Consider the following 121,275-nt stretch of genomic DNA (forward strand, 5'->3'; position numbering starts at 1 on the left):
CTCAATAAATATTTGTGCATGTCTTTTTCAATTGTGATAATTTAATGTTAAATGTTTTGTAACGAGTCTACATTGTGTAGGGTGTACATGTTGTTTGATGATTTTCATGCATCGTTCCTTAAGTACTTTAGCTAGTAATTTACGTTCACCAATGATACATACAGCTTTCTTCTCTTCTGTTTAACTTATAACATCAACTTAATAGTTAAAGGAGGCGAGATAGATCAAAAATCTATTGTTCACGCAATTCATTTTTTTTCACAGTGAAATTTCTCTAAGTACTTCCACAATGTGATATTTATTAGTATTGTAACTTTCACTGTCATTAATAAATGTTATATCAGTCTTACATATCTTATTTTGAATTCTATCCTTATTCTATCTTATTTTTATGAAATCTTTTTAGAAATTTAAATGTGACGTCAATTTGTGCGTGGGTGGCTTTGACTAACTCGACTGTGTATTCTTATGCCCGAGAACACAGTTATTTCGTAGTGAATTTTTTTAGACAATAAATTCAAATTTAAAAAATCGCACCTGCTCTTTCTCAAAAAGTTTTTAACAGTGTAGTAAGTTAGACAAATAATATTAAAACTATAGAAACTTCTACCAGCTCTAACTCAAAATATTAAAAATTCTGTGTTAAGGGGGCGTAAAACTCAGTTTGACAGCTTCAGACGTGATAAAATTTGACCTTTTGGAACTGTACCAAATCACTACTTGGTAAAGGATAAGGATGTTCTTATCCTATGCAGAAACCCTATTCTGTCCAACTGTTTTGCCTTCTGATTTTTTTTTATTTGCGCGTCACTGGTCAGTCTTGTATAAACACAATGCACGTCTAGGGTATTAAATTTTAAACCTGGTACCTTTTGATAGCTATTATTCGTGTGTTTCTCTGTCCTATATGTTCTCCCATGTATTTGTATGCTAGTGCTGGCATGCTATGTTGTCATTTTAATGTTATATTTAACATAGCCATAAAAATCGGGACGGGTCGCATACAATTCAAACACGTTCAATCCATCTTTTTTTCTACTACGTCCTAAATCAAGTTAAAAAAATGGCCATTGTTATATTGTAGTTCGTTTCTGTGTATGTTACGCGCGTCTAGCGGATTTAATAATAATCCTGGTACCTTTGGTGGCTAGTTTACACCACTGGGTCGGTGCCACTGCGTGTGGATGTTTTATCCCCGTGGGTAGCACTAGCATTTCGGTGTTGACACGAATATCAATTATATGGTCATTTTTTTTTAATTTCCTGTTTAAAAAACTTCGAATTTTCTTATCCTAGGAGAAGACGTCAGGCGTATTTTGGGAATTTTTTGGTCCTCAATGCTCTTTAATCTGCACTTGTTTGGCTGTTAAACTGTTTGATATGAGTGTCACCGATGAGTTTTATATAAACAAAACGCGCGTGTGTATCAAATTATAATCCTGGTACCTTCGATAACTAATTTTAATTTTTTTTTATGTTGTGTAAACTGTTTGCAAAAGTATGAATTATTCTAAATAATAAAAATGTTCTTATTAAAGGCAGAAAACCTCAGCTGTATTAGGCACAACTGTTTGGAACTTTTGGTCCTCAATGGTCTTCAACTCTTAACTTGTTTTGGCATTCGAACATTTTCATCTGAGCGTCACATTTTAATGTTGTGTCGTAGTTCTCCTCTTATATATGTGGCGTTTCCTTCAGTTTGTAACCCGGATTTGTTTGAGCGGTTGCCTTTATTTATATTAGTATTGATTATTTTTTCCGATTTAACTTTCTCTTCGTGCATCTCAGGTTCAAATCGTATTATATCTTCATAGTGGCCTGCCTTCTGTACATTATTAATGGACGCAGTAAATTTAGGATTAGGGTTCGATCGCCTATTTTAATATTTTCAGGTTATAGTTAACCTAATGAAGGCATTAGCTCTAACGGTCCTCTGGATTTTTTTAGGATTACTTTTGGAACGTGTGTACTATCTGCTTATTGTTATGAGCGTGTAAAGCTTATATATTGCATTTAACTTTTTTTATGTTGTAGTGTGACACCATCATTAAGCGTTTACCATTCTTGCGTGTGTTTTTTTTTTTTTTGCTCTCATTCGTGAAGTTCTTGATCAACTGTTTGAGATTTATCATTATTTGGGCTACTTGTAATGAAGTCTTTTACATTACTATTTTTTGTGTATTGTTTGATCTGCATGTTGATGTTCTTCAACTTGAGTTTTAAAGTATTAAATCTGTCAATCTAACACAAAAGTGTTCCGTGAAATCTTTCTTTTCCATTTACATATGTTCCGGACCATATGAGTATTTGGACCATACGCGTATGCTTCAGGAAATTTGTAAAAAACAATACACACTTATGTTGACACGTCTTCATTTAAGAGAGTTAGAGTCATGTCATTGATCAAGGGGGATGATTTCGGAATGGGCGTGTCTTTTATATTCCAGAAAATGGCGAAGCATTATAATCACAAGTTTTTGTTTAATCTGCAAAGTGTGGAGAGAAAAGGACGGATTGTTACCATTGGCTAGCAAAGATGAGAAAAAATACCGTTTGAAAATATGCACATACTGTTATCTGCCTCCGTGCAGATTTGAACTATCATTGTTTTGATAGTTTTCTTGTAGTTCAGTGTTAATAAAGTTTTGAAATATTCAAAAGACGATGGCTTTACAAAACCAAGATATAGAATACCTGAGAATAACTTTTTGAATTCAAATGTCCGGTTGCTAGTGCCCTTCAACTTTGTTTTGATTTTTCTATTCAGCTTTTTTAATTCTAGTTCCACTGGGGGTGCGTGTTAGTTACACAACAAATAAGTTATAACAAATATAAGCCTGGAATCTTTAATGAGTTAGCTTTTTATACACAAAATAAACAGTACAGACTGTTAATAAAAACATGATAATATGGTGAATACTTGCCAATGAGAAAATTATCAATAAAAGCCTAAATGTCATCGATGGCCTCCAACAATGAACAAACCCATACAGTGAGCTGTAAAAGAACCTGACATGAAATAATGTAAAAAATAAATTCCAACAAGAAAATCAACAGCCTTTTTTATGAAGAAAATGATTGACTTCAAAAATATGATAGACTTTAAACAATCCAAATACGAAATAAAATCATGTCTGAGCTCACAATTTAAATCAAGAAATATATATAATTGACTCTCGTTATTTCGAAGTCGACCGGACTAAAAATAAGTTCGAGATATCCTTAGGTCGACTTAAACGAAAAGCTGAAGTTTGACAGTTCGTTGTCTTTTTGACAAGGTATGAGCTTATTCAGAGTCATCTGCTCACAATTTGCAGTATACTTATGCAATCAAAAATGTTTAATCTTCATTGTGATATATTTCATTACTTCATATGAATTTGACCATGGATACCAGTAAATCATATAGGTTTGGTCTGCCCTGTTTCTAAATTTGTACAATCCATTTGGATTGACATAGGTGCACTGACTTCTATACAATACATTTTTAGCAAACCACCATCCACCAAACGTATAGCTAGTGCATCGCCCTTCTTGCCAGTTGTCATTGTCACGATCTGTAGTTGAAAATGGTTGTCCGGATAATTGAGAGGAATTGTTCAGCATTGCATCCCCTTAGTTTAAATGAATAGAAAAAATATATATTAGTCTCAGAACTTGTATTTGTTTGACTTTAAAAATATTTTGATATGAACGTTCTTGATGAGTCTTATGAAGACGACACTCGAGTCTTGCGTTCTGAATTATAATCCTGGTACCTTTGATAACTAATTATAGTCTTTGGATGATATATTGGCTCTCAATAATGAAGATTTCAGTTTGTATACTAAAGACATTTATCCTTGTGAACTTACTCTTAATAAAGCAAATACCAACAATGATCACTGCCTTTTCCCTGATCTTGATATCTATATTATTAACGGGAAGCTTAATACAAAAATGTATGATAAAAGAGATGACTTTTCATTTCCTATCGTAAATTATCCATTTTTTGATAGTGACATTCCCTTGTCACCATCTAATGGTGTTTACATATCTCAACTTGTACGATTCGCTCGTGTATGTAACAACGAATTAAATTTTAGTGAGAAATGTATGCATTACTGACAAAATATAACACCAGGGTTTTCGAGATCCTAAACTAGTCAAAAACATTACTACATTTTATCATCGGGATAAGGAAATAATTCGTAAATATAACTCAACACGCAGACATCTTAAGCGATCAGGTATTTCACATCCAATCTTTTATGGTAATATTCTTTACAAATCACAAAAAAAATCAGTATTCACCTCAAAAGCTTACAAAACCTTTAAACAGACTTATTAAAAAGGAATATTGTTACAATACTGTTGTTAGGTCATTAAAGATTGCATATTTTGGCTTTAATATTGATTCACTTATAGGGTCTTTGCATCGGAACTAAACACATTTTTTTTTTAAAGTTGTTGGCATGACACGGGTTATGTTCTTCTCATATATTTAAAGATAGTATGACACTAAACCCTTGACGGGAGGGATTTTTCCTGATATTCATATGATGAAGACATAATCTGTCAAACAGTTAAATTAAAGGTCTGAAGCCATTTTATTTATTTTCCTTTGTCACATCTTCTGACATCGGACTCGGACTTATCTAAAACTGATTTTTAAACTGCGTACTGTTATGCATTTACTTTGCGACATTGGCTAGAGGTATAGGGGGAGAGTTAAGATCTCATAAACCGGTTTAAACCCGCGGAAATTTTGCGTCTGTCCCAAGTCAGGAGACTCTGGCCTCTGATAGTCTTGTCTAAAATTTTATTTTGGTTTCTTGTGTATGATTCGGAGTTTAGTATGACGTCCGTTATCACTGTACTAGTAATCATATTGTTTAAGGGGCCAGCTGAAGGATGTCTACGGATGCGGAAGTTTCCCTCTACATTGAAGACCTATTGACTGTTGTCTGCTCTATGGTCGGGTTGTTGTCGCGTTGTTACATTCCCCATTTCCTTTCTCAATTTTATATTTTTGCACAGTAATTGTTAGAATGATAAATACGCTTATAGAAAGGAACAAACTAGAGGCTCTAAAGAGCCTGTGTCGCTCACCTTGGTCTATGTGAATATTAAACAAAGGACGCAGATGGATTCATGACAAAATTGTGTTTTGGTGATGGTGATGTGTTTGTACATCTTAATTTACTGAACCTTCTAGCTGCTTACAATTATCTCTATCTATAATTAACTTGGCCAAGTAGTTTCTATGGGAGAAGATTTTTGTAAAAGATTACTAAGATTTACCAAAACATAGTTAAAACTTGACTATAAAGGGCAATAACTCCTAAAGGGGTCAACTGACAATTTCGGTCATGTTGACTTATATGTAGATCTTACTTTGCCAACATTTATTGTTTTTTTACAGTTTATCTCTATCTATAATAATATTCAAGATAATAACCAAAAACAGCAAAATTTCCTTAAAATTACCAATTCAGGGACAGCAACCCAACAACGAGTTGTCCGACTCATCAGAAAATTTCAGGGCAGATAGATCTTGACCTGATGAACAATTTTGCCTCTGTCAGATTTGCTCTTAATGCTTTTGTTTTTTAGTTATAAGCCAAAAACTGCATTTTATCCCTATGTTCTATTTTTAGCCGTGGCGGCCATCTTGGTTGGTTGATCGGGTCACGCCACACGTTTTTTTTTAAAGTAGACACCCATGTGACGATTGCAGCTAAGTTTGGTTTAATTTGGCCACGTAGTATCAGAGTAGAAGATTTTTGTAAAAGATTACTTAGATTTACGAAAAATTGTTTAAAATTGACTTTAAAGGGCAATAACTCCTAAATTTCGGTCATTTGACTTATTTGTAAATCTTACTTTGCTGAACATTATTGCTGTTTATAGTTGATCTCTATCTAAAACAATATTCAAGATAATAACCAAAAACAGCAAAATTTCCTTGAAATTACCAATTCAGGGGTAATAACCCAACAATGGGTTGTCCGATTCATCTGAAAATTTCAGGGCAGATAGATCTTGACCCGATGAACAATTTAACCACAGTCAGATTTGCTCTTAATGCTTTGGTTTTTGATTAAAGCCAAAAACTGCATTTCACACCTATGTTCTATTTTTAGCTGTGGCGGCCATCTTGGTTGGTTGGTCGGGTCACGCCATACATTTTTAAAACAAGATACCCAAATGATATTTGTGGCCAAGTTTGGTTTAATTTGGCCCAGTTGTTCCAGAGGAAAAGATTTTTGTAAAAGATTATACTGAGATTTACGAAAAATGGTTAAAAATTTACAATAAAGGGCAATAACTCCTAAAGTGGTCAACTGACCATTTCTGTCTTGTTAACATATTTGTGAATCTTACTTTATCTCTATTTATAATAATATTAAAGATAACAACCCAAAACAGCAAAATTTCCTTAAAATTACCAATCCAGGGATAGCAACCCAACAATAGGTTGTCCGATTCATCTGAAAATTTGAGGGCAGATAGATCTTGACCCGATGAACAATATTACCCCGCCAGATTTGCTCTAAATGCTTTGGTTTTTTAGTAATAAGCCAAAATCTGCATTTCACACCTATGTTCTATTTTTAGCTGTGGCGGCCATCTTGGTTGGTTGGTAGGGTCACGCCATATATTTTTTAAACTAGATACCCAAATGATATGTGTGGCCAAGTTTGGTTCAATTTGGCCCAGTTGTTTCAGAGGAGAAGATTTTTGTAAAAGATTACTGAGATTTACGAAAAATGGTTACAAATTGACTATAAAGGGCAATAACTCCTAAAAGGGGTCAACTGACCATTTCGGTCTTGTTGACTTATTTGTAAATCTTACTTTGCTGAACATTATTGCTGTTTATAGTTCATCTCTATCTATAATAAAATTCAAGATAATAACCAAAAACAGCAAAATTTCCATAAAATTACCATTTCAGGGGCAGCAACCCAACAACCAGTTGTCTGTTTCATCTGAAAATTAAAGGGCAGATAGATGTTGAACTGATGAACATTTTTTCCAATGTCAGATTTGCTCTCAATGCTTTGGTTTTTGAGTTATAAGCCAAAAACTGCATTTTACCCCATGTTCTATTTTTAGCCATGGCGGCCATCTTGGTTGGTTGGCCGGGTCACCGGACACAAGTGTAAAGGTAGATAACCTAATGATAAATGTCGTCAAGTTTGATTTTATTTGGCCCAATAGTTTCAGAGAAAAAGATTTTTGTAAAAGTTAACGACGACAGACGACGGACGACGAACGCCAAGTGATGAGAAAAGCTCACTTGGCCCTTCGGGCCAGGTGAGCTAAAAGGGACAAACAAATGTGTGTGTAAAGTTAAAAGAATAAAAGCTAGAGCAAAGCTAATTAGACTTAAGATTCAGCAATAGAAATCCAATCTAAAAGTAACAATATGAGTTACGTTAATTCCAAGTAATATGGAGTTCTTGTTCAATAGATAAAGCCGCTGTATTAATTTTGATAATGCCATACCTAAGAGTTTAAAAGGAAACATAAAGTTTTGTATGCCGTATCTCAATCTGTCTCTTTTATTTATATATACTTATCACAACAGTCACATATATTCGTAATTTTGGCTTATCAATGCTCCGCTAACTATTTACTTTGTACTTTATTTTGCCTTCTTAACATATCTAGGCACCACTGATGATATTTTTAAGACAACAAAGATAGGCAAATTCCTGCCTTTATAATTAGATTGTATAGATATAATAAAATAATATAAAAAAAGAGTAATGTCCCTTTATGGCTAAGGCTTAGTGAGATACCGCTCCAGAAAAAAATATAATTTCATAAAGTTGAACTTCATGATGGAACCAGAAATTGAAGCATTAGTAAACAATGTCAAAAGATCATTTTAAGCGTCTTTTTGAAGACATGCAAGGTATGCAAGAAGAGTTGTTAGACCCCGAGGTGGACATTTCAAATCAAAACAAAACAAATATGGCGTCATATTCCGAGGTACTGTCAAAAAAACACCAACACAAACCAAAACAAAACAGTTGGGGCTGATAATATAATAGATGAATCATATGATCAAAGTGACTATATAAAACCCATATTTCTGACAGATACCGATATATTTGGTTCTGTTAAACCACCGAAACCCCTGTAGCTTACGAACATAGAAATTTTGTGGCGCATTTACATGGATAACGAGGAAGACAAACTGTCTCTGCTAAAGATAGGAATGATCTTATGTGGAACGCTAGTTCCACTGCACTCTCAAAATCCCCGAAATCTAGGCCATTTACAACTAGAAACCACAAAGTGATGGATTGTCGTAATGCATTCCAAGTAGTAGGCAACAAAGAAGAACAAATAGTGACCACTGATGAATATGTTTCAGTAGATGATTCTCAGTCAACTGAACATGCTGAGAAACTAAACCCAAAGACAAATGTGGCAAACAAACCAAAAGGTAGAAATACAAAAACAACAGACACTAATTCAAACAATGCAAATAAGACTTATTCTTCAAAACCAGGAAAGGGAAAGGCTAGTGTGAATGAGACAAGTTAAAGCAATTCTGACAAAGCACAATCATACATGATAAAGACAAATTTATGAAAACACCACAAAGTCAACGCAGGAATCTGTCTCACCAACTTATATGACAGAACTACGTGTAATAATGGTCCCAAGAAAGCCAAAGCTTTATAACTGTGGTCATATTATAGACAATGTAAAATATGTTAATGTATATATTACAGTACAATGATCTTTTATCTATATATAATATAAACCAAAAGTAAACCTTTATTCTAAAGCTATAACAAAATATATATAAAGTGTAAGATGTGTATGTCAAAAAGAAATATATTACCAACAATGTTTTATTCCTTTTTCTTCTTCGTTGTAAAGTAAAGTACATATTGTAGACATCTATTACTCTGTTAATTGTAACTAACACGCAATTCTACATGTATGTAAAATTATAAAAAAAAGTTTGCCAATGAAATGCCCTAGTTTTATTGGTAATTAACCATACAGGGCAGAACCTTAATGCTATTGTTGTAAAATTAAGGGGATTTGTTAACAACTATTAACTATTAAGGTAAAATAAAGTATCTGAAGTTGTAAAAAAAAAAAAAAAAAAAAAAAAAGTATCTCAATGAAGTATCTCATGAAATGTATCTACTATGTGCATTATTGCTTTAATACTATTTACAACTATTGTGTTTACTATTGGTCAATCGCTGTAAAAAATCGAGCAGCGAATATGTATTGACATATTTAGCATACTACTAGTATGTTGGTTTTTATCTGCGGTATTTTTATCGCAAGTATACAAATAATGTGTGCTATTAATAGTAACTGAACGAGTGTTGACATTAGGTCAAACACTGATTACAATAATATGCAACTTTTCACTGTTTAAAATGTATAAATACTTACCTCAATGTCAGCGTATTTATTCATATAGGTTATACTGTATTTGTAGTTCAACAAAATATATATTTTTGAAGCATATTTAAATATAGCGGTACATGTAATAAATCAACGAAATGCACTATTGAATATTCATTTACACTTCCTAATAGATACAAGTAAACATTGTAAAGTATCTTGCAAACAATTTACATTTTTGGTAAACATAGCCAACACAGTTTTAAAAGCAAACGATGAAGTTGACATACGTTATTATCCTAAATTTGTTTACATTCTCCATTCCATTGTACTTTTTATGTTTATGAAAATAGAGTGATATACAATGTTGATTTCTATATGACTGTTATAAACATGTGTTTTAATTGTTTTGTTTGCAGGCATGGACAGTTTTGTGAGGAAATAAAACAATTATTTGAAACTATACTTTGGAATGGCATCAACATTTCCAATAAACTTAAGTAGTTTGAAGGGGCACTACCTGTCAAATAATTCATGGTCTAATTGGATTTATAACAATGTAAAGCATGTATCCAAACTACCAAAAGTCTAAAATAAACAGTTTACAGATAAGTATTGGGTAGATAATATCTAGGTTGGTTTTGTGTGCATTTTCGTCCAGACGCCATCTAATAAACTATCGATTCGACCTCAGATGACCATATAAGCGATGTAAATAAGTATATGAATAGATTCAACCAACTCGTGCAATTGGATATTTTTTAGGTCTGTTTGAGTTTATTTTGTAGATTTGACCTCAGATGACCATATAAGCGATGTAAATAAGTATATGAATAGATTCAACCAACTCGTGCAATTGGATATTTTTTAGGTCTGTTTGAGTTTAATTTGTAGATTAAAAACATACGTTTCTCATTGTTTTTAAGCGATAAGAATGATTTTATATAGATCGAATCAGTAAACAAATGATTAACCGTAGTTTCACTATCATTGTTGACATTCTTTTTCTTTGAATAACCAGTACACGTACAATGCATGCGTTGTCAATCTCTAGCAAGGGCTTAAATTGAAGTTCACATGAATACGGATTTAATTATGTCGACTCATTCACTGGCAAGTGAATAGGTAATTATCAATGTTTCTTTGCTTTATTTGACAAAATTGAACCATTTTTCTGCTAAAAGCGAATTATTATTTCACTATAATTTCACTTTTATTATTGATTGAACAAAAACAATTCTTAATTTAGTTTTTATATATCTCGTAGCTAGCGCCCCTTTAAATTTAAATGGTACTAAAAATAAAGCCAAAAAAGAACAGAGTAATTGAATGATTAAATGTCAAAATAGTTATATTTGTTTTTACAAGAAACTCGTTTTGATTAAAACATAGAAACAGAAAAAATAAAATAATAAAAACAATTCAGAATTTGACATATTTTGCAGTCACGGAACGACCGCTAGTAGGGATGTGACTATTCCCATTAAAAAGTCACTAAATTATAAGTTGATAAATAAACATAAATATGTAGATTGACAATTTATTCTTTTAAATGTAGAAATTGCTGAAAGCGTTTTTTCACTAATTTGTAAATATGCACCTATTTGTAAAAGTAATAGAAATATAATATATCAAAAGAACAAGGGATAGGAATAACGATAATGGGGCGATAGACCGGGAAAATACTCGCTCAGAGGTAAAAAATGCCCAATCAGTAAATAGTTTAATTAACTTATCAGACGTTTGGAGATACTAAAATAAAACACAATATACTTGGCGAAGAAATGATAAATCTCAGGCAAGTAGGATTGATATGATTTTGATAGGTTCAGATTTCATACTACTAGCAGAATGTTAATTAAATTAAACCTGCAGTTATTGATTCTACGGATCATCAAAGTGTTTTTATGAAGTTTAGAACTGGTGCATCAGAAAAGGGAAGGGGGTACTGGAAAATAAATAATTCTATATCAGAAGATAATGACTACATACAATTTGTTAATAAATAAATGGAAAGCTGCTTTATTGGTAATTGTAAATTTAAAAAACCTTGGTTCAGCATGGGATATGTTTAAAATAAAGATACGGGAGGCAACTATAGCTTATTGTAAATCTAAAGCAAAATTTTACAAGAGAAAACTTACGAACTCTTCAGAAAAAAAATAGAAATAAAATTGAAAATTAGAGATGGACAAGAATCTACGAATAACGTTATAGATAAAGAGATTAAAGAACTTGAAAATAATATTGCCAAAATTTATGAACAAAAGGCTAAAGGTGCTCAAATAAGATCACGAGAGAAACGGGTTCAATTTGGGTAAAAAATAACTCGTACATTTTAGGTTTAAAACACAGAGACAGGTAAAAAAAAAAGGTCAATCAATAAATTAAAAGGGGAAAATGGTGAGATTTTAACAGATTAAAATGATAAACTTTGTATTATTACAGATTACTATAAAAAGTTATACTCGACGCAAAGCCCTGATAAAACATCAAGCGACAAATATATATTTGAGACAAAACTCGATAAAGAAATGGATAAAAATGATAAATCAGTCTGCGATGGGAATATTACAGTAGAAGAATGCTCAGATGCTATTTATAAAATGAAATCTGAATATCTGAGGTCTTTAAAAACACAAGGGTTTACGTCAAGGATATCCTTTATCTGCGTTATCATTTGTTTTATCTGTGGAAATTATAGCTTCAAGATTAAAAACAATACTGATTTTAAAGGTATCAGAGTAAAACTAGACTGCAAAAACCATGCCATAAAAATTTCTGGCAGATGATACTTCTTTATTTTGTTGTTCTGAATATTATGTTCAAATAGCTTTGAATGAAATTGAGATTTTTGGTTTTTATTCAGGACTGAAATTAAACAGAAACAAAACAGAGGGGTTATGGGTAGGAAAGCTTAAATCTTGTAAAGACAAAATTGAAGGAATCACTGGAGTAATTGACCAGTTAAAACTTTTGACATTTACTTTTGGGCATTGTAGAGAGGAATGTGAACAACTAAATTGGGAAAATAAGATTGAAAAGATGAATAAATTATTGTGTTCTTGGCAAAAAGAAATCTTACTATGTTTGGAAAAATTTTGATAATCAAAACATTAATTGTGCCAATTTTTACTTTTGTGGGATCTGCTTGCAGAGTTCCAGAGAAATTTTAAAATGAAATAGAAAAACGTTGTTTTAAATTTGTTTGGGATAATAAACCAAATAAAAAAAAATAAAATTCAATTATTGGTCAATATGAAATGGAGAGAGTGGATATGATAGATATCAGAAGTTATTTCATTGCTTTAAAAGCTATGCGGGTAAAAAGACTAGTAAATGATTGTGAAGGAGGGTGGACAATGATACCTCAATACCATCTTTATAATGTTTGGTCAAACTGGTTAGTGTTTCAAACACACAGTGGGGATAAGACAGACGAAAGCATTGAAAATATCCCAGATTTTTATTAAGATATTATTAAATGTTGGAAATTAACTGGTTGAGGTCTAACAAAAAAACTAGAAACATTTACTGATATAAGAAAACAAATAGTATGGAACAATAAATTTATTAAATTTGAAAATAAAGTTTTTTTGTAGTTTTTTTTAAATTAGATTAAAAGCGATCTTATTTATGTAAATGATATCATAGACGAAAAAGGCTGTATTTCTCAAGACATCATTTTAAATAAACTAAAAAATACATCAATCTGGATAGCTGAAATTAATTTAGAAAAGAAATCCATACAAAAGACTCAGCAGCAATTTTAAAATCGAAAAATTCTATAAACAGAGTGTTAATATAAAAAAGAAACCAATTTATATTGGATGGTCTACCTATGAAATTAGAAGCATTAACAAATTAATCTTTATATAAGGCTCTGATAAATAAAAAAATTTAACCACTTATTGGACCCAAAAAATGGCTGCGTATATTTGATATAGGTGATGTGTTATATCAAAATTATCTATATATTTTTTTTTCAGATATTTAAAAAAAAAACTTTTTAGATGGAAATTACTACAACATATTCTACCTACTAAGAAACTTTTATGCAGGTGGAAAATTGTAAACAATAGTTCTTGTAATTTTTGTACACAAGAAGAAGATAATGATCACTTCTTCATACTTGTACTACATATCTGATCAAAAGACAAAAAATGTCAACGTTTTCTCAATTTTTCTCAATGAGTTCAATAAAAGAGTATTTTGGAAAATTAAAAGTAATCTTTTAGCAACTATTAGAAAACATATGAATATTCATATTGAGTGATATTATTTAATATACATATGGTGTAAAAATGTAATATATATTTTACAACTAATCACTACCCTGAGTGATTAGTGGGTTGTAACAGGCAACACCAGGAGGAGCTTGGACTCCTGAATGATATTGTAACGAGCCAATAATTGAAATAAATATTTATTTATGTTTTTAAAACAAAATAATAATAAAATTGGGTATAGAAATGAGGAATATGACAACAGTTCAGTGAACGGCATATCAAATGTCAAAACTTATTTCGGAACAAATATTAATAAACTTTCAAGAAAAAGGGAGAAGGTTTGGTACCATTAAAATGTTTCATCTCGCTGCAAATGTTTGCACTTGTCCTAAGTTAGGAATCTGATGTACAGTAATTCTCGTTTGTTTATGTTATTTATACGTGTTTCTCGTTTCTCGTTTTTATATAGATTAAACCAATGGTTTTCCCATTTAAATGACTTACACTAGTAATTTTGGGGCCCTTTATAGCTTGTTGTTCGGTGTTAGTCAAGGCTCCGTGTTGCAGATCTTACATTGACCTATATTGGTTTACTTTTATAAATTGTTATTTGGATAGAGAGTCGTCTCATTGACACTCACACCACATCTTCCTATATCTAAGACTAACAAAGCTCAATGACTCCTGATTTTTGGACATGCGCAAAACTGCGGCGGGTTTGACATGTTTTATGAGATCTTAAACCTCTCCCTATACCAAAAACAAATGTAGTAAATAAAAAGACACAGCATTTACTAACAGTAAACCTCAGTTTAAATGAAGTCCCAGTGCGATGTCAGCAAAGGAACTAAGCAAAACACCATTGATACATAAATTAACATAGGACTAGTATAGCAGTCCCATATGATATGCTAGGTCTAGACCATAATTAACAATAATTTAATTTTGGATGTAACGCGTCTTCTAATTGGCTGACGTTATGTTGTTATGAGCCCATAGACATAATTTAGTCATGTGACCGTGACGTAATCAAGGTTTTTTTTATGGTTTTCTACGGTTTAAAAATGAATTTAGAATCAAATTATAAGAAATGACCTGAATATTTTATCTGTCTATTCGAAATAATATAAAAAAAAATGTAATGTGGTGCACACTGTTAAATAACCCGTTATGCTCGTTATTCAGTGTGCTCCAAATTTTTTATGTTATTTCTTCAGACAGAAAAAATATTACAGTCATTCCTTAAATAATACTAATAATAAACATTATGTCTCTACCATAAGGAAATCAAGCACATATCCTACCGTAAGGGGTTTAGTATCATACCGTCATAAACTATATGAGAAGAACATACCCTGTATCATGCCATCAACTGGATTAAGAATAAATGTGTGTATTTCAGACGTACAAACCCTATAACATGTTTAAGTAAATCAAAATTAATACCAATTACAAGTCTGTTTAAGGTTTTGGTTATATTTTAAGGTGAATACTGACATTTTTAGGCTTTATAAAGACTATTAACATAAAAGATTGGATGTTAAATACCTGAACTTTAAAGATGCCTGCATGTTGATTATATTCACTTTGATGTATATGTATTGTCTAATTCAAAATATGTAATTTTTATTGAACTACTGGGGAAAAAATGAAAAACAAATACAATTGCATGCAGACTTAATAAATGTTGGTTTCCACAGGCAGTCGTTCAAATCAGCTGTTTAAGTGTGTCCAAACATGGAATATTTTTGAATGAAATTAACAGATGCATTCTCGCTATACCTTGTTATTTTTTGGTACATAATAGGAAAAAAGATGTTTTACTCCGATATTTAGTCAATAGCTTCAAAACGAGCTCATTGACCAATATGTTTTCTGATGACATTTGGCTATATTATCATGATTATAAAGAATGATTACTTGTACTATTTTCCGTGTAAGGCACAGATAAACACTTTTTATAATTCTGAAAAAAATTACAGCAAACAAATGCAAGATTTCTTGAAATCAAGACAATCTAATAGATATGAATCACTCTTAAATATTTGTTATACACGTTAGATGTATAAACTTCGGCGTTCACAATTGTAACTCCGAGGAAAATTCAAAACTGAAAGTCCCTAATCAAATGACAACATAAAATGTACATTGCATTTCTGGAAATAATTTCTGCCTTTTAAATATAATTTGTTTTTAATTGACGTTAGTGTCTTTTTCAATCTTTAAATTTTTACATATATTACTTTATTGTTCACTTGCTTCATGTTTGATAGTAATTTTTCGCTAGCTTCAGCCTGGTATATTCATCTCCAAAGGAAGCACATAAGGGTATGTGTATGTACATATTGGAATTATTCAAGTAGAAATTAAAATGTATGCAAAATTTTGTCAAAACATCACCGTGATGTCGTGATGTCCAAACGATATCGTAAACTCATAACTGTAACCTTACCAGCAGTTCCGGTGTATCCAGCTAATGTTAATGTATAATTGTTATACTCGTCTGCTATTTTGAATGTCTTGTATTGAGCATAGCGCCACTCTCCAGACCAGTTTCCTATGTCAAATCTCAAACTATACGACTTTCTATTCGTGATATAAAAGATGTTGTCGTTACCTTTAGAAATAAAAAGAGATTAGCCTGTATTTCAGTGGTTGCCGTTTGTTTATGTGTTACATATTTGTGTTTCGTTCTTTTTTTTACTTAAATAAGGCCGTTAGTTTTTTCGATTGAATTGTTTTACATTGTCTTATCGGGGCCTTTTATAGCTGACTATGCGGTATGGGCTTTGTTCATTGTTGAAGGCCGTACGGTGACCTATAGTTGTTAATGTTTGTGTTATTTTGGTCTTTTGTGGATAGTTGTCTCATTGGCAATCATACCACATCTTATTTTTTATATTTTCATGTTTTTTCTTTCCTTTTTTATTGACAAGAGGATGAAGGTTACCTGGTTGTCGTGATTGTTTTTGTTTTTCGATATTTATTGTCGCTATGGTTGTATTCTGACTTCAGATCCTTGAAATTATAATTTGTTTTTTCGTAAATGTTCTCATAAATCTTAAATCGTATGGTGTTTGTTTTTTTATTGTTGTTTGTTATTTTAAACAATTTTTAAAAATAAATGTTAAAGCATATACATGTAGTATAAAATTTTCAGAAAAAAATTAAATATTATTTTGTCATTCCAATATTATGTATTACCTTTAATAGTTGTTATTTTATCATATGGTACAAAAATCAATTGTGGTTGCCCCAGGTGACTTTTAAAATGAAGACATCTCTGAAATAGCTCCAAATTATCTCCCTTTAGTGCAAAAATGCATTTGTTGCATTAAAATTGAAATCTTTTTTTTTTTTAACTCATCGGTGACCTATATGTTTTATTGTTGTTTTCGAATAAGCTGTACATAATCTAATTAATTGTAAAATGCATGCGATTTCTGTAATTTCTTTATTTCGATATTATCGTTATTTCTCCTATTAGTTCAACAGGAAAAAGGAAATTAATAAAAATGTATGCTTCTTTCGAAGGCAGATTGTGGGCGTAAATGAACGGTGACCCCATTTTTGTATTTCATTTTTTTATTTCATTTTTTTATTAAGTATAAGATAAAGTTCATTTTTTTAAAAATATAGAGAAATCCTATATAAAATTTTAAAAACTGATATAGACCCACGAGCCCCCTCAAAACCTATTTTTAAATAATCAGTATCACAGTAGATATACTAGTAGTGTCTGGATGTGATCTTGGTTTTTTGAGTGATTTCATAAGAGTTTTGTTTTCGAGTAATCAACTATTTATTTGCGATGCATTTCACCGATTTTATTAGAATTTAATCACCTTAAATTGAAATATATTTACATCAATACGTTGTTATTTACTTCCAACTTTCTAAACAAATTACTTTCCTCTTTTTGTCATTTGAATTTTTTTTAAAAGATATTCGAGCGTCACTGACGAGTCTTTTTAGATGAATCAAGCGTCTGGCGCAAATACAAAATTTTATTACATGAAGTTGCATTGATCTTAATGTTTCCAACAATACAATTAAGCTCAATCTCATAGTTTCTCCGAAAACGGATTTATTAGAGAAACCTTTACGTTGTTTTTAGATTCACAAATATAAATAATTTAGTTATGCTCTAACTTACCAAGCCAGTATTCTCTAGTAACCTCTCCAAATCCTTTCTTATACGCTGCCCAGTCTTTCATGAAACTTATTGGATAACGATATCTACCTGGATCAAGTCGTCTTTGGATAACCTGTAACATAGATTGTAAATCTCATCATCAAAATTCCGTTACAACAAAGGAACAGTGTATTCAAAACTCGAAAGTCAATTTTAATTAACTTAGAAATTGTGGTTTCATTGAAGAATAATTGATTAAGTCACTTCTAAAAAAATGAAGGCGACAGTTTTTACCGATGTAGCAAACTAAATTTAAGGTAATCGATTGAACTCTCTAAAAAGTGGACCAAGGGGCGATGACGGAGTAAGTGCAAAATGTACCTCCTGTCTGGCAAGCAGTACCCACAATTGGTCTTTCTGTATTGTCTACTAAACTATTTATACATTATGTTTAACTTGCTTAAAACACAAAACAAAGATGTTTTCCAATCAGACAACTTTGAACTGATGTAATTTCTTTCATCCAGCTTTAGATTTTATAAAGTGGTATCAAAATAAAGAAGAAAGAGTAATCTTTCAAATAATTATAATTTCATTATAACATCCAAGTTGAGATATTGTGTTGTGCACGCTTGAATGAAATTAGCTACTTTTGATTCATTATTATTCGTTGGATACCAATTTTCGTGGATTTGGTGGGCACAGTCAAACCACGAAATTAAATATTCAACGAATGATAATTTTTTCATAGGTTTGTATGCAGACTTCAGCAAAACCATGAAATTAAATATCCACGAATATGCAAGTTTTTCTTAATCCACGAAAATTGGTACCCACGAAAATAAATGAATCCACAGTACTTTGTTATGCATAGCATCATAAAATGTTATAAAGATTCTTGTATAACACAGCTTGACCTCCACAACAGAGTCTCAGATTTTTGCTATTGTATTTCATTCTCTTCACTTCAATGAAGTTTTCAAACTCAATTCATATAATCATACCAAGGAATTTTAGTCTTATTGAAGAACTATTTAAGCTATTCCCTATAATTTGATTCTGAAATACATTCTAAACCAAGGTAAATCATGAAAACGTTGATAACGTGACGGTCACATGACAAAATTATGTAAAAAACTGATAGATCAATCACTGTTAGCCAACCAGAAGACGCGTAACATCGAAAACTCAATTATTACCGAATAACTTAGCTGGAACTGCTGTAACAGTTTAAAAAATTGATGACATGTACAGTTATATTTGTAATGGTTATAACTTATACACAATGATAACATGTACACGAAATATACGTAATGGTCGTAACAACATAAGACATTTATTATATAATCCCGTTTTAGATTGATGTGTGTTTGGGTTTTTTTCATCGGCTAGAGGTAAAAGGGGAGTATTCAGATATAAAAAAAAAACATATTTAACCCCGTCACACTTTTTCGACTGTCCAAAGTCAGGAGCATCTTCCCTTTGTTAGTCTTGTATTATTTTGTACTTTAGTTTCTATTATATACATGTATTTCGGAGTTTAGTATTACGCAAATTATCACTGAACTTGTTCACATTTTTGTTTCGGGGCCAATTTAACAAGCCTCCGGGTGCGGGATTTTGTCGCTATTTTGAAGACCGATTGGTGGCCTTTGACTGTTTTTCTCTCTTTGGTCGGATTGTTGTCTTTTTGGAACATTCCTAATTTCCATTCTCAATTTTATTAACATAATTAACATATTTATTAGAAAGGAGTTCAAAATTACAATTTGCACCTGAACCAGCAATGATTCTAAGATTTTCAGATTCTTTTAAATTCTGATACTTCAATCTTAAATTGAAAGTGGCGCGGTAGTAATTTCAAGTCCATTAGGGAAAATGATAGCCTTTTTAGAATTGTCATCACTTTCTAACAGTGCCGCAAATTCTACATACACTGTTCTTTAATTATAGTATTCAGAATTTAAATAAGTATCATGACCGGTTTCTTTTCTATTTCTATCTTTAAAAAAAACAAGGTCCCTAGTGCTTTCTAGTCTTTATCATGCAGTAATTACAAAATTTGAAAAAAATCTCCAAAAAATTATGTTCACCTGTAAGTAAAATTATTTCCTTTTTTTCTGCACCTGATTCTTCCCTCAGTTTGACACTGTATATTTTTCCAATCAAACTTTTTAGATACATTGACTTAAGTAAAAGACCAACCTAAATTTCGTAATACAAATACTACCGTGCTACCTTAACATACCGTCCATCCACCGTCTGTCATATCACAGTATACATCTATACATCTGTTGTTAACAAAGATTTTGTAGACGCCATTTCTACTTCCCTGGGGGATATTGGAGCAGTCAGTTGGTACATGACCTATAATTTAAAAAATATTCCTGCATATAGAGTATCTAGCAGCAGTGTGATAGATACTATTGTTTCACATGTTACATGAACTCAATTTTGAAGTAGTCAGTTGGTTCATGACCAATGATTTAAAAATATCCCTGCATATAGAGTAAAATGAAGTGTATCTAGCAGCTAGTGGTACATTATATAGTTGCACAAGACATTGTTTCGCATGATATTCAATAAACTCAATTCATTCACATTACACCACTGGTGTAAATCATATTTACATCACATCAGATTGTTGTTAGATAAACATGTTACATTTACCTCACACAATACAGTTGTTAGATACACACATTACATATACATCACAACAGACTGTTGTTTGATAAACACATTACATTTACATCACACCAGACTGTTGTTAGATAAACACACTGCATTTACATCACACCAGACTGTTTATAGATAGACACATTACATTTACATCACACCAGACTGTTATTAGATAAATACACTGCATTAACATCACACCAGACTGTTTATAGATAGACACATTACATTTACATCTCACCAGACTGTTATTAGATAAATATATTACATTTACAATACACTAGAAAGTTGTCAGGTTAATTTATTATGTTTACCTCACACCGGACAGTTGTTACATGAACACATTATATTTACATCATACCAGACTGTTTTTTTATAAACACAGTATATCATTCTTTTCAATAGACCTACCAATAAAAAGACCAAATATAACCAACAACGTGTGGTCCAGATATATTTCATGTTGACTCATTTAGATTTTTACAGCTTTGAAACTATACAGGCTGCGCATTTCGAAACCGAGGACTAAAATAAAAGAAAAATAAAAAAAGGAATTTCCAACCCATTTCATATTTAGAATACGTGAATTTAGGAAATAGTGTTTTCAATTATCGGAGAAAAACATTTCTCAGTGAAATATTTTAATGTATCTTACAAATGTTAATCTGACTTACTTTTAAGAACGAGAGTTCCAGTTTTATTTTTTCCTGTCTCTGGATTACAGTTGGAATCTAATTTGCATTGTTCTGTGGTACGATCATAGCTTGCAGTCTCGCACCCCTGTTCGCTCGTACACAGCATGATACACTCTATTACAGAATCTGCTTTAGTTGTGATTGTTGAACCACTTGAAACAATTATCTCTTCCTTTTCTAATATGAATTTCATTCTAATCCTAATATCTGATGTTCCATTGCATATTGGGTATATCATAAAGACACAATAAATAATTATGATGAAAACCATGTTGTTCTTATCCATCAGTAGTTAAAGTAGATGAAATATATGTCCAATAATAAAACTAGCTCTTTTATAGCAGAATGACACAGTCGAAATAATTGACGCAAAGATATAGTGAATATACAATCCCTAGTATCCAATATATTTTCAGAAGGAAGGTAGAAAGTATCGATTTCTTTTTAAATATTTCTAGTAATGTAATATGCATTTCTGGCGGATGTTCATAAGGTGCTAAATATTCTCATTTGTTTATATTTCACAATGATTCGTAAAATATGTACGAGCTAATTTCTCAATGCATGCAAAGCAAGACTTTGGTTAATTTACTAGCTTTGTTTGTATATTGTACAATTGTATTTGGGATAACGTCCAATCAAATTTAAATATAATATATAAAGATTTAACTATGCCTGTATATATTGTTGATGGATGTCAAACTTAATAACCAAGCTTGCGTTAACGTTTATACAATCAAAGCAGGAGAGACAAACAACGTTTTATTCTACAAGTATTAAAAAAAGCGCTGTAATATAACTGTAAGGAGATATGATGGTCAATAAGATTACTATCCAACAAACACCAAATGACGTATAAAGTAACAACTACAGATCACCGTATGACCTTCATTTTCGAATAAAAAAAGACTGCAAAGAAAGCTATAAAAGATCCAAAAATGGTAAATTCATATGACGGAACTAACGACCTAATATATTTCTAAACAATAAATGAAAAGAATTACGCAAATGTATGACACACAACAACAATCTCCAAACAGTGAATCACAGCCTTCTGAATGTGCGTGTTCAAACATTTATGATGACGCCAACCATCTCCAAACTGAAAAAATTACTATTGAAAAGTAAAATCACAAAAAAACGAACTTAGAGGAAAATCTAATCGGAAAGTCCATAATCACATGGCAAAATCTAATAACAGACACATTAAAAACGAATGGACAAGAATCTCATATTCCTGACTTGGTACAGGCTTTTTCAAATGTAGAAATAGGTGGATTAAACATGGTTTTATAGCACTAAACCTCTCACGTTGATGACAGTCTTATAAAGTTGCAAGAATACACTGTAACATAGAATGCAGGACAGTCCATGGTTAAAAAATTTACAAAAGAAAAAAAAAGCAAAGTGGCAGAAAAAAAATAACCATGTTTAGCAACAGACCCCCACTCCCATGATGAGTTTTAGAGTGTAGTCAAATTATATATCCGCCATGCAGCCACTTCATATTTGTCGACATTATCGAATTTTACAACACTTGTTGTATATTAAAAAGTTTTCATCGAAGAGATTTGTTGGCTTCGTTCGATCATTGGATATAATGAATGCGCAGTTCTGCTCAAGTTAATCTGTTACCACAATCAATTGCATGCAGCAACGCAGACCCAGAGATAGTATTGGTCTTGTTTTTGCCAGAGTTGAACAATTTTGTTTGTCCCTCCTCATTCCCGACCCCCATGGAAAATAAAAGGTCGATGCCTAAGAAACGGGACATTTCTGATTTATATATACACTGAATTTGGGATCTTTGGAATTGGTTTTAGATATTCAGAATTTACTGAAGACTTTGATAAAAGATGTTTATAAGTCATTTCGAAATATTTTAATGCTTAACAAATGCAGACTTAAATATTTCAAATAACTAAAGAAATTATTAGAGGAACATTTAATTTAAGATGTGTTCTGCATACAGGCCGAGGTATAATGAAAAGTAAAATCACAAAAATACTGAACTCAGAGGAAAATCAATTTGGAAAGTCCATAATCACATGGCAAAATCAAAAAACAAAACGTATCAAAAACGAATGGACAAGAACTGTCTACAGTATAACTGTGTTTTCAATATTTTAGTTGTTTTAGAATTTGCCAGATTCTAAATTTAATATTATGTTAATTGCTTGTTTCTCTGTGATGAGTGTTATTGTGTGTGTGTTTTTGTTTTATTTCTGTCACGTCATTTTGTTCATATTTTTAACAAAGCGGGAAGTTTGGCTATCAATTTACCCAAGTTCGGTCAACCACTTGTTTTTTGACATGTCCTGTACCAAGTCAGAAATATGGCAGTTGTTATCAAATATTTTGTTTCTATGTTTGTTGGGTTTGCTTTTGTTGCACTTCAATGTTTCTATTGTTCCTTTATTTTCCTCTTATAGTTGGTGAATTTCCCTCGGTTTTAGTTTGTAATCCGGATTTGTTTTCTCTAAACCGATTTATGAACAGCGGTATACTTCTTGTGCATTAATATTATTTACATTCAAAATAAAAGTGTCATACCATTCATTTAACTAACAAAGCGTGTTGATAATTGAAGAAAAGAGTACTTCTTCCTGGTTTAGTAAGAACACATAATAATCAAAGTATATTTTTTTTTCTTTTTCTTTTTTCGATTAATCGTCAGTATTTCCGTATGAAAACTGTATCCGCATATGACATTGAAGCCAAAATATCTTGTTATCCATATCAATGCACATTGTCATAAGTCTGCCAATAAAATCTTATCGTCAATATTCACTTTTAAATGACAAAACAAGCTGCTTTGAAGACATTTTCCTACAAAAATCAACAAAGGTACATTGATGTGTCGGGTACATGCTAATATTATGAAATTATCAGTGGTTTTTACAAACGCATGCTAAGCCTAAAAAATCCAAACAGCTTGACAGTGGTGATAATAGTAGCACGCTGGTGTTTTAGAAACCTAACTAGTGCTTCTTAGTCGTTTATCATGCATTGAATACATTGGATTGTATTTCCGTAATTTTTTTGTTTTCCTTTTTGTATGGCACATACCTGCCAACTTTTCAAAATGCCCATGTGGGTTTTATGTGCAATAGTACTTTAATGCTTTGTTCAAAATTCTCGACAAAATTGCTCTATCATAAAAAATAAATTGGAAGCTTTCATGGGGAACACCCCACCGCCCCCCCCCCCCCCCCCCCCCCACACACACACAAAAAAATACGTTAAATAACGTTATTACGTCCAATCCGAGTAATGATGTGCGACATCGTGTATGCAGATTCAATAGTGGATTAATAATAACAAAAATACCAAACTTCAAGGAAAATCCTTTAAAAAAGGGTTACAAACCAAATTTAACTGACAGAAAAAAGAAAGGAAAACAATCATACATTTTTAAAATGCATACGTTGAATTGTGTCTTCTAAAGCCAGAAAAAACAAAAGAATAAGGTAAAATACTAAAAACAAAACTAATCTAACAACATTAATGACAAAACCAAATTATAACAAACTCAAGAAAAAAAAATCCGATTTCCATTCTCAATTTCATTACATTTGAAAAAAAACATTGAAATTAAATCATAAGGGACAAACAAACAAGCATAACTTAAAGATAGAGTTTTGCAAGTTATTTTCTTTTTCTAAACAAAACAATGTACAAGTAAATACTCTTACAATTATATATGTGTACAAGTAAAAACGACAGATATAAAAGTAAGGAGATCTTGTATGATTGTCATCGACCTGTTTTAAATAACTTAACCAAATACAAAAATAACATATAGCAACCAACGACAACCACAGAATCATAGGCACCTGATTACGTACCGCCAGAGAAGGAAGATTTGGAGGTTTTAACCCTCTCCTAACATTTTGTACTATAGCCTAAGAAAGAACAAAAACTTCATCTGAAATGGTTAACCTATTAGATTGGTTGAACCAAGAGACAAAAAACAAATAGGTTAAAAGACACATACAATTGTTCGAACAGAAGCTGTAACTAAAAGCTAGGTAAATTCCAATAAGTTAGAGCTAATAAACATAGTGATCATGGTGTGAACGCAGTTATAACAAAAATTAAATCTACCTCAACAAAGGAGAGCGATCTTGTTTTACCTTTAACTTTTGTAAGATTTTTTTTTATGACTGTATTAGTGTTCCACGACAATATTTTCATTATCGCCATTAATTGTTTTAGTGCCGAGCAAATTCCAAAAGGCAATCAGACGTCATAGCAATTTCGAACAAGACGTGCAAATGACCACGAATTTTGATCTTTTTTATACCCAAATAATAACTGAGAGCCACATGTTCACGTACGTCATCACGAGATGTTACATTGGGCCGACTGGAGCAAAGGATTGCTGGAGTATTTTAATGAAACCCAATGTTGTGGTGAACATCATAATACACAGAACATAGCAAATGTTAAATGTCATATCAAGCCACTGATGTCTATTGTCGGCGAGTATAGACTTAAAATATGACATTATGTTTATGTACATTAATGTTAAGTTCTTTAAGGAAACAATATAAATGGAGCCATGCGATATAACGGAAAATCAAACACCCTATGATAAAAAAAAAGTGTTACTCACGTGCTGGTTTGTAGATTCAAGATATGTTGTATTGGTCTAGAGGGCCAATACAGCTGACCGATAATTACTACAGGACCAATACAAAATCAGCATTTCCATAACAATTTTATCCAATAATTAAAACTGTACATCTGTAGAAGATAGTGGATTTTACATGGTTTTATATCTAGCTAAATCTCTCATTTATATGACAGTCGCATAAAATTACATTATATTTACAAAGATTTGTTATCAATACAAACAGAGTAACACTGAGGTGATTATTGTAATACTGACTCAAAATTGACAATGTATATGTGTGAATTAAAGACAAAATATCTATCAATATTTGTCAAAATTTAAATTGTTGCATCTTGAGATGTAGCGAGAACAAAATAGGAATAAGAACATTATTGTTTGATCAAACGAATAACCCTCGTTCCAATCCCCAGTACAGAATTAAAATTGATGATCTCAAAATATGTGTCTATTAAGGTAAAAGAATAATGTGTCTCAAAATATATATAAACAGCAGCGCCTTGAGCGCATGATACGCCCGACGCTTTTTCAAAGAATAAAGTTCAAAGACGTCTCAATGTCATAACAGAAATCCATGAAAAACTAAAGGGAGGTTATCTTAATACTAGTAGATAAAACCCAGTCAAAAAGTTTCATGATAATTGCTCAAAGCATTGCCCGAAAAACTGGATAATCCTCCCTACTTTTAAATTAAATCCTCTACTCCGAACTTAAAATCTACTGATTTTTTTTGTAATCGATAGGCAGTGACCCGGAGATTATGTCAATAGATATAAACAATTCGTCAAAATTTCATGCTGCAAACATTTTTGAGTTATTGTCCGAAAACTCGAAAATCACCCTTTTTTAAATTAATAAAACTCCATAATAATCTGAAAATTAAAAAAATCTACAGGGAACTCATGTCAATAGATATAGATAATTCAACAAAGGTTTTTCAAATTGATGGGAGTGTTTTTGAGCTATTGTTCGAAAACATCAACCTTTTTAGCTCATCTGGCCCAAAGGGCCAAGTGAGCTTTTCTCATCACTTGGCGTCCGTCGTCCATCGTCGTCCGTCGTCGGTGTCGTCCGTTGTTAGCTTTTACAAAAATCTTCTCCTCTGAAACTACTGGGCCAAATTGAACCAATTTTGGCCACAATCATCATTGGGGTATCTAGTTTAGAAACTGTGTCCGGTGACCCGGCCAACCATCCAAGATGGCCGAATGGCTAAAAATAGAACATAGGGGTAAAACACAGTTTTTGGCTAATAACTCAAAAACCAAAGCATTTAGAGCAAATCTGACATGGGGTAAAATTGTGATTCAGGTCAAGATCTTTCTGCCCTGAAATTTTCAGATGAATCGGACAACCCATTGTTGGGTTGCTGCCCCTGAATTGGTAATTTTAAGAAAATTTTGCTGTTTTAGGTTATTATCTTGAATATAATAATAGATAGAGATAAACTGTAAACAGCAATAATGTTCAGCAAAGTAAGATTAATTTTACAAATAAGTCAACAGGACCAAAATGGTCAGTTGACCTCTTTAGGAGTTATTGCCCTTTATAGTCAATTTTTAACCATTTTTCGTAAATCTTATTAATCTTTTACAAAAATCTTCTCCTCTGAAACTACTGGGCCAAATAAATCATCTTTGGGGTATCTAGTTTAAAAAATGTGTCTGATGATCCGGCAATCCAACCAAGATGACCGCCACGGCTAAAAATAGAACATATGTGTAAAATGCAGTTTTTGGCTTATAACTCAAAACCAAAGCATTTAGAGCAAATCTGGCTGGGGTAAATTGTTTATCAGGTGGAGATCTATCTACCGAGAAATTTTCAGATGGATCGGACAACTTGTTAATAGGTTGCTGCCCATGAATTGGTAATTTTAAGGTTTGCTGTTTTGGTTATTATTTTGAATACTATTATATATAGATAGAGATAAACTGTAAACAGCAATAATGTAAAGCAAAGTGATACCTTGAAATAAGTCAACATGACCAAAATGGTCAATTGACCCCCTAAGGAGATATTGTCCTTTATAGTCAATTTTTAACAGTTTTCATAAAATTTGTAAATTTTTACTAACATTTTCCACTAAAACTACTGGGCCAAGTTCACTATAGATAAAGATAATTGTTAGCAGCAAGAATTTTCAGTAAAGTAAGATGTACAAACACATTACAATCATCAAAACACAAAGTTGTCATGAATCCATCTGCGTCCTTTGTTAAATATTCACATAGACCAAGGTGAGCGACACAGGCTCTTTATAGCCTCTAGTTTAATGAAAAAAACAAACTCAGGAATTTAAAATATGAAAATTTATTAAAAAAAACGAAAGAGATCTAACAACAATAGATATAAACAATTCACTGAAATTTTATGCCATTTTGGTTTAAGCGTTTTTGAGTTATTATCCAACATGATGGCGATTGACGGATGGACGGATCGACAAACGGTCAGTCAACGGTATACCTTAATACGTCTGGTAAACAGAAACATACAACAGTACACAAAACAAAAGATAGAAAACTATAAACTAAACTAAACGAACCTCATACAAAATTAGCGTGATTTTAGGTGCTCCGGACGGGTAATCAGATCCTGCTCCACATGTTTCACCCGTCGTGTTGCCCATGCAAGTTAAGGATTATGACCCCTTCTGTAGCCATTTTTGTACGAATTTTTCCACTTCAATTGAATCAAAGCTACAGATGTAATGAATAATAGAGATAGGCCATTTTGTACATATTACAATGGGAAACTTGATGCAAAGCATTATTATTTATTGTTTAATTGCATTTAATAGATATAGAGTACTTTGTGGCAAATAAACCAAGATTTATATAGAAAATCCACAGCCTTTAATACAGAGATTTTTGTTATAAAATTTGAAACATAGATTACTCACTTGCCTATTATGTGCTAGTGTTTATTTTTTACGAAAAGTTCTAAGCAACCTGTAAACTCCAAAATACCTCGTGCTGAGTCACTAAAGTCGAACACACCCCAAAAGGTGTACTTGATTTGGTCCATTTTAATTTGTTTTAACCAATAGCTAGATTAATAAACTCATTTTAAGGAAATCAATACATCAATAATCTTATATCTATCAATCATAAAATTGCCAAATATGAGATTACAAGGATAAATGCTGTGGATTTTCTACAAAACTTCCATATGTTTAACATTGAATCCATACAAGGGTACATAATCCTCTTTAAAAATCCGGTATTTAGTCAAATTCGGTAAGTCATATTCGTTGAAAAGGGGGTGGTATTGTAGTTACTACAATTGGAACATACCTGTTGTCATCTGTCAAACTCCACGGCAGTTCCAGTTCCAATCCGCATATGGGTCCGAATACTACTCTACACTACTGGAATAACAAAAACAAGAACTATCTTTAAAAAAGATATCCGACGTATTTAAATTTGAGTAATATTTAAAACTATTATTTTGATAACCTTTAGAAGCACAATGACTTAATGATGCACCATTTAAATAACGTTTTCTGTTTGTGTTCGGTATTCTCGGTCCTCGTATCTTTCTGTTTACATTCACCATCTTGTATCATCAGTACACCGGATATAGGTACTAAGCAAGCGGGCATGATCGATTTTGACCTTGCACGGTACCGAAAATCTTTGTTTTGCTTGATCAATATTCAATGAACATTTCTCAACATTTGAAGTTCCTGCTCCCGCTCCCAAATAATTTTCACATCGAATTGTTCCTATTCATAAAACAAATTTGATATTCTAATAAGAACAATTAACTTGTACAAGCGCAAGTAGTTATGAATGTCAATACCAACTTTCAATTTCGATACAGTTGTTGAGACATTTACATGTTTTATTTGAAAGAAACCTAATACAGGGCAAACATAATAGTCACTAATCACAAATCTACCTGTGATTACTCATTCCTTTAAACATTTTGGGTAATAAACGAGTATAAAAATAATGTTTTTTGTACGGTGTACAACATAACTAGGCACCGTACAAGAGGATTTATGTGGTCAGCTTAACACCGTACACAACACTTTTCTTTGGATAAAACATCGAAAAATAACATATGTATGAAAGATTTCAATGCCAGTTATTGAAACAGCTATACTTATTACACACACACACACACTGACCTTCTATCAGAAAAAGAGTTGCAATGTATATAGAATTATATCGGATGAGACGGGGGCCAACTTCTTTGACAAGTATTTGCACATGCTTTTACAATGTTTTAGTAATCCCTCTTGTTTTGGGAAAATAACAGGACATCTAGAGCTAACCATCAACCTACGACCAAATCATTTCTTAAAACAGCAATTATGTTTAGATTGAAGTACACATTGATATTATGTGAACAAAACAAGATTTTCGTTACAGTGTAAGATCAAAATCGCTCACGCCCGCTTGGTTAGTACCTATATCCGCTGTACGATGATACACGGTGTTCACCAAAACCCTGCGGAAATCTCACATGCGCAGGTGCGTTCTTAAAGTCATGTACGTTCGAACAACAAAGTTTACATTAAAATTATATAATTGTCCTGAATAAACAGCTGTCATGGATGCAAAGAGCTATTGAAGAAGCAATTATTTTAATAAAAATATATATCTTTGTAAGATCTAGTTCAAATATTTATAGTTTTTCACTTGCTTTCCATCACGATATAATTAACGAGACGTTTTTTCAAACACAACCAAATCACCCACCATGACAGCATTTTGTCCAATCACAGAAAGGATTTTCGAGCATGCGTATTCTGTTACCATAGTTAAGCGTCCTTAAGGCCTCAGATCACAATTAATTCCCTTTGTTCGTGGTCTAGGAATATAGTTCCAAATTATAATATAGGGTATTTCTTCCCAAGTAATCTGTCTACTGTTTTCTTTGAAATGTTTACTATTTAAGTGGTTCTATCAGTTGCATATATATTGAAATAAGTAAACATGTATAAACAATTATTGTTGAATGTGAAAGTAATGATTTGGCCAAAATGAAAGTAGGGTAGAAATTAGCCTCCGTCATTTATTCAAGATTCAAATCCTACCATTGACATGTTTATAGGGCCCTCAAAAGAAAAAGCACTGATGGATTGTCCAGGGACAAGCATATCTTATTAGAATAACAAGGATTACATTTGAGCGCAAAGAGATCTCTATTTATGAATCGGTTTATTAAAACCTTTGAACACAGGGTCGAAGTTCAAGATGTTAACATATTAACGGAAAATTTTAGCGTTGCTTTTACCATTGAGGCCAACTATTTTTATTGCGGGGTTTCACATATTTAAATCGGAATTATAGAAAAAATGAAATGTTGTTAGCAGAATCAAAACAGTAAATAAGGAACACTTGATTATTTTCAGCAATACATAGATTGGATTAAGGGGATATGTATTCACATTATTTGTAAAACTCTCCTTATTCATGTGAAGCTTGTGCTTTAATCGAGGCTTGCTATGCTTAACATTGACGCCACAGTACTTCAACCAATCAGGGAATGTTTATTTGGGGCATTCGACCTATTGAACTCAGATTTTGGCACATTTTAATCGAAATTGTAGAAAAATGGAATATTGTTAGTACAAATAAAATAGAAAAATAAATACTTATAGCAAAAGAAAATTTGGATGGGGGTTCTGTGTATTCACATTATTTGTACAACTCTCCTTACTGATGCAATATTTTGGAATTTCCGTGACCTAAATGGTTCGCGAAAATTGATATTTTTATATATAGTATAGTAATAATGGTTTTTAAGTAGTTAAATTTATTTCTTGTTTGTGGCGGTGCAAATTTTTTAATTCACTTTGACCTTAACTAAAAAATGCATTGTAGCCAAGGGGAAGTATAATTGTGTTCTGAGGCATTAAGTTCAAAGGGCACAAACCGAAACTATACCGACTATCCCCGGCGCCAAAAAACTATTTGAGTAAATTTTTTTTACTCAGCCTGAGAATTTTCTCAATTTTTTTTATTCTCAGCAAAATACACCGCCATAAAAAAAAATCTCAGATTTTGTTTACTCAAAGTTAAGAATATTTGAGTATGGTCAAGAGCATACTTAAGTATCAAAAAAAATCTTAAATGTTGCTATTTAGGGTATTTGATATAAAATTACAATTGTTAATAATATTTTTTTTTAATTTTGAAGAACGTCACTATTCTACACAAACCAAGTTGTATCCAAAAAGAGCATACACATATTTATTCAGTCCAAAATTTTTGTTTGGTTAAAGTCGTCTTTTTCACATATTTTGTAGAATAATTACTCAATTTTGTCAAAAACTGTAAAAATTGCCGATTTTTTTATGTTTTACATTGTTGATAAAGAGATAAAACCTTCGTTTTTGCGAAGTTTGTTACACTTTTTAGTTTTCAAACATCTATTTTACCGCTTACATCACTGAAAAAAATTCTCGACTGAGAAAAAAAAATACTCAGCTGAGAATATTCTCAACGTTGAGAATATTTTTTTTATGGCGGATAAAAAAAGTTCTCATTCTTAGCTGAGTAAAATAATTAATTCTGAGAATATTTTTTTACTCAGAAAAAAAAAGTTTTATGGCGCCGGGGCCCGGAACGCAAACGATCACTGTACGGAGTTTGGTCATCTGTGAAACAAATATTCATTAACGGTCAACCAACTTGTGATAGTGTTAATTAAATTTACGATGGAATGAATTCAACTTCACAACATGGAACTCTTGATTTAATAGCTTCCTGGTAAGCATCAACACTCTATCAAGGAAATCATGATAGGAAAATAAACTGGAGATGTATATTTCGTGCACTGTGAAAGTCTTGCATACAAATTACACAGGTTTAAACGAGTTTAGGATTGTTTGTAATTTCCAACCACATTTCTCAGTAAGCACATAATATCTAAACATGTCTTGAATTTAACCATTTTTTAATGTGTTTTAAAATGAAAAGGTTAGGGACGACATCAAAGGTCGGGACAAAAAAAAACTTAAATCAACCAGTTTAGGGGTGGGGGTCAACATTGCTGCAAGGTTTGTTAATCCAAATTCGATACATATATCCAATTAGGTAAATTATTTTTTCCTAAATTAAGTTAAGAGGGGGGCAGTAAAAAAATTATGTGAATTAAGTTTTTTTTTATCTACAATGAACTTCTGATGTCGTCCCTTAAGGAATAAAAGTCGTATTTCTAAGCTAAACACGAATCTAAACACAATCATAAAAAACATTGTATTGAAACACGTTAAGACCAAACACATGTAAAAAAAAGTGCACATAAGATATGCTTAGAATTGTGTTTAGGATCTAAACATCTGAACAGTGTATACAGGCGTTATACTGGAATAATGCTACATAGAAAGTTCACATTTGCGAAGCTGAAATCATCTCGTTTGTCGTAAAGTTTGGTTAACAATCAATCCTTAGTGCCAATTTATAGATGTAAGTTCAGATATGAGGCAGACAATTAAAGGTATCTGGTGTATCCATTATAACAAGCTCTACATGACAGATGCGTTCAACTTAGAGAACACCATTTATATAGCGGAAAGTGAGGTTAAAGGAAGCTGCAAAAAATTCAATGCCGTTACGCGGATATTAACATGCGAACTCTAGAAATGCCCGCATCAGTACGTAAGCCAGAGAGAGAAAATATGAACTTTGTTATAATTGACAATTACGACAAATATAGAAGACGAAATCACAAGAAATACCCAGAAAATACTCGGCAATTACGTATTAATGATTTTAATGTGTTCCCGTTTTTATGGTATGTAAAAAGATTTTCAAATCAACATTTTGGTATAAACAAAGCGCTTTTATCTTAGGTTTTTACTTCTTGGTTTTAAAGTATGTGAATACAGTGCGTTTTTATGACTTATCCTGCTCGAGATCCTTCTTCAATCTCCCCGTGGTGAGCTGAGGACAACAGTCATACACATGTTTTGATTGACAATTCATACGATTTGTACAACTGGCTAATGAAAGGCAGCAGTCCTTTTGTGCCAATCACTGGTTTTCAGGGGTATTGTTTGCGCCATATTTTGTTTTCAAAATGTATCAATTGCGCCAATATTCGGAACTCATTTGCGCCAATTTACCTTAAGGATGTTCACCTCTGAGGAGCCAAGAATTTCTAGAATTAAACTTTTTTTTAACCCGATTTTGGGGTTCATAAGACTGTAACAAAATAATTGGTGAAGAAAAAATCATATGGTGGCGCACTTCTTTTTTTGCTACGGCCCTTTGAAAATGACCAAATTTGATGATTTTCCCATTTTTCATCTCGATATTTACCTATTTTTGGGGCTATTATCGTGAAAAAAATCACAGTTCCACAATTAAACTTTGTTTCATACTTTCTATAAAGATGAAGTGGACCAATCTAAATAAATTTTACTTTAAAAAAACTATAGGTAGGTGTTAATATAAGAAAGTTTTATCATATTTTGACGCTTTTTTGTGTAAAATTTACCATGCTGTCCGAATTATCTATGTTTGTGATTTTTCTCAGTTTTTAGAACAAAGAGCATATTATTTCAACTTTTTTGTTATAAATGATTGAAAAAATACATATCTTAGAAATTTGAAAAGACCAAAATGATATGGGATGTACATGATTCTTGTAAAATAATTTTTTGTATCCCTCACCCATTTTCCTAAAATTTTGGCTAAAAATACAGACTTGAAATGTATAATATTAATAAAATATACGGATATTTTTATTCTCATAAAGATACATAGTTACAGAGAAATTAGTATACAATTATAATACCATTATACTGCATGCGTAAAAAAAATATGGAATAAGACAGTTCATTTAATTGTGTATGTTAAACACAATGTAACTAACCAGGAGGGACGACAACTGATAATACATGTTTAATGAATCTTGCTAGTTTTTTCTAATACAATAATATCAGTTGATGAGAATAACTGATTATTTTGCAGTATTTGCATTTTTTTGACAATATTTCGGTAACAATTTTTTCCTTTCTGAAATAAAAAAGTTACATACAATGCAGGTTCTTTCGTCTCTTTGAATTTTATGCCATCTGCCCGATTCAATGGGCAAACGATGACAGCCACATCTGAATATACATAAATAATACATAAGATATGAGGGTAATAACGACAAATAACGTTCAAAACAGAATTCATTCTTAAATAAACTATAACAAATTGTTTTACTTGAATTAAAAATGTCAGACGACCATTCTTGCTTAAATTGGTCTTTGAGTCTAAGTTCTACACAGTTTTCTATCCAATCTGTAGAAAAAAAAGAGACTGGAATCTCCATACATTTGATAGACCACAATTATCAAAAATGCTTTTAACAAATTTCAACCATTTGCTTTCAAAGCCATAATTCTCAAAATATATAAACAGCAATTTGTAAAGAATTGAGGAGATTTTTTCATCTTCCCCATTTACTAATCTACACCAAAATTTTATCATTCGCATTTTAACTGTAAGCGAGATCGGAAATCGTCCGAGTTCTCCATAAATAATGCTGTTTGGCGTTGTCTGCTTTAGGTTTAATATTATCTTGCAAAAACGCAAGTGTACTGATTCTGAATTACAATCTGCATATTGACCTTTTTTTATTTAAATTTCAGCAATTAATTATTTTCTGATTAATTAGGAGTGAATGGTGTCTGTAAAGGCTAGTAAGCGGATATTATTAGAAAACATGTCACGACTTGGATTAGAGGCTATTCAAACAGGGGTGTCAATAATTGCATGTAATATTTTTCAATAAGATTAAGTAATTTCTAATTCAATTGTGATTAAATTACCCGGGGCGATTTTTCCATAGTAACGTTACATATTTCCTCGAATTAAAACTTTATATAAAAAGGTAACATCGATTTTCAAAAAGTGTGAATTTGTTTTAATAGCATAAGGACATACATAATTTATCATGGGCAGGTTTCTGGTTGCTGAACGGTTATTTCTTGGATTAACTAATGCAGTCTTTCTGGTAAGTCTTATTATAATTTTATTTTATATATATTATAGTTGAGGTTTATAGTAACGATGCACTAACATAAGATTTATATTTTTTATACTCTAAAATTATATAATGGCCCGTAAAAAAGAGACATAAAATATATTGTATGATATGATCTGATAGAAATTAATACAGTATTTAGTATGATAAACAGGATCATTAATTAGTCACTTTGGAGCTTATTTCCAAAAGGATGCAAACAACTTTTGAAGAAAACATTTTTTCTTATCTACGTCCAAATTTATGCAAAAAGAAATAACTTCAAGAATTTTTCTATTTTGTATGTAGATTTTGATTCCGTTCTTACATTCACAAAATGTTCCATGACAAACCGTTCTTGTCAAAACTATGACCTGAAAACAAATTATAAACTGCGATTTATATAAAAGAAATAATATAAAAACACACACACACACTTAGATTACACAAAATCACGTATTACTGGCTGTTTATGAGCGGAGACGTTTGATTATGAAAATAGACTACAACTAATAAATATTCATTTAGTTTATCAAGAACCTATTTTGCTAAAAACTCATTTGATATTTTGCATTATTTTTTAAGATTAATTCATTATTAATTCTGATTTAATACTTGTATTTCAGTTTTTTGGAGCAGCTTTGACCATTTTTGGATTTCTCCTTCAATTTGTAGAGGCGTTTAACAGTTATTACTCGAACACTATAGTTAGTTTAGAGACATCGTTATCCGCCGCTGGATTTTCAACTCGTACATTAGACTTCAGTCTGTCAGAGTTTGCCGGCTACTTGCCCTTGGCTTTAATGGTCAGTGGAGTGTTGATATGCATTATATCGTTCCTTGGAATTTTGGGTGCTACAAGAGAAATAACGTGGGTTCTCCTGACCTATGGTGTGATACTTATTGTATTGATGATAACACAGATTATTACCTTGTCCATCTTCTACTATCAACCGGAACTGGTAAGAATCACGAACACACACACACACACATTTATGTAAAGCCAAGAACTTGCATAGCTAATGCTTCTTTTGATACAAACCATAAATATTAGCCTTTGTGAAACCTTTGGTATAAACATACCAAAAACATAAGTCACAGTTTAGACAAACTATCATATGTTTACCAGGAGATGTAGAAATAGAAAGAATTTTTTAAAAGATAATGTGAACCATAAGAACACCCAGCATAACACACGTTAAACAATTCCTACAAAATATTAAAACATGGCATTAACTCTACATAGATTCCAAGATTAAAATTTTGTACGACAGACGCGATTTAGGAAATTTGGTTACTATTTTAAAGTACAAATGTATATCAATACAAAAATGTAAATTGTATAATTTATGCAATTTGACCCAACAAATTCACTTTGACTCTGTATAGAATATTTTTTCCTAATTCAATGAAATGCATGCATTATATAATTGAATCAATTTATCTTTCAGTTCACAGATCCAATTAAAGATTCCTTAAAGTCAAAGATAAAATCAGATTATAAAGGCCTAAATGGAACCAATTCTGTATCTATTGGTTGGAACTTCGCTCATCAAAAGGTAAGACATCTGTCAAGAAAAACTTAGGATTGACGTGTCTGTAGTACATGGAGACTATACACACACTAAACAATTTCTCGAAATGTCTTTTGACAACAATATGATAATGAATAAAGAGGGACAAAAATATCCAGTCATAAATACCCATTGTGTTTGTTATTAAAAATGTTTTTATACTTCCAGTATTCTGTTCTAAAGGACAATCTGATTTTTCGTTTTTTTATGTGTTTTATGGCTTTGCCCTATATTGCCAATCTTTATTTGGTATATCAGTTATAATACCTTATGTGTGTCTTAACTAAGAGAGGGACGAAAGATATCAAAGGGACAGTCAAACTCATAAATCAAAAATAAACTTACAACGTCATGGCTAAAAATGAAAAAGACAAACAGACCAACAATAGTACACATGAACTAAAGAATAAACAACTAAATTATTTGCGTTCGATCGTTCCAAATGATTAATATTATGACTTTTTTTCAGTTTTCTTGCTGTGGCGTCGACAGCTATCATGATTTCATGGGAGCCACGAAATGGGTGCGTTTTTATACAGATGTGAACGTCCTAGGAACACCAATTAGCTGTTGCAGAACCTTACCAACATCAAAAGACTTTACCTGTGCCAGACATCCATTGTCGGGCACAAGTAATAACTTCCACAAGGTATTTTTACTTATGATAGGCAACATTTCGGGGCCTTTTTTTTATATATATATAACTGACGATTCTGAATGGGTTTTGTTTATGTTCAAAGGTCTCACGGTGACCTACGTTAATTTGTGTGGCATTACGTCTATTGTGAATAGTTGTCTCATTGACAACCATACCACATCACGCTATATATGGCATATGACTATTGTTAAAAAAAAACTTAGAGTTTTACATTTTAACCGGAGAGCACGAATTTTCTTACAAAAGTGCTTGTCTGCACCAGGTGACGAGCCAGGTCGAGCCTGGAACTTCTGTCCTTAAATGATGCGCGTACATACCGACTGAGTTAAAGAAGTGCATTCTTGGCTCAATCGATCACGACTGACTAAGTATCTAACACATTTACTAAGGGAAGCAATCCCGTCACAACATATTGAAAGCGTAACTTACCAATGAAAACTAAATACATACTAACAGTCAGTCAAAAATTCTAAAGTGTACCGCTGACGATTGGCCTTTGATTTTTTTATGTTAAATTTATTTATAACTTTTTAGACTAGGGTCAGTTGTATAGACATCTGTCATTTGGTACATTCAGTTGTATAGACATCTGTCATTGGTACATTCAGTTGTATAGACATCTGTCATTGGTACATTCAGTTGTATAGACATCTGTCACTTGGTACATCGTGTATTATATGTGTCGTTGGATTGATGTCATGGTAGTCACGTATTCTATCTCACTTACTTATAAAAAAAAGACGGAAAAATAATGTAGTTTATTTTTATTTTTGATTATACACAGGGACAAGCTACTAGTTACAAAAAATAATGTTTTATCTTATTTTTTAATTTCAGGGATGTTTTAATGCGATGTGGAATATGGTTGTAGGCAACCTTGCAGTAACAGTTCCTATTTTATCTGTTTGTTTATTAATACAGGTATGTATAAAAAAGAAAACTTTAAAAACAATCTTGTTTCATCTTATGTCATGACTTTATATATATAGTACCTTAAGTATTAGGTGTTTGATGCATCGGCAGAACTAGTGTATTTTGCGATTCATGGTGACGGTCGGTAAATGTTGCTAGATGTTTATTTATGCCATTCAATTTTACGCGTCTGTTGTCGTAATTCAACATCTTCAATTACGACACATATTTCATACAATATCCATACAAAAATATAAAAAAAAAAGAAAAAAAGAAAGGTAAAAGGAAGAAGTTATCTATTGCTGCAATATCTTTTATGGTTGTTTTGTACCACGTTCACCGCCTTTGTAACGAATATCAACATGGGTGTTCTGAAGTGCAAGCTTTCTTTTTAAGATTTGTTTAAAGTGTTGCTTTAAAAAATATGAGTTTCTTTACTATTATGTTTTTCTTTTCCTTTTTTTCAGATAATATTCATTATAATTACTATAGCTATAGTGTACGCAAATAAGAATGACGATAAGAAAGATGAATACAAGAAATTCAAGCCAAGTAGTGATGACAGTTTCTTGGATATATCTACATGGAAAACTAAATTGTAAAAACTATGTTTACTCTGCTCATAAAAACATGACTGTATGCGTTACACATGTGGTCTGCTATTCTGAGAAAATATGAAGTTGAAGTCAAGTAGGGATGACAGTTTCTTAGACAGTTCTACATGGAAAACACTATTTTGTAAAAACTATGTACCCTGCTCACAACTATACACGAATGAATGCGTTACACATGAGGTCTGCTGATAGTGTTTATTAAAATGAAATACATGTACTTGTATATTTTCTCTGTTTTTTCCATTGCCGACCTTAGTGTGATTAAGTCCATTTTTTCTACATTTTTAACATATTGCTCATGTTCTCTGTGCATAGAGTGAATCTAGAATTGAATAAAAAAATATATACATGTTGTACTCTTTGTACACAATACATTAGTTAACACCCCAATTCTGACCGCAACCGGCTGTGTACTTGTACACCCGTAGTGTACAGATATACTAGTGCCCCATTTTTGCAAGGTTTTGACTACCGTTTGTCAGAAGACTATACACATTGACCATAATTCTACCTTGATGAAACTCATGGTTATTGTTGTGCGTAATATAGGTCACGTTTTCGTTTATGTTTTATAGAGGTTTATCTATTGATTCATTAATTGTTATGTTGCTGTATATATATGCACCTGTATTGATCTACGTATTAAAGGTCGGAATTACAGTGTCGCTCATTTTTATAATTTCAGGAACGGTCTTAATTATAAAAGAAGGTTAGTTTTTTTCATTTCTTGATACTGTCTTGTTTTTTCTCTCTTATTTGATATATAAAAAAAGAAGAAGATGTCGTATAATTCCAAATGAGACAACTAGACACCAGAGACCGAATGACGCAGAAGTTAGCCACTATAGGACATCATTTTGTTTAGTTTGCGGGTGATTTCCCCCATGGTGGCTACCAATTGGGAAATATTTAAAGAGTTTTTTTCTGTAAAATTTCAAACGAAAAAATCAATCTTACTATAGGAATAGGATTGTAAAAGTATGAAGAAACAAATAAACAAGATCAAAATTAACCAAGTTGAATGCCTCTTAAAAGGTTTTGCAGGAGTGGACTATGAGAATCATCTTGCACGTAAAACCCACATGGGCATTTTGAAATGTTGCAGGTATGCCAGGCCCTTATAAAAAAATATCATATCAGATAATGAACCTACAAAAATTTAGTAAACTTTGGTCCGTACATGATTCGAATGAAGTAATTATCTCATTGGTTTAGTGATGTGCTTATTTCTTTGTCCATTTATGTTTTTTTCATATCTCATTAGATAAAGGCACAGCTGTGGTTTTAAATTGTTTATACCAATTTTTTTTCTATATTCATTTCTTATTTTTTGTCGTCCAGGTTTTTACTTACTGCAAATATCCGTAAAGATTTTTTTTAAACATATGTACTGGTTTTCTGGATGAGAATTGTGTTTTATTTTAGGTCTGATAATGAAAAAATGATAGAACGTTTTATAATAGTTTAATTACAGTATTTCATATCGCCAAAATTTGCAATGAAATTTTATTACAACGAAAATGTATTTTATACTCTTGATAGTTGGTTTGTATTTGTCTTATTATAAAATCGTTTAATTAAGATGCACTTTCGTTTAGGTTACTATATCTATTTATTATTAAAAGCAGGATACTTGATCTTGTTAAAAAAAGTAACGTCAATATACTAGTAGTTATAAATTAAAAGAAAGATGACACACCCTAGGGAATATGCACTAAACTTAGGTTTTATATCATAATTGTGCATTTTTAATCTCCCCTTGACACCCGACCTCATGAACATTTTTTAACAAACGTGCGGGTCGAACAATGGAACTATGTTCCATATTATTCAGTTTAAAGGGAAAGCGGTTTGTCACATAAAACTTAAATATGTATATCTATCCCTTGTATCAAAGTCCATGATGGTAACAGGAAGTTGTTTTATAGCTTAGGAGAAATTTAAATTCTGTTATTCTGAGTAAGCCTTCATGTTTATATATGTACCTCATCTGAACCGTTTGAAAGCAGTCTGATTAAAATGTAGACCTCTGATTTCGTTACACTTCATACGAAATTCTGATTTCGTTATACTACATATGAGTCTCTGATTTCGTTATACTACATATGAGTCTCTGATTTCGTTATACTACATATGAGTCTCTGATTTCGTTATACTACATACATGTATGAGTCTCTAGATCTAATGAGTCATGTGTAGTTGTGTAACGAAATCAGAGGTCCATACATTTTAATTAAACTACTTTTGTAAGTTACATAGTATTCATCATTATAAGAAGGAATTTAATCTGCTTTTGAAATTATCCGTCACGGAACAGTATAAAATAGATAGAACTATGCGCTCCGAAGAGTAGGTGAAAGAAAAGTCTGTACTTATTATTCTGTTGACACAAATCGTACAACCCCAACTCGTGTTCGTACCAAGTCTAAATTAGGTCTTCTAAATATAAACGTTTTGATATTGCCTCATTCATTTGTTCCTCGTATCTACATTTATTTGATGATTAAAAGAGCTGAAACTTATCTTTACTATTTCTGTATTTTTCACCGCTAAGCGGAAAGCAGCTTGCTTCTTTTGTGGTCGTGCGACTGTGTGGAATGACGGAATATTATATAAGTAAAGACATCTTATTGAATGAACTATTTGTGTAAATATTGACAATTATGAACACGATTTATTGAAACATAAATACATAATCAGATATTTGGGGATTTAATTTAATGACAAGATTTATGAACTCAGATATTAGTTTAAAATCAATCCAGGTTTGATATCTGAAAAAAAAAGATTTAATATTATAATGCAATCCGAGTGTAGCAATGTGTAGTACATGCATACAGCTGTATACAGTTCGTGTTGCTTATTCTTTAGTTTTCTATATTGTGTCTTTTATTTGTCTGTCTGTTTTTTTCTTTTTTAGCCATGGCATTGTCAGTTTATTTTCAATCTACGAGTTTGATTGTCCCTCTGGTATCTTTCGACCCTCCTTCAATCATGAATTAGATATGAATAATTTTGGGAATCACAAAAGTTATATTATTCTATAATATGGAAACTTTCAAGCTCCATAACCCCGGCCCTTTTTTAATCCGCCTCTACTATGTAAAATTCAATTTTAACCTGTGACAAAGAGTCTTTTATGAACGCCCATATTAATTGGCTTTTCGGATTAAATAGTGGTACAGTGGTTAAACTTGCATCACTTAAGAGGGTATGGATGGGTGGGGGGGGGTCTGTTATTCTGTTAACCCTTTTATTCTCTAATCTTCAATTTTTTGGCTCATTATTCTCTAATCTTCATTTTTTAAGGGCATTATTCTTTAATCATTTAACCCCATCCAAACCCTCACTTAACAGCAACACCACATCTTTCATGGCAGTGATTCCATGTTCTTTACATTTTCTAAAGTTCTATCTTTTTTGGACTTAATTAATAATGTTTATGTTCCATTTCTCTGCGTGGTGTTTTATTCAGTATAACCTTAAGTTAATTCTTCTTATAATAAATATTCCCATAGTTATAAATATATGGATTTTTGCGTAAATAAGTAGTTGATAGTCGAGCAATACTGACACCATGAACACATGAAACTGATATGGAAGTTTTACAGCTTTACAAAGTTCTTCCGTATTTGTACATGTTATATGCTCTTGTGTTACTTGCTGCAAATAATTTGAGCTTTATTCTAATGTTAAGAAGGTAAACTGATATACAAGTAATATTACGTCACAAATTCGCAGTAATGTAACATGAGTATTTCATAAATGCCTTTCCCTTTAAAATCCAATGAAATAATGTTATTCAAAATATTATGAAATTGCATTACGAAAAATAGTACAAATGTGAAAGACAAATATATAAAAATACCCTTTTCCGTTTGATATGTTAAGCTTGTGTTAATGTTTCGTAACACCACCGTTCTCTTATTTAAAGAAGGGTTAGGCAGTTTGTTATAATTTATAATAACTAATCTTCTCTGGTGCTCTCAGTAAAGAAAAGCACAAAGATTTTGTACACAAAAAGTCGTTGAAAAAAAAACAAAAAAGCCAATATGAAAATTACATACTTTAGCATAAAAGTATTATGATAAGTTTTAATAAAACTGCATAACATATTATGAAAAAATAAAAATGATGAAATAATATTTTAACTTTTTTTTTCAATTGGCCATAAACTCTTTAAATATTGACAATTGAAAGTAAAAGTCCTACTTAAAGATTATTGTCTCCGAGTAAGATTGGTCCGATATAATATTAAAGAAATGAGAATTAAACAAACAGTGAGAACAAAATAAAATCAATGTTCAAAATTTTTAATTCAGGTAGGAAAGAGTAACAAAAATCAAAAAACAATAGCCAATTGTAATATACTGTGTAGGGTAAATATTTTTTAACACAATTAAAAGGGCGTCTTTGTATTTCATGTACGCTTTTCATCATGTTTAAAGTCAAATTTGATAGAAAATGTAATTTCGTTTTTATATTTTCATTTCAAAACAAAGCACAGAAGTTTCAGTTGATTTAAGTTATTAATGGTATGTGTACCGTGGTTATAATTGAAATAAATCTTACGTTTTTTTAATTGCTGTACCAAGGACCCTTTAATCTATTTTCGAACTGAAATCAGATTCCTGATTCGGAATACTTTATTAAGTACTTGATTAATCTTTGCACCAAATATAAATAATTCATCTTTCGCCCCTGTTTAGCCATGAGCCCCCACCCCCATCCATCTTCTATGCGTAGCTTAACGGTATCCAGCATAGTCGAGACTCACACTTTATCATTTTATCATAAACTGCAAACTTACAAATAATAGTGAAAATAGAGGACAGATATGGTAGATCTATATTTAAGTTAACAATGTTCCCTATAAAATTTATTAGTATGAGGGAGTCTAGTCTAGCTTATAAAAGTAATTTCAGTAACGCGTATTATTTAAACGGAATTAAATATGAATAAAATAGAAATTATAATATTCTATACAAAGTCAACTCACAACTTGGTTCCAGTCTTAAACTCTGAGACTACTCTTATTGTAGATACTGATTTTAAATTTGTGATATACAGTTGTTTTTTTACGTTTTGCTCATAATTATAGTTCAAAATAAATGACTCTTCTTTAGAAACAAAATCGAATGCATGATGATGTATTTTTCAACGTTTACCAATTGAAACATTTACTAGGTATGCCTTTTCAATGAGTTTATAACAGTTGTCATAAATCATGCAACACTTACATCCTTCTCCATTCCATGTACAAGTATTCCCATTACTATATTTTAGTTATATTTATGATTTTCAGTTTTTACACGGAAGCCGTACTTCTAAGTTAAGGTTAACAACACACGATCTACTCAAGTTTCAATTTATTACTTTCAAGTGTGTTGTTTATTTACTTACAAATTCAAAATAAACATTTAAATGACTTCTAAAAGAACTATGAACTTTAATGCTAGATACGTCTGTTTTTTTTTACTAAATTTCAAATACACAAGCTAACTTTCTGTTTATCATTTTTTTTTTTTTTTTGTCTTGTTATAATTTATTTCACAGATGTCTGTGCTATATCTATCAAAAACTTCGTTCCTTATTCATTTGAAATTATGTTATTACATTTTCTTGAAGGCTACGAGCAAAGGACATTTCACAGAAACACAACAACTGAGCATTCAAAAACTAAACATCATGCTAAAGAAACAATTATTTTAAGTTTTAGAGCGTTTAGAAATGAAAAAAAAACAAGACATCGATCTGTTCTTAAAATATTATAGAAATCGAACATCGTTAAACTAGCCCTGAAAGACATTTAACGTGATTCTTTTAAGAAATATGGCCTACACAATGTCTTTTTCAAGCACTTATTTTCTGTAATTGAAAAGCTACACGATCGTCCAAGACCCTGGTAATGAGACTGTCATATTTGAAAAAAAGTTATCTTAAAGTTGTATTTTCATCAACCAAACAAATTAAAAATATAGAAAGACTGTTTTGAAGCACAATTTTAAGCATGGTCACATCTGTTTACTTATGTAGTTGTATTTGGAATATCGATTTTATAAACGATTCCAAAGAGGTCAATAATCAGACAAAACTATGGTCCGAAGTACAATTCTAAGGTCAATGGGTGATATATACAGGAGATTTTCTTTCACACTTCAGTTCATGTATACTGAAAGAAAATAATTGGTAGCAGTTTTCTGTAATTTTTCTTAATGGTAATGTCTATCCATTGCTCGGACTGTTTACGTCACTGATAGTTTAGAGAAATTACAATTTCTTATTAACCATTTCTACTTTTTCCTTCTTTTTTTGCTTCAAATTTTTATTTCGGTCTCTCAAAAGCGGATGTTTCACTACTAAAAATGAAAAGTGTAAATAAGTAAGTAACCATTTCTTACAAGTAAGTGAATGATTCTCGGTTAAATCTCAAATTCTATTGACACTATGAAGAGAAAATGTGAGAATTAATATATTGATTAAATCATTTGAAATGATAGTCAATATCTCGACTGACTTGATTTGCTTTGGTTACCTATGTTCTTTGTGAAGTGCTCCTTGTGACGTCTCGATTTTTATCGACTGGTTCGTGCATAAACACAAAGGATCATAAAGAGCTGTTAATAGACATGGAATTTAAACGGAGGTGAAAGAGTGTCATTACATAAATGCAACATAGATGTCATTTTATGACGTGAAATTTAACATGGAATAAATATTTTTTAATACAATTCAAAATGTGATATTAAAGCAATATTTATTTATCTTCTTGCAGTTTTAAAAAAGTGCGTTATACGTTATGGGATGTCTTATGACTATCGGTAGGATATTTCTTATCGTTACCAACATCATATTTTTGGTAAGTAAAATATTCCAGGTAAATGTTATAACTTTCATTTAAATCACACAGGTTGGTCTTGTTTGTTTAGATTAAAAAGTGTGATCATTTTTTAACCTTCTGCATCATCTTTTATATCTTGATGTTTTATAGTGGATTGTCATAGCATTCGTTTTTTTTTGTATTCTAATAAACTCGTCATAGAGACCAGGATAGAAAATTGGTATATATATATGCGCTAAAATCTAAAACAGTATTCAGAAATTAGTTTATATAATATTTTATACAAGAAAATAAAGCATAAAAACATTTTAGGAAAAAGTATTTATATAATCGTTCAATGGATTATATAAATGCATATTTAGTTTAATAAACTGCATGAAATTTAAGTATAATTGCTTAATTATGTTAATCGCAAGGTGTCTTTATGCACAACTTATACGATATCACGTTTCAAACACTTAAACGTTTAAAAATAAAATACAATATGTGTAGGAAATTTTATCAAAATGTTGCATGATCGAGATCAGAATGTGAAAAAAATGGCAAAACTACACATTTGTGATTTCTTCATATTTGAAACTAATCAAGTATAGTTATCAAAGGTACCAGGATTCCAACCAAAACAAATGCGGTTTTTATTTGCTTCCCAGTTTAGTAGATTAGTTGTTTGTTCACACATTCTACACATATATCATTAACCTTTATTAAAAAGGGCAGACCAAAAATTATGTTACTGTGGATTTCTATACATTATCATAACCCAGCTTGGTGCTAACTGTGGGTGAATTATTCGCATGAAATAACATTAAAAAGGGCAGACCAAAAATTATGTAACTGTGGATTTCTATACATTATCATAACCCAGCTTGGTGCTAACTGTGGGTGAATTATTCGCATGAAATAACATTAAAAAGGGCAGACCAAAAATTATGTAACTGTGGATTTCTATACATTATCATAACCTTGCTTGGTGCTAACTGTGGGTGAATTATTCCTGTGAAATAACATCAAATATGATAGGGTAGTAAACATTAGCTCCTAAAAATTACTTTTTTCTTTTTCAGTTGATAGGCCTCGTTCTGCTTGTCGTTGGACTTATTGCAAAGTTCGGTGAAAGTCTGTTTAAGAGTTATTATGAAAGCATTATAGCAAGTTTAGAAGATTCACTGTCCAAAGCTGGATACGGTGATGTTACATTGGACTTCAGCTTATCGGAACTTGCTGGAAGTCTCCCAATAGCTTTAATAGTATCTGGAGTTATAATCGTCATCATTACCTTTGTAGCAGTTATTGGAGCTGTTAAGAAAGCTAAATGTCTTCTGTTGATCTACAGCGTTGTGATGTTTGTGATTATTGCTGCACAGGTTCTAGCTATGGGAATGTTTTATTGGAAACCTGAAATGGTAAGTCTATATTATGAAATAAGTTTATAAAAATAAGAAGATGTCGTATGATTGACGATGATACTAGCAACTTTGGTCACCGTACGACCTCCTAGAAGGAGCGAAACCCATACCACAGAGCAAGCTATATCATGCCCCAAAATAACAAATGTAAAACAATTTCAACGCGAAAACTTACTGCCTGATTAAAGTACAAAATAATAAACTAAAACGAAATATTATATAAAGCAACAGATGAATTAGAGGCTCGTGACTATAAAGACAGGATGTGGCGGGGTTAAACTTGTGTGGTGGCACCCAACCTGAAAGAATAGTATTGCAGCACAACGTTAGACGCAAACTTAAAAGTTGAGCAGGGCTGAACTTCTTGATATATACGAACCACAAATGCAACTAAGGGACGCCATCAAATAGTTTGGGGAGGGGTAAAATTGCTGAGGGCTGAACTTCTTGATATATACGAACCACAAATGCAACTAAGGGACGCCACCAAATAGTTTGGGGAGGGATACAATTGCTGCAAGTTTTGTTTATTTGACATCGATTTTGACATAGATCCATATTGGGCAATCAATTTTTCTGGATCAGTAAGATAAGAGGGGGTGGGTCAGTAAAAAAAACTAAGTGATTTTTTTTTATCCTACATTAAACTTTTGATGTCGTCCATTACTAAAAACAAAAAGACACAAAATGCAGATCTGAGAGTATCGCATGACCTCGTGCAATGCCAACATACGAGTTAAAGTTCAAATACGAGCCAATTATGACGCCTCTTGTCGAATCAGCACAAACACCCTCCACTATACTTAATCCCTGGACATTTTTGGTTAACAGTGTAACCCCTTAAGATTCATAGCAGGTATATTTTAATGTAATGTAAAATACTAAATACTAATATGTTACTATGTTTAAAACTTCAGATAACAGCACCTGTCAAAGATTCGTTAAACTCTACAATACAGTCAGATTTTGCTGGGTTAAATGGAACTAATGTTGTATCAATAGGATGGAATTTTGTTAATCAAAAGGTAGGTAATGTTCTGGTAATGTTCTCAACATCTTCATTTACAGTACGATTGTAAACTACTTATATATGCAATATAAGGTTATTTAGTATTGTATTAAGAATTTAGTCTTAAGTCATGGACTAGACAAAAAATGACAAAACCACTTAAGAAACGTTAAAGAACTATATGACAAAAAATAAGAAGCCTCCTAATATATCTTTGGTCATCTTTACTTATGGGATTTGAAACTTAGTGGTTTGTTTAAAAATTCTCAAATATACACGTACAATTTAGAAAGTTTTGATATATTTAATCATAGATATAGGAAGATGTGGTGTGAGTGCCAATGAGACAACTCTCCATCCAAATAACAATTTAAAAATTAAACCATTATAGGTTAAAGTACGGCATGTCAGCATTGATTCTCAGACTACTGATCTGATGATGACCTTTGGAGAATTTACACAAAAAGCACATATTTTCAAAACTATCATTTCGTATGATAATATTTGCAATGTGTTATGAATTTTAATTTGAATAAGATCAAAAATTATTCATTGTGGAGGACAATTGGAGCATGTTTAATGAATTGCTTGCATGCAAAAGCGTACATATGTTATGGTAGTATCATAGTAGCATATGAATGTACAAAAAGCATTTAAAAAGACTGTTATACAATGATAGGATATAACCAAAGAAAAATTGAAGGGTCAATATGCTGGTTTTTGAGATATAAGTAATTGAAAATTTGGCGGGAAATAATTCTCTTTTAATTTTTCATATATTTAACATTGACATCTTTGCTTCTGAAAAGAAAAGTAGGGGTTGATGGGCAAATTTTTTAAATGAAACTACATGGATGAAACCAGAAGATTCCGAATATCTGGCCAAAATTCTAAAACAAGAGAAGCGAACATCCTTAAAAAATATCCTTTCATTACACTGTGACGTTCTTGTTATTATTAAACTAAAATAAGTGATAACAAACACATTTTTTTAACATTTTAGTTTCAATGTTGTGGAATAGACAACTATTATGATTTCTCAGAAGCGACAAATTGGGTGAAAAATTTGTCAAGTGGAGCACTAGTGACACCACTCAGCTGCTGTAAAACGTTACCTTCTTCTGCTGATCTTTCATGTGCTCAGAGTCCTTTATCAACAAGCACCAACAATTATAATACGGTATATATAGCATTAGCATTATTAATTTTACAATGAGGATTTAAATTAAAGACTTAAAAAAAGTGGAGGTTTAATTGTTTGTGCTGACTTTACCTAAAATAATGTAGTGGAGAGAACAATTAGATAAAAGAATAAAACCTAAACACAGGCTTACTATATCATGATTTCTAAATGTCATAATAAAATAGAAATAGCTCAGATAATATGTATGACTAAAAAGAGGCATGACGTTGCATCATCAAGAATCATGATATATACGACACCAAGTGTAATGCACCAGAAGCGAATTTCGACAATATATGTATTTCCATTGATGCTCGCGGCCAAATCAAATTATTTGACCGTCCAAAATCTGAAAGAAATGTTGAAGAGCAGATAAAACCGAAAAAGACATAGTAAAGCCAAATCTGTGAATATCACAAATCGTGTATACAGTTGTTGGAGCTGTTGGATAAACTTACACAGAGCCAATGGTGTATAAACACGTGAATCAACAGTAATGTTTACGTTATGAGAATGCAATCGCTAGATAACGAAAATGCTACTAATTCCAACTTAGATGTTAATTTTTTTTTTAATAATTTAAACGAAATTAAACAAAGCGAAACCAGATGCAATATTTAACTTAAATCAAAACGATTTCTTTTGTAATTTTCGCTCGATTTATTTATCACAATTTTTGCAGGGTTGTTTTGATGAAATATGGGATCTTGCTCTTGGCAATGTCGCAATCACAGCATCAATAATATCAGTATGTTTAGTTATGCAGGTATGTATGAGAGGAAAAGTGTATTTAAGATGAAGGTTAATTTCCACTCAATTTATTTCACACCAGCGGTAAAAAACAAGTATCTAAATCTTTACTAAAATGTACAATACTACAATTTCATGTTAACAACATGTTGTCGTATGTCTATAATTATATAACCCAAATATAAATGTGCAATAAGGAATAAAATTGCTGTCAATATGATAGATGATGAGTTTTTAAGAAAATAAATGTTCTTGACATTTTCATATCAAAAATTTAAAAACACAATATTTGTTTTTATCATGCTTCTTCTGTTTCAAAATTTTGCAATATTTTGAAACTGTCTCATCTATGTAATCTTTAAAGCAATGCCCTTTCAAATATTTTATTTAGACTCTTCGAAATTCAATTCCACTAGTTTTTGTCTACTTACGGATGTTGAAGCCGTGCAATTGCAGAACCGATTTTTTTATTTTCTTAAACTTTTCAGTCTAAAAACAAAAATGACTTTTAAATCTGTATTTTTGCCTTAGAAATTGCCTAAACTTTTGTGTTTATTTTAATATTCACAGCTGCTTATTTTATTTTTGCTCATTTTTTAATATTTCATTTTTTTTATTTTTCAGATTATATTTTTCCTTGTTGCTTTATGTATGTATTCAGACAACAGCCAAAACAAAGTCAAACCGAAAGGATGATACTGTGACTCGAACTGACTTATATAGAAGCAATTGATTCGCTTATTATAATATATAATTGACTAATGCTAAAGCATTATATGCAGCGGATGAAAACTGGGTTCTGCACTTTATCTATAGGACATAATAAATGTGCCTTCAGGATATAAAAAAAAATGATGATGGATTCAAGGAGAGTTCGCATATTGAAATAAAAATAATGAAGACTTAAAAAAACAGCAAAAATCATTCATCTTGGTCCACTCAACATACTTCATGGATTCGCCCCTGCAAAATGCAACTAAATAAGACAAAAGTTAATTGTCATTTTTGAAGAGTGCAAAGTATTCTTCACTGACATCAAATATAACGAATCAGTGAACAAACGTAACTTAGTTGACTTTTCTGTTTTAACATTATGAAACTTTTCTAAAAGTATCATGTCAAAAATGTCGTATTCAATGCAACTGTTGTGACTGTAATTGTTTTAAAAACTTTTTTCACAATTGAAAGTCTTTGTTTTATACAGTCAAATTTAATCTAAACTATTTTCTTCTTTTTTATGAAAAGTTTAAAATACATTCTGGAAGTATGCATGGTCCGTTTTGTCTTATTATATTACAAAGCCGTTAATTGTTATTGTAATTATGTATTTAGTCCTCAGCCCACTGTAGTGTTGTCTGCTGGCAGACAAGTAGTACGTTGAGTAAACATTAGTGTTTGTTAATTATATAAGAAATAAAAGTTGTTGACGTCACATATTGATTTTTGTGTACTCAATGAGAACTGCTTGCTCGAGAATGAAAACTTTAAAGACAGTAACCACCACACAGCTATTCATGTAACTATTATTGTGAAGAAAAGGCTAAAGATATAAATTGTTAAAATGGACATTCAAACTCATAAGTCGAAAATAAACTGACCACGCCATGGCTAAACAAGAAAAAGTCCAGCAGGAAGAATATTGTTAATATGTGAAACACAACACAAAACCAAAGACTGGGCAACACGAACATCACAACAACCTTGAACTGGGGATGATCTCAGGTGCTCCGGAAGTGTAAGCTGCAGATCATGTCCATATTTTCATCACCTAACAATTTGCAGTCTGTCCGAATGTAAAATTGTTTCTGCATTTGTGAGATTCGTTTTCTGTAGAGTTAAATGTTGGTCTCTTCTTATTTTTTTTAAACCATGACTGGTTGTCTTTCTTCTTCGACTTGTGATTTCTGTTTTTGTTAGCTGTATATTGTATTGTCTTTTGGGTGAAGCTCTAGGACATTTGAATTGCACGAGATTTCATTTGATTTCCGATTTTAATCTGCGATTTAAAAATTAACAATATAACCTTCATGTAATTTTGACATAAATTAATTGCAGTATATTTTTTAAGCTATTAAGACTTGTGGTCAAAAGTGGTTACACAAACGAATAATATACTGATTAGTTGATTTTTATTAGTGTTCAATGGCAAATATTCCATGTTTGTTCAGGACAATTCTGGTATGAAGTATTCAATGGATCTAAGGAGGCAGTACAAAGGAATGGCTTAGAATGGTTTCGCTATACTGAGTAGTTGTGAATTCAATGTTCAAGATAAATGTCATTTGTTAGAAGTGATGAATATAGCTTCAAGTATGATAAGATGTTAAAATCTGTCATTTACCAGAGGTACTTTGAAATGTGTAATTGGATATGTGAACTGTTTACATGATCAATTGCTGTATGCCAATAGTTGTCCTTATACTTTGCTGTGGTCAACTAAAAATGTTATACACACATGGATCCAGAACAAGGTGTAATAGCTTTCCTAAGAGGCTGAATCGCTCACCTGTAAAAATAAATCTTGAATTGTTTATATTTGATATTTAGTTTTTCAGCCCTTAATTTATCATGATGAAAGACACTCTCCCCCAATTTACATCAAAAAAGTTATAAGGAGTCATCCAATGGTTTTAATCATGTCAGCATTTTTGTCAAGCTTGTTTTGCTCATCAGTAGTCAGCTGGGAAGTTGTTACTACTCTTTGGCTGGGTTGCTGTCTCTGTGACATATTCCCCATTTCCATTCTTAATTTTATCATAATAGACCATGAGTGTATTTAGATCTTCAAACTCCAGGAGTTTTAGATTTTCTCTATCTGTTATAATACGTGTTGTTTTCAAGATCAGAGTCCAGTGCCACTCCAGTCATGTGTTTTAACATCCATAGAATGTTCTACTTTGAGCCATTGCAGCTATTATGGTTAATTTACAGGAACAATAAATACGACCTTCATACTAGATACCCTAAGGATCATACTGTTCAAATGTGTATGAAATCAGTAAAGTAGTCCAATGGAGAATTTTTCCATATTTTTTGGCAAGATGATCAGCTACTAGGATTAAAGACAGTGATGATGCCAAGTGAAGGCTATGGCTCACCTGGCACTATGTGAGGCAAAAATGCTATGGCAGCAATGAGTTTGTCTTAGATGAATGTAGTGAACAATACTTTATGAGAAGCAATGCCTGCCAAAAAACTAGTAAATCTCTTAGAAATTGAAATTTCTTGTCAGTAATTTCTAACTCTCACTTCATACATGTCATATATAAGACTTCATAAATAGACCAATTTTTATTGGTAGCTGAAAGCAGAGAACAACAAATCAAAAGAACTAACTGAATGAAATTCCATGTTACTAGATGTTTATTATAAAATTTATGCTGTCTTCTTTTTGACACAAGTGGAGATGTGTCTCATTGGCAATCATACCACATTTTCTCATTTTTTATCATGTTTATGTTATTCAAAAAACTTTTGTGTATCTTTATTGACATGTGTTTTTTTGTTTGCACACAGACTATAACTTGAATATGTCTTGGTAGAACATTTTATGATATTTTAAGATACATTTTATTTAAAATTCCTTTATATGATAAGTATATTCTAAACAGTAATGTATAACAAAGTAAGTAAATGCATATGACTGTATACATGTACAGTCATGACAGTATCAGAACTAAGACCTAAAATAAACTAAAATTCTTGTATAACATACACAATGTCAACTGTTAAATATCAATGCATGCAAGATTGTCATTTGAAAATTAATACAAATTGAAAAGATATTTTAGAATCATTGTTTTTAAAATTCTTTATATGGTCAAATACAATCTAGACCAATTTCAATTATTACTATACTTGATCTCATATACTGTATCATGTATATCAGGGTATTTTCTAAATTTGATTTCAAGAAAAAATATTCTTTCTTATAATCAGAGAACTTTCTCAGAAAGTAGTACAACGTAGTTCAAAGGTTTTGAGTCCTGACCACCCAAATTTTACAAACATGACAAAGCCAAAGGCCCAACACAATTTTGGTATTTTGCAATAGAAATAATTCCTTTTTTGATGCCCTGCAGTTTTTCTTTACAGACCATCATGACAAAAAAGATTTTGAGAACTTTGCTTCAAGTAATGAATAGAACGGCAAAAAACACATATTTTTCATTCTGATCAAAGGCCAAAAGATTTGTTTCTCCGTTATTGATACATTGTATATGAGCCGTCAAACATGTCAAAGTAATTTTATAATCATGATTATGTTTTCCAATTTTTTAAATGATATATAATATTTCTAAATTTAAGCCCTATCTATGATATCAGAGGACATATTGATATTTGGTCTGTCAATCATTGTTAATACCTTCCTTTGTCAAACCCATTAATGGTTGAAGTTTTGGTTAAAGGCAATTTACCACTAAATTTCAGTCATTAAGTGTACAGTGGCCACATACATGTACATGTATGCTTGTTCTTATTTAGTTCAAAAATGAAATGTAGATTTCATAAATAACTGATACCAAAAGTTTTTACTCTACAGAATACTTCAAATTCAAAACAAGTCAGTATTAGTAGTATCTTATGTGTGTAAAAACATGAAAAAAAGAAAAACATTGATTATGATAAACAAAACATGCAAAAGGATATACAATGTAACTTTGTTATATATATCATACTGCTTACTATGACCTGCCATATATCTATAAATACATTATAAAAATCTACATCTGTAAATTGAACGAGTTTGATGATTTTATTGCACATATTATAACTAAGCTTTTAGCACGGTGGATATACTGATTCTGCTTCCAGCATTCTATGAATGTTTATGCACCTTGACCTTTGTACTTTGTGAATATATTGTACAATACTCGGAGGGTTGATTTCAGATCTTGATTGACCACATCTTCTGGTCTGGCCTTTGGTCTCGGAAGACCTGCATCCTGCATTAAATCAAACGCAAACTGTACATTATGCACCTTTTGATCAAACGTTGATGCGGTTTGGTGGTAGTCATATAAAGGAACAAAATATCCTTCTAATAAACCCATCAATAAAACCAGGTAAACTCCATCATGAAATTGCGCTTCTAAATCGGCCACTTCAAAGTTAATCTTCAATAACTGTTTGTTGACAAATGTAACCAATGTTTTCTTTACAAGATTAAGTTTGTCAGGTGCATGATCGAATAAAGTATCAAACGCATCACGCTCAAATCTTGCTCCAATATCATCGTTTATCGTAGTGATATCTTCTACTACTCTCTTGGTCTGGAGTATGCCATCTCTCTTTGTTACAACGATTAAATTGACAGACACGTTATCAGGCATTCTGATAGGTGCTCTATAATGTCTTGCTAAGGTAACTAACAAATGAAGGATGGCAACGAGATTCTTTGAATGAACTTTATCAACAGACCACCTGACTTGATTCCATTGTAACTGTAACAATCTGTTTATTACTGAGAGTATTATCTGTAACTTCTGTTTCTGTCCTTGTTCTGACTGGGTTACTTCTGGTACCTAAAATAAAAGCAAGAAATGTTAACTTATGAAGATATATAGCAACATTTTTTGTACAATGTACTATAAATGACATAACAGTAAAGTATGTGTTTAGTATAGTTGTACATATAAGAATATGTTTTTTTTGTGGTTTTTTTTCAGTTTGTCACAAACATCTTTTCATGTTTTCATGTTTAGTTTTAGAGGCACGTCCAATTGTATTTATGTTTATCTGATGAGTTAAGCCTTTTTCAACTGATTTTTATAGTTCGTTCATATGTTGTACTGTTATACCACTGTCCCAGGTTAGGGGGAGGGTTTGGATCCCGCTAACATGTTAAACCCCGTCACATTATTTATGTATGTGCCTGTCCCAAGTCAGGAGTCTGTTTGTTTATGTGTTACACGTTTTTCGTTCATTTTTTTACACAAATAAGGCTGTTAGTTTTCTCGTTTGAATTGTTTTACATTGTCTTATCAGGGCCTTTTACAGCTGACTATGCTGTATGGGCTTTGCTCATTGTTGTAGGCCGTACGGTGACCTATAGTTGTTAATGTTCGTGTCATTTTGGTCTTTTGAGGATAGTTGTCTCATTGGCAATCATACCACATCTTCTTTTTTATAATTTCAATCAATTTATATAACAATAAAGATTGCTTCTGCAACAACAATTGCAAGTAGAAATTTGCAACCAGACTGAATCAAAATTGTTCAGTTTCAAGCCAATTCAATTATTGTTTTTATAATTTACAGAATCTTCTTGTGCTATGATGTTTTACCACTCTCACAGGTTATATTTTAGGAACTTAGGAGTTGCATTAAAAGAGTCATGAGCATTGAGATTCAGAAGATATATTTTTACACTTGTATTCAAATCTGATTTCCAAGTTTAAACATTTGATGTTGTTACATGTAACTTAAAATTATTTGTTGCATTAGGTCACTTTAACAAGTTTAATAGAGGATTATTTATTGAGGGTCATTTGTAGAAAATTAAGGTACAAATGTATTATAAAATAGACCTGATTGCAATATGGGTATCTGTGACACTCAACCCAAGAATTAGAGACACTTGAACTTTTTACTTCATACTACACATCCATTTTCCTTTGTGACTCGAACATTTATGGCAGAAATATAATGTAAGAAAAGATATGTCATGACTACTCTTGCACACACATAAGTCTCAAAATATTAATGTTTCCCTTTTTATGTGTTTACATCTTGAATTCGTAGAGGAATTATTGGGGAGGTTACACAAATGTACAAATATAATCGATGTTGTCTCTATTCATGCAACAGACTCAGCATGCTCAGTATTAGATTCAATCATGAATCATATTCATATTACGGCCAAATAATTATGACCTTTTGTATAACTTTTTGAAAGAAAAAATCTTAGAAAGGGGTATCAGCAAAAATCAACAATAGCCTTTCTACATGAAGATGGCATAATAATTATTTGGACTAATTTCTACTGTCATTTTTTTTCAAAACAAGACAGGGTGTCAACAAAACACAGCAGGGTGCTAAAGCACGCCAAAAATGTCCTGCAGGAAACACTTAACATATGGTATTTGTATTCTGAAGTCTTGTACCTGAACTCTTATATCAGCCAATTTTTCTATCAATTTTTGCAGAATTTGACCATCAAATAGATCTTCAAGAATGTCTTTCACGATAATTCTGTCATCTGCCAATACGTCATTTATCCAATCAAGCAGTATCTTTATTAATTCTTGTACTTTAGGGTCTTCTTTGGATGTTGGCTCAATCATTGACCGCTCTTCTAACTCATCCAGCAAATAACCCTCTGGACCAACGTCTGGAATTGTAGGACTAGTAGGAGATTCGATTGCCATTTTGCCTTCTTCTTCTAGAATATTTACTTCTTTAGCTTTTTTCTTGCGACCAATTGTCCCAATTTTATCAAGGAACGATTCATCCTTTTTCTTTGGCGTTCCAACGGTCGCAGGATTGGGTGAGGTTGCCATTTTCACAACAACAAAAAACTACCGGAAGTAGTCACATTCCAGTGATGGGTGCGTTTAAAGAATCATCTATAATATCCAAGTATTGGCCTAATCGGGCAAGTCTATGATCTTCACACATTGACATTGATTATTGGAACTGATTGATAGGATAAGTTCCAATGACATAAACAAATAAGAAATATTACTTTTATCAGAGTGTTAAACAAAATAAAAAATATATAGTATATTTCAAAAACCTTTGTTCACATGATTACTACAGTGATCTGCTGTATATGTGAGCCAAAATTTGTTCCTGTGAAAAAAATTCCAGTGGAATTTATTTCACAGGAAATATGTTCTGGGAGAACTTTTTTCACAGACAATTTCTATATAATTTGTTCCATCTCTATGAAATAAGTTCCTCACTTTACCTTGTGAAATAAGTTCTGGGTTGGTGAAATTTGTTCCTTACCTAGTGAAATAAGTTCCATGTTTGTGAGATTTGTTCCTTACCTGGTGAAATAAGTTCTGGATTTGTGAAATTTGTTCCTCACCTGGTGAAATTAGTTCCTTGTCTGTGAAATATGTTCCACTGGTTAAACAAGTTATCTTATATACTGAGCACTTGTCATCAGTAAGTTTAAAGTCATTATAAAAACATGTATTATATTGATAATGCAAGAAATAGAAAGTGTAAACATCCAATTTGGATCATGTGGAGTAAAGCAAAAGTTTAATAACAAACTCAATTAATAATACTAAAAATGACACTTATGATCCAGGAGAGAGTAGAATAAGAAATAATAATAAAATTCTTTACGAAAAAAAGTACTATAATGGTTAAAGATGAAAATTTGTACTTTTTGAAAAGGACAAAGTAACTGATCAATTATATTAAAAGACATAAAGAAACAAAAGACACACTCTTTAAAAACTGTGCAATGACCATAACTAAGTACATGTATGATTAGAACACCCATGACAGATTAAATAACAGGAAACAAGGAGGTCGAATACCACATAAACGATAAAACATAGATACAAATTATGATACATTATGATCGGTTTTATTTCTTATCTTCATCCTACAGTCACGCCGGAACAAATATTTTTTGAGACATAAACTATGAATTGATTCAAGTCCGTCCTAAAAGGCACATTTGAACAAGCTAAGTGACCTTCTGCTGTTGTTTTTAATATGGTCGGGTTGTTGTCTCTTTGACACATTCCCCATTTCCATTCTCATGACAATTTTATTCTTCACAAATTAAAAATAAAGACATGCACCAGAATTTAATATTCAATGAAATGTTGATGGTTTTCTGTAAGTAAAGAAGAAGAAGCATTCCGACGGTCTCAACTCGGCCGATTCCGTACCCTCATCTAACAGATAGAAGGAGAGTAACGCATTCTACCGATTATTGCCGATTGGCTACGTAAACTTACTATTTTCAATACATTTATTTGGTCAAAAGTTTCTGACCTTTTGCATGGCATTTTTGTACCGAAAAAAAAAATCAAAATATAAAGTGCAAGAGATAGCAGTAAAGTTCGTGTACGAAGACCATTCAAGTTCGTATCAACAGCTGCTTGTAAAGACTAAGATGCGGCAACACTGCAAATTAAAAGACGAAGATCAATTATGGCTATTGAAACTTTTAATATTGTCAATAAATTAACAAGTGTACATGATTTTTTAAACTTTAGTGAAAAAAGATTGTAGATATTCTTTCAGATATAGTAATGTACTGGATATACCACATGTAAAAACTACACAGTTTGGTAAGAAAAGTTTTAACAGCCTGTCTGACCATTTGAATTAAATTAAGAAAAACTGTTTTCAGTCCTGAAACATTTTTTCCCCTCAATTTAAGAGCCTTATAAGTCTTGGAATGGTTCAACACATTGTTGTACTGCATGTAGATAAGCTTTTTCATATTTTAGAACTTGAGTTCCTCTATAATATGATTTTATGCCTTAAATTTTTGCATGTGTGCTTTATTTTTATTTGCGCTTGACTTTAGTTGTGATTGGATTTCAGTTGTGATTCAGCTTTGGCTTATTTATATATTTTATTGTCTAAATATACAATAGGATTGGATACAAGTTATAACAACTTTAAAAGATAATCCTCTCCATATAAGTACTATATACAAAGTGTCAAGATGACAGTAATTATATATTTCAGTACAGTATGAAATCTATATATAATAAATATATTATGTTTAAACAAATTAACAGTTGGATACGAGTACACTTTAAGATACAGCAAAATGAATTAAAGAATCTTTGTGTATGGCATATATAACTAGTTATGTACATTTCTGAGAAGTGTTTTGTTCAAGAGTAATTTCGTCTGTTCCAAATAAAATATGTTCTATGGGGATAGCAGCTACGTGTAGAATGTTTTTAAAGAGCTGATTTCTAAAATTTATGTAAAGTGGACATTCATAGTAAAAATGAATCGAATTTTCTAATGGACACCCTCATTTACAACTTGGGTCATTTACTGAATAAACTCTGTATAAATCTGGTTTTAAAGGACTTCACCTGAACAAGAACAAGAACATTACAAAAATAAGAAGAACAAGAACAAACAGGTTACATGAACATGAACAAGAATGAGTCCATAGTACTCGAATGCCCCACTCGCACTATCATTTTCTGTGTACAATGATCTTCAATGGACCTTGAAATTGGAGGTCGGCAAAACTCTAATTCGGCCTAAAATTAAGAAAGATCATACCATAAGGAACACGTGTACTAATTTTCAAGTTGCTTGGATTTTAATTTCACAAAAAACTACCTTGACCAAAAACCTAAACCTGACAACCTTAATCTGGAAAACTTAAAACTGAAGCGGGACAGACGGACGGACGTACGACCGCCCGAACGAACGCACAGACCGAAAAACATAATCCCATAACTTGAAAGGGCATTCAAACATAAAATTGTTTACAAAAAACGATGCCTTCTGTAATATCATTGGTGTATTGATATGGGTTTATTATATTTGTACAACAACAAAAATACCAAACTTCAAGATATATTTCTACAAAAGAGTCATTAGTTTAAATACGAAAGATATAAGATAATGACGTATGAGTGCCAATGAACCAACTCTCCATCCAATTTACAATTAGTAAAGAGGAACCCATCATAGGTCAAAGTATAGCCTACGTAACCATGATAACGGGGCATTAGCTAACAACGAACAGCAAACTACAAATGACTGCAAATGGACTAATATAAAACTATTAAAAAATTAAAATTAAAAGGAAAAACATAGGTCTTATCTACAACTATGGAAAAATAGAGAAACGAGAGACACTTATGAATCACATCAGCAAATGAAAACCACCGCTTTCATCGGTTAAATTTCTTTTCAATTTTTGCGAATGATATGTTATTTATTATCAGCCTAAGTTAGCGGCTGCTGAAGTCAGTTTGCCTATCGTGTATATTTTGGGTTTTCGATATAATTTTATTAAATAATTATCCAATATGTACTCTTTGTCGTAATTCTTCAATTATTCTTCAAACACATGATAGAAAAGTGTCGATCACAGGGGTGTTTTTTTTTCACATTGCAGGTTATGTAACTTGAATTGTCATTTACAGTTTTGTATCGAATATGCACGAATATCTTAATTTCATGTGATAAAAATAAAACTGAAGGATGTGGTTTTAAGATAAAATATAAGAAGATACATGTAGTGTTTTTTATATATATATATATATATATATATTGAGTGAGACTGAAGAAGCATTGGATCACGGGGCTCGCTTTACTGTTACATCATAAAATAGTATTATTCATAACATATTCCATAATAAAAGTCACTAGTTTAAACATATTTATAATTATTTATAGTGGATTGGGAAACAAGTCACAGTTTACAACTAATATTAATCCTTTTCCACTTTGCGGGAATAAAAGTCACTGTATCTGAGTTATCTCCCCGTATATATGGCGATGTTAAAAAAATGAAAACGAAACACATGAAAAAGTATTCTGTTTTATAATATTCAGTCGTAAAAATATGATTTTTTTTTTACCTCCATTAACATGAACATTCTGAAAAAGCAATTTACATCCTACAATCGAAAATTGCGCATGTCATTATAGGCCTGCTGCTTTCTGTTATTTTACAATCCAAGATCATGGAGGAAGATATCCGATCTACCTAAGATCACTATAAATCCTTATATAACAACTAATATCATAACACTCATTAGAGAGTTTTACCGAACGGAGTCTTTAAATCACTAGATGCTTGCAACTTTGTTGAACCATGGATATTTATTAATTTTCACAACAGGTTATTTGAGCCACAAAGCACCTGAAGATATTTATTCAAACACACCTTATACCATCGTATGCCCAAATAAAGCATATAGAAACAAATGCATCAGGAAGTTTTTTGAAAGAGATTTTCTGAAAGATAACATATTAAAAATGAAGATAGTGTGATAAAATCTTCATATATATGTTTAAAAAGCCGCGTTCGTTGTGAAAAGGGGGAACGTGACGCGAACCCGGAAACATGTTTCAGTCCGTGTATGTTTTGTAGTTTATTTTAGTTGGTCACTCAAAAGTTTTATCTTTTTGTCAACAGAACAGTTTGTCCTGAAAATCGTACAAAGTTAGAAATTTATTGTTTATGATGCATTTATATTTTTGTTCTTTGATGGTAACGAGAGGTTAAATTGAAAAACAACACCATCACACACGAATCCGTTATGGCGTTAATTTTATCTCTGTCAGACCGTTATTTCAAGTCATGAGAAAAATTTCAAAGAACGCATAAATGTATTTATAAAAAAAAATTATCCATACTTGAAGTGTTTGCTATGATATAATTGTCATTTTTGTGCTATTTACAGACAGCTTTTAAACCCAAACATCTTCTGTGACATAATAAAAACTACATAAAATTTTAAAGTTTGAACACCATATTTTTTGTTTTGTCTAACAATAATGAGGGGGATCTGAGGGGTCCTGATCCCAAAATCTCAAGTTTAAAAATTTGAAATCCTGAGGTCATGAAATTTATAAGAATTAAATCCTGACATCCCGAAATTCTAAAAAAGAAATCTGGGATTCCGAAGGATCAATCCTGAAATCCTAAGCTTAAAAATGCCCAATCTCAAAGTCCTGATAAAGATCCTCCCCCACCCCTCCCCCACCCCCCTACTACATGTATTTGGGATAATCTCATAATATCTGTAGCTAGTTCTGAATGACCTCCCCTTGATGACCTCTGCATTGTTTTGATGTTAGTCCCTCACTGCTGTGCACTGGTCATAGGAGATCTACATTATGTAGAGTGGGGGGCCCATTTTCGCCAGGGACACAATTTCGCCGTTTTATGATTTTGAGGTGTAAAAACTTCAAAGGATGGCTGAAATGTTAAAAATATGCCGATAAATTATAATTTTATAACAAATATGATTATTTTTAAACTTAAACGAAATAACGGCACTTACTACAAAAGATCGAAAAACGGACAACGATTTTCGGTCAATTTCCTGAATGAAAAACAGGATTTTCAAAGATTTTTATATTAGTAATGTTTTGCCTGATTGGCCAAAATTTCTTTTTTTTTACACCTTTGAAATTTCTGCTGTTAATCTATATTGAAATTTATTTGATAAATATTATATAAAGCTGCAGTTATTTGGTTTTGAATAGATGTGTAAAAACGGCGAATATGTGTCCCCCATTGACAAAACTTCAGGAAATTTCAAACACCCTTTAATCTAACTTTATAGATGATTATTTTCAAACTAACAGTCTTTCAAGCTTAGGAATGTCTAGTATTTGAAGTTAACTTCATATTGAAATATTAGTATACCTCAAAAACATAAAGACCTGAGCATAAACTGTAGAAAACATGGAAAGATATGGCGAAAATGAGCACCCCACTCTACTACAAAATGAGAATCTGTATTTCTGGTTCTCTTATTTCCTGTACAAATATCTGTTTCAAATCATGATGCAGTCTCACTAATTAGTAATAAGAAGGATATTAGCGACAAGAAGATATAATTTAGCCACATGAAATCTTAAGAAGACTATTTAGCAACAAGAAAGTTAAATTAATAAAAAAAGATTTATACTAAAAGTCAATATTTATACTAATAAAGCATGACATATTTTAGAAACTTAGATCTGATTGTTGCATTTATTTATCCTATGTATTTCAGCAAAAATTACATTTTTCCTGTTATATTATGAACTGTGTTTTAGAACAATTATATATATATATACGAGTCTAAATTGAAAACTACGTTCAAACCTATGATTGCGTTGGATAAAAATCGCAATTTTTATAAGTGTGCATACATGTAAAACAAATTTCGTTGTAGAAGGGTCTAAAAACAGCACACGAACAACATTTTCCAAAAGACCAAAAAAGTGAAAAAGTATATTTAAACAAAATGCATTTGACTAACAGGTCGAACAACTGATGTTCTTTAACCCTGCTTACTGCCATTGGCAATTGCCAAATAAAATTGATCACAAGATGTAACAAAATGGATCTCAATCATTGTCAATATAAATTTAGTACTTAATAGATTTTTTTGTTTAACTTGTGGCCACAATGTTATGCCACAAACATACAGTGTCAATATTTTTTTAGTTCACCAGATCCGGATTTCGACAATAAATGTCTCTTCAGTAATGTAAGGGATCGAAACGTTATTTGGAAGGCAACATACCTGCCAAGTTTTCAAAATGCCCATTGGGGTTTTGCGTGCATGACGGCTGTCATACTCCTGAAAAAATCTTCAAGGGGCCTTCAAATACAGTGTAATGTTGTTTTTTGGCTTCTTTGTACTTTTATAAGCCTCAATTCATTGTAAAATTAATTGTTTTGTTAAAATTGTGGACATAATTGCTCTTTAAACATTTCAATTTGGGAGCCTCCATAGGGGAAATCCCCCACAAATAGTGCCAGTTGGCAGGTATGCATGGTATGAGGCCATATAAAAAGTACCCCCATTTGAAGAAAAAGTGCCCTCATTTTTAGATAAACTTGAATTTTAAGAGTCAATATAAAATGAACGGATCATATAAACCGCAGGGAAAATATGATACAAGCCCAAACAAAAAAATATAAACAAGTCTAAATTGAAAACTACGTTCAAACCTATGATTGCGTTGGATAAAAATCGCAATTTTTATATGTGTGCATGTAAAACAAATTTCGTTGTAGAAGGGTCTAAAAACAGCACAAACAACATTTTCCAAAAGACCAAAAAAGTGAAAAAGTATATTTACACACTAGCATTTGACTAACAGGTCGAACAACTGATGTATATATATATTCATGTTATAATTTTTTAACACTCTTTGTCTAATATCATGAATATATATAATAAACTCACTGCATTCAAAATCACAGGCACTTGTCTCAGAAAAAAAAACTTTATTGTACCTTACCCAGGGATGATTCCACTATATAGTTTAGGGCCGCTTAGCGGCCCTCAATTCCTCCAGCGACCCCAAAAAATTGTGTGAAAATAAATTCCCAATTCAGAAAAAAAATATTTTAAAATTGATTTTTCCGGAAATGTTTCCTGCACTGATTAAGGCAATTACAATTTTTCCCATTCGTCTTCAAAGTGTTTTAAGATCTGAATAAGAATGATGTAAACAAAAGATTGTTAAGATAAGATATGTTATCATATTGTTATTATGTGTTTTTCTGAGACGTTTCTCAATACCTTAGTTCTCGTAAAAGCAGACCTTTACATGAAATATGCTTTTACTAGATCAAATACTCCCATAGCATTTTCTTCAATTAAATTGAAGAAAATGCTATGGGAGTATTTGATTTCGTAAAAGCATGTAGATAATCATGATAATAGATGCTTTTTGTCAAAATGGATCACATAATAAAAGCAGACCTCGACAGGGAGAAAAACGTAAAAATTATCAAAATTCAATAGGCGCCGATTGCGTAAAGGTTCTGCCTGGCTCTCAAATAAAAAAAAACGACTGTCTGCGCATTTTTGAAAATACACGACAGATCATGATGAAAAAGGATATCCACACACTATGAAACAGGTGAAACTTGATACAATTTCCGTTTTTACAGTAAAATGATATTATTTCATCATAGATTTTATGTGGAAAAAAATCCCAATTTGATGAAAATTCCCAATTTTGATGGTCAAGGGAGCCATTTGAAAACAACTGGAATCATCCCTGCTTACCGGTAATTTAACACTTGTTATATTACAATGTGTTAAGGTATAGACTAGAAGATTGTTTTTCCTGAGACAAGTGCATGTGTGCAAAATGCATTATTTGTAAATCAATGTATAGTTAGTTTAATATATTTATTTGGAATAAGTAGTTTTAATAAAAAAAAAAAATCTTGTTGCTTAATAGTCTTCTTGATGATTCTTGACGCTTCTTGATGCTTCTTGTCGCTAATTAGTGAGAGCCTAATGATGTATTGTTTTATGTGTACATTTCATGCTGCCCATCCAGGGCCCTTGATTGGAATAATAAATAGTCTTATTTTTAGACATGGTAGTTTCGTTCTAATATATTGGATTCATATATACCATGTATATTGTTGTTAGATGTGTTTTGTATTTACAACTTCCAATGTAACAGAATATAGGTATGGGTTTTGCTCATTGTTGAAGGCTGTAAGGTGACCTATAGTTGTTAATGTATGTGTCATTTTGGTCTCTTGTGAACAGTTGTCTCATTGGCAATCATACCTCATCTTACATAAATTTATACTTGTAGTACTACAAATTTTTGAAAAGTTGATGTATTACTCATATAACCTACATTTTTATGATTGAATGACTTGAATTGAATATTGCATTGCACATACAAATTTTGAACTCAATTCATCAATTTCAGACATTTAATTGTCTGAATACTATACAGGCTATATAAGTCTCATTTGTAGCGATGAAAATTAATGTCTTTTATGTCTATTTGTAGAGTGTTTTTATTGAATATGCCAGAAACCCATCAGTAGAGTTTATACTTACACATACGACTTGCCATGGCCACAGAAATGATGATGGACTCTAGTGATTTAGCCACTTCTGATTCGCCAAAACACAAACAACCAACTGCACCTCGATCCTGGGACATGCTACGTCATGATATCAAACAGAAAAGAAAACTTTTATTGACATTAGCCAGCAGAGTACCCAGTAGTTTCACCTTTAGAACTGTAGACACTCAACATGGACCCCATACAAGACTTTATTTCCTGGGAATTCCACAGAATTGTAGAGAGAACACACTTTTATACGTAGATATACCAAAGTCAACAACAGAAATTGTTCCAGGACTGCAGTGGAAAAATCTTTTAGATTCTTTCCAGGTATTCTAATATGTAGAATTTACAAATATATATATACACCTTTGTTGTATACCTACATCTGTTATGAAAATAATAAACAGATTTTTAGAACTTTCATCATACACATTTTTAATGTCCAATTTCTGAAAATACTATGATCTTGCAATCAAATTGAGTCAATTATGTAGAAAAAGAGATATATTATCTTATTAAGACTGCAACTCTAAAGCACCAAAATAAAACCAGGTCCAGACAAATATACCTCGAGGACAGCTTACAGTTCAAGATCTAGAATCATTCATGTATCTACATGTATAATACCATTAATGCATTTTGAGGACAGCTTACAAGTTACAGTTCAAGATCTAGTACAGTTCATGTATAATACCATAAATGTACTTGTAAGATAGTACTAAATTATTTTTAGAAGATACATATATCAGTTAATCCCATCATCAAGTACACTGTATAAACAGAAATTGACACTATTAAATAGGGTTTTTGCTTTTGATAAGCACATTGTAATACGTGTTATATGGCATGTGTTATCTGAAAAATTCAAACATCATAATAACACAAGTTCTATCAAAATTGCTGGAGATTTAAACACTATGACATTCTAAGAACAATATAACACTTGTTTACTTTGTTAAAAATACACCATCATGCTCTCTCATCCAATTATTTTATGTTTGATGTGTGAACATGTATGATCATTTTAATAGGCATCACTAAGTAATGGTCAGCTTTCCAGAGAAGAGCAGTTATTACGTGAAAGAAAAAGACTGGGCACTTATGGTGTCACATCATACGACATGTCTGATGGGAAATTTGTTTTCCCAGCATGCAACAGTTTGTTTTCATGTATAGATTCAAATGTTTTGGTAAGTTTTCCTGCCAAATGTATTGTAAAACAGGCTTGCAAACTATACATGCCATATGTGCCTGTCCCAAATTTGAAAAAAAAAAATTGTGCATTTCTGAGCCCTGTATTTATCATATCAAACAACCTTATGCATTTCTGAGCCCTGTATTTATCATATCAATTACTACAGAATTTTACTGTTATCTCTGTCTCAAGAAGTAAATATGTATCATAAAGTTTGAATACAGATTCCTGAAGAAAATTTTGCTCAGACAGCTGATGAATATATAGCAATATTTAGCTTAAAATGATATAAAAAGAAGCGAAAGAATAATCATACCACATCTCCTTATTATAATAATGAATAACCATGGATATTGTATTGTTGTATCATCTTGTCATAAGATCATTCTTTTTGTGTTGTATGTATATTTTTTTTAAAAAGGTACTGTCTATGTTGAATTCATTGACAACTTGTCAGAATCAGGACAGTTTTAAGCTCATCTCTTACAAATTATTGATGGTTTCTTCAACATGTTCTTTATGTCTAATTCTGTAAGAATTGTGATGTTCGATGGCTGTCAAATTTATGTTAGAACGCTTCTTTCTCATCCTTATTCATATTTTATATATGTTTTATATAGTCAGAAGAAACAGTATTACCATTATTCATCAATACTAGCACAACAGGAGCCAGACTAGACCCGAAACTTTGTCCTAAGAATACTGACTTAGTCGCTTTTGTACATTGTAATGATATTTGGGTGACTAACACAGTTACACATCAGGAATGCAGACTCACATTTGCACACAAAGGTAAGTATTGTTATGATAAATGACCAAGGAAATAGTCAAAAGTTCTATTATGTTATGTTATTGAAATTACTGAAGAGAATGCAAAGTATTGAATTTAAAAATGAATGATCAACAGAGTATGCAACATTGAATTTCAGATGCACCTCTGCACGCATGTTTATATATGTAAACTTGTTTTTCTGTCGTTTGTTTTCAAGTTTAGTTATAAATTGATACTGTAATAACAATCATCTGAAATACATAATGCAAACCAATTTCAGTTAAAACAACTTCGAAACATTTCACCAATTTTAGGTGGTTAGAGTGACTTGGCTGTAAACATGTACACTCTCTGGTCGGCATTCCTGGCTGTAAACATGTACACTCTCTGGTCAGCATTCCTGGCTGTAAACATGTACACTCTGGTCAGCATTACTGGCTGTAAACATGTACACTCTCTGGTCAGCATTCCTGGCTGTAAACATGTACACTCTCTGGTCAGCATTCCTCATCTGTCTGTTACCCAATTGACAAGTCAATAGTCACATTGTGTCTAATTAGGACCTTTATGTATTAACTTGACCTCGTGTCACATTTTTCACAGTCGTGCAATAGAAAAACATTCCAGCCAAATAAAGACAATCGTAACATTTTTTTCAAAGTACTGTGGATTCATTTTTATTCGTGGTATACCAATTTTCGTGGATTTTGTGGGTCACAGTGAACCACGAATTTAATAATTCAACGAAGTATAATCCCGATAAATATGTATGGAATCGGATGTGTATTTCCGGTTATGTTATGCAGTTCTAGTATAGTGTTGAATAGCGATGAACATTGTAACATAACACATGTTTTTAAGTGAAAGAAGATACAAATATTTTAATTAAATCAATAATAAAAATATCGAATATCAGTGATAATTTACTTTTTAGAATTGATTAAAACTGTTCATGAAAAATAATTGCAAGTTGTTAATTACCGTGTCATAGTTTGGATTACTAGTGATTGAAAATCAATAGGATTAAGTACGGGGATATTGCCCGTAGGTAATATTGTTTATGACAGGAACATTTATTTTCAATCCTTTTACCTGTATGACTGTTTATTATATCGTAATTAGGGAAATGAGCTTTCAATCATAAAGTTTTGATTGCCCTATAGAATTCCGACAAGCATTTATAAATTGTAAAACAAACAAATAATTAGTTGTCTTTGTTCATTATTGCAATAGAAGTTTTAAATGAACACTTTAACCTAAAATGACCAAGCGAGGATTTTGACAATTCAAAACTTTTTCAATGGATTCCTTCTTTTTTGTTTGTTTTATTATTGATCAAACCAAGGAGGTTATATGATCTCCTAAATCAAAAAGAAATTCACGAATTACATATCTGATTTTTTTTTTTAATCAGCGATCCACGAATTTACGTATACCACGAAACGTCTTTTTTTCTCTATCCACGAAAATAAATGAATCCGCATTAATATATTATATAATTGTTTAAATAAACCAATTTTTCGAGACGTTTCGGCCAATGGCCTTCTTCAGTTCTTTATTTTTCCTCTCAATTACATGGCTGACATTACATTCAATCATTGATAAGATGCTACATGGCTGACATTACATTCAATCATTGATAAGATGTTATAACATCTTATCAATGATTGAATGTAATGTCAGCCATGTAGTTGAGAGGAAAAATAAAGAACTGAAGAAGGCCGTTGGCCGAAACATCTTGAAAAATTGGTTTATTTAAACAATTATATAAAGTATGTTCTCTATTGGAATTTTGAAAACAAGGATAATATATTATACATATTGGATCAGGAATGTTACACAGAAAAAGAGATGTCTGTTAAATATGTCTGTTTAAGAACCATGCACTAAAACCTTCTTAATTTAAATTAAATGCATGAAATTATGCTGTGATCTAAGCTTAAGCCAATTTGAAGATGATGCCATCCTTTCAAAATGGTCTTGACCTCATTTCAAAGTATAATTTTTAATTAATTTTTTGCACCTAAATCTTTACATTTAGGTTTAAGTAGTCTGGCTGCTGACCCTATGACAGCTGGTGTCCCATCCTTTGTTGTGCAGGAAGAGTTTGACAGGTATACAGGTTATTGGTGGGAACCAGATACTAAAAAGACAAACCATTATAGAATTTTATATGAGGAAGTTGATGAATCAGAAGTAGAAATTCTCAGTATTTTCTCTCCATCTGATGTCAAAGGTGTTGATGAATACAGGTATCCAAGGGCAGGTTTGTATTATTTTTTGAGGCAGATTCTGTTCTTTTAATAAATATAAAGCATTGAAATTGATAAGGAAACTAAAAGTCTAGGCAAAATAAGTTGTAGGGACTTTAATTTAATCATGGAACCACACTGTCATGAGTGTGTTCTAGTATTATTTATTAATATATCATTGTTGTAGACAAAGAAAAAATGAACCAATAACTTTTGTCCTACATTTTCTAACCCTTTGCAGTGGAAATTTGCTGTATACAATACAAAATCCCAGTTATGTATCTGAAATATAGTATTATAACAATGTTTCATTTATTTTGCACTTAACACACTTATAACACTGAAGAAACATAAAATAGGTACACATTTTCTAAAAACTTGTATGCAGACTTTGGCAAAAGCACAAATCAACTATCCATGAGAATACATTTTTTCTTAGAAAATTAAAGTATCGATACATTGTACTAGTATACATGTCTGTGGTTATCTATTTAAAAAAAAATTGTTATGTTTTTATAGGTACTATTAATGCCAGAAGCTCATTAAAACTAGTGGAGTTTGTAGTTGGAGAAGATGATCAGGTAATTAAAGTGAAACTTCTGCAATTTATATTCTAATAATTAAAACTCTTGATGAAAAAATAAAAATACAGCACCTGAATCTATGAACTTTTAGAACTTTGTTCTCAGGCATGATGATTGTTTTTTGCTCTCAGCATTTTTGCATTGCAATTTTGGTGGTAACAAGAAATGTTATGTTTGTCATCAAGATATAATTTAATTTTAGATGTAACGCGTCTTCTGATTGGCTGACATTATTTTGTTATGAGCCCATAGACAAAATTTAGTCTTGTGACCATGACGTCATTAACGTTTTTTCGTTGTTTTCTACGGTTAAAAATGATAGTTAGAATTAAATTATAAGAAATTACTGTAATTTTTTTTCTGTCTATTCATAAGAACATACAAAATTTGGTGCACACTATTAAATAACCCGCAACGCACGTTATTCAGTGTGCACCAAATTTTTTATGTTATTTCTTCATAGACAGAAAAAATATAACAGTCATTCCTTAAATAACATACAGGTAGATGACGCCACCATTCTCTACTTGGGTGCAATCCATGTGTAGTATATTAGTTTGAATGGGATAGCACTTAAAATATATCCAGTGTATTTACATTTTAAATCTTTTACATTTTCTTTTTATGTTTTTGGTATGTGATTATTTAAGATTGTACATTTTATGTTGATATATTTATCAATGTATTAAACCTTTCATCACTTATGTATGACTTTTGTTTTTAATTGTAGATACAGGATAATATTATAGAAAAACAATTATATGAACCCTTGTGTACATTCTTCCCATGGATGGAGTACATAGTCCGAGCAGGCTGGACACCTGATTGTAAATAGTAAGTTTGTTAAAAGTCAAGGCAGGCTGGACTGTATCTCAATACAAAGTAAGGCCATGGTGAATACCTGATCATAACTTGAATAGACAGAGAAGAGGGCCAAACAATAATGTAGGGGTATTCAAAGTTGTTTGTTTTAAATACACTGAACATGCTATTGCTAAAAAAGAATAAGACAAACATACAACAGTACACAAAACTGAAGACAGAGCCAACACAAACCTCATCAAAATCTGAAGTTGATCTCAGGTGCTCTGGAAGGTAAGCAGATCCTGCTCCAAATGCTGCACACTGGATTATGAGGCAAGACACTTGTTTTGTAGTGGACATGTGCATGATAAATACAGTCTTGGCATTTTGATAATGTCTCCACCAAATTTTGAAATTTAAATGACACTTTATTGCATATTTTGAATTAATAGTTCTGTAAAACATTCCCTAATAATCATAATAGTACTAGAGATAAATACTCTTTCTATTTTCAGTGTATATGCACAATTGATGAATCGTCCACAGATGCGTCTTTCATTAATTCTCATTCCTATGGAATGTTTTATTCCTGTTGCCATGGATACAGATGTTGAGATGTCAGATTATGACTACAATATGAATTATCCCCCTTTACAAGTGATATATGAAGATTTTTCAGATGTTTGGGTCAATGTAAGTTTTATGTTGGTACTGTATCATAATAAACCTAGCATTTGTCATGTTTATCATGTATATTTCAAGAGCTTTATAAAAATGGATTATTGATAATACAGTAGACTCTGGCTAATCGGATACCCAAAATATCAGCTAAAAATATCCAATTACCCAATATATTCAATTAGATGATGAATGTACAGTCAAACCTGATTAAACCGGACCCTGAATAAACCGGCTTCCTGTACATTCCGGCCGAAAATGAAAGTCCATTTTTTTCCCCTTCAAAGTCTTTGTTAAAATACCCTTTGTAAACCGGACCCTGTGTATTCCGAATTCCGGTCTAATTATGAAGTCCCAATACTCTTAATTACATTAATTATTACCTGTCAAAACCGGTTTTTCTAATTAATTTCAATGACCGATATGCAATCAAAATATATTTGTTTATACAATATAACTTTTCAGGATAATCAATTAGTCAGGTGTTAAACTGTGAACTTACAATCGTACAGACAGTAGTGAGCTGTATTATTTATTAAAACATTATAAACGTGCCAATTAAACGACAAGATACACCGAATATATCTCAGATTTAACTTACGTTTTGTAACTTTGATAAACAAATTTAAGTCGCAGCATAAGAAATTTACATCGTGATGTCGAAACCCTGGGTTCCCTGCTGTGAACCCCTAAACAAATGACCTTGATAGTTCTGAATATTCTGCAATTATAAGTAGATCTAATCCTGAGATGTTACGAACCCTGACAATTGCTTAATATGTGAACGGGCTAGATTATTCAGAAGGAGGTACATTCAGTTTAGATTATATTTCTCATTCTATGAGCATTTTGAGTTTAATAAAAAATTCTCCCAACAGCAACGTACTTCCCTTGTCAACTGAGTCTTGTATAATTTATAAATAGATTACACCCAAATGAAGTAAAAGGGCATGTAATTCACATGACAAAGGAAACCAATGAATAAAGACAACAATTTAGTAAGAAAAAGATCCTTTTTATTTATTAAAAATAAAATCTTCTTGTCTGAAAGATTGTATATTCATAACTTTCCGGGACCATTTCCTGTCAGAAAAGCATTGAAAATATCCGATTGTTCATGGTTTTTATAAAATTACCTGAATATTCTTATTTGATTTGCCGACAAATTCTTATATCCGATATTCGATTACCTGATGCAATTAACATTAAACATATAGGGAATGGTTTGGTGTTTGAAATTATATTACAATAGCCGATATATTCGTTTAGCCGATATCCGATTAGGTGGAGTCTACTGTAATTTCTGTTTGAGTTGACAGTGAATTACCGGGTAAGATAAATTCACTGAAGTCCCTGAAATTAGACACAGGATAATGTGACTGGGTATGGTGTGTCATGGACGCATGAATTTGTACTTCTGTTTTTAACACTATTTTCATTTATTTCTGTTTTTTACCAATTTTCACATTTTTATTGGGAACATATGTTTAGTTTGAATGGCAGATGTAAATCTAGACAATAACTGTACATTCAGAAATTATTTTGATGTTTTGATTAATATGAATAATGTGACTGGATGAGTGTTGCAATATTAGAACTTGCATTCTCAATTTGGTACATGCATGTTTATGTGTACATGCATATTTTCCTTACATCACATTAATTAATATAAAAAAGAAGATGTGGTATGATTGCCAATGAGACAACTGTCCACAAGAGACCAAAATGACACAGACATTAACAACTATAGGTCACCGTACTGCCTTCAACAAAGAGCAAAGCCCATACCGCATAGTCAGCTATAAAAAATAATCTCACACATTTTTGTCCATTTTATCAAATATCACAATTTTAAATGCTTCCAAATTTTTCTGAATTTACAGTATTTCCTATGACCTTATTGTAAAGTCTTCAGTTTTGTGTACTGTTGTATGTTTGTCTTATTCTTTTTTATCTTTCAGGTCCATGATAATCTTCACTTTTTACCAACCCAGAGTAGTTCAGAAGTAGTCTTTGTTTGGTCCACTGAAAAATCAGGGTACAGACATTTGTACAAAGTAACCTCAAAGCTGAAAAACTGTGATAATTACAAAAGTGCTTTAGATTTGATAGAGGGTAAGTTTAAAGTTATTCTTTTAATTTATTTACCATAAATATGGTTAAAGATGGAAAAATGAAATATTTATAGATTATCGTTGGTTATCTCAACGAGATTGATTTTCTCGCTTGAGCCTGTCATGGCAAAAGCGAGAAAAGCAATCCAGTTGAGATGACAAATGATAATCTGTTTATCACTATTTTACCTATGACGACATTGCCAATTTCAGGTCAATTTCATTAGCAACGCCACATGCCTCCTTAGTTTCTAGCGATAATTTTCTATCTCAAGCGAGTAGCATGATATGAAAAATTATCACAAAATAGTGATAAAAAAAAAAAAATTAATTTTGATAACAATTTTTCTAACATTCTGTCTCATTGATATTTGACAGTGATCAGAAGATTCAGTACTGTGAATTTATTTATTTTTTGGTGAGTAGTAATTTTCCGTGAATAAAAGAAAATTTCTATTTTCATGAAAGTTTGATTTCATGGTTTTGTTATGTTAAAGATGAAATGAAAATATGTTCAGGTTATTGTTGAAGTATTCAGTATCTTTATCATAAAGTTAAGGAGCAGTTGGAAATTTATAAAGTTTCTCAAACTGTCAGAACATAAAATATCATTGACTCAAGAAAAGGAAACGTATATTTTATGTGTGTATAAAAGTAGATGTAAGGACTGTTCCTTTGTAATATTCATGGTTCATGTAGCCAGAGAAAGTGGTTAAGAAATAGGATAATTTCTGAATTTTACATAATTTTTTAATAAAAAAAAGACAACAACCCATATTTGAGAATTGGAAGTGCCTTCCCAGGGTACTATGTATATTTTAATGAAACAGTACCAAAGACATTGACTTTTTTCAGATGTGTTAGAACCTGACATAATAGAGGAAACCCCCTTAACAAGTGGTGATTGGGAGGTTATAAATAAACAGGTACTGTTACTTTATTATACAGTCACATAAGATAAGAGGTCGGTCACATGACAGAAGAAGTGAAATATTTAAATGAAATTAAGAGGTTATAAACAAGCCAGTGGTTTTAATTTTGAGAATCATTCAAAATTTAAAATAACAAGGGGATAAGCAATGCCAAAATACCAGACTAGTATCATTTTTGTCGAGCCTGCAACTTTTGTTGCTGAAGCTCGACATAGGGATAGTGATGAGGCGGCTACGGCAGCGGCTGCGTTAGCTCACTTCTTAAAAGCTTTATATTTTAGGAGCTGGAAGACCTGGATGCTTCATATTTTGTATATAGATGCTTCATGTTACAAAGTTTCCGTCAGTCACATGTCCAATGTCTTTGACCTCATTTTCATGGTTCAGTGACCACTTGAAAAAAAAGTTTAGATTTTTTGTAATGTTGAATTCTCTCTTATTATAAGTAATAGGATTACTATATTTGGTATGTGCCTACCTTGCAAGGTCCTCATGCCCGTCAGACAGTTTTCACTTGACCTCGACCTCATTTCATAGATCAGTGAACAAGGTTAAGTTTTGGTGGTCAAGTCCATATCTCAGATACTATAATCAATAGGGCTAGTATATTCGGTGTATGGAAGGACTGTAAGGTGTACATGTCCAACTGGCAGGTGTCATCTGACCTCGACCTCATTTTCATGGTTCAGTGGTTATAGTTAAGTTTCTGTGTTTTGGTCTCTTTCTCTCATACTTTATGCAATAGGTCTACTATATTTGTTATATGGAATGATTGTAAGGTGTACATGTCTAGCGGGCAGATGTCATCTGACATTGACCTCATTTTCATGGTTCAGTGGTTATAGTTAAGTTTTTGTGTTTTGGTCTGTTTCTTTTATACTTTATGCAATAGGTCTACTATATTTGATGTATGGAATGATTGTAAGGTGTATATGTCTAGCGGGCAGATGTCAATTGACCTTGAACTCATTTTCATGGTTCAGTGGTTATAGTTAAGTTTTTGAGTTTTGGTCTTTTTATCTAATACTATATGCCAAAGGTCAACTATATTTGGTGTATGGAAATGTTTTATGATCTATATGTCAGTCCCGCACGTTTTATTTGACCATGACCTTAATTTTATGGTTCGTTGCACAGTGTTACGTTTTTGTGTTTTGGTCTATTTTTCTTAAACTATAAGTAATAGGTCAACTATATTTAATGTGTGGAAGCATTGTTAACTGTACATGTCTGCCTGGCATGGTTCATCTGACCTTGACCCCATTTTCATGGTTCATCGGTCTTTGTTTAGCTATCTTGGTTAATGTTAAGTTTATGTGACAGTTGTAATAAAGCTTTATACTTAGGACTATCAACATAATATCAATGATTAGTAAAGAAAGCGAGACATTTCAGTGTGTGCACTCTTGTTGTTTTTTCAAAATAATTTATCAAAACATATATCAATACTAGAAGAGAATAACATTTATATCAACAGTATGAATAAATGGAGATATGGGATATAAGTCAATAAGATATCAACCAAAAAAACTTGGGAAGCAAAAAGCACTCATAAAATCACCATAAAGACACCTTGCAACTAAGGCAATTCATAAAAACAATTCAAACCCAAGTCATAGAAAATTTCATCTGTAATTTATATGTCTGATGTGAACAATAAAACCTGAGTTGGTTTATGGTTTTAAAATGAAAGAACAGTATCTTATACTGTTTATTGTAATGACAAATATTTTGAAGCATATTCAAGGCATTGATAACATGATACCACAACAATAAAATCTACACTACTAACTGAAGACTTATTCCTGTAAATAATTATCTTTATTCAACTTATTGTACATGTATGTATTTACAAGTTGTACATCATCTGACATTTATGTGAAACATGTAAATGAATATTGTATGAAATGTTTTTTTTCTTATTAGATCTGGGTTGACACAGACAAGAAAGTTGTATATTTTATTGGTTTGAAAGATTCTGTATTAGAAACACATTTGTAAGCTCTTTGAACATATAGAATGTATAAATAATTGTTTAATTAAGGTTCTAAGTTGTTATTTAATTGTTGAATGTTTTGACATATGTAATTACATACTGAGATACTTGTTCTTGATACATTCAACTGTTACAGTACTACCTGAAATAAAAAAAAATTGTTAGGACTTTGGAAGGAAAAATGGGAAAGATCATAATTTAATTTACAAGATACTCATGGTAAACAACATCATTATTTTATCAATGTATACATGTTTATGGTATGCAGTGTAACTGATTATAGATTATCAAAATTGTTTTTGCGCACACCCTAAAGTGACAGAATAGTCAACATGATGACGGTGGTCATTAAAGGGTAGAAGTAGAAGTAAAAGATTATCAATTATCAATTAACACATGTTGAAAGAAAATTATGTCACAAGTCTTGATTGTTTAAATATAGTTTTCAACATAACCCCTAACCTAACAATTGAAAATATAAATTTCAATTTGCTCAAACGTTGTTTTGTGGAATATAAGAAACAGAAACAAAATCCTCAATATCAATTGTTCACAACATCTCATGACTTAAATACCCACTATATTTCACAATAAAACATGAATTGATAAGTTGACATTTGGATATTAGGACTTGAGTTCATAAAATTTCCGAGCATAAATTTATAACTCAAGACTTGGAAAATAACAACCAAAATACTGGATTTGAAGTTGCAGCATATGTCTGATAGTGATAAATGAAAAGAGTTTAATGAGTGAGAGCCCTGTTATGACCGGTTCAAATGCCTTATCTTCATTTGTTGAGAAAAACATTTTACTATAAACATTTCAATTGTACATAAATCCTCTTGATGCAAGCTCATTTTGGGTATATTAATAATGTCATTACAGATGTAATGCACTGTATATTGATTATGTCTTTACAGATATAGTGTAGCGTATGACAATCCAAAGAATGTGGTTCGGTTGACTGAAGAAGGATTTTCTCATAATATAACCATAAGTTCGGTAAGTTTGGAATGTCAAAATGTAAACACATATTTTCATATATATACAAGATAGGTTCTGTATGGATGTGCATTTATTTTTAATTATGATTATGACATAAAGGAAATTTTGGATGAAAATGAATGAGACGACTGTCATGAGAGCATTTCAAATACACCAAAAAGGCATTTGACCTTGCAAAGACTTGAAACAAAGCATAACAAAATAAGGATATATGATAAACAGATCTTTTTCTTCTGTTTATATGTTGCAAATCTCAATTTCTAAAAGATTTAGTCTGATCATTGTAATGAGTATTTAGGTTTAAAAACAGAGTGATTTTTTTCCAAATATTTTTTAGGATTGTAGTTATTTTGTGACAGTTTATAGTTCTATACAACAAACATCAATGAGTAAAATCTTCAGACTCTGTCATGGAAGACGAGGAATTGTTTACACAGAAACACTGGGCACTCTGATGTTATCCACAGGTATATGTAATAACATTAATAATTCTTGAAAACATTGTCATTGTTTGTGTTTGCACAAAGGTTAAACAATTCAGGAACTTATCATAATGTGACCTTTATTATAATGAGACCTGTTGATCCCAAACTCTGGAGAAAACACCAGTAGTAATTCTAAAGATCTTAGATTTTACTTAACATTTGATGCATTGAATGTTTAACCTTTATGGAAACAAACTGGTTAAAACTGAACTCCAATTTTATACTGCAACAAGCCAACTATTTTTGGATTTTGTTGGTGTTTGATAGATGTATAAACTTTATTAGTAAGGAAACTACATGTAATAAAGTTGATTCAATGGACCATTGAGTGTATATTATTTATCTACAGCATGTCCTGAGTATCAGGCACCAAAGTTGTTCAATTTTGACAGTACATGTGGATACAAGTTGCATGGCCTATATTATGAACCTTATGGTTGTGAACCTGGAGAAAAAAGGCCTACCGTAGTCATGGTGTATGGTGGGCCTCAAGTTCAACAAGTTACAAATGCTTTCAAAGGAGTTAGGTATGTTTATTATAATTAGAGGGATGTTGTATGATTGTCATGAAACAACTATCCACTTAAGTTCAAATGAAGTGGATGTAAGAAATTAAAGGCACCTGTATGGCCTCAACAATAAGAAAAACTCATACTGTATAATCGGCTATGAAAGGCCCTGACATGAAAAATATTAAATGATTCAATTGATATAACTAACTGCCTAATTTTTGTTAACCAAAATGAAAATCACAGGATTTATGCTATATCTGTATCAATAAATTGAACAAAATGTAGAAAGGCAAAGTATACCACCTTGTTACTATTTATCGGTTGATACTTGCAAATTGCATTGTTTTCATATACATTCTTTCTGATGAAGAATATCTTTAAAAATGTATCATCACATTATGAAGTAATACAAGTTATCTGTTATGCAAACACAAAGTAATAACATCATGATGATTAAAAAAAAACATACCTTTAAGAATTGTTTAAAGATTATTTTGCTTGAGTTTATTTGTAATACACTTGAAAAAAAAATTGAAATATTTTAAAGATATAAAAGTTATATATTAATGATAGAGAAATTAAAGAATATATATTTTTTTTTAATGTACACTAGATTTTTGCGACACCATACCTTAGCTACTCATGGCTACACAGTTGTAGTTATAGATGGACGTGGATCTTGTCATAGAGGACTAAAATATGAAAGCTACATAAAACATAAACTTGTAAGTACATTCTTTAAACCAGTTAATTTATCATTCTGGGAAAATTTATAAAAAAAAATTGTAATGCTTTTCTTAAAATAGAATCGCACATGACCACTTCAAGTGAAATATTTTGTTGGTAAGAATATGTAAACATAGTAGTATCTTTAGATAGGTTCAGGCAAGGAAGGAATTGATAACATCTAGCTAAAAAGGAACCAGCGTGTCAAAATACTAATGTTTAGACTTTCATAGTAAACTAAAGCTTTTCGGTAATTTTAAATTATAAAAAAGTACCTTTTCTTCAAACAAAATAAACAGAAATTTACTCTAAAATATAATTTTAATCAACTTGTCAATAGAAAACTAATTGAGAATAGTAAAACAATTGTTTCTTTGAGAAGATTTTATACCTTGCATTTACGGTAATAAGTTGAGAGCTGAATATTGTTCTAGCAATGAATCACTCGAAGATAAGAATAAACATTTATGAAATACCAGTGGCCTTCTTTCCCTATGGAAATTCTGAAATGTTAGAATAAATGAAATTGTGTAGATTGAATGGGTTATTCCAATTATATTTATAATTGTTTGTGCAGATTAAAACAGTTTATGATATACATGGTAGATATTTTATTTTTAGGGAACAGTAGAACTAGATGATCAGATTGAAGGCTTGCGGTACCTAGCGTCCATTGTAGATTTCATAGATTTAGACAGAGTAGCTATACATGGCTGGTCATATGGTTTGTGTTGTCTAATGTAAAGTTTTGGATTGATATGTTTTCAAATTAAAATTTCAGAACCTATACTTGTGCAATATTTGTTAATTAAAATTAAAATAAAACGTAAAATATTGGTAAAACATATAAGTTTCTAATGGAAAACTTCATGTAATCCCAGTATTACTGAAGTCTAATCCAGGAAGTTTGAGTGGGTTGAAAACACTTTTTATACCCCCGCTTTAAAAAAGGGGGGGGTATACTGTTTTACCTCTGTCTGTCAGTCCATCCGTCAGTCCGTCAGTCAGTCCGTCCCATGAAACTTTTGTCACATTTTTGTCAGGAACTACACATCATCTCTCTCTGGATTTGGTATCAACATTTATATATGTCAGCCATACCGTGTGATGCGTTTTCAGATTCATCACTTGACAACTTCCTGTTTACCGAACACTTGTCTGATTTTACACATGATAGCCAAGTTGAAAATTTTCGTCACATTTTTCTCAGAAACTACAATACAAGGATTTCTGAAATTTGGTTTCAGGATTTATATAAATCAGCTTTACCGTGTGATGCGTTTTCAGATTCATCACTCGACAACTTCCTGTTTACCGAACACTTGCATATTTTTACACTATTAATATTATCCACTTGGGGCGGGGGTATCATCAGTGAGCAGTAGCTCGCAGTTTCACTTGTTAATACATCCTACCTCATAACTCATAATGAAATTTTTGTTTTGTTTGTGATTTAATTTTCTTTTGCTTCCACACTTATTACCTACAGAAAATATCAATCGGTGTCAAACACTCCCATATATTTTTTCCTTGGATAGCCCTGACAAAACAATGATGTTAAAATATTATTGATGTCATGAAATATAAGAACTTTGTTCCAACTAAAAATTAGTATTTAAAATCATAACCAAGATTCTCATTTACTCTGTTAATTTAATTCTTTATGACTATAGTATGAATTTGTGCTATTGACACTATTGAAAAGAATGTGATTTAAACCCGAAGACACTCAATTATACAAGCTTGTTGATTTTCAAATTAAAAATATCGTTTGTGCTTGTACCATATTGCATTATAATGGGTTTTCTTTTATCTTTTCTAGGTGGATATTTATCTTTACTTGGATTAGCCAAACACCCAAATGTGTTTAAAGTATGTATACTTTCATTTGACTATTATTATTTTATTTTTAGTATTAATATTTTTTGTATGTTCAACTTTCAAAGATAAATTGCCTTATTATTGATTATCATACTTTTTGCAAGGTTCAGGGAGAAGAGAAAACAATTTTGAAATTTTAGGTTTCGCTTGAAATGGAAATAAAGTAATACCTTTATAGCTTGCTGTGCAGTGTGAGCCAAGGCTCCTTGTAGAAGACCATACTTTGATCTATAATGGTTCACTTTTAAAAAATATTGTGATTTGGATGGAGAGTTGTCTTATTGGCACTCATACCACATCAGTGTTACTGCCTGCCCTAAATAGAAGGGCGCCCCGCCCTTGGTGCCCTTACCCCCACCCTTCTGCCCTCCAAAGCTAAAGAATGCCCCCCTCTGCCTTTTCAAAAGATATTTTTTACAAATTTCATGCCTTCTGGCGTTTCCGGTAAAATTGTTTATTTGTATAGACTTGTATAATTAAGTTATATAAATTATAAAATAAAAAAAAAAGATTTTTCTAAGGATTTTTTTCCTGATCAAAATGCAGTTTGCATAAATTTACATGATATGCTTTGTGTCATGGTATGATAATTTGATAATAAAAAAATCTTACTGGAACCAACACTTGGAACACATTAATTTCTGAATAAGGTTAAAATACAAGTAATGTTCTGCAGCTGAGCCTAGCAATATATAATACATGTATTCAAGGTTATTAATACACTGCCAAACAGTGCCTTTACAATTTGGGTTATTGCGCTAAAGTGCCCTTTCGGACAAGTAGCACCCTCAAGGCCGTAACTAGGCATCTTATTTTAGTGAGGCAAAATAATTGAGGCGAGCGAAGCGAGGCGATTTTTTTTTTTAGAGGGTATGAAAGGAATGGTGCAAAATCCTGCATTCTAGGCATTTTTAGAGAGTTTGATAATGTTTTGAATTTGGACACTTTTTATATAAATTTTTCATATTTTTAAGACTTTTACTGACACCAAATTTTTAACAACTTTATTTAAATTTATATGTAAGATAATCATCCAAATATCACTGATTTGAGTCTGCTGCCAGAACATAGAACAAACATCAATTCAGTGGAGTTTGCCAAATTTTTCTATTGCTGGTTCAGTCAAGTCGTTTCAGAATCATAATTTAGTCTGCTGATATCCTTATCGCGATGAACATTGAGCATGGCAAGACCGCACAATCTCTCGCCACTGATGCATGCTTTTTTCCAAGTTTTCAGTCTTTTGAGGGCAGTCTGTGTTTCTAAAGGTAGCCTATTATCATCAACACAATAATCAATGTCTTCTTCCAATTCCTTTTTCTCCATCAGCAATTCGGTAGCAGCATCGGTAGTAACAGTTTTGTTTGCAAAAGGGAATTAAGCTTTCCTGTAAGCACCATCATACAATCGCAGTTACAAACTATTAAAATCGCTTTTATCCTGACAAAGAGTAGACACATTAGGGATATAATGAGATAAGATACAGGTATATGATTCTATCTATAGAGTAAGTATATCTCATCTGATATGGGTACAGGGGAAGTTGGAATGGAGTTTTTGACGTTTACATGTAGGTCCGTAAATTTCCAATTATTTCTGGAAATAGTTGGTGGCATTTTAATTCCAGAATCTATAAATTCAGGGGTTGGGGTGTCCGATTCGGAAACCCCGAATATAAAGAAATGAAATTCCGTAGTCCGGAATAAGTAAATACAAAATCCTGTGTTAAAGGTTCTGCCATTACTCAATAATATCAAATTGGAATATGGGATATTCTTTCAATTTTTAAGGTTAAAGAAACATGGAGAACAACTATTCCATGCATGTTTCATATTATTTATATTTTATTTATCTGTAAAGAGAAAGATTAAAGTTCGTGAAATGAATACGCAGACAGGACTGCCCCCTTGCGATGCCCAGTACTTGATTTGTCAAAAGTTGGTGAAACGGCCCCCTTCCGAAGACCAGTACTTGATTTGTCAGTCTACTTATCGTTTTTGGATTGTTCTAATGTAGTTATATGCAATACTCAGACTCTGTTCACAAAAAACTAGTTTACTAGAATTATTCCTTCTTTACCTTAAGTGTCACTTTTCCTTTTTCTGCAAGAGCCTGTTTTTTACTAGAGATCCGTGATGATTATCGTTACTAGGTTAATGTAATCGAGAAACATCACCCGTTGAGATGTTGAGTTATTTATCCAGGAAGGATAGTTTAAAAGGAATTTTTGACAAGTTATAGAAATCAAGATTGAGACAGACCAACAAATGGCTATTATATTTATATATATGTTTAAAAAAAATAATTAGTGTCGAAATTTTAGTGAGGCAATTGCCTCACTTGCCTCAAGGGTAGTTACGGCCTTGACCCTTCTGCCCTGAGATTCAAGCTGGAACACTGCACATCATATATCTATATAGTAGCAGATATATATATAATAGTAATAAATACAAATGTTTTTTGTGTGTTTAAGGTAGCAATAGCAGGGGCACCAGTGGTCAGTTGGAACCTTTATGACACAGGTTATACAGAAAGATAAATGATTTAATTGTTTGTCTGTTTCAGGTAGCAATAGCAGGTGCCCCAGTGGTCAGCTGGAACCTTTATGACACAGGTTATACAGAAAGATATATGATTTAATTGTTTGTCTGTTTCAGGTAGCAATAGCAGGGGCACCAGTGGTCAACTGGAACCTTTATGACACAGGTTATACAGAAAGATATATGATTTAATTGTTTGTCTGTTTCAGGTAGCTATAGCAGGGGCACCAGTGGTCAGTTGGAACCTTTATGACACAGGATATACAGAAAGATATATGATTTAATTGTTTGTCTGTTTCAGGTAGCAATAGCAGGGGCACCAGTGGTCAGTTGGAACCTTTATGACACAGGTTATACAGAAAGATATATGATTTAATTATTTGTCTGTTTCAGGTAGCAATAGCAGGTGCCCCAGTGGTCAGCTGGAATCTTTATGACACAGGTTATACAGAAAGATATATGATTTAATTGTTTGTCTGTTTAAGGTAGCAATAGCAGGGGCACCAGTTGTCAGTTGGAACCTTTATGACACAGGTTATACAGAAAGATATATGATTTAATTATTTGTCTGTTTTAGGTAGCAATAGCAGGGGCACCAGTGGTCAGTTGGAACCTTTATGACACAGGTTATACAGAAAGATATATGATTTAATTGTTTGTGTGTTTCAGGTAGCAATAGCAGGGGCACCAGTGGTCAGTTGGAACCTTTATGACACAGGGTATACAGAAAGATATATGATTTAATTGTTTGTGTGTTTCAGGTAGCAATAGCAGGGGCACCAGTGGTCAGTTGGAACCTTTATGACACAGGTTATACAGAAAGATATATGATTTAATTGTTTGTGTGTTTCAGGTAGCAATAGCAGGGGCACCAGTGGTCAGTTGGAACCTTTATGACACAGGGTATACAGAAAGATATATGATTTAATTGTTTGTGTGTTTCAGGTAGCTATAGCAGGGGCACCAGTGGTCAGCTGGAACCTTTATGACACAGGTTATACAGAAAGATATATGAACATTCCTGAACAAGAAGATGAGAATTATAGAGATAGTTCTATTTTAACTTATGTCGACAGATTCCCTGATATGTAAGTTGGCATAGTAAGAATTGTTTAACTGGCATTTACAATCAAAATATTTATGAACTAATATAAAGTGCATGTAGTAGCAAATTGATAATACTCAAGTACAGGGAAGTAATTAAATACACACAGTGGTTTAATTAGCATGGTCACTACGACTAAAGCTGCACAAATTAATTTTTTTTTTTTTTTTTTAAATTCCATACATAACATTCCATACATAACATTCCATACATAGCATTCCATATATAGCATTACATGGACAACATGGACCAAGCTGAGATTATTACATAAACTCTATGTAAACTATAGACTGTGTAATTTACAAAACAAACCTTATTCATTTCTCTCTAAGGACCGCTTAAGGAAATTGTTGTATTATAATTAAAGATGCATTGCCGTCATTCTATAAGTTGATAATGATTTAAAACTTATGCAATTAACTTATGTGTTATTTTTCTTTTATAAATTTATTTACTGTTTTTAGAGAAAACAGACTCCTGATAATCCATGGTTTGATAGATGAGAATGTCCATTTTCACCATACAAGTACACTTGTTAATGCATTGATAAAGGCTTGTAAACCATACCAATTACAGGTAAGGAGAAGCTATATAACTCACATGGACTTCTTATAGAATATGAACTACTACTCTCAATTTTGTCAAACTTTCAAATTTTGCTTGCTAAAACCACTATAAATCATGAACAAAACATACATGCTAGTCGTTTAAAATTTTGAAGCAATTAAATAGAGATGGCTTAGTATCTTCAATACTTATTAATAAATAGACATCAATTATTCACTTGTATTAATATGTAAATGACAATTTGTGTATGTTACTGAATTTAATTATTATACCCCCGCTTTAAAAAAGGGGGGTTATACTGTTTTACCTCTGTCTGTCCTTCCCTCAGTCAGTCAGTCAGTCCGGTCATCATATGAATATTTTTCGTCGCATTTTGTTTGAGTTAGATTACAATGAAAGTGTGGTCATATCAACTTGAAATTTGGTATAGATGTTCATTATGATGTAAAATATTGAAAATATATGCCAATTTAGGGGTTTTACCAAGATTTCCTAATAAATTTAAACTAAACATGGAAATATGATTTGTGAGCAGGGCATTGTTTCAAATCAACAAATATTCTTGTTATTGATAATTTTACATTTATTTTTTTTAAATGAAATATGGAAATTTAATGAATAAATATAATAAATGTTAAATAATCATGATAAAGATCCAAATAGATGTATGTTTAATGTAATGTATTATATTACTTTTTCTTTTAATTTATTTCACAGATATATCCCAATGAGAGACACGGAATACGAAACCATGAAGCGAGTGAACATTACAAAACCATGATTCTCAGCTTCCTTCAAAATAATTTGTAACTATCCATAATTGGTCATCAGTACTGAATCTCGGTCGACTTATTGTAGAGGCAATCATTTTATTGCAAAAGTTGATTCAATCGCAAAATTCTAATCCAAAGCCAAAAATTCATTAATTCATACTGTTTATTGATGAAATCAACATGGACTATTTAGAAAAGAACATCATAGATATCTGATATAACCAGATTATTTTTCATCAATGCTAGTCTAATGAATTAGATGAAAAAAGGGTGAAATAGGAGTCATAGATATAACTTTGTATGGTAGCCAACCTTGCTGACTGTGGGATGATGTATAGCCATATAAATTCATATATCCTTTCATTTTACAAAAAAATCCCAGATTTTTAAGAGAAACGAATTTTAAATCTCTTATACCCTAGAATTTTTTAATGACCATTACATATTGATTGATGAAAGTTTTAACAAAAGATTTTACTATTTATCATTTCATTGTTTGAGGGGGATTTATTCTTAGTATATAGATTTCATTGTCAAATTATTAGAAATAATAGAGAACACTGTATGCGTTTTATAATTAAATGAAGGTATGGATTTCTCATAGATTTATTTGGTACTTGAAACATATTACAGAAGCAGTTGTATAAAAAAAAAACTGAAAAGTGACAGAACATGCTAATTTAAATATAAACAGTTTTAAGATGACTTTTTAATTACAGTATATATTCATTAAGGATATTTCAATGAAATAGCTCAATGTAATAACCCTAACCTGGAGATATCCATATGGAAATAAAAAGAGCTTTATACTTACAAAATTAACTTGAAATGATAAAATAGAATGAACATTAAGAATTCAAGCAGATTTCATTCTTTTTTATTTCATTACTATATCACAAAATGAAAATTTGAGGTTTGGAAAGTTTTCTGCGATTTTTATGCCAAATTTAAAATTTAATTTTGAAGTTATTTACTACCACTTAAAGATGTATTTCATTAGAAAAATATAAAGATAAACATTAAATAAAACATAACTTATAACCATCTTCTGTTAGATATTATATTTTGTTGCTAAAATTAATTTGCTATGTTATACTACAGGCAGTTTATCAGTGGTGGATCCAGAATTTTTCATAAGTGGGGGCCCACTGACTGACCTAAGTCACGCTTCAGTGATTCACTATGTAAGCAACCAAATTTTTTACAAAAAGGGTGTTCTTGGCCCCCTGACCCCCCTTAATCCGCTTCTGTTTATACTTTCAATGGATTACATTACCAGATGTCTGGTAATAAGATAATCAACACATAACTTGTTCAAATAAATGTCTATCATTATAGAGCAATCAGTCATTTAATGAACAAAACTTTTAATTTGATTATTATTCTTTTCTAAAAATATATGTTTTAAGTATGTAAATATTACTATTAGTGCATAATTGGTTTATAACTATAGATTATTGTTCAACTTGGTCATTTCAACGAGATTGATTTTTAAGTTTGAGCCGGTACGGCGAAAGTGAGAAAATCAATTGAGTCGAGAGGACCAATAATAATCTGTTTATAGCTATTTTACAAATGACAACGTTCTTAATTTCATTAACAACAGGCATTTTCTCCCTTAGTTTCTAGTGATAATTTGTCATATCACTCGATTATGCAGAGAAAGGATATTATCAGTCAGTAAGAGCAAAGGAAACTTTCGTAAAATAGCAATAATAGATTTTATTATAACAAACTTTGTCTCCAGGTAAAAGAAAGTCAAAACCAATAATCCATTTTAATCCTCAGTCATTTGTTTCAAGAGGTGGTTAATTCATTGCATTTAAGGGATAAGCCTAGGTTATTAATAGAGAGAATTCTTATTATTTTATTTTGTCCTAAGTATACCTCCTTTAATAGACTGCTTATTGTGTATAACATGGCATTATGTAGGTATATACTGTGAACTATTACTGTGATATTTGTTGATATACTTGCATGAATTGTCATTTATTTTAATGAATGATGTTTTAATAAAATTGTTATCTGGTGGTTTTTCTTAACTCTTTGTTTATATATTACTAGAACACACATGTGATATTGCGGGTCTGTTACTGATTTAACGTATATAACTATGCTTATGCCTTATTTTAGTTTTGGTATTGTCATCTGATAAAGTCATGCCGATTATAAGATGCACATTTTTCTCTGCTTTAAAAATCTTTCTGTTTGAACCTGTCGACCTCAAACCTATCAATTATTGGTAATATTAATTATCTGTAAAACAAAAGGGCCTGGAATGGAGTATTTTTTAATCAACAGCATTGCTCAATATTAGTTATAAATAAAGTTGAATTCTTCGATTCACTGTTTTGCGTCATGCCAGCTAACAAATTGAAAACTGTCCTATACGCCTTATTTGAAGTCAAGATGTTTATGCCCCACCTACGATAGTAGAGGCGCATTATGTTTTCTGGTCTGTGCGTCCATTCGTTCGTCGTCTGTTCATCCGTCCGTTCGTCCGTCTGTCCCACTTCAGGTTAAAGTTTTTGATGAAGTTGAAGTCCAATCAACTTCAAACTTAGTACACATGTTCCCTATGATATGATCTTTCTAATTTTAATGCCAAATTAGAGAGTTTTTATCCCAATGTCACCGTCCACTGAACATAGAAAATGAAAGTGCGAGTGGGGCATTCGTGTACTGAGGACACATTCTTGTTTAGTATTCATATTGTCATCTTAGAAAGTCATACTGATTAAAATACTACAATAGAGAACAAAGTGACAATGATTGAATTTAGTAGTGTCAACCCTGTGAGTATGACCTGTGTATATAGCAAAATCCTAAATACACCGTTTGGTGGTGCGCCTGTCAGATGCCGAATGTACAGATAAGGTAATAGGTAGTAGCAGGTGCATATATATATATATCGGTATCGTTATCGGATTCGACCCGGAACTTGCATGTTAATTTTTGGCAATTTTAATTATGTGGAAAACAAATGGGTCTGGAGTGGTGTAATTTTTAATCAGCACCATTGTCTTATATTACTATATATAAAGTTCAATGCTTTGATTTGGCGTTTTTACCCGATGACTGCTGATAAATTGGACCTCGTTATTTTAGTATTATAGATTAGTCTTGGTATTTTCACTTTTTAAATCAATTTGTGAAAAAATCAAACCAATTTCTGTGGATTAAGTATTATCAGTTGGATACCAATTATTTGTATTTGAATCATAACATTAAATGTTCAATTAATGACAAATTTCTTATAGGCTTGTTTGCAGACTTCAGCAAAACCATAGAATTTAATATCCACAAACATGCAAGGTTTCCTTTAATCACGAAAATTGGTACCCACAATCTTTTTAGTAGATCTAACAACTGTTATTTTATAAGAATGAAATCTAATCTCAGGATCCTCTTACTATACAGTGATGCCAAGGTATCCCCGATCTTAATTGAATACACATCTTGTGTCCACCTTGTGCTTACAAGGATCTGACAGTGCTGTATTCTATTTCTTGTTTTAAAGATCTTTTCAGAAACCTCTTGTTAATTTCTAATGATACTCTTCTTCAAAAATGTGATGGCTTACATTTCATTGGCCGATGTATTAATTACCAGATAATATATTATAATATATTAAGACTATTTGAAACAAGATTCAATTTTCTTTACTTTACTTTACTATTCATAAACAATGAATATTGATGCACTCCAAAGTATGGTGTATTTATTGAAGATTTCCAGAAAAACGGGTTATTTTAAGTTCTGGTAGTAGTTGTAAAACAGTCTTCCAAATGGTAATGTTTCATTAAATAGAAAACTGTCCTGTAGAAAGGTAGTACATGTAGGCATGTACAATTTAAGCTAGACCCAGTTTCTATGAAGTTTAACTTTAGGTATATATGTAGAAAGCTGTGAAAATCGAAGAAAAAAGCCTGGAACAGGATTTTTAATTGGTGGTCTGACAACTCTACTTGTTTCCTTAAAACATTAAATGAAGTTTAACTACACTCAGTTATATCCAATGGTGAATCAAAGAGTTTAAAAAAATATTAAATCAATGAATAAAAACAGCTGTACTCATACGATAAAATTAAATCAAAAGGTGGTTTTATCTATAATTCAATTGTGCATGACCATTCAGTGTAATACATTAAATCCAAGGCACATGTTGAGAGAAAACCAAACTCGCTTTATGAAATAGCTCTATGAGCACCTCCCAATGTGACATGAATAACATCGTTTCCCTACCCAACAAAGCCAAAATTATTCATCAAGAAATATTGTTTTTTAAGGGGTAGAAGGGTTAAATATGTTAAGGAAGAAAAGGTATTTAAACAAGCAAAAAGACATTCATCAGATACGAAATGGTTCACTTGCATAAACCAGAAATATATGTCTGTATATTGTTATTATCAACAAAGAAGCTAGGAAAATACAGCTGTCCATACAAATATGTGATTAATGAAACCAGTGATGATACACTGGTAGCTGCAGAAAAAAACAGGATATAGCCTGTATTGTTAGATATATATGTAATGGAATTCTGAATCGCAAATATTTCATGCAGAAAACCGGGATAAAAAGGAAGGAACTTGACTGCAATTGGAAAACAATTGGATAAATTAGATAGGGGCAGATTTGCCATGGCACATGCCATACAATGACAATTCAAATAGTTGTTTCAAGGCATGTTCTTAAATATACAAGAAGCCATGTAGTGCTGTTATACAAGGTAGTTGAGAAGCGGAAGTCACTACCTTTCACTTTGATCATTGCACAACTAGAAAATGAGTAAATAAGTAATTTTATTGAGAGTCGGACATGATATGCACAAATTAACACAGTAGACATGAGGTATGTAGAGCTCTAAATCAACTACTAGTAGTAGCATTCAGACAACCAAATGTGCAATTTTATTACTCTAAAAGAAACTTGACTATAACTAGAGGCTCCAAAGAGCCTGTGTTGCCAACTTTTGTCTATGTACTTTTAAAACAAAGGACACAGATGTATTTATGACAAAATTCTGTTTTGGTGATGGTGATGGCTTTGTAGATCTTACTTTACTGAACATTCTTGCTGCTTAGAAAGTATTTAGATCAAATCAGACATGGGGTTAAATTGTTCATTAATTCAAGATATATCTGCCCTGAAATTTTCAGATGAATCTGGCAACCGGTTGTTGGGTTGCTGCCAATGATTTAGTAATTTTAATGGAAATTTTGCCGTTTTACAGCAATAATGTTCATCAAAGTAAGATCTACAAATAAGCCAACATGACCAAATTGTTCAGTTGACCCTTCAAGGAGTTATATCCCTTTACAGTCAATTTTGAACAATTTTCATAAATTTTGTGAATTTTTGTAAATTTTAACAAAATATTATCCTCTGTAACTAATGGGCAAAATTCATTATAGATAGAGATAATTGTAAGTAGCAAGAATGTTCAGTAAAGTAAAATCTACAAACATCACAAAAACATAATTTTGTCGTTAATCGTTAATTGTCGTTTTGTTTTATATGCGCATAGACCAAGGTAAGCGACACAGGCTCTTAAGAGTCTCTAGGTTTTTGGTATGTAGGGTTAGGGTAAACAAACGTAATTTAATGACTCAAGCCCGTTGAGTTATTCAAAACTGCCCTTTGATACAAATGTATTGTTTTTTTTTCAAACCCGCTGAATCGGTGACAGAAAAGACAGAAGTATACATGAATATCAATAATGTGGTCATTTTAATAACTTTCCTGTTTACAAAACTTATATTTTTCTTATCCCAGGCATAGATTACCTTTGCCGTATTTGCACAACTTTTTGGAATTTTGGATTCGCAATGCTCTTCAACTTTGTACTTGTTTGGCTTTATAAATATTTTGAGCGTTTCTGATATGATGAGTCTTATGTAGACGAAACGCGCGTCTGGCGTACTAAATTATAATCCTGGTACCTTCGATAACTATTTACGGAAACGTGTTGTTGTTTCTATTACAGAATTACAGTGCGGGTCCTATCTACCATAAAGTCTTATAAAGTGCTTTTAAATGTTTTACATACATTTGTTCGTATTTCATGCGAATCTGCAAACATAGTTCAAGGCAGTGATAGCCTTAAACATGATTTGTACAATTTAAAGTTGTTAACTGATTGATATATAGATACTGAAATTATAAGTTTATATAAAAATCATAGATAAATATAATTGAATAAATATTTTATTTTTATAACTACTTTATGTTTAATACTTTCTAAAGAGAACCGATCGCGCATGACTGCTGTGCGTGACTTTAATTTGGACAGTAGCTGATTCCTTTTTACCAATGTTATGAATAAACACCCGTAAGCTAAAAGGATTTTAAATCGGAGAAAATCATATTAAATCTGATATATCCTGTCTAATGTTTTAAAAGTACAAATAGTGTGGAGTACACAATTATACGTTCAATAAATATTAAATAATAAGATACTTTGATCTAAAGGTGAAATTGGTTCGAACCGGATTTTTGTTTTATTAATAAACAGAAGATGTAGTAAGTTTGCCAATGAGACAACTCTCCACAAAAGAGACTTGAAGTTGACGTTGTTGAATAAGTAAAGATTGAAAATGAATATTCTGCAAATTTACACGAAAAACCAGGATGATAGTTAGTGTACTGATAAAAGTCAATTCCGCGATAAAAAGAAAACAATAGTAGCAACAGGTGAAAATGAATAATCACTAAAAAGAACCCTCCTGTCACCCTCTCAAATATTAAAAGACCGTCCTCTATAGGAATATGTGATGCGCTGTACAAATTATTTATAGATAATTACGATTGAACATTTTTTAGATTAACACAAATAAGTAATTCTTGGAATACAAATTGACAATTCTGCATAAGATATTGACAAACACAATTTTCACGTACCTGGGATTTGGTCAATATCAAAATATCTTTAATTGTAATTAGACTCATGTTCATTTATTTTGTTATTGCTACCTAATCAGCAAAAACAACAAACAAATAGACACCAAATATGAAATTTCGGCCGAAATACTAGGTTGACCAAGTTTAAGCCATCTCTTGATTTGTTGATATTTCACATTTTTAGCTGACATAATTATATATATCATGTATATGACACGAATGTTTACAGTATTTTAAATATGACGTACCCAAAGCTATCAAAATATAACAACTAAAGTCCGAGTGATTCATTTACATGTTTATTGTTGACACGGATGTCCGGACTGGTTTTAACTATTAGGTCACCGTGACATATATGGTTGCGGTAATAATAACCTATACATATTTACATGATTATTGATTTTCCCATTGTATGTGAAAAACGAGTTTAAGAAAGGAAAATTGTAATTGTTATCTTATAGTTTGTTTCTGTGTGTGTGAATTAATTTTCCTCTGAGTTCAGTATTTTTGTGATTTTACTTTTTGCATTGTAGTTTGGTTTTTTGTTGCACTTTAGTGTTTCTGTTGTTTCGTTGTTCTTCTCTTATATTTGATGTGTTCCCCTCAGTTTTAGTTTGTAACACGGATTTTTTTTCTGTCAATCGATTTATGACTTTCGAACAGCGGTATACTACTGTTACCTTTATTTACAGCAGATAAGTAAGTTCCTTATAAATTCTTCGAAGTATATAAAAATCTATATATCAGATATCATATTTTTTTCATGAAATGATAATTCATTTATTATTTCTAGTGTCATTTAAATATCTAAAGGATGCTATTTGGTATTTTTATAATTTTAATTTTTCGAACTTAAGTGGCCACACAAGTTGCTTCTGTTTTTATGGATCTTGATGATGGCCACCGACATTAATCATTACTTAAGTGTGCGTACAGAACCCCTCCAACTTTCCTCAAAAACGTTATAACTTACTTAAGTTGTCACCGAGGCTTTGAAGGCAATACCTTAGGTTCTCCTTTTCTAATAATTTAAAGATTTCCCTACCAAAAAATGGGCAATACAAACTTAAAAAGTTATAGATTTAACTCAGTCTCACACTTCTTAGAATCTTGTCATTTACATGCAGTGTACTTAAAATTGAGAATGGAAATGGGGAATGTGTCAAAGAGACAACAACCCGACCAAATAAAAAACAACAGCAAGTCACCAACAGGTCTTCAATGTAGCGCGAAATTTCCGCACCCGGAGGCGTCCTTCAGCTGGCTCCTAAACAAATATATACTAGTTCAGTGATAAAGAACGCCATACTAATTTCCAAATTGTACACAAGAAACTAAAATTAAAATAATACAAGACTAACAAAGGCCAGAGGCTCCTGACTTGGGACAGGCGCAAAAATGTGGCGGGGTTAAACATGTTTGTGAGATCTCAACCCTCCCCCTATACCTTTAACCAATGTAGAAAAGTATATGTTTGTAAAAATGTGTATTGAATACATGTTTAATTACAGTTGACTATCACAAGAATATATCTTGTTCTTTTTATTATATAAAAAAATGCACGCATACAACTTCTAATTGATTAAATGAACATTTCCCGTTTTGGTAGTAAAGAAAAGTGTTTACACCTGATAAACTGTAAGAAATGAATTATTTATAGTTACATAACATGTTAAAATAATCAATGTATCCGACTTTCACGTAAATTTAGCGCATATATACTTAATATTATGCCTTTTCGTTTCTCAGATTTATTATATGTTTATGTAAATAGTCACTAACTTTCAGAACTATCTTCTATCGCTTATAGCTGATTTGTTACCCTCGGTTTCTAAGTTTGAAACCCGGATTCTCTCAATCGATTTATGACTTTTAAACAACGGTATACTACTGTATCTTTATCCAAACTTTGATTGAACAATGCCATTTGTGTAACTTCATATCATCTGCAATGCAATTTATTTCATATTTTCATCGCAATTGACTAACTTAACAGTTATAACTATCTGGTATTTTATACTTAATATGTTTTACTCAACATCATCTGGGATGCGTTACAAACATATGCATTTACTTTCGTCAATTAGTAGCTGTATAAGTGCAAATTATTTATATTTAAAAAATATTTTTATCAGAAAATGTGTTCTAGTACAAAGGCATACATTTGAATTGTAATAAAAATTTGAATACAAGTACATGCTGGTAAATGACAAATGTCTAATAGTATCGAGAGAAACTGCAATTTTGTTAACTGTCATGGATTTTCGATTGATTGCATTTTGCTTTTTATCCAAAGAATATTGTAAGTCAAGTCCGTATGCTATGAAGTGACTTTCTATTACCACAATAGTTTACTTCGAATGGCAAACTTATGTTTTGCCACTGTTGTGTTTGTCTATTGGAATATGTGAATAATTTTCTGATCATAAGACATTTGTCGACTCAGATTCTGAAGGAAATAATCAGATGATTAGGTCGAATTTTCAATAGAAAAAGAGTTATTCATTATCCTGAGATACTTTGCATGTACCAAAGACCCCGCTGATTCGAACTCAGATAGGAATAATTATCCACTGCTCTCGAGGCGAGCATGCTACATGTGACACATCATCAGTGGGGTGGGTGAAGTATTTTGATATTTTTTATCCTGTTTCTTTTGCAAAAAGTCAGCAGGTTTTTAAGTTATTAACAGTATTACCAAGCCCTTAGAATAGTAAACATGTCAAAAAGTCAAGTCGATTCGAAATTTTTCGTGCATTCTATTCGTTATGAAAAAATCAACTAAATCAATTACATTTTCATTAATTGGTAAGTCATGTATACATTTATGTTCTTATGTTAAAACTTAATAAAACGGACCAATACATCTTTTGAAATTTATAAGTATTTTGAAAAATAACTGTTGATAATTGTACGATAATTAAGTGGCTATTTCAATAAACATCATGACTTTATCACTTGTTTACTAGTAAATAGATGGATATTTTTAGATGAAATCATGCATGGATATTGAATAGCTATATAAACGCTATACAAGGAGATGTTTCAGGATAAAGCCCATCAATCATGAAGTAAGTAAATGTGTTAGCAATAGTAAAAAAGTACAAAATGTTAAGTTTTAACTTGATTTAATTTTTAATCTAATATTTAAAAAAAAATGAACGTTATAAATGCAAAATTTATTTTATAGGAATGTTAGACGGAAATCCTATGCTATATTTTTTTATAGTTGTATACATGTATGTATATGTAACAGAAGTATTCTACTTTCCAATAAATAGCAAAAAAAGTTTACCTGATAACAATTTTGTAAAACTACTATATTTTGGGGTCAAAAAGGGGTCTTGTTGGACCTACTTCTTTGATTTCAAAAGAATTCGGGTTTTTACCTAAACGACGATTTGAAAAAATATCTTAGCATTGTTTCATCAATCTTTATTTTTGTATTACAAGGACAAGTTTTGCTCTGGTGTTGAGCCTGTCTGCTTGTGTATTCGCAACCTACCAAGTACCAATAGAGAAGACAACTCTTTGGGGTGGTGGGACATCATGGTACTTTAATGGTTATTGTGAATTTGAAGTTTCACAGTCACATGGAGAGAACACTGTCACGGTAGATATGGTCCTAGATCAATCCACTTCTAACTTGCTGGTCAGTATAAAACTTACATTACAGAAGATACTAGTCTAGTCTTAGATTATATAAAAAAGAAGATGTGGTATGATTGCCAATGAGACAACTATCCAAAAAAGACCAGAATGACACAAACATTAACAATTAAAGGTCACTGTACGGCCTTCAACAATGAGCAAAGCACATACCGCTTATAGTCAGCTATAAAAGGCTCCGATAAGTCAGTGTAAAACAATTCAAACGAGAAAACTAACAGCCTTATTTATGTAAAAAAAAAATGAACGAAAAACAAATATGTAACACATAAACAAACGACAACCACTGAATTACAGGCTCCTGACTTGGGACAGGCACATCATAAATAATGTGGCGGGGTTAAACATGTAATCCATTTCAAACTTGCTGGTCAGGACAAAACTTACAATGCAGTATATATAGTCTTAGATCAATCATCTTCAACCTTGCTGATCAGTACAAAACTTACATTACTTTTACAGTAGATATGGTCTTAGATCAATCAATTTCAAACTTGCTGGCCAGTACAAAACTTACTTGACAGTAGATATGGTCTTAGATCGAATTCGCTTTTTGTTATTGATATTCGAATAAGAACCATATATACTTCAAATATTATATTCAGTTAAATATAATGAATAAAGAATGTAATAGCCGATAAAATCTACTATACCTAATAGAATAAACATCTGTTCTATGGATTCATATTGTTCTATATTTCTTAGATTTGGAAATTGACCATTGATAATATAATAAATAATGGACAGCAATATGAACTTTTTAATCAAGACGAGTGGCATACTGGTACACAAAAAGTCGATTTTATTCTACAGTACAATGGAAGTCAAGAATCGTTCCCAACCGGTACATGTACTAGTAACCTCCCTTCACCTTCCAACCAAGACACAACAACAACTACTACTACTACTACGACACAACCGACGACGACAACAACGACACAACCTACGACAACTACGACACAACCGACGACAACAACAACGACACAACCTACGACGACAACAACGACACAACCGACGACGACAACAACGACACAACCAACGACGACAACTACGACACAATCCACGACGAAAACGACTACAACGCAACCGACAACTACGTCACAACAATCATCGAAATATTACACTGTCCCTGTTGCGAAAGATAATGCATGGGGAAGTGGAACGACTTGGTATATGCAGGGATCCTGCACATTTGAAATACAGAGTCAATATGGTGTTGGAGATATACATATTGATATGTACTTAGATCAAACGGTATATGTGAATCAGGTGAGTTAAATAATGTGTTATCCTATTATATTCATTTGGTACATAATTGTGTATATAGTCTTATTGATGTCAAGAACTTCGATTGTATTACATACTTATTTATCTACTAAATATTTATAAAATTGAGAATGGAAATGGGGAATGTGTCAAAGAGACAACAACCCGACCAAATAAAAAAAAACAACAGGAGAAGGTCACCAACAGGTCTTCAATGTAGCGAGAAATTCCCGCACCCGGAGGCGTCCTTCAGCTGGCTCCTAAACAAATATATACTAGTTCAGTGATAATGAACGATATACTAATTTCCAAATTGTACACAAGAAACTAATATAAAAATAATACAAGACTAACAAAGGCCAGAGGCTCCTGACTTGGGACAGGCGCAAAAATGCGGCGGGGTTAAACATGTTTGTGAGATCTCAACCCTCCCCATATACCTCTAACCAATGTAGAAAAATAAACGCATAACAATACGCACATTAAAATTCAGTTCAAGAGAAGTTGTACACGTTTCCATTAGTATGAGTCAGGATATCATTTGGAAATTCACAAATATCTCAATCTGAACAATACGATATATGTTTTTGTACAATCATTGTTCTATACCCAACCTTTATGAATGAAACATCATTATCATCATCGACGTCGTCGTTATCGCCATCGTCGTCCTCATTATCGTCATCAACGTCGTTTTGGCAGTCGTAGCCATAACTTTTACTTTGCCATCTTTCGAAAAAAAAAATCAGTTTATAACATTTTCAAAGAAATTACTACTTTTACTAATTAATTTTCTCTTTTAAGCTGGAAATGCATGTATAACACCAATCATAGCTGTTAGTTGTTTTTTTCAGATTTGGAATGCCGTGAACTTAGGCCATTCGAATAATTATGATTTGTATTATCTACACAATGCACATCCAATATCTAACCAATTACTTGAAATAGGATTCATTTTAAGATACGAAGGCAGTGAAGCAAGCTATCCAACAGGGACATGTGTGAGTGATATTGCATCTTCACAAGACACGATTACGACAACAACACCTGCAACCACAACAACGACGACAGCAACAACGACAACAGCGACATCAACGACATCAACGACAACAACATCAACTTCATCTACAACAACAACACCAACATCATCTTCAACGACAACATCTAGCAGTTCCCAAAACGTTTCTACAGCACACGATTATGGACAACTAATCGAATATTCCATTTTGTTCTATGAAGCCCAACAATCAGGCTACTTGACAGTTAATCGTATCGACTGGCGTGGAGATTCGGCAACTAATGATGTGGGAATCAATGGTGAAGATCTTACAGGGGGCTGGTATGATGGTAAGACATCGTTGAACAAACTTTAAATGTATACTATTTTTTTTTATTAAAACATATAAAACTTTAAGAGAAAAAAAACATCTGTTAAAACAGAGAGGTATTTCGCCACTTAAGGTGGCTTGTGGGTACAAAAATTTTAGCAAAAAATTAAACCTTTATTTTTTCATTACAAATTTTATTTATAACACTATTAGTTGTTACTTTATGATATGGTACAAAAAACAACCCAAAAATATGATTTGGTTTGGCCCCAGATGACTTTATAAATTGAAAACGCTCCAAATTATCTCCCTTTGGTGCAAAAATGCCATGTTTTGGCCTTTAATTTGAAATATCTCTTTTAACTCATCGGTGACCTACATTTTTTATTATTGGTTCAAATAAGCTGTACATAAACTAAATAATTGTAAAATTTAAGCGATTTCTTATATTAGGTTATTTTTTTATTTCGATATTTCCTCTTTTTCTCCTATTAGTTCAACAGAAAAAAAGGACATTAACAAAAATGTTTGCTTCTTTCAGAGGCAGATTTTAGCTTAAATGAACGGTGACCCCATTTTTTTATTTCATTTTTCTTTTAAGTATAGGATAAAGTTCATTTATGAAAAAATATAGCAAAATCCTATATTAGAAAAAAAAATCATTTATACCCAGGAGCCCCCTTAAGCTTACAACAATTAAAAATACTGAGGCAGTTGACGCTGTTGACGTCTAAGTCGCTCACGTCAGAAACAGCATGCATTAGTCCCTTTTCAGCGGAGAATCGGCGAGACAAACATGAATTCTGCTGGTACTTCGTATCCTCACTGAAAATTTCAATATACGGGCCATCAACGAATTGACATGAAGATATTGACGACGTAAATCGACGGAAGTCATAGAAAGAGGGTGTTGGTATGGTTGTGTTGTATTGTATGTTTGTTTTGAATGTATATCTCTTGTATATCAGTCTAGCTGCTTTTAATTTCACACTGCTGTATGCACTGCTAGGTTTCCTTCTGTATTAAATCTTCCTTCGTTCGTAACTACAAAAGTTTTTGTTTCAATTTTATAAAATACGTAGTTATTTAAATATTTTGTACAGTTCCTTTTGGATTGCACAACTGTCAACATATTTCTACTGGCTGGTTTGGTCCGGTCGTACTTTCCTTTTGAGTTTTGTCTTTTAATCTATAATAGATAAGAATTACAACAAATCTTTATAAATGACAACTAACTCACAAAAAAAGCAAGACATAGTCATTGTGCCTATTGTGTATGTATCGTACTCGAAGTATTGGTATTAACAATTTTGATGTATTCTTTTTTAATCGACAGTACTATTATGCCTAAATTTAAAAAAATCAGAATCTTGTCATTATTTTCAGCTGGAGATGGCGTCAAATTCAACCTTCCAATGTCAGCTTCTGTAATAAACCTTGCAATGGGTTTATTGCATTGGAAAGATGCATACGAAAACTCATCTCAATTACAAAATATGTATAACTCTATCAAATGGCCGTTGGATTATTTACTTAAGTGTTGGAGGCCATCAGATAGGATTTATTATGCTCAGGTAGGACATACGGGGCGCCGAATAGGACTCTTGTGGTTTTGTACTCGAAATTCAATTTTGTACGGGCAAAAGTGACTTTTGTTCAACAAAAATGAGTTCAGTTTAACAAAATTTGTAACATACTACAAATTTTGAATTTTGTCATACAAAATTATCTTTCAGTGGACAAAAGTCACTTTCGTCATGACAAAATTCATTTTTGTTACACAGACTTGACTTTTGTTACCTAATATGAAAATTCGGATACAAAAACCAATTTTGTATGCAAATTAGTTTAGTTTGGATTCTGTGAACTAATTTGCATACAAAATTGACTTCTGTAACACAAAATTGACTTTTGTGAGACAAAATTTACTTTTGTGAGACAAAATTTACTTTTGTGAGACAAAATTTACTTTTGTGAGACAAAATTTACTTTTGTGAGACAAAATTGACAAAATTCAACTTTGTCTCACAAGATTAAGACAAAAATCAATTTTGTCAATTTTGTCTCACAAAAGTGAATTTTGTTGTCACAAAAATAAATTTTGTCTTCACAAAATCGACTTTTGTGAGACAAAATTTACAAAATTGAATTTTGTCTTACAAAACTCAATTTTGTCTCACAAAACTCAATTTTGTCTCACACAATTGAGTTTTGTGTTTTAATTTCCATATCAGGTATCAAAAGTCAATTTTGTATGCACATAAGTTTATATTTGCATACCTTTTTGACAAAATTGACTTTTGTCATGACAGAAATGAATTTTGTCTACAAAATTCATTTCTGTCATGACAAAAGTCAATTTTGTCAAAAGGTCTACAAAAATGAATTTCGTCATCACAAAATTGAAGTTCTCATAAAAGAAGTCTGTATCACATAGTTTTGTAAGACAAAAATGATTTTGTTATGACAGAATTGAATTTTGTACAAAACCACAAGAGTCCCATTCGGCGCCCCGTAGGACACACCGATTATGTTATTGATAGAAATAATGAAGTCGAATTCTTAAGTCTAAGAATACTTCAATGGACTTATAACGCGATATATTGTCCTAGATTAATCAGACCTACTTTTGTTTTATGGGTTTCATTGCATTATGCCATCTTTAATTGGCTTTCAGCCACGAACATAACTCATGCAGTTTTAGCAAAACAAGCTCTCCAAAAACTGGTAAATCAATGTCCTTTTGTTTTAAATGCAATTTGCTGCTGTTCAACTATTTACATCTCCTCTTCGTAGTTTATCTTTGATATATTTGAATATATTCTTTGTATACGAATCCAGTTTTATAATACATGTAATTCAAACATAGGTGGGTGATGGTGACCTTGACCATGCTTATTGGGGACGACCTGAAGACATGACTATGAATAGACCTGCGTATTATCTTGACGATACCATGTCAGGAGCTGACGTCACTGGTGGAACAGCAGCAGCATTGGCTGTCGGTGCTTTGGTATTTAGTGAATCTGGTAAATAATGCTAGGATTCTTTGTAGTTCATATGATTGCATATAGCCATTTTGAAATGATCAAGGCTTTGTTTTGGCGTCAACTGTAGTTCTATTGCCATTATCATCTCTTGTAAAAAAAAATATTGTTATGTTGATTATAGAAAAATTAAAATTGTAAAATTGCGCCAGTAATCAAGTTTAAAGCAACAGAGAGATTACTATATTATCATCCTTTCCCAAAAAGTTAAAACAAAAAACGTGAGGAAAATATGAAATATCAAATTTTAGCACAGTCTCACGATTCTTCAAAATTCGTATTTAATAGACACAATCGAGAAGTGCCCATCACATACACTAACAGAACTATACCCGACTGTAATACTTCTCATTTGTTACAAGCATTTTGTCTACAATTTATGTCCCTTATACATTTGCATTGTGTTTGTTCTTTCTAAATGATATTATAATTTACTTTTGAACGTTGAATATATTTATTACAGACTCGTCGTATGCAGCCACACTTTTGTCAAGTGCTGAGAGTTTGTATTCTTTTGCAAAGGATATTCCAGGTTTATACAACAGTGACATCCATGATATAACCCAATTTTATGAGTATGTCTCTCTTTCTTTCATTAATAATATCTTCTTTACATGTTTAAAATATTCAATTTTCAATAAAGTTGTGTTTTGTCTTTTAATCATACCGATTTAAAAAAAAAAGGGTTACTTTTTAGTTGCTAAACTTTTGTTAACGAACTCCGTTTGACAGTGCGGCACGCAGACAGGTGATGGGTATAATCTGAATTCATTCCCTCATATGGACAAAACTATTTAACATTTAAAAAGATGAATATAAATTTTGACACCTGGCAGTCGTTTGAACTGGATGGAAAATAGCTTGGACATTGTTGGATAAAAATTAGGAAATATGATTACTCTGAACAAATTTTAGAATATGTCATAGTCCCTGCATTTCAAAAGTGAATAATCTTTCTAGATGAATAGAATCACGATTTTCTTTCACAGGTCCCATGAGTATAAGGACGAGATGTGTTTAAGTGCAGTACTGCTGTATATGGCAACCAATAATCCACAATACCTTACTGAAGCTCAAGCTTTTTACAACGACTACAACCATGACAGCGTTCCATGGGCGTTTGACTGGGACGATAAGACGGTGCTCTGTGAGGTTTGTAAAATATACACATGGAAAAAGAATAACCATTGACAGAATGGATGCATAAAACGAATATGTTAGTTAACGAGATAAACAAAGACAACACATTATGATAGCATATGCTATTTTGTAGCCATTGTTTGTTGAAAACTTTAGAATTTTTCTCATTGAAATAAATTATAAATATTACACAATCACGCTTTGAATTAAAGCATCAGTATTTTAACGATGTTCAAATTTCCCAAATCGTATAAGAAGACAAATAAAGTTATAATTAACAGAATCTGAGAGCATTCATGCACTCTAAAAGGGATGAGACCCAATCGCAGTTACAGGGTATGATTAAAACAAAATTATTTTGCTCCTTACGTATTAAAGTATATGACTTTCATTATTTTAAAATACGAAATTTGGAATTACATCTTTTACACACAAGAAACAAAAACATTTGTGGGTTGACAAACAGTGTTCAAGAATAGACAAATGTATCTGCATCTTGGCTCTTGAAAAAATCTGCCATCATCACCGAAAAACTAAAACAGCCCCAAAATGTCCATAACTTTATAATTGTTAAAGATAAATAGTGTCTTAAAAAATACAACATACAGGGTTTAATTAGTTTCTGTCTTTCCTATCTTTTACAGATTCTTCTTTATGATATTACTGGTGATAACACGTATAAAACACGTGTGGAGAATTTCGTCACTGCTTGGATGCCATCAGGATCTATACCATACACAACATGTGGACTAGCATGGAGATTGGAATGGGCATCGCTTAGATATTCGGGTAAATTTTGTCGTATGAGAGATATAGTCTATAAAACATTGAAACAAGGAAAATTACTATAATTTTAATACTATGGATTATTTATATATCATTTATATATCTACTTTTCCATTCTCAATTTTATTTTGCTTGACACTCTTTTACAAATTTTACCTGTAACGTAAACTTTGACAAGAAAAAAAGAAACAAAAGGGATTAAAGGCAGCTCACCTGTTACGAAGCAATGTTCTGTGGTAACTTTAAAACTTGTAAAGATTATTCGAAACCTTAACTATATGTTTGAATTTCAGCTAATGCAGCATTTATTGCCCTGCTAGCAGCAGATACAGGGATTGGCGATGCATCAGCATACAAGACATGGGCTATGTCACAGATTCATTACATGTTCGGAGATAATGGCCAGGATTTCAGTTTCTTGATTGGATATGGAACTGCTTTCCCAAAGCGCCCTCATCACAGAGGAAGGTATGTAAACAGCAATTAAAAGAATTAAGATATATTTTGTCCGATGCTTCTCCTTTGAAAAGCAAATTTTCTCAATCTGCAATCCATTTTTGATATACTATCAAGCAAATGACGTCGTTAACTATCTTGACATACATTGTTTTTTTTTCAATTTTCTGAAGTGCAACACAAAAAAAAAAACCCGCCACTGCAACATACATAGAAACGAACTATTTTAACCTGGTGCTAAATGTTGGTAAGGTGTATGTATTAGATTAAGGCGATATATGTTTACCGATGTTCCTACCTCGTAAATCTGTTTGAAAGAGAAAAATCTAGAAAACTAACAGAAACAGAGACAAACTTCAAAATGGGCCGATTTTAATGTTCTATCTCAGGCGCTTATGTTAATGATCTAACATTAAAATAGTATGAACAATATCATACTAGAAACATATTATCTATATTTTCCTAATAATTCGTAATAGAATGAATGTTAATTATCAGTATGATAAGTACCTAAATATCTAAAATCAGTTGATATTAAATTTGTATATTGCATTTTAAAACCATCTTATAAAGGATCATGCAACTCAAATATAATGTTCAAATGGTAGAAAATATACATGCAATTTACTCAGGTTAGTTAGAAAAATAAAAAGTAGTTAGAAAGCAATTATATCTTGTGAAGTCTTAACGAATTTAAACTTTATGTTTCGAACTGATAAACATCTGCATTTAAATTCGAGTGAACACCTCTTTACATTGATAAGGCTTGCGTATAAATCTTCGATAGGACGCCAAAAACTCCTTGCAGTGATTTTAGGACTGCTATGATTTTCGTCTTAATAAACAAATAGATTACCTTGATTTTGTTTCTTCAGTACCTGTGATTACTCTCCTGCTACATGTGACTGGGGTACTTATTGGAGCTCAGGTCCTAACTCACACACACTTTATGGGGCACTTGTTGGAGGTCCTCAGGATCTGCAAGACACCTATGTTGATGATAGAGATAACCATAAGACAAATGAGGTGGCTTGCGACTACAATGCTGGATTCCAATCAGCAGTAGCAGGTACGAATTACATAAAAGTCAGGGATGTTTAAATGTACAACTTTCGACAATCAACGATTTTAAATCTGACTTATCTAATTTAGTTAATTAGTTATCACAAATCATTTTGATGTAGCTAAGTCGTCAAATGACATTTGTTATTGGGAATGAAACATGTGTAGTTTATATAAACTTTTATACCTATAAGAAGTCAACTCAAATAGTTATCAATAGTACCAGGATTATAATTTTATACGCCAGACGCGTGTTTCGTCTACATAAGACTCATCAGTGACGATCAGATCAAAATAGTTAAAAATCCAAACAAATACAAAGTTGAAGCGCATTGAAGACCCAAATTTCCAAAAGGTTGTGCCAAATACGGCTAAGGTAATCTACTCCTAGGGTAAGAACATCCTTAGTTTTTCGAAAAATTCAAAGTTTTGTAAACAGAAAAATATAAAAAATTACCATATAATTGATATTCATGTCAACACCGAAGTGCTGACTACTGGGCTTGTGATACCCTCGGGGACGAAACGTCCACCAGCAGTGGCATCGACCCAGTGGTGTAAATAGTTATCAATAGTACCAGGATTATAATTTTAAACAAAGTTTTAAATACAAAAGGAGTGTATTAATTATGAGATAATTCTACTCCAAGCGAGTATCTATTTTTTCAAACTTGACAGTATCAAATGGGCACCCTGATCATATGATGAATATGCTAGATAAGATGAATTGTACTCGTTTTAAATACAGCCCGTAACAGAGAAGTGATTGAATTCGCGTTTCTTTACCATCAAAATAAGTTACGTTATCGACAAACTTATTTCAGAAGTGACATAATTTAATTTTCTTCATCGACAAAATATTTCATGTCCAACGTGTAAGATTTCATTGTTTAAGTCGAAGTTTTTTTAACACAGTAAAACATTTTTTTTATAATCAACCTCTGTCATTGGCATTTTCATTTTAACGGTAACGATAATGTTTCTCAATGTAGATATTATATACTGCTTGCACTCTGAATATTTATGGGATTCAACACTGTAATAGTTTTTCTTTCGTCTAATACAGAATACCCAATATATTTTCTTTTTCATACCTAACTGTTTATTATGTCCCCGGGATTATCATACATTGTTGCAATACCGACATGCTTGTACTTTGTCGCAGAAAAAAACTGAAATAAATTTCCTTCAAATCGAAGTAAAAATATATAAATGTACTCTTTAACATTTGAAATGTTGAAGATAAAATTTCTCTAAATCTTAAGTTATTGACGAATATTTGAAATTTAAACCTCAATAAGATGTGATGTACGGCATTTCATTTTATCATTGGTAATGGTCCATATCTGACAGAGAAGAAATATTCATAATTCTCAGAAAGTTTTCGTAAATATTGTAAGATACCACTAATCGTTCCAACAATCAAGACAACAGAGACAAACAGGGGAAAAAAATATGAAAATGAAAAGATATGACTTAAGTGTTAGCATGTTCAGGGAGACGGCACTCAATTTACAAAAAAATAATTGATGTTTTAAGGAACTGTAGAGGTCTCCACAGGTTTTCAACAAGGGTTGAAAACCTTGAATATGAAAGCCTCGAAATCCATGATACTCTTTCTGTGCGGTAGTTATATCTACAAAATCCAATCATGAACACAACATATAATACCTGTATATTCATACATGTATATTTATATATTGGGAAATTTTTTTTTCGCTTCAAAACAGAATTATAAGGTTATGTATAAGTGCCTCCGTTCACTGCACAATTGTAAATTGTCTTCCTAAAGACCAGCAAAAATAAATGGCACAAGTTTACGTAGTCATTAAAAAAGTCGTATAATTTACGTTATCGAACAAAAAAGTCAGAAATAAGGAATATTATATGTGAATTCCGTTCCCCCTACATGCTTCAAAAGTCAAAGAAAAATGTTTTCCCCGATACAAACGTTTGAAGAACCAGCTTTGTGTAACCTTTAGACAAATTCCACTGTATATAAGGAAGTTAATATGTTTACTCTGACTTGAAATTATCTTTTAGAACTTTTTTAGTAATTGCGAACTTATTTTGTTTATGGGAAATAGGTTAAATTTTGCATGATCCCTCAAAATGACAGCAAGCGGAGTTTTCCGGACGATTTTCATTTGTACACTACTAAAAACTGTCAGGTCCTGGCCATGGTATATTTTGGAGAATTTTTTTTTACTGATTTTTACTAAACAAATTATTCTCTGTGTGTGCCATTGGAAGAAATAGTTTTGCTCGTTATTTTGTCATATAAAAAAAACTCTCAACAACATTTTCCTGTTTAAACTGTACTAGAAAAAAGTTTGGCATGTGAAACGGACGAAGACATATTCTAACAGAAGTACAAAAACCAGTCCCTTTTGTGTATACATTTGAGAAAACATTTCAAAGTTATTGATTACATTCAAATCCATCCCACATACTGTACACATTGTAGTTCGAAAAAATAAAGGACTTCATTCCTATCAAACACATTTTTAATTGTTCATCACTATATTTCTTTTAGTTTTCTGGTAAAATTGTAAAGGAAATAATACTATCAAGACGTCCTTCCATAAATCTTTTTTTTTCTGTTCTGACTAAAGAAATGACTACTTTTCGCCCAATCGAAATTGTTCATGGACATATTTTGTTTCATATTATTAGAATTATTTTCAATATTATCGGTATTAAACTTGATTATCGTTACATGAAAGTTAGTCAGCATTGTCAATCTTTTTAACGTTAAAGTACCAATAGTTCGGTCACTACTCAATTAAGTTCGTCGATAACGTAGCTAATTTTGACGGTAAAGAAACATCAATTCGATCACTTCTCTGTTACGGGCTGTATATAGTATTTCAAATGAGCGTTGAATTTTTAAAATCATGTACCTATTTTGTACAATGTGTCTCGCAAGCCATGTAATATGGCTGGGTATTGATTATACTATCATGTATGTTTTCCTTTAATCTTTTTGCATAATATGTATGTCAATCAATATGTGACACATTAATAAAATATATTATAACTTGTACTTGGTACACATTTGTACTTGGTACATAGTTGTACGTGGTACACTGTTTAATAAGGAACCGATCATTTTTATAATTGGAATACTGAATTTTTTAAATAATCAGATTTAAATTTTGAGACGACATATTGTTATGCCAAAAGTTTGGTAATTTTCATACGTTGTTCATTTTTTCAATGATGTACAAGTAAATGTGAATACATATAAACTCCCATTTCTGTTGAAATAAAATGTTTAACTCTCGAAACTCCACTTACCAATGGTTGGAATTTTTGTAACGGCTGTACACATCTACAAAATAATTGAAAGTTTCAATAATAAAAAAAATTGCTGATACGGATGTAGAATAACAAATTGCTTTTTCAGGCGATTATTTGAATCTTGTTGCAAATGTTCGACACCGCTTTCTCCACATCCATGGAAATGCAACTTAATGATTATTAGTCTTATTTCTTATGGAAATTTTAACAAAAAGTTAAATCATAAAAATACAGAGCTCCGAAGAAAATTCAAAACGGAAAGTCCCATACCAAATTGCAAAATCAAATGATAAAACACATCAAACGAATGGACAACTGTCATATTCCGAACTTGGCACAGGCATTTTCAAATGTAGAAAATGTTGGATTGAACCTGTTGAAGGTCTAGCGCTATTAAACCAGGTTAATCCACCATTTTCTACATTTGATTTTGCCTGTACCAAGTCAGGAATATGACAGTTGGTGTCCATTCGTTTTTAATGTGTTTTATCATGTAATTATAGAGTGTTTTATCTATTAATCATGCTTTTCTTTGTCTAATATGTTCTGCTTTTTATTTGTATTGTAGTCCTGTAATTTTTTGTTTTCATTTCAATGTTATATTTAACTGTGCCATTAAAGTGCGAGGTTTGGCATGCCTTAAAACCAGGTTCAACCCACCACTTTTATTACCCTTTAAAAGTGTCCTGTACCAAGTCAGGAAGATGGCCATTGTTATAATATTGTTCGTTTCTGTTTTCTCTTATTTTTGAGATAAGACGTGGCACGGTACTTGTCTATCCCATATTCATGTATTTGGTTTTGATGTTATATTTGTTATTCTCGTGGTGTATTGTCTGTTGCTTGGTCCGTTTCTGTGTGCTGTTGCGTTTCGGTGTTGTGTCGTTGTTCTCCTCTTATATTTAATGCGTTTCCCTCAGTTTTGGTTTGTTGCCCCGATTTTGTTTTTGTCCATGGATTTATGAGTTTTGAACAGCGGTATACTACTGTTGCCTTTATTTATCACTTGATTTTGACATGTGATTATGGACTTTCCAATTTGATTTTCTTCTGAGTTCCGTATTTTTGTGATTTTACTTTTTATAGTAAAGTAAAGTAATAATTTATCGAATATGGTAAATGCGTTTGTCTTGTAGCAGCTTTCAAAATATAAGAACTCATACCATTATTGTTAATATACATTGACTTATATTTTGTTTTAAAGGTTTGCTTCACTTTGCTGTAAACGGAAACTTGCCTGCTGCTCCCATGCCTAGTTGTTAATTATGGAAACCACCGACAACTTCTACAAATTTATAATCTAGGGACATGATGTTATATGTTTTACATTATTATAATTTTACATGCTACAAGTACATGTTTTTTTTTTGTTCAATTTCTTCAGATTGTTTTCCAAGTCACATACATGTCTCTTGATATAATTCGAGTCCATATCTGTTTTTATTTCTAAATAAATGATTCCTATGTGTAGTGTTTAAAGGGATTCTGACAAAATTTGAAATAATATGTGAAGTTGAGACTTCTAGTATATTTGTTGTACATTTCTTGTTTACTATGAGCTTTATAACAGTCGTTAATCAAATCAATTCATCCTGTGATTGTTTTATTCAGTGAAAACTATTGAGAAGGAAAGTTCTAAATGGTATGGGCGAAACCTTTGAAACCCCGTTGTGTATATTTTTTAACATGAGTTTTATACTGGGTTGGTACCGCTTTAAAACTTTTTTTATATAAATATTTTGTTAACGGGATGTTTCCAGCTAAGAATTCATTGTAACGTAGCGTACGTGCAGTCTTTTCTTAAAAGCCAAAATTCGTAATATGCTATCCATATTCAAAACACTAAGGATTGCTTACACAAAAAAAGTAAAATCACAAAAATACTGAACTCCGAGGAAAATTAAAAACGAAAAGTACCTACCGATGTACCGGTAATGAAATGGCAAAATCAAAGGATAGTAAAACACATCAAACGAATGGACAACAACTGTCATATTCCTGACTTGGTACAGGCATTTACAGATGTAGAAAATGGTGGGTTGAACCTGGTTTTATAGCGCTAAACCTCTCACTTTTATGACAGTCGCATCAAATTACGTTATTTTTACAGCGATGCGTGAAGAAAACAAGGTTACAGTAGTCATCACTGTGCAAAAATCTCAAGACAAACAAACATATACAAAAATAAACAAAAAAGCATCTATCAAATTAAAAAAACACATTCCTTGTTTCGCGTGTTGGGCGTCAGAAACGTCACAAAAAAAGATATTGTGTCGTTCAATGTCTATTCAAAACAATTATAATTTCACATGGAGACTGGTTGAATGCAGGTTTATAAAATCAAAAGTTATGTTTTAATTAATGACAGAATGACATATAATAGAACAATACCATAATGCCGGGATCTTTAAAAGTACTGAGTCACGTTATAAGAAACAAGGAAACACAAAAAGTCGCATATTCACACCAGCAAAAATGAAAGATATCACATAAAACAGACCAAACAGTAAAATTATTATTTATAATTGAACAAATACAAATAAAAGAACAATATAACACGTTGCTTAGATTATAAACAACGCCAGTACGCAGAATCTATACATCAAGACCATCATGTAAGGCTTAGCTGACACAACTAAGTCAAAATGACTAATTTGAGTGACACTGATGAGTCCTTAAAAAATTAGGACGACAGCAGTGTACCAATGTTCAAAGTAGTGAGACTGGCGGTTCTGCGTCGAAACGGTTAGTGTCTTTTGTTATCTATGCGTCACGCGCAATGGGGATATATATGTTGTGTACAAGATGTAAGTTTGTACAAATTATAATTTGTACAGGGTTTTTGTACAAGTTATAAGTTTTTTGACACCTACCTTCTTGCAGCAGGTGATACAGGTTAAACTTATAAAATGTACCAGTGTAATTTTTTTAAATTCAAATAATTATACTTCAACCTAATATTTAGTGATATATTCTCCTTGTCCCCAAACTGCAAATGAGGATACATGAATGATTTAAATTCTAATTTTATTATTTTCCATATACCATATTCATATCCATACAGAATCTTTGTGTGGTCTTATAATGTTTTTGTATCAATGCTTAGTATTCGATTGTATCATGAAGATGTGAAAATATGACAGAAATGTGCGAAGCAAACGACTGTGTGCTTGCATCATCCATTTTTGTTCAGCAGGACATAAAACACTGATAACTTGTACGAAAAATCTGTACAAATTATGATTTGTACAACATTACAACTTGTACACAACATATACACTACTGCAAAATGAGCAAGAACGGCTTGTCAACACTATTAGTGTATCCTGCTAGGCATGCATCACCCGCCGCATGAATTCAAACGAAAAGAAAAAAACGCGTGTATTGTACCAATGCAAATAGTGAGCTTTTAATTTTTGATGATATGAACATTTTTGCTTTCCAAAGAGTTGATATCTAATGTACCGCACACAAGAGATATGTTGTGTGCAAGGAAGACATATATAGTTTTTTTGTAATTTCGGTCAGCGGGTGGGGTTCAAAGGGAAATCTTTCCACTATAATCATATTGAATATCTTCATATATTTCTTATGTCAAACAGCCCCTTAATAATTAGATGCTTTGTCAAAAAGACCCCCCAAAAAATGATAAAATATGTAAACCGTCTTGTTGTCGTCTTACCTGTTTCATTCACTTTGCCGCAAATGAAACTTTCCTAATGCTGCTTGTTGTTGATCGTGAGAACCGCCGAAAAAAATATCTGGTAGAAAATCTGTGATGTTTTATATTTTTGCTGTACATTTTTTCTCTCGATATTTGTCGAGTCACAAAGATGTATCTTTAAAGTTAAAATATACTTGTAAGAATGTCTAGCTATTATCATTTTTCAATAAATGATTTGCATGACAATTTAGGAAATGTTATACAGATGAGACTTCTAGTATAGTTTCTCTTTTATAGCTTGTTTACTGTCAACTTGTTACTCCGTCTGTATTTGCAAAGAGAGGCCCATTGGACTCTAATTCGACGTTAATGTCTAGTAAGGATTGAGGCGGATATGTTGCTGTGTTTGTGGATTCATATTTTTTTTAATTTAGGAGTACATGTATATACTAATGGGATCTAATCAGAAATGTTTTAATTGCTAATGGAAAGAACATCATCAATATACATATATGTGAAATTAAATAGTCTAGCTCCTTCGATCTTCTTGTTTTGCGCAAGTGTTAAGAGGAACTCATACCAAAATAAAATAAAAGGTCAGCAAGAAGATGCGTACCGTTGGTGCACGTAGAATGCACACAACCTGCAAGAAAATTCTACATCCAAATACAACAAATAGGTTGTCAACGAGGTACTCCAGTATATTTGTCGGTTGTTCTTCGATGTATCATGTCTTAAGTTCGGGTTCGTTTATATCACAATATGCGAATTGTATCATAAAACAATCAATGTGTAGCGTATGGTGTCCTTTTTTTTTTTTTTATTGAAAACAGAATTGCGATTATTTTCTTTGAGATGAATAAACTCTTTATAGAACCAGGATTAAAATTTATATTTGCGCCAGACGCGTGTTTTGTCTACAAAAGACTCGGTGACGCTCGAATCAAAAAATGGTAAAGGCCAAATAAAGTACAAAATTGAAAGGCATTCTTCATTTAATTTGGGACCAAAAATGCCTAAACGTTTTGTCAAATACATGTACAGGGAAGGTAATCCGTTCCTGAAGTAGAAAAGCCTTAGCATTTCAACAACTCAAAGTTTTGTAAACGATTAATTTATAATAATGACCATGTCAATGATAATTCATGTCAACGTGTTGACGTGTTGACTACTACTGGGTTGGTGATACTCTCTGGGAATACAAACTCAACCAGCAGTGGCATCGACCCAGTGGTTGTAATAAACTAATCATAGATACCAGGATTGACAGTCATATTTAATCCAGATGCGTGTTTCGTCTACCTACGAATCATCGGTGACGCTCGAATCAAAAAATGTCCAAGGCCAAGTAAAGTACGAAATTTAAAAGCATTTTGATTACTAGTATTCAATTGTTCAAGTGGTATGGTACGGGGCGCCGAATAGGACTCTTGTGGTTTTGTACTCAAAATTCAATTTTGTACGGACAAAAGTGACTTTTGTTCAACAAAAATGAGTTCAGTTTAACAAAATATGTATCATACTACAAATTTAAAATTTTGTCATACAAAATTATCTATCAGCGGACAAAAGTCAATTTTGTCATGACAAAATTCATTTTTGTTACACAGACTTGACTTTTGTTACCTAATTTGAAAATTGGGCGACAAAAGTCAATTTTGTATTCAAATTAGTTTAGTTTGGTTTCTGTGAACTAATTTGCATACAAAATCGACTTTTGTTACACAAAATTGACTTTTGTGAGACAAAATTGACAAAATTGACTTTTGTCTAAACAAAATTGACAAAATTGACTTTTGTGAGACAAAATTGTCCAATGTGGTCAACAAAATTGACAAAATTGACCTTTGTCTCAACAAAATTGACAAAATTGACTTTTGTCTCAACAAAATTGACAAAATTGAATTTTGTCTCAACAAAATTGACAAAATTGACTTTTGTCTCAACAAAATTGACAAAATTGACTTTTGTCTCAACAAAATTGAATTTTGTCTCAACAAAATTGATTTTTGTCTCACGAAAGTCAATTTTGTCTCACGAAAGTCAATTTTGTCTCATAAAAGTCAATTTTGTTGTTACAAAATTGAATTTTGTCGTCACAAAAATGAATTTTGTCGTCACAAAATTGACTTTTGTCTCAACAAAATTGACAAAATTGATTTTTGTCTCAACAAAATTGACAAAATTGATTTTTGTCTCAACAAAATTGACAAAATTGACTTTTGTCTCAACAAAATTAACAAAATTGACTTTTGTCTCAACAAAATTGACAAAATTGATTTTTGTCTCAACAAAATTAACAAAATTGACTTTTGTCTCAACAAAATTGACAAAATTGAATTTTGTCTCACAAAAGTCAATTTTGTCTCACAAAATTGAATCTTACCTCAAAAAATTGACTTTTGTGATTTAATTTCCATATCAAGTAACAAAAGTCAATTTTGTGTTTATATTTGCATACCTTTTAGACAAAATTGACTTTTGTCATGACAAATATGCATTTTGTCTACAAAAATGAATTTTGTCTACACAAATGAATTTTGTCATCACAAAATTGAAGTTCTCACAAAACAAGTCTGTAGCACATAGTTTTGTAAGACAAAAATGATTTTGTTATGACAGAATTGAATTTTGAACAAAACCACAAGAGTCCCATTCGGCGCCCCGTACATGGTGCAGTGAAAACATTCGAAGCTTGAGTATTGCGAGACTTACCGTGCTTTTTGTTTGTGAACGATTGGAGAAAGAACACTTTGATCATAATCGATTTGATCCTACCTCCATTTCTAGGAATATGATTGGTTTAGAGCGTCCGCGTGGAGACCGTTCAATACACGGTTAGTAGTGGATGTAGGACTTTGGCACTGTTTGATTATTTAAAAGTATTGAAAGTTCTGTTTAATATTGTTATATCAAAGTTGTTGATATAAACAGTTATTGTTTGCAATAATTTTTTTAGGTGCAGACCAATTGTAGAAGGTTCTTAAAATTGAACACTTGAACACTTAATATAGACACAAGAAGATGTGTTATGATAGCAAATGAGACAAAACACTAGTCTAAATTCAACAAATAAAGATAGTCGGTAAGATAAATTCTTTACATAGTGTGCAAGAGACCTAATATGATCTATACGGGGTGTGTAAATTCAATACGGAATTTACTTACCCCGTATATATCATATTAGGTCACTAACACACTATGTAACAGCTAACATTAAGATCTGCTACTAACTGTCGTATACTTTCTTTTGTTCTTATGGCGTTTCGCCACAAACTACTGGAGTACCTTCCATCGTTCATATGAGCTCTGGACTGTTACATATACTGCAGGACTTCCTTATTTTTTCCGTATGAAAATTTGTTAAAAACTGCAAATAGATATAGGAAGATGTGGTATGAGTGCCAATGAGACAACTCTCCATCCAAGTAACAATTTATAAAAGTAAACCACCAAAAGTCAACATACGGCCTTCAACACGGAGCCTTGGCTCACACCGAACAGCAAGCTATAAAGGGCCCCAAAAATCAGATTCCTGACTAAGGACAGGTGCAAACATTTGCAGAGGGATTAAACGTTTTAAATGTGCCAAACCTTCTCCCTTTTCTGAAACAATAGTATAACTTCACAACATAGAAAGACACACTATAAAATATCAATTGGAAGGCTTAACTCAATTAAGCTCCCTATACTAATCATGTGCGTTCTGTTATAAACTGTCTTTATATGACATATGCTCCACTGTAATTTGTTGTCGCTCTTTTGTGTTCTGAAACAAACTAACGAACTTCCTTCTATTATTCACAAGATATCTTTGACAAACTGCTAGGTTGTAACAATCACAAGAAGAGTCTATTGCTCATATGAGACATAATACTACAATCTGTTTTTTGCATTCTATTGTTTATGTAAGTTCTGCTCCGAACAATTTGAGTGCATTCACTTACTTATATGAGTTCTGATAGAATCTAATGGGTTCCTTCAGTAATTCACAGAGAATTGTTAGGCCGGTTCCTTCTATACCTTATAATGCCTTCAATAAATTGCTAATTCGAGTTCTAATTAGTTCTGATTAAAACTGATAGACAGCTATCCTAATATGAAGTGGATGTAAGCAGTTATAGGCAGCTGTAATGCCTTCAACAATGACAAAACCTGATACTGTAAAGTCGTTTATAAAAGCCAATGAAATGTGTGAAACAATTCAAACGATAAAACTAACGGCGTAATTATACGAAACAAATCTTTTTACAAAATATCAATGAGTTGAGACATGAACCAACGACAACCACCAAACTACAGGCTCCTGACTTGGGAAAGGTTCATAAAGAATATGGCAGGGGTGATATAAAAACAAAGACGTGGTAATCTATGATTGCCAATGAGAAAACTCTTCATAAGAGACCAAATGATACAGATTTTAACAGCCATAGGTCACCATACGACTTTCAACAATAAGCAATGCCCATACCACATATATAGTGAGCTATAAACGGCCTAGAAATAACAAATGTAAATCAATTCAAAGGAGAAAACTTACAGCCTAATAATGTACAAAATAAAGTGAACGAAAAATGAATAAGCAACACAGCAACAACGACAACCACAGACTTACAGGATTCTGATATTGGGACATGTAAGCGGGATCCCAACCATCTCCTAACATGTGACAGTGATGTAACAATACACCAACTTGTTTGAGAGCGCTCAATCCTCCTCGAAGCTGAAACAGTAGTGTAGCAGTACAATATAAGAACAACCTGTGCAAATCAGTTGCAATTAAATTAACTCAAAAGACACACAAAATAAACCGACCATCTAACATTAAGACAATAGACTCAAAGCATCGAAATAAAAGTATTTTCAATTACTCGGAGTTTGTTCAAAGCTAGTTGCAACTAGTATTGAAATAAATCTTGTTTTTCCGGACTGAAGTATTTAGTACACAATCAACTGATTTTGTTTTTTAAATCTAAGAATCGTCTGGTATACGTTGCATACTTACATATAGATCCATATACAATGAAAGTTTTTGAAAAGTCCGAAGATTTTGACCATCAAAATTTTGCATTAGAAATAATAGTTAGGACTAGAAGATTTTTTTCAAGGACCACCAGAGAAAAATAGTTTTGAGAACTTTCTGATATCTTTGCTTCATACAAAAATGACCCAGTTCGGTTACTTAAAAAAAAAAAAAGATCGGCTATAAAGATGTCCTTTTTTACCAGTCATATTCCAGGCAAATATTGACGGATTCTTCTATATTGTGCAGTTTAAGAATATTCTTAAAAATCAAATAGTTCTGGGTTTAAGCCTGATTTGTTACAAAATTGAGATGAAGGAAAGCATAAAGAAAAATGTTACGAACAAAGCGCACTTTTATAGTCATATCTACTGCATGTACTGGGCGTATCTTAATTTTCTTAAAAATCGAAAACTTAATTTATGTCATCCAACAAAACGAAAACCTGCTATATTCGACGGCAAATTAAATTTTTATTTAAGTTTAAACATATTTATTTAAAGTGGATTGGGAAACAAGTTTTGCAACTTATATTAATCCCTTTCCACTTTGCGGGTGCGAGTGCTGCCTTGTAGCGGCATTAGCCTACTCTTTTCGAAATCTACAAGGGTGTCTTTAACGTGCAAGAGATATGGCTCTCTCTTAACACGGGTCAGCCTTTTATCGTCCCCTTCCGACGGACTATCATCGTTTCCTTAAGACCATACTCGCAAATGGTGTCAAGGGAGAGTCGAAAATTGAGTTCCTGAAATTTTTATTTTATTGATCTTCTGTAGGATATCTCCAGAAGAGGTCCAGATTCATTTTTTTGGATGTGCCATTTTTACCCAAAAAAACGTACCTATTTTAATATCACATTCACTGAAATTCAGTACATAAATATTTAAGAAAGAATGACTTATACTTGTATACAATATTTAAAATATGACCCATGCTTATTATAATATAAGCACTAACTCATATTCACTCATTATTCATAAATATAGCAGCTACCCTTAAGTTTCTATATATGAATTGACATCGTTTGGTGCACATATATTTTATAATGTAAGATTCTCAATAGCATATTTATATACGGTATGTAAACCATACCCCAAATCAATATACAGCTATCAAACGTAAATGCATTTTAATATAGGATGTCACTAAAAAGGAGGGTCATTCTTATATAAAATATCGCAAAATTATGACCCATATTTTTGGCACATCCCCGTATACCTAATAATAGGAAGCCCCCCCCCCCCCCCCCCCCCGGTGACAAACCCACTATTATAAGAGGGGAGTTACTAATTTAAGCAACCGATGTCTGTTGGGGTAAGATATGACAGGAATTGAGATTTACAGAATGATTTGTATTCGTTAAAAAAGTCAACTATATATTAAACATGTCAAGTTACCATGTTTACACAAATGTAAGGTTGAATATTGCGAACATGATGCACGGCTCGGTCTTCTCGACTTTGGCACGTACTTAAAAAGTGATTTTCTTTTTGCAATTTTATATTAAGGGAGCTACCATT

At 31.8% G+C, this 121,275-nt stretch overlaps 6 protein-coding genes across 9 annotated transcripts; 4 read left to right on the forward strand and 2 right to left on the reverse strand.

The window, feature by feature from the left end:
* Nucleotides 1–17,438: 17,438 nt before the first annotated feature.
* Nucleotides 17,439–21,300, reverse strand: LOC134722375 (techylectin-5B-like). Its single transcript, XM_063585992.1, has 4 exons — nt 21,087–21,300; nt 19,985–20,103; nt 17,758–17,869; nt 17,439–17,446 (listed from the first exon to the last, which is right to left on the reverse strand). Exons 1-4 carry the CDS (start codon nt 21,298–21,300, stop codon nt 17,439–17,441), a joined length of 453 nt encoding a protein of 150 aa, XP_063442062.1.
* Nucleotides 21,301–35,516: 14,216 nt separating this feature from the next.
* LOC134720881 (tetraspanin-16-like) lies at nt 35,517–39,705 on the forward strand. The gene is made up of 6 exons (XM_063583429.1): nt 35,517–35,709; nt 36,345–36,680; nt 37,170–37,277; nt 37,762–37,941; nt 38,788–38,871; nt 39,330–39,705. Exons 1-6 carry the CDS (start codon nt 35,650–35,652, stop codon nt 39,462–39,464), a joined length of 903 nt encoding a protein of 300 aa, XP_063439499.1. The 5' UTR covers nt 35,517–35,649; the 3' UTR covers nt 39,465–39,705.
* A 1,645-nt stretch (nt 39,706–41,350) lies between these two features.
* Nucleotides 41,351–51,464, forward strand: LOC134723237 (tetraspanin-18B-like). 2 transcript variants are annotated; one of them, XM_063586858.1, is made up of 7 exons: nt 41,351–41,435; nt 46,252–46,335; nt 47,382–47,720; nt 48,641–48,748; nt 49,736–49,912; nt 50,598–50,681; nt 51,290–51,464. In XM_063586858.1, the coding sequence occupies exons 2-7, from the start codon at nt 46,276–46,278 to the stop codon at nt 51,359–51,361; spliced, it is 840 nt and encodes a 279-aa protein (XP_063442928.1). In that variant the 5' UTR covers nt 41,351–41,435; nt 46,252–46,275; the 3' UTR covers nt 51,362–51,464. The 2 variants fall into 2 exon arrangements, with proteins under 2 accessions (XP_063442928.1, XP_063442927.1); XM_063586857.1 differs by lacking the exon at nt 41,351–41,435 and having other exon boundaries at nt 45,989–46,335.
* A 3,396-nt stretch (nt 51,465–54,860) lies between these two features.
* Nucleotides 54,861–58,203, reverse strand: LOC134720882 (beta-parvin-like). The gene is made up of 2 exons (XM_063583430.1): nt 57,772–58,203; nt 54,861–56,190 (listed from the first exon to the last, which is right to left on the reverse strand). Exons 1-2 carry the CDS (start codon nt 58,165–58,167, stop codon nt 55,495–55,497), a joined length of 1,092 nt encoding a protein of 363 aa, XP_063439500.1. The 5' UTR covers nt 58,168–58,203; the 3' UTR covers nt 54,861–55,494.
* Nucleotides 58,204–62,711: 4,508 nt separating this feature from the next.
* On the forward strand, nt 62,712–88,278 carry LOC134720883 (dipeptidyl peptidase 9-like). 3 transcript variants are annotated; one of them, XM_063583431.1, is made up of 20 exons: nt 62,712–62,792; nt 67,124–67,514; nt 68,219–68,377; nt 69,003–69,174; nt 71,196–71,420; nt 71,926–71,987; nt 72,721–72,824; nt 73,310–73,487; nt 75,434–75,587; nt 76,442–76,512; nt 78,445–78,515; nt 79,438–79,519; nt 79,860–79,989; nt 80,357–80,534; nt 81,133–81,244; nt 81,867–81,969; nt 83,068–83,117; nt 86,612–86,754; nt 87,236–87,347; nt 88,056–88,278. In XM_063583431.1, exons 2-20 carry the CDS (start codon nt 67,188–67,190, stop codon nt 88,146–88,148), a joined length of 2,526 nt encoding a protein of 841 aa, XP_063439501.1. In that variant the 5' UTR covers nt 62,712–62,792; nt 67,124–67,187; the 3' UTR covers nt 88,149–88,278. The 3 variants fall into 3 exon arrangements, with proteins under 3 accessions (XP_063439501.1, XP_063439504.1, XP_063439503.1); XM_063583433.1 differs by lacking the exon at nt 62,712–62,792 and adding an exon at nt 62,822–62,840; XM_063583434.1 differs by lacking the exons at nt 86,612–86,754; nt 87,236–87,347; nt 88,056–88,278 and adding an exon at nt 85,692–85,781.
* A 10,352-nt stretch (nt 88,279–98,630) lies between these two features.
* Nucleotides 98,631–112,562, forward strand: LOC134722376 (uncharacterized). The gene is made up of 11 exons (XM_063585993.1): nt 98,631–98,663; nt 99,386–99,949; nt 100,801–101,293; nt 102,661–102,848; nt 104,144–104,303; nt 104,785–104,896; nt 105,311–105,473; nt 106,106–106,250; nt 106,541–106,715; nt 107,579–107,772; nt 112,273–112,562. Exons 1-11 carry the CDS (start codon nt 98,631–98,633, stop codon nt 112,329–112,331), a joined length of 2,286 nt encoding a protein of 761 aa, XP_063442063.1. The 3' UTR covers nt 112,332–112,562.
* The last annotated feature ends 8,713 nt before the right edge of the window (nt 112,563–121,275 follow it).

Source organism: Mytilus trossulus, chromosome 6 (genome assembly GCF_036588685.1).
Source record: "Mytilus trossulus isolate FHL-02 chromosome 6, PNRI_Mtr1.1.1.hap1, whole genome shotgun sequence".
Classification (NCBI taxonomy): Eukaryota; Metazoa; Mollusca; class Bivalvia; order Mytilida; family Mytilidae; genus Mytilus; species Mytilus trossulus.

Bases quoted from the DNA above. Each gene is read 5' to 3' on its own strand.
- LOC134723237 (XM_063586858.1), top strand. From the start codon at position 46,276: ATGGGATGTCTTATGACTATCGGTAGGATATTTCTTATCGTTACCAAC. The intron at 46,336-47,381 runs GTAAGTAAAATA...TTTCTTTTTCAG, and splicing joins TTACCAACATCATATTTTTG to TTGATAGGCCTCGTTCTGCT. The intron at 49,913-50,597 runs GTATATATAGCA...CAATTTTTGCAG, and splicing joins GCACCAACAATTATAATACG to GGTTGTTTTGATGAAATATG.
- LOC134722375 (XM_063585992.1), bottom strand. From the start codon at position 21,300: ATGAAATTCATATTAGAAAAGGAAGAGATAATTGTTTCAAGTGGTTCA. The intron at 20,104-21,086 runs GTAAGTCAGATT...TTTAAATTATAG, and splicing joins TGGAACTCTCGTTCTTAAAA to GTCATGTACCAACTGACTGC. The intron at 17,870-19,984 runs GTATGTTAAGGT...TCTATGTTACAG, and splicing joins TGACAGACGGTGGATGGACG to GTTATCCAAAGACGACTTGA.
- LOC134720882 (XM_063583430.1), bottom strand. From the start codon at position 58,167: ATGGCAACCTCACCCAATCCTGCGACCGTTGGAACGCCAAAGAAAAAG. The intron at 56,191-57,771 runs GTACAAGACTTC...CTTTTATTTTAG, and splicing joins TGGCTGATATAAGAGTTCAG to GTACCAGAAGTAACCCAGTC.
- LOC134720881 (XM_063583429.1), top strand. From the start codon at position 35,650: ATGGGCAGGTTTCTGGTTGCTGAACGGTTATTTCTTGGATTAACTAAT. The intron at 35,710-36,344 runs GTAAGTCTTATT...CTTGTATTTCAG, and splicing joins TAACTAATGCAGTCTTTCTG to TTTTTTGGAGCAGCTTTGAC. The intron at 37,278-37,761 runs GTAAGACATCTG...ACTTTTTTTCAG, and splicing joins GGAACTTCGCTCATCAAAAG to TTTTCTTGCTGTGGCGTCGA.
- LOC134722376 (XM_063585993.1), top strand. From the start codon at position 98,631: ATGGTCCTAGATCAATCCACTTCTAACTTGCTG. The intron at 105,474-106,105 runs GTTTGTAAAATA...TATCTTTTACAG, and splicing joins ATAAGACGGTGCTCTGTGAG to ATTCTTCTTTATGATATTAC. The intron at 106,716-107,578 runs GTATGTAAACAG...TTGTTTCTTCAG, and splicing joins CGCCCTCATCACAGAGGAAG to TACCTGTGATTACTCTCCTG.
- LOC134720883 (XM_063583431.1), top strand. From the start codon at position 67,188: ATGGCCACAGAAATGATGATGGACTCTAGTGATTTAGCCACTTCTGAT. The intron at 69,175-71,195 runs GTAAGTATTGTT...CTTTACATTTAG, and splicing joins ACTCACATTTGCACACAAAG to GTTTAAGTAGTCTGGCTGCT. The intron at 79,520-79,859 runs GTAAGTTTGGAA...AATATTTTTTAG, and splicing joins ATAATATAACCATAAGTTCG to GATTGTAGTTATTTTGTGAC.